This window comes from Vidua macroura, chromosome 4, assembly GCF_024509145.1.
Source record: "Vidua macroura isolate BioBank_ID:100142 chromosome 4, ASM2450914v1, whole genome shotgun sequence".
NCBI classification, from domain to species: domain Eukaryota; kingdom Metazoa; phylum Chordata; class Aves; order Passeriformes; family Viduidae; genus Vidua; species Vidua macroura.
This window is the reverse complement of record NC_071574.1, coordinates 5,068,700-5,212,878: the sequence shown is the minus strand read 5'-3', so window position 1 is coordinate 5,212,878 and position 144,179 is coordinate 5,068,700. Positions and strand designations below refer to the sequence as shown.

Here is a 144,179-nt window from a genome sequence, read left to right as displayed (position 1 = left end):
GATCTTGCTTGTAGAAAAGGATTACCATGTCTTGCAGATTGCAGTTATGCTTTAAAAAAAGTAAAATTGACATTGTAGAGTGGGAAAAGGGTTTATCTTTATGTGGCAGTTAAGCACAGTGACACATACTCAGGTGAGGAAAACCGGTCTTCCTGTGAAATGGTTTTGAGAGCAAAATCATGTGTGTTTAATGGGGAAGTAATTATGAATATAGTATCACTGATAGAAAAATGAAGTGCTCTTCACACTAAACCTATCTCTGTTACAGGAGAGAGAAAGTACTGTGTGAAATCTGCTTTTTACTTTCTCTTGTAGGTACAAAGGTATGTTTAGGTTGCTGCATAGTAAATAAAATAGGCCCACAGAGATACCCATTTCCAGTGATACCTTCTTCTTCCTTTAAAGCAGAAACTACTTTAGATTGTGGGAGAGATGACACATTTGTCTTGAAACTTCTTCTAAAGCCAGCAGTGAATTTATTTGATTGATAAAGAAATAAATAAATAAATAAAAACTCCTTTCAGTTTCTCATCTCAGAGGACAGGGAGCAAAGGGCAGAGCACTATCAAAAACTGTTTAAAGATGGCTGATCAGAAAGTTATGTGTTTTAGTGTTTGTGTACTTAAGAGTTCAATTCTTGCTATGCAGGTTTAACTGTTTTAATCCAAGAAAAAAATACTTTCTCAAGTGAAAAAAAAAAAAAATTGCACATTTTTTCTTTTTAGATAGCTTTGGAAATGTTTATATTTGGATAGTTGGGAGCATTTATTTTCCCATGATCTTCTGGAAGTTCTCCTGAGAAAATTCCTTGCTCCCCTCAAGTGTGGATTGTTAGAAATGTGGATGAAGCATGTGGGAGCCCTGGACACAACTAATTCTCATGAGAGTACTGCAGTTCCACAGGTTGGAAGGACCACTATCTATGGAAGTGCAGCTATAATCTTGCTAAATCAGACTTTTATGAATAGATAGATCCTGTCTATAAAGGCAAAGAAAACAGAGCTTGTAGGAAGCCCCAAATATTTATGTACTCCCGCTCATCTGTCTAAAATATATTTATGCCTTCTACCACAGTAAATCTGATGAGCAATTTTACCCCTAATCCCCTAAAAGAGAAGTGAATTCCTCTCCATTAGGTAATACTACCAGACCTCAACTTCAACTGTTTTTCAAACATTATCACAAACTGTCAGAAGAACAAAAGAAAAATCCTTATTGATGAATATAATTTTCTTTGCTTTTGTGGGTATTTATGTGAGAGTCCTTCAGCTTCTATGTGTTAGAGAAAAGTTGGGCGTGTGCAGAAATTTCCCTTAGTTCTCCTAAAAAGAAAAGGGTTTGCCAGCTGATACAACTCTTTACCCAAGGAACTGCTCCAAGTCAGTCAGGAATAATACAGATTGGATGAAATACAGTAGTTTCTCAGTACGTGACTGTGTTTTTCTAAAAACATGAAGTTTTTGGATGAACAAATACTTAATGTGTCAGATACAAATGGTGCGAAGGAAAACACAGGTAAATTAGTTGTTCAGAGTGTAACTGAGCAGTGGATCTAATGCAGCAGAGAGGGGGAAACAGAACTGATTTCCAGAGGAATCCAGGGAACTCTGTTCCATACACACAGGTTAGGCCTCTTCTGGAAAGCTGGCAGCAATTAGATCATTTGTATTTAAGAAAGATGAATGGGACTGGAGCAGATGATGTAATCTGGGGAATGGAGAGCTTATTGTATGACAGTGTATTGGGAAAGCCTGGCTTATTATCCTAACAAAATGAAGTACGAGAGGGCATATTATTCCTTTCTTATTAATACATTAGGAGACCAGTGTGAGGAACAGAAAATAATTACTTATCTAAAAGACCATGTTGGCAGAAGAGCAAAGGAGTATAAACTTGCCATGAATAATGATGGGCTGTAGATTAGAAAATGAATCTGAACTATTATTGCAATCATTTTTTTGAATGACCTTCCAATCAGAAGGGAGGGAGAGGAAATTAAAACAATTTCAAGGTGTAGTTAAAGAATGGGTGGGGGGGGGTTATTATATGGTGTCTGTGACAGTGAAATACTAAAAAAAAAAAAAAAAATCTGAAAATGATAATTTGGTGATTAATCTGATCGTGTGTTGCTAATAATTTTTTTTTACTGAAAAAATTTTTACCAGGCTCTTGGTTGCTTTTCATACTCCCATGATGGATTTTGAGGGGAGTGGGTTTAGTCACAAAATGTATGCTCCAGTCATATTCTTTCACACGCAGCTTTCCCTACTTCTCTCGATGTCTCACACATGCCCTGATTACTGATGGATGGCTCTGCTTGTAAACCTAGCACAGACTGTAGGGAATCAGTGTGAGTCCCTTTAAGTCTTCACAGAATTTCTTCCTGGTGATGCTACTGCTGCAGATGCCTGTAGCAATAGCTGCAGGCAAAATCCACTGCTGGAATTCCCTGTCGGAGACACCCAGTGGGAAATTAAAAGGTTGAGACTGACTGGCTGAGCTTAATTGCTCTAAAATGTTCATTTTAGAATCTAAAAATTTATGTTAAAAAGCGACCATAAAACATGGAGTGAGGGATAAAAATCTTCAATGTTTTTTGGGGATGATCTTAAAACCATTGTTTGCTTCTATGAGAGCTGATATTTGGTTAGTTTGGTACCTCACATAAAAACAGCTCTTTCAAAATATTGAACTTAAGGCCCCCAGCTGGCAATGCACTCAGGTGTTGGCACAGGGATAATACCAGCTTCCCAAGGGAACTTTGGGGGCTCATGTACTGGGGATGTGACTGCTCCAACAAGTTAAATTCCAAGTTCTTCATTTCAGCTTCTGCCATGAGTCAGAAGACAGGGATATTTTGTGTAGAGTCTTGAAAGGTCTGGACTTGTTTAAGGCAGCAAGACTTTTTTTCCGTGTTTAATACGTGAATAACCTTTTGTCACTTGAGTAGATGTTGCAATCTATTAAGGAACTGGGAGTGTTGGAAATGTCTCTACAATATGCTAATATAAACCTTGTTTCTTGTAACTGGTTCGTCAGTGGAAATGGCATCATGTTTAATTTATAAAATTTCTTAATGCAACTTTTATGGTAATAAATGCAAATTATGAAACACAGACTTTAGCATACTCAAAAAAGACTGTTTATTCAGTAAATGAAAAAAAAAGGGATTTCAATTTATTTTGTCAAATATTCACAGTCAAAGTTCAAATTTTGCTGAAACTTTGAGGCAGAAGATCACGTTCTGAAAATTTTATGATGCCATTGAGCTCATCTGATTAGTAATACTTGCTTTAATTCATATTGTCTGCCATACACTAAAGTGAGACTGAGTTGACCTGGGTTCATCAGACAAGTGTATGTGCCTTTTACCACCCTTGGCTTGTATCCTCTCAGGTTGCCCCTGAAATAAGTGATTAGAGTACAAGTGCTTTCCTTGGCTTTTCTAACACTGTTTTTTTGGACAGGTTCTCTGATATTCATATGGGAATGAGATTTTTTTTTTTTTTTCTCTTCTGACCCAACTGCCTCAGGCCCTGTGAGCAGTGCTGAAATCTTGCATGCTAGGAAGGCATTTTCCCCTTAAATTCCAACTTGAACACTAGGTTTAGGGTCTGCTGCTTCAGGGGAGCAAGGTGCTCAGACAGACAGACTGAGAGATTGCTGGATAGCAATGTTTTGCTGAAGCAGTGCACAGCTGGGTGTGTGGGGAGTAGGGTGAAAAAGCATGATAACCCCCCCCCCCACATATAGATTCCTATCTCCTATTTTCTTCATCATTCTGGAGTGAGTATTCTTTGGGATATAATTTGTCAGAACATCTGGATTTCTTTGGCTGCTGTTTTGGCTGCTTTTTTTGGATTGTAGAGTCTGTCTCAGGGATTTTTGGATAGTGGCATTGCAGTAACTAGCCTGAAGTATTTGGATTTGAACAAGTAACAAGTCTCCATTGGCTGGTCCGTGTAAATGAAGAGCCAAAAGAGCTTAGGAATGCTCCATCTGTAGCTTTCTGACAGAAGCCAGAATTTGCCTTTTGTGAATTTCATTTTGCAGTGGAAGGAAGCCGGGAAGAGGAGGCATCACAAGCACTTTGAAGGGTATTTTTACTCTTCAAATTTTGCAGGTTGTTCCCATTATAAAACAGACTTTAAAGGGATCATTCCTGGAAATTATGGTGGGGAGGGGGCAAGGCTTACTGGCTGATTGTAACAGCTACAGACTTAAATGTGTTTTTATATTATACTTTATTAAAATTATAACTGACCAAATGCCTAGAAATTTCAGTACCTATTAAGACTTTAGAAGGTTACATCGCATCACTGGACTTTGTTCAAAAAAGCCTGAAAGATGGTGGAAAAAGCCTGTAGCTCATTAGCTTGCTACCAGTGGTCATTGACTGCAAAAATTCGACTGCTTAAAAAAAAAAACAAAAAAAAAACAAACAAAAAAAAAACAACAAAAAAAAAAAAAAAAACAACAAAAAAAAAAAACAAACAGTAGGTTGACTGATAAACAGCAATGTGCTGCTGTCTGTGTCAGTCAGCCCTCATCATTGTGGGGGCCTGGGTTGGGTGAGTGTGTCCCTTCCCTGTCATGGCTATACACTTATATATAAGTTATATATATATAACTTATATACAGCTGTTATACATGGTTATATGTGTTTGAGCCCCTGCAATGCCTGAGCCATCGCCTGTGGGTGCTCCTTCAGAGTGCAAAGTTTGTGTTTTACTGGGAGCTGTTCAGGAGGGGGAATGATGATGAGCTCATCATGCAACACAAGAAGATTTAACTGGGTGCAGCAGCACACAGCTTTTTCCCCTCCTCAAAAAGCAATGTTCTACAGCAACTGCTACTGTCAGAGTATGTGTACCCCAAGTTTCAATAAAGAGCAAATTAATTGTGAGTAACAGAACATCTATTTTTCATGATGCTAAGACTCAAATGTTAATTATATCTAATTTATAGAGGCCATTTCTCTTTGTCACTCCTAATCTGTTGCATAACCTTACATGACAGAGCTTTCTCTGTAGAAAAAAAACCTGTTTCAAATCGGTTTAAAAAATTGAATCCAGAGCTCATGCTGTGTGCTATGTTAAGAAGGTAAATAAACTCTTCCTTCCTTCCATTTTTTCATTGCATACACTAACAACATATTAAAGATTATTTAGATCTACATAGCTAAATTTGACAGCTTTTACTTATTTCCAATAACTACGAGAGATAAACCGAACTTAGGACTTTGCCTTCATGGGTTATTTATTGACTATATGAAAGCAAATAACTGTGGAATAGGATAGACCTAAATATGAGGAGGTGGTTACAAGTATGTTCCAAAGGGGTGTTTTTCAGCTCTGTGATTTTCAGGTTTTTTTGCAGTGTACTGAGGAGCAAGCTGTGTGTGTGATCTTAATGCTTCGTGGGGGACAGGCTGATAAAAGGAGCTGCCTTTTTTTCCTCTTTGCACATCTTTGTTGTGTTTGGTGATCTGCAGACCAAGTGCCAGCAGCTGAAGCTCTGATCCACGCCGAGCTGGGCCCTGTCCCCACTGTGTAATCTCTGCTTGGAATCTGAGCTACACTGGGCACTTGTATGGACAAGGCTGGTGTCATTTTGCATCGAGGCACACTGCAAAGTGGTGCAGCTCTACCATGGCTGGCAATTATGCTGAGTTAATAAGCTTTCCTGGATCAGATCTGACTCTGTGCTGCGTGCCCCAAAGCACTCATAATGTATAGATATTTTCTGTCACTTGAAGTTCCAGCTTCCTTGTGGATGCTGCAGAGTTGGTATGTTTTTTGTGGTGTGCTCAGTATGGAGAGTATGCTTAGTATTTATTCCTAAACAATCTGTTCTCTTTGAACTGTGAGGTTTTCTAAGGCAATTCTGATCAAATGCCCAAGCTGTAAAAACAGATAAACAAAACTGTATTTCTAATCAAACACTCATGATTTTGTGGTTTTCTGCTCATTATTCGTACACCAAGTCACATACCTACATAAGCTGTTAAATTCTGTTAACCTCAGTCTTTGCTTGGGGGAATCTCGTGATTCTTCTCTTGTGCTATGCATTTTCTAGAAAGCACACAAAGATGCAGCCTACACAGAGAAAGATACTGAGCTGTAGAGATGTCTGAAAGAAAAGCAATTTATGAAGATTCTTGGAGACTGAGAAATATGTATTTTCTTTTATCCTCACATTACATCTTGAGGAGTGTGCCCGGAGGTAGCACACAGTGTCAGTGCTGCGCAAATGAACGGTTTTGACTCCATGCTCTGCAAAAGAATCACATTCAAACACTGCCTATGGAAAGGATGCAGATAGTCCTGTCCTTCTGTTTGACCTTTTTGGATAAGTAAACAGATGAAATTGTCAGTTGCTATACAGCAAGTAATAGGGCCATACATATCTTTCCTACTATCTGTAGTAGGGGAAATATATATATATATAAATATTTTGTAAGTTTAAATTTAATTAATATATAATAAATATCATATAGTTACTATAAAACGTTGCAGTAATTTGATATAGCTTATATTCCCTGTATCAGTTTCCATCTTTAATTCAGTTTTAACATTGGTTAGTTTCTCTGCCTATCAGCTTTTCCATTGGAACTGTAAATCCTGCAGTGCCATGTGCATGTCCATTGGAAAAGATCTTCTTTTCTGTTTTATATGGACTGTTGGAAATAATTGTGCACTGAAGGTTGGGAAATTCCTGTGTTGGTATTGTCCTCCATTCAATAAGCACTTATCCAACAAAGTATTGATGGAAGTGTTTTACTTTGCTGACTACAATATGCTGATTGAAATGATACCTCAGGTTTTAGCTTTTATATTTTTCAGATTCTGGACTGCTTTAATGTGTAGTTCTGAGCTTCATGTTAGGGCATATTAGTAAGCTCTCTTCACAGAGTAGGTAAACCAAACAATTCCTTCTCTAGCTGGGGACCAAGGACAAATGATCCAAATTTCAGGCCCCAAGAGCATAAACAACGGTGGAATGAAGAGAGAAAAACAAGAAAGATGGGACTTCATGTGCTAAAACTATAATTGGACAATTAACTCCTATATGCAAATAGACCAGAAGTTATCAAAATGAGAGACCCCGTGACCGGTTGTCCATTTTGTGACCATTTTTGGGTTCATCCTGGGTGTAGCCCTGGCTGGGCTCTTGTGCTGCCCAAGGTGGATGCACTGAGGCCTTTTAATAAATCCCTACTTTATTCTTTAACTCTGTCTAGCCTCTGTTCTAGGTCAGCCTTCACAAGGCTTCAGTTCTGATGACAGAGAAGGGACAGAAGGCATCTGGAAAACCCCCTGGACCAGAGCTAGAGGAACATCCAGCTCCTGCCCCACCACTCCTGCATCAGAACTATTTAGCAAATTGTTAATCTATATGATGAAAATAAATAGCTGGTAAATGTAAAATATCTTCTTCCAAAAAATAGTTTGCTGCATGTACTGGAATGGGTTCTGTCCTATAAAAGCTGATTGATATTGTTGCAGAACCCCGTAGCAATTTTGGCGTTTTCAGCTCACCCAGCACAAATACATGAAGCTGCAATTTCTTTGACTGAAAAATTCCAAGAAATAGTAGCTCCTGGACTCTAATGGGTGGTGGTGCCAGCTGGCAGGCAGGCAGGCAGTGGTGGTGAGGATGGGGCTGACTGCCTATAGCAGCTGTCTGTGAAGCTGTATGGCTGTGTTAGCAGTGTTCAGTGTTTCTTTCCCCGTGGGAGCAGAAAGGTGCATGTGGTTGCCATCCCAGAGCACCTCCAGGTTAATGCACGTGCACGTTGTGTTCCGATACGACTTCAGTTTTACTGAAGTTGGGAATGCTTTCCTGGAAGGTGCTTTATTGAAGGAGTGCAAGTCAATTTTTCAGTGACTGCTTTCAGTAGTCTCTTTTATCTTGCCTCGCCTGATGTGTGTACTTAGTTATTGTGAGATGACAGGAGTGTATAGCAATGATGACAGAAGAGTGCATTTGAGCGGCCAACAACAGTGAATACTGGGAAGTCACTGGAAACCTCTGTTGATTTGATGGAATAAATCCACAGTAACCAAGGGAAGGATCTAGCGTTATTTGTGAAACTTGAGTCCATTCTGAACGTGGCCTTTGATTGTCAACTGAAATGCAAGGGCTTTAATTAAGGGCAGGCACAAAAGATTCAGTAATGATAGTGAATAAATCTTTACTTTGACAGTGTGTGAGAATGTGGCTCAGAGAGCTGCAAATGACTGGAAGAAATGTTCCTTTTAATCACACAAAACTGCCTTCTACTAAAGGACAGTTCATTAAAGCTGAATTTAGCATCTATGCCTAGAGAAATTTAACAGATGTGTCTGTGACAAATGCATTCCTCGTTGCATATTGTTCTGTACGAGATTTAAAGACAAGTAAGCATATCATGAGTGTCCACTGTTGTCCACTGGTGTTCCTCCTGGTTCAACAAGCTGTGGTGTGTCGCGGCGAGGCGGTCAGTGCCGCTACCTTCCCCGCAAGCGTCCGCGGAGGGAAAATGTTTGGGCAGGCACACGACAATCACACACACAAGCACAGCACAGCTAGCAGGCAGGTGAGACACGGGAGGATCTTCTGTATGGGGTTCCAGCGAGGGCTTATTAGGGTCTGGCACTGAATTTTTTCTTGTTGAAACATTGAGGCAGAAGATCACGTTCTGGAAATTTTATGATGCCATTGAGCTCATCTGATTAGTAATACTTGCTTTAATTCATGTTGTCCGCCATACACTAAAGTGAGACTGAGTTGACCTGGGTGTCCATCAGACAAGTGTATGTGCCTTTTACCACCCTTGGCTTGTATCCTCTCAGGTTGCCCCTGAAATAAGTGGTTAGAGTACAAGTTCTTTCCTTGGCTTTTCTAACACTGTTTTTTTGGACAGGTTCTCTGGTATTCACATGGGAATGAGATTTATTTTTTTTTTTTCTCTTCTGACCCAACTGCCTCAGGCCCTGTGAGCAGTGTTTGAAATCTGTCCCTGGGAGTCCAGCAACAGAAGACAACAGACATTGGAGGGTCCAGGGTATAAATATGTGAAGGAGGGGGTGGAGCAAAGCATCAGGGCAAATCAACTGAGGGCATAGGGGTGGTACAAAGGGCAGAAGCCAATAGGCAGTGCCAGGGTGGACAGGCAGGGTTACATTAGCCCATGGGGAAACAGGGAGTAGGGAATATTCTAGAACAAGACCGTATAGGCGTAAAAGGGATAGGGACGGCTGATGGGGAATACAGAACTGGGGTAAATTGGCATAGTGCTGCAGAGCACCACGTGGGAAACTTTTTGTCTCCCCCTAACCTATGGGGGATAACCAGGGCCTATGGTGCATGCCTCCAGGGCATTGCCACTGCCCTTTTCCCAATAGGCTCACATGTGGCAGGCACATTCTTCTCTCTCTCAGGATTTTTCATAGAGGAGCACAGAGGAAAGAAAGAGAAAACCATTTCTATTTCTGCTCCTTGTTTTCCCCATGTGGAATGTGTTTGGAGAATTGTTTACCTGGGGTGATTGCTTGATTGGATTCTGGTGAGGATTGTTTGAGCCTGATGGCCAATCAGATCCACCTGTGTCTGGAGTCTCGAGAGAGGGTCAGGAGTTGTGAGTTAGATATGGTAGTTAGAAAAAGTAGGTATGTAGTTTTAGTATCTCCTTTAAATAGTATATTAAAGTATTATAGTATAGTTATAATAAAGAAATCATTCAGCCTTCTGAGCTGGAGTCAGACATCGGCATTTCTTCCCACCGGGTTTGCCTGCGTTTACAATACTCATGGGCCTCCACAGTGGTATAAAAAGGTAACTGTATTATTCTACAAACAAAGTCACAGGAATGGATAAATGTCACAAACCTTTTTGCATTTAGCCTAAATCACAAGCTATCTTTCTTGCATGCCTTTGTGATCTCTCCTTGTCTGGGGAGGTAAAGCAGTAGTGTGTGCTATTCCAGGGAAGCATAGTCTTCACCCCAGTTGTAAATGAACTCTCCGCTGAGAGGTTTGCATTTTGCGCAGGAAAAGCTAGATCAAAGAGTGAGAAAACTGAAATTCTAACAGAGTAATGGATGTTTGGGAGTAAAATCTGACTTTCTGTTTGCATTTATATTTTGTAGTTGTTCTAGATGGTGCCAGTGGGGAAAAGCTGATTTATGACAAGGTTTTAAAAAGTGTGGCAGTTTGTTTAATCAGGAAATGCACTGGGAGGATATCTGACCTTTCAAGTCCTCTGTATTTATCTTTTTTTCTCTTCCATTTTGTTGACTGGGACTAGAACTGACTTGTTTCTTATGCTTTATAAGTTTTTATGAGCTGATGTTACATTTATAATGAGGCCTGTGTGAACATCCCATAATGATACTCCAATAACTGCAGCATTTAGAGAGTTTGTTCAGGAACTCAACCAACAGACAACCTGAAAGGGATCAGACTGTACAGCCCATCTATGTATTTACATCCACGTATGTGGCTTCTCTTTTAATAAATATCAGATAGTAAAACTGTTTCTAAAATTACATATATTTGCACACACTTGGATCAAGATACTAGATTTAATTTCAAACAAAATATATTTTGGGGAGAAAAGAGTCTAATGTCAGCCCCACCAAAGACAGAGTTACATTTGGCTGTCCAGCTACTGGTTATAAAGGGGTTAAAACCAAATGAAAACAAGCAAACATGGCTGAACCAAAAAGCTTTGCAAAATGCAACAGGAATGGTTTCTGTATTTTAAATCCATTTGAAATTCAGGAATATGCTATTATATATGGAAGGCTCTAGGTTAGTCAGGTGTTGACATCCCTTTCCATGTCTGTGTTGGGTCAGAAAAGCTGAAATATGTTCTCCTGAACTGATATTTTATCCAGCAAAAGACGGAATTAATATTCTATTATTCTAAATGAATGTTGAATTTCCTTGATTTCAGTGTGCATAAAAGACACTTTAACTGTGAAGCACAACTTAGTATCATACAAAAACACGTACATTTTTTAAAATGTTTGCTGAACTGCTGCTGGGTTACAAATACATAAGTAAATGATGAAGAAGAATGTTAATTCCTCCATTATTAGTTTATTTTTCTTGAATAAATAGCCATATTAATAATTAGAAACTATAAACACTCACTTCATGTTGGGCTGGATGTCACTTCTTTGAGGCTGGCACGTTAGAACAGCTTTTTAGCATCTTAAAATGACACAGCATTTTTGGCCTGGTGTTGATACTCCATCTTTCTTTTAAGAAACAGATCACTCTTAAGTTATTTCCTCAGCTTCAAAAGGGAAAGATGGGTATCACCAACAAGAAAATGTCAGTAATTTCATTTTCATTCATGGCTTGAAGCATTTAAAGGTTAATTTTAGATACAAATACAGTTGTTGAACATTTTATACTAGTTTTCTGTAGATCGCCAAATGCTTTGGAGTTGCTGATGTATTAGTGTGGAAAATCTAAATATAAAATTGCATCCAAAGGAGGACTCCCACAGATTTTTAAAGTATGCTGTCCCTTACTAAATTAATTATAGCATTTTTTACTATCTTCAGGCTTTTGTGGAGAAAAACAATGTTCTCACTGTAGGGAATCAAAGGATAAGAGCTGACTGAGAAAAGCTGTGGTTCTGTTTTGTCAAGTCTTTGTGGTAGACTTTATATTGGTGCTTTATCACAACATGTATTTAGAATAAAAGACAATTAAATTATCTTTGCTTTAAATTAGTATTTCTTTTTGTGTACTAAGTTGCAGCTAGAATAGAAGAATTGAGGGTCACATTTGAGGGCATGGAAAAAAATACGAATCTTTTGCAGAGAAATTTACAAAATGAGTTTGAGTTTTACTTGGAAATCAAGCCAAAAGTTTGTTCTTGGGGAATGAATATTTGTTATTTAGGCTAGCTTATCAAACAGATGTGCATGCTCAGTGTATTCTCCCTTGTGTGTTGCTTTTAACAGCAAGTTATTCCAAAGGGCTGGTTTTGGCTCAGGCAAGCCATCAGGGATGTCACAGAGGTCTTCTTCTACATTTTCTATCTAATTTTTGCTGTTTAATCAGTTGTTTGTTGTCAACCACCACTGGACAGTAAAATTCTAACGATACTGAAGACACACTCACACACCAACCTGTGCTGTATTTTGGGAAATGCAGAAAAGGAAGTCAGATTATCCCATACTTGCCCTTGTGAAATGAAAGCAGTTGAGTACAGTGGCAGCTCCACCTTGCAGAAAATATGGGGACAACAGGAGGTCCCTTGTAGGGGAGAATATAGAGGCTCTCCTTCTCTGAAAGGAAACATCTCTCATCTCAGAGATGCTTAGCAAGTGTCTGAAGGAGGCAGGGTCATACACTGAGACTGGGATCAGGATTTCTGCTGCAGATCAGCTTGCAAAGGCAAGTACTTATTTGGAGAAAATACTTTTAAATGTACTGTGCTCTTTCACTTGAGGCTGAAAATTTTGTTTCCAGATAACACCTCTAGATGAAGTATTCTGTCACTCAAGTAACAGAAAAAAAAATCTCCTTTTAGGAAAGGAACACCTGAACACAGCTCTTCTCCCTTTAGAGACTCTGGAAAGTTTAGAATGATAAAAGGGCAGTGGTAAGAGACTTTCTTTAGAGGAACCAGCAAATATGCTTAAATTACTAGTTATTATAAATTACAAATACATATATAGCTCCATTTACATTTATCTCCAAAATGTCAAAAATATGAGGAAAGAAAGGCATGAGCACTTCTTTCATTCTAATTGGAAAGCAGCAACAAAAAATATAATGATTTCTTGCCTTTTTTCCCCCTCCCTTCTCTCAGGTCCGCACCAGTGTCCTACCTGATCACAAGGAACCAAGAGCAGATGTTGGGGTAAGCAATTATTTTCAGTAACTGATTTTTTTTTTTTTTTTTTTATCTCATCGGCAGGCACAAACACTCAGGGCTCAACACGACCTAACAAGCTTTTTTAATAGTAAAAGTTTTTGGTTAAGTGAATAAAATAATCAAGGCAGGAGTGGTAGTCTCATGGATTGATGTGATCCCATTCACATCTCTTTGAAAATCTTTTTCAACTGAAGCTATCCTGAGGCAAGCACAACCATCTAAACTCCTTGCTAATGTCATACAAGCAATCTGGATGAGATTGAGAGTCTGGAATGGCATTGCCTCAGGAAGCCTGGGCTGTCACCTTCTGGTCTTCATGTGCAGGGTATCAAACATTCTGCAGCAGGAGTTGTCTTTGGTTTGTGTTGTCAGAAGTTAAACTGGCAACATAGAGAGGACTTATTTTTATGTGTAGATCTACAGAGCATTTGACAAAGGTATTGGGAAGTAATTTTCTGAGAGGGCTAAAACCTCCCAGATAATATGGACACCTGGTGGAGGTGGGAAAGGTTGGTCCTTCTAAAGCTGAATAAAAGAACAAAGACCACCTGGTGCAGGTATCAGATCTGTCTGCAAATATGTCAAATACCTGGGGGTTTAAATTTTTTTAGCCTGAGGTGCTGACTTTTCTGCCTTACTAGGGCTTCCTTGGCATAGTTTTCAAGACTTCAGCTGGTGTTTAAAAAATCTGTAGCTTGGCAGCAAGTTCAATCTTAGTGAAATAATCAATGTGTTTTAACTTTTCATATAGCTGTTATAGAGATTTTTCTCTTTGGCTAGCTGAGATTATTCATCAAACTACTCAAGGCACATATCTTAAGATTTATTGTTGTGTCTAGCACACTAGCAAAATTCAAAAGGAACGTTACTCTACAATTAGCATTACAGCAGTAATTTTGCTTAAAGCCTACTTTTCAAGCCTTTCCAAGTCATGTGGGCAAAGCTAGATTGGTTTGTAGACTACCAGTTCAGGCCCCAGGGTGGACTATTGGTATCTAAATCAATATGGAAAAAGTATTTTCCAGTTTCATATTAAACCCCTTGAACATTAGCATAACTCTTTTAATTTGGGTCATGGGATCATTTAAAATTCTATTTGGTTTTGCAGATAGCTCTGTGTTGTCAAGCAAACAATTTCTTTTTTTTCTAAATAAGCATAAAAATACGAAACAGAGAATTAAGCAGAATGTTTTAAGCCAATAGAATTATTCACCTTTAATTTCATGACACTGGAGAAGTAGATCTGATGCTCAGGCATGTTTAGTGGGTACAATGACCAAAGCTCCTTGACTTTATGAGCGCAATGTAGTTGTCTCTTGGCCGTGGTCACATGAGGATTCTGACTTAGGATTCTTAAATATATTTATGGTTCTATTTTGCTGCAGAAAGAAGCCCCAAGTGACCAAACCTTATATCAGTTTCATTCCAAATACCCCTCTTCCCCTTTCCAAATGATCAGGTTGCAAATACAAGCACTCAAATATAATGAAACATCAGAATAAAGGCTGCCATAGAGACACGGTGTTGTGGAATGCATTCTTACAGTATGAAGAAGGACATGCTGTTGGAAGAGGATAAATAATCTGGGCTAAATGTGTGACCACAGAGTTTTAGTGCAGAAACACTCTCATGCTGACTCATCTAAAGGAAGACAGAACCATCTGTGTCTTCACTGCAGCAAGGCTGTGCATCACCATGTGCTGCACCTGGATGTCTTTTTTTGTAGAAGTACCTTTCATTTTGGCACTGAAAACTAACTTTGCTGATCTTTGCTTGTGTGGCTGTATTATTTTTCTTCCTTCCTTTCTTCCTGTTCATCGCTTCCCAGATTCACTGTTTTTCCAGCCTTCCCTAGACTCTCAACTTGTCTCTTTTTTCTTTGGCTGCTTACATGCTGCTTAGGAAATCTAAGCCTGTGCCATTGATGGGAACAAGCCATACCCGATGACTCAGTTTACCAAACTGCAGACCTGAAGTTTGCAGTTTACCAACTGCAGTGTTGGTGCTTGCCTCATTTCAGAATGGGTTTTTGAACTGTACATTGTATATGGAAGAAAACTTACTGTAGAGCTTTACTATTTGCATTCAAACACTCAGCATCCTGCTGGCTTTTCTGAAAAAAAAGCAGGCTGAAGGGTTTTTTTTAACCAGAGGAAGTTACTCCTCTCAGCAGTGACAAATTCTTTTCTGTTTTCCCTGAAGGGAACATTGCTCTCTGTAGGCAACCTCTGTTGACTCAGAGCAACTTGATTCTTCTTTAATTTGTATATCCAAGAATGTATATAATTTAGCCTGGAATTCTAATTTGCCATTCCAACAGTAAACGTAGTGTTATGTAATAAGAATCAAACTCTGTGTCCTTCTTATTATTTTATTGCAAAAAAATTAAACATAATGTCATGATCTTATTACAATTTATTTAGAGAAAGTGATATTGTGTTGTATATTTGAAAGATAAATTGATAGAAGATGGCTGTAGGTTGTTAGTTCCTGGCCCGTTTTTCCCGAGGCTGGAATACCACTGCTGGCCAAGTTGACAAAATGGGATTTCAGCAAGGTGGAGCAGGATATGAGCTGAGGTTAAAAAATAGCCATATGCAAAAGAAGATTTAACCCTTTTTCCTCTTTGTACTTTTTTTTATATGTGAAGAGTGACGTTTATAGAAGAAAAAGATACAGTGATGTAGCTTAATTTAACTTTAGGCATTCTAGTTGCATTACCACATTTCTCTGCAGTTTTAATGCAGTGAATGGGTTACAATGGAAATAGAGGAAAACAGTACTTAAAACATTGCCAAGAGCTAGAGAAATATAAAATTTCTATTAATAAACTTGTTCTGAACTCAATTTAAAAATGCCTTCCTAGCAAATACATTCATATTTGGAATACATGGATGGTAGTGCCAGTGGCTTGAGGAAAAACTGTAACAAGAACAATTTTGGTAAAACACTGAAAACTTAGCACTTCTTGTAATCCAGAAATTGGAAAAATAGGAAGAAATAGATGAAAAATGCAAATACTTGTATTGAATGAAAATTTTCTTGTGGCTGTACATCTTACGATCTGTTATTTTGTCAGGTTGTTAGACTGTTCTTATTGGAAAAGAGAAAGGTTCCTGCCCATAAAACCAAAGTTTTTAACAGTTTACTGATAATTGTGCTGCACAAAAAAATGTCTAGTGGATAAAGTATCAAACTGTTATATTGAAATGCAATATTTTTCTAGGTACCAAAGAAAAATTTTCAAGTGTGAGACCAAAAGAAGTAACAGAAATGAAAGAATATGTTATCCTTTCTTTCTGCTTTGATTTGTAGCGAAGCTTCCTGGGCTGTGCAACTTTTAGAGTAGGAGATCTGGTAAAGTCAAAGGATCAGCAGTTGACCCTTACCCTCAGGTAAGTGTTTCCCTCTGTTGTAAGTCACGGTGAGTTACGAACCCTTCTTAGTAACAATTCTCATCCAAGGAATGGCAACAAAGATAGGGAAGAGTCTGCAGCACTAGTCAGATGAAGAATGGCTGAGGGAGTTGGCAGTGTTTATCCTGGAGAAAAGTAGGCTCAGTGGAGACCCTGTCACCCTCTACAATTACCTGAAAGGAGGTGTTGTGAGCTGGGGGTCGGTCTCTTCTCCCGAGACGTAACAAGTCAGAGGACAAGAGAAAATGGCCCCAAGTTGCACAAGGTGAGGTTTAGATTGGATATCAGGAAAAAAATTCTTCACATGAGGGGTTATCAAGCACTGGAACAGGCTGCCCAGGGAAGTAGTGGGGTCACCGTCCCTGGAGCTATTTATTAGACATGTAGATGTGGCCCTGAGGAACATGGTTTAATGGTGGACTTGGCAGTGCTGGATTTATGGTTGCACTCAATGCTCTTAAAGGTCTTTTTCAGCCTATACAATTCTATGATTGCTGCTTGACTGTCTTTTAAACTCCTTGTTCCATCAGGTATATTAGATGACAACTTGAAGTGCTTTCAGTTCTGCCATGTACAAATTCAAAATTAAATGCCAAAATTAAATATCAACCCTATAACCTGGAGCTTCCCAGGTGCCAGATTAGAAAAGGTAATTTTATTCTATGATAACCTATGGAAGAATTGCAGGGAACTTGGCATAGGAATATTCATTCAAAGTTTCCTTTAGAAAGGAGCGTAAGAGCTTCAGTTTTGTTTGGGGTGTGTGGTTTAAAGAATTAGCAGTGTACAGTTTGGTTTGTTTACTAGGCATGCTTAAAGAAGGTGGTCCTAATTATTGAAGGTGTCTCCCATGTGAAAATGCTTGTGGTCTCCTAAACTCATTATATGCAGCCATACTGAAATTGTAGGGGGGTGTGACGTACAACTCTAATCAGTGACAGGGTACAGAGCTGCAGAAGGGTCAGAGACAATGTTCAAAACCTAGGGCTGGGCTGAGCAGATACATCTTAAAGCTGGGCACTGAAGGGAAAAAAAAAATATCATTTATCACCCCTGATGCTGTCTTGCATGGCTTAAGGTAAATGAAGATACTAATCAAAACCTTTGAAGGTTAGGGGCAGCCTTTTAGATGGTGATTTTCAGAATAAATTCATTGGACTTTATACAGTGCAGGGATTTTGTTGAGCTGATTTTTGCAAGCACAATGGAGGCTTATTTGGGATTACTGGCAAGGTACAGTTAAACTTCACAGAGCTACTGCTCACACTCCATGTGTCTGCAAAGGCAACATTTTGGGAGGAAAGAAGCTGTGACTGGGAGAACTGAGACACCAGCATATGTTGTGGCTGGGATGTTGTACATAGGTGCTGTGGGAAAGTTTTTTGTTACCCTGAGCACAGAAAGACAGCCTGAATTTGGTTTAAGGAGCAAAGTATGACCCATTCAGAGATTTTTTTTTTAGGAATGGAAGCTTCTTGAAGTATTTTGGCTTTCCTCTTTCAACAGGAGTAGTTGTATATGAGTGTGTAGTTTGCAGGGCAAAGTTAACAAAATACTTTGATTTTAATTTCTCCCAAACAGAAAATGCCACGCCTGACAAAAAGATAACTTTGTCTAACAAAAAAAAATCTGATTAGATAAAATATGAACTGACTGTTCCCTATGGGAATTGATGGCTAGGTAAATGAATTCCAGCTTAGTGATTGTAAGAATCTATTCTTATAGGAATTCAAGTTGTCTTTAACTCTTTGGGATAAATTTTCCTTCCCTAACTGACATATTGAAAATTTGATCTGAAAGATTGCCTCCAACAGGTGGCACAGTAATTGACAGAATGGAAAGCTTCAGTTTCAGAGTAAGTGTGTTGTATCTCAGCCATCCAATTTGTGATCAAAAAGTTAAGATGGAAAACTCATAAGAAATAGATGAAAAATTTGTTTTTCATTAATATTTTTAGTCTTGGTTGTCCTCTTTGTTCAGCTAACACAAAAAGACAAATATACCAATTAAATTAATTTGTAGACACATTAAATGGTAGGGTTTAATCAGCTGGACATTTTTTTAAGAAAAACATCCTAACCTTTCAAAGGTGGGATTGTTTTCTGATTATGACTATTCAGCAGCAGAAAGTCAGTAGAAATTATCCATATTTCTTTGATTGCAATTTAACCAGAGCAGTCTACTAATTTAAGCTTGCTTTCCTCTAATCACCCTGAGGTATTAGTACCTCTCAGGAGGATAGAGAATATATCAAGGGGCATGTCAGAGCATGAAATTCTATTTAATTCTTGTTGATATTCTTTGGATAGGAGTTTATCAGGACGTGCCTGTGATTGAGATATTCCTTTGTTAGATTTAAAGTAGAGATTTAAGGACCCAGAAATAGCTCTGTGGTGTGCCCCATAAAGATTGGTGTAATTACAGATTCTGGTTAATTTTTAACTGACTTTTCTTTTTGTTTTCCTTTTTTTTTTTTAGTTACTATGTCTTTCTGAGGTACAATGTAACAATAGAAAAGTGTTTTCAAAGGAACATTCCTGTATTTTTCTGTTATTTCGTGGAGAGCTGGCATGTGTATACAAATTCTTACTGTTGACACACCGTGCTCTACTTTTCCGTTTTCCTACCATTGTGCCCTAATAGTGATTAGGGACACAAGTTACAAAACCTCTGCAAAAGAAGTTTTTATTTTGATTGTCCTTTCTTCTCCATAAAGGTGCCCTAAACTGATGGCTGACTGTTTTTTGGTAGATCCCTGCGCGTGTAGCTAATCTTCAAAACACAAGAAGGTCGATTTGTAGAATTACTTCAGTGTACACAACAGATGTTGGCAGAGGAATTTAGTTACTAGCAATTTTGGCATTGCAATTTCCTATATGGAGTTTATAAAAAGAGAGACCCTTTCTATAGACTTGCATGTTTCATTTTGCAATGATAATGCAATGTCACTTGCTTCCAGCTTTCTCATACAGTTGTGATGATGAATGGCATAAAATGGGCTGTTGAATGCAACAAAAGTATTTTTCAGTAGGAGAATATTTTTTAATATTGACAATATGATACAATGTGTCTGATTAAAAAAATAAAATCATGCTTTTTTTTTTTTTTCTTTCTAAATGAGAGCTAGGTATATTGGCTGCTAATTTAGTAATAAAAGCTGATTTTTTTTTTTAAGAAAATTTAATTTTTAAGTTCAATATAGAGGATCTTTTACCATGCCTTTTGGTTAAGAGCAACATAATTTTTACTATACCTTTCGGTTAAGAACAGCATAATTTTTACCATGCCTTTTGTTTAAGAACAGCATAATAAAAGAACCCAATTCTGGGTTGGTTTCTTTTGTTTTTGGTTTGTTTTTTGGGTTTTTTTTGGGTTTTTTTTGTTTTTTTGTTCATTTGTTTTTTGGTTTTTTTTTTTTTTCCTAGTTGAGCTCTATGGTTTTTTGCAAAGAGCTAGCAATCAGTACTTCCATTAGCCCCTTTCCCTGTGGTGGTAGTTTGCCTGTTTCCAGGAAGGCCTCCTTTAGCTTAGGCAATTTTGATATGATTTCCACTTAGTTACATGTAAGAAGCAGCAAAGGAAAAAGACAACAGTGCTGTCTTGTGTTCTCTGCAAAAATAAGGTGCATCTACAATAGATTATCTGGGAGGTTGTATCTCTGTCTGTCAATCATGTACAGACTTCTTTAATCATGTGTCAATGCTTAAGCTCCTGGACAGTATCTATTTGTCTAGCTGTCTAATTTTAGTTGTCATCTTTTCATTAATCGTGGACAGGACCGAACTTTCTTTAAAGAAAGGAGATAAACCTAGCTATTTTTGCCAAAAAAAGTCCTCTTAATTTCCCTCTCTCCTAACAGCTTGTAGTTCAGTGGGTCAGAAAACATGTAACTGCACTTCAGTAGTAGCAATATTCACAAAGTTTAACTAACTAGAGAGAACTGGAAAGCTGCGCAGTAATTTCTGCAGTCATTTATGTATTCAGCATAACTTCCTTAGCAAATGATGACTATAAAATGCTATATATTTAGCTGCTTTTCTCTATTTAAATTCAGTAGATATCTGTCTACAATTAGTTGTACTTGGTCTCCCTCCTGAAATTGTTTCTTGGCTGCTTCATGTTGTGTCATCCACCTCAGGAAGCTGGTGAGCAGCAGCTTGACTTCATAAGTCAGGCGAATCTCCAATACAGTTGGGGTGAAATGTGTTCTGACGTGAAACTTAATCAACCACACATTGAAATAATGAAAACAGAAGGAGCTGAGCATTGTAAAATTTAGTTTATTTATCTTAGAATGCAACAGAATTTTATTTACAGTTGTATTAGAGTGGAACCAGTATCAATTATTGTAATAGGCTTCACTGTGAATTCACAGATAAACATTTTTCTGTAAGTACAATACTTTTGTGCTTGGATATATCAAAATATATTATGCCAGCAGATAAATTAATTTTATGACAATGTGGGTTAGCTAATTTGCTAATTATTTGTGTGTTAAATTTGCTAATTTATTGTGTGTTATGCACTGGAGAAAGGGGCTCCCTGCTAGACTCAGTTGTGCAGTTTGCTTTTCAGGCAGTCACTTTGTCTTTTATAATTAACACAGCCATGCAGACCTGAAGTCTTCTTCCTTTTTTTCTTTGTGTTATTGAATATTTTTTCCTTTTTTTTTTTTTTTTTTTTGGAAGAAAGGTGTATGGCCAGGGGAACCAATTAGCAGGCCTAAATTTGCATATTCAACATGTAGTAATGAGACTCTCTGAAATCACCATTGGAGGCAAATGACTGCTGTTCTCAGACCATCTAGCTCACTTTTCCATCACTAGCTTGTTACCTTCTTCCTCTCTGGATGCCTTGGTCAACATTTCATGGCCAGAAGTAGTAAGGTGGGCACAAATTCCTGCTGCTCATGGTGTTACTGGCTATCTCCTTCCCTCACATTTCAGGGAGCTAGTACTGACCTGGGGATCCTTAAGGACTTGGGATGGTAGAGAAATCTATTTCAAATGCAGGTGCTCTGCTGACAGGTATCAGATGATTGCTGATCCTTGTCCCAGGGTACTAAAAAATATCAGCAATTTTCCAGCTCCATAAGCCAGGTGGATTTTGTCCCGTGTATGGGCAGTATCATGTTGATACTGATTTTATTCTCCTTGCAGTATCCCCCATCCCAACTCACCCTATGCAGGTTGTCAAAGTGCAGTCTTTTGTTCTGTGGGGATATAGTGTCTCCTCTCTTATGACTGAGAGCAATTTGATGCAGGGATCATCTTCACCGCGCCATGTGAGTGCAGAGTGTCCTTCTCAGCTTTATTAAACTACAGCAAATAAGCTGATTTCATCCTAATGCATTATGAAGTATCCTGAAACCAAGTAATTCTTTCTCTGATGCTATGTTGAACAGTGTGTATATGTGAGACCTTTCACATCTCTGCAGGCAAAGGACATGAGGTGTGTACATATGTGTGTGCTCAATACTGTTAGTGCAAAGTCAAATTATACAGGTTTTTATCCTACTAAAGTATGATCACTACGTTTTTTTGTTTGTTTGTTTGTTTTTCTCACTGCATCACTTCTGTTTCTCTTTTTTAATTTTCCTTCAAGTGAAATTTTAATCTCATATTACTGGAAAGTTTGAAATGCATGTCTTCAAATAGTTGAAGACTGTCATGCACTGCTGGTGATTTTAAAATCACTGAGTCTGACACTGCTCACAGCAGTTTTGCCCTAGGCATTTATAGAGCTCTTTGTTGATTTGTATGCCTATAGCATTCAAAAGAAACTTTGGTTTTGGGCTTTGGCTTTTTTTGTTAAATTGTGTCTTCATGTTTCTGTTTGGGAAGATAAGAACTGGATAAATAAGTGCAACTACAATGCAACAAGTCCCACTGTTTAGTTTTATTGTGTTGCATTACCTTCTCTTACAGGTAATGCATGTTCCTGATTGTAATATTGCACATGTATTAGACCAGAACAGGAGTGATTTTTGAGAAGAAAATAATAAAAAAAAAAATATGTAAAAGTGAAATTAGATCAATCACTGTTTTTAAACCCATACAAAATACATATTACTCCTCATGCAGGCAAGCAATGCAGTGCTCACTGTCATACTGAGGCCAAGCTTTTAATAACAGCAGCAAGAGAAATATTTAGGATTCTAAAGAACAAGAGACAAGGACTGGGAAAGTGTAGCATTTCCATTTTACTGGAGCAACAGGCCTTGTTGGCTTGGATCAGTTTATTCACTTGACACTTTGATCAGAACACCTTAAGCTGATGAAAAATTTTCAGTCTCATAACCACACACTTTGGCTTTTAAAGATATATGTGATTTGGTGGCATCTGCTGTATTCCCTTTCTGCTTGGGAATGCTGTAGTGCTTTTGTTGGCAGAGCCTAGTTTGGGTGCCAGTTTGACACAAGAAGGAGAAAAGAAGTGAAGTCAAACCACAAGGTTGTAGCAACTCGGGGGAAAGTTCTTCATTCAGGAGGCCTTTAAATTGTTCTCATGCATTTCAGAGTTATTACATATTTCATAAGCACCATTTGGACACTGAAGTCTTACTACTTTTCTTCTGGATACTTTGTTAATTAGTATATGTTTCTTCAACTGCAAAACTATCTGGAACTGGTTCATTTTTAATTGTTTCTTTATTTTCAATAATTAATTTGGCTTAGAGCAGATGAAGTTTTACAAATGTAAAATATGAAGAATTATGTTTATTTTGCAAGGTTTTATAGATGACCAGATTTGTATAGTTGCAAGATGAGTGTATTCTGCTGAGTGCATGTTAAAGCCTAATGGTCTTCAAGGAAAATAATTATTTAATTTGGAAGCTTAGGGCTAACTATTTTTTGAGATTTTACTGTAGGAGTTGGACTTGTTTAATGGGTCCCTTCCAATTCAGCATATTCCATTATTCTGTGGTTTTATGATTTTATGACATAGAACGTTTCTATGTATTCTTTTTTCCTGATTCATCAATCTGCATTTCCACTGCTCAGAAAATACACAGCATTGCCCCACACATTTTTGTTTTGATTCTTCTTCCTCGCTGTGTTTTTGTAATTGTGCTGAACTTATTCTCATCATTTCCTTTTTGCCTATTTTTGCTTGGTACCTTTTGTTACCCTTTCCTCATTATTGTGAAATGATCTGTTACTCTTCTTTCCTTCCTTTCAAAAAATCCAGCTGTTCAGAATAAGCCAGGGGAGAAAGACTGTGCCATTAACCTTGGTGCTGTGCTGCCACTGAAAGCTGAAAAAGCATTTGGTATCTTTCAGGAGTTTTTAACCCTTGTTTCTTCCAAAAGGTAGTCAATGATACTCTTTTCTTGGAGATTTACATCTGAATTGTTATTTGATTTTGATTAATTGAAAGTAAACTCTTTATGGAGATGATAATAAAGGAATTCACCTGTAACTGTACCACCATTCCCATGTAGTTCAAGAACTGGGATGGAATCTGAATAATTTCTCTGTGGAGGGATTACAAAGGGAAATGTGATATTCAAATTAGTGTTGTTGTTTTGGTTTTGCAGGGGTTTTAGTAATACACTATGTCCTTTCTTTGCAGATTGTTAGGAAGCAAAGCCAGTACTCTGCAGTGGGATTGCAGATCCTAAGTGGAATATTGGTGCAGTGTTACAGCCCTTTATCCAATGGTGCACAGACAGGATAAGGTCTAGAATGAAAACTTGGCAGTGTTCGTGGATCCATGCACCATTTATAGCACTTACCCGTCCTCAGTTTTGTGATGAAAGTTTCATTGTCCTGAAGAAGTTGCCTCATTGTTAACATTTGGTTTGTGATGGTAAATAATTCAATACAGGTAATTCAATTCAATACAGGTGACTGCAGCTTTACAGAATAGAGAGGGCACGAAGTACTTACTGATAATATTTTAATTGAAAGAATTTGATGCCTCAAGTGACCCAGTGTCATGGGTTGTTTTTTTTTTTTCCAGAACATCTGATGGTGGAAAGACAGTTGGTACCATTGAAGTCAATCTTGTGAAGATGGGAGAGCTAGAGGAGGGGGAAACAGACCACATCACAGCAGATACCCAGGATCAAAAGGTAGAAACTCAGTTTATTGCACAAAGTTAATCAGAATGATCAGTTGTACCAGATGTCTAAAATACTAATTACCTTGGGTTAAGGACTTAAAACAAAATTTCTGAAGTAAGTACTATGTACACTTATCTCCCTCAAAAAAAAACAACAAAAAAACAACCTCCTGAAAATGTACAGAGTAATATTCTAACCTGAGTTTCCTAGGCCCTTTCCTTCTTTAGGAAAAAAAATAGCTTATTTTTATCTCAACTGAATGTATTTGATCATTTCTGATCAAAAACTGTCCAGAGAGATGCCATAAGTACAGCTTCTTTTTTCCTTGGATAGCTGCTCTAGTTTCTGCCCTTGAAATCCTGTCCATGTTGATTTTTATGTGCAGTCTGTGCCCACAATACTGAAAAGCTGGGAAGAATGACAGACAGGCAAACCAAAGAAGAGGTGAATTCCCTTGCAGAGGGGCAGGTTCATCTGCATTTCATGGGAGCACCCAATTTTTGCAGCCCTAATATGATGGCTTACCACTTAACACTATGGTATATTCTGTTCTTCATGAATAAAAAGAAAGGAAATACTGCTGCAGGGAATACAGTATTTTTTTGGTTTGGAAGTTACATATAAGGCTGTTTTTTGATTAAAGGACGTTATTTTCAATATCTTTTCTGCTTAGCCAAACCAGTCTGCTTTTGCATCTAATTCTGAGTGCAAATTTCACACTTTTTTTCTGCCACTTATCTCAGAGGACTTCAATGCCTTTTTAAAACAGTAGATGAGTGTGACCAGTTCCAAAAAGCCAACAAATGCTGTGAAATCTTTCTAATTTTGACCTGTAAAACTTGCACAATATAGGCAACACGAGCTGTTTTTTCAGCCTTCTCTTTTATTTTGATTTTCTTCCACTGCAAAATGTGGAATGAGACTCCTTGCAATTATTTGAGATGTAATTAATGAGCTCTGTCTGGCCTGGGGGAGACAGGAGGCTTTAATAGCATCTTTCCAGGGGTTTCTAATACTTGTAAAGAGAGACCAGACTCATGACTGATGTATTTTCTGTTGTCTTTGGAGTCCTTGGTTTGTACAAATTAGTTGCAGCACAGTCTTGGTTTATATGTTGATAATGAGGATAAAATTGTGAGAATGTTGAGTTATTAAATTAATATAAAATAAATAAGTTTTGAACTGGATTTGCTCAGTTTTAGATAAGCTATGGGAAGGAATTTCTCATAGAAGAGGAAGGTGATGGTTAAATTAATTTTCAGATATTGCCTGGTAGAGAGTACATCATGTGTTGCTCTCTGCCTTAAATTCTCCACTGAACTTTTGGGAGCTGGGGAAGCCCTAGGAACAGAGCTCCCTCCCTATGACCTTTAGAGACTCCCATTTGTTTTCTGGATGAGGGTAGGAGGAGTACCTCCTAATCTTATCAAAGCAATATTCCAGTTCACTTGTACAGCAAATTACTTCAATCACAAAATCTGAGCACATTTTAAGGACTTTTTTGTGCTTCCTGCTTTTCCCTTGTTTAAAAGTTAATGAAGCATTTTCTTGCACTTGCGTGGTGAAAACTGCTTTGCCTAAAGAAACCTCTTTGAAAGCACAAAACTTATCAAAAATTGTTTTAAACTAAAGTGCCTTAGTCTTATAATAAAACTTACTTATTAAGATAGACCATTAATATCTCTCAACATTTCTTCCATTATACTGGTAGGAAGTATTTCTGTTTTGTTATGGAACAGTTGATCATATTTTGTCGTTTTCTTGGATATAATTCTGATTGTGTTAGAGTATCTTGGAACAGAAATACAAAGATAAAAATGTAAATTTTAATTAATACTTGGAAAGTTTATATTATTATCAGTGACGGTTTTCAGCCTACCTTTTATAAAATGCCATGGATTTATTTCAGACCCCTGAATGTCACATTTGTGATTGTATTTCTTCTGCAGTGTGCATTGGTTCGTGAGTGTACAGCCACTGAAGGCATAAGTGGGAAAGACAACCTGCCTTCCTTAAATGCAGGTAAGAATTCCAATATCTGTAAGAGACTGCTCTTGCTGCTCTACGTCGGGTCTTGAAGAAATTGCACAGATTTGTAGCAGAGCTCATAAATGTCTCTTCAAATGCTGCACAGATGTTTAAGTTCAACATTTTAGTGTTTTATACATATTTGACATTATCATTTCACTGAGAAATTTGAATAAATGTGTGTCAATTATGCTTTCTGAAGCAGTGCTGAAATCTCCCATCTCCTACATCTTTACTGTTCAGTGATTGTCAAGACTGTCAGCGACTTCCATGGGCATGGAATTAACATCATAAGTTTGTGTCATGTCATTGCATGGCCTTCTGTTAAATAATTATGCATTATTTGTAAGTGAATACCTGGGACGATCCATGTCTCTCATAGCTGATGAAGTGGCAGTTTCAGTTTGATCTGGAAACTATCTGTCCTAGAATGAAGGGAGCTGTTGGCAAGGCATTCTCAATTCCAGGTCAACTTGGGGATTGAGTGCATGGTGGTAAACTGTATCTATTTTTCTTTCATTATACTGAGAATTATTACATGCTGATATGCTGCGCCATAAAACTTTTATTAGCCCAAGTTTATGAATCTCCATTACTCAGCGGTAACAATGTCACAAATAAGTTATATGGGTCATCTAAAACCACAGTGCAATCTAGAGTTCTGTGTTTGCTGCATACAGTTGGGGAGGAATGTTACTGAAGTTTTACAACTTCTTAAATCTTTACTGAAACTTTTTCATCTGACTTCTCTGATAGGGCAGACTTTCTGAATCAGCTTTGCAGTCTGAAGGAAGCGCTAAAAACTGCAAAAAAATAAGTTCTTCCATATATGCATGAATACTGTATTTTTTTTCTGTGAGTTGTTGAGACTAGATCAGAAACAGAAAAAGTATGTTCTACAGAAATACCATTTATTTTCAAGAATTCAAAGTGAGAAAGATGTTAATTGAGAATTTCTGAATGTGCAGGAACTACGTCTGGCTCCAGAAATTCCTGAACTGGAAATAGCTGGAGGCAGGGAGGGTATCTTTTGTCTCTAGGTATCTATTTATGGCTTTTCTTGGAGACAAGAATCAGAGCCAGTTGGAGGACTTGGTCTAACCCAGTGCAGTTCTTTGATTCTGATGTATGTCATCCAGATTAGTGGAACTTGAAGAAATGACATTTCTGTTTTGAGAACGATACTGATTCACGACTGATTTTTTTTTTTTCTCTTTGTTGCCTCTGTTGTGTAGGTTTGATTGGGATTTTTTGTTGACTTCTTTTGTATAGAAAAATGCTGTAGGTTGTGAATGTATTTTGTTGGAACTTCAAAGGTAGATGTCAGTTTTAGGAATATTGAAGTCTAGATCAATTTGTTAAGAACATTTCCATGCGATTCTATAGTGTATCTAAACAGCTTTTTCACCTTTGTTATTGTCGTATACAAACACAATATAAAACCAAAGCCCACCCAACTCTACTAGGGTTTATGAAGTCAAACATACCGTGGAGAGCTTTTTCTTTTTGTCGTTTTTTGGGTTGTCAGATTTTTTTTTTAACGAATTGAGGGAAAAATTTCCACGCAAGAAATGACAGCATGCAGGATATTGGAAAAGTTTGCATTCGCAGGAAGTTTTTTCTGATAAATAATTAATCTTCAATCTGTTTCCTGTATTTGTGACTTCCTTTTATCATGCAGCATTGCCTCCACTTTACTGCTGACACCAAGCACTGATTCCAGGTTTTGTCAATCCTACTCTTTTTATTGAATTCCTGATTTCTTTTCTTAGAAAAATTTTAGCTCTCCTTCTATACTGTCAGCCTCTCTCCCCAGCCCATCAGACTTCTTGCCCAGCATGCCTCTTTGACTGGGCTTCATGTGGATTAAGGCTCTCTGTATTGCCTGGAGACAGACTGGATTTCTCATATGGATACCTGTGCAGAAATGTCAGGAAGCCCGGTAACATCAACAGTGCCTGCACTGCTTTCCCTGCCGTGCTCATACAGAACCACCCCCAGAACAGTATCTTTTCCATATGCATACATATTTAGTACATGTGTCTGCTGTTGTAAAGCTTTCTGGTGCTTTCTGTTTCTTGTTGTTTATCAGGCCTTCAAAATGATGAAACTGAAAAAAACCCTGCCTCTGTGAATCCTTAAGCCTGTAGGTATAGAAGCACGCTGGCATTCTTCTGAAATTTAAATCTTAGGATAGGGAACTGGCAGCCCTCCAGTGAGTTATGAGATGCTTATTGTGTGAGTGGGAATAAGTAGTGGATTTCAGAGCCTTATCACTATTCCATCTATACCCCATGAGATTGAATTTACATCTCAAAATTCAGTTATTTATTTATAATGCTGTAGAGTTTGCCAGTTGTTTGCATGTAAACAAATTGCATTCTAAATAAAGAGAATAAAAGCAATTGAAATTAAGCAAAATTAAGAAAGCTTGTAATTATTATTCCTGTGGTAAGACACATCATATACCTATGCTACAAAGAAAGATATAAATAGAAAAACTGTTGGTAAATTAATATTTGGCAGAGATATGCTTTGATCTATGTTCAATAGGGAATGAAAATAAAAAGGGAGTATTCAATCTTTTATTAGTTTTTTATTGTACTTTCAGGGGAAGCAATGTGAAGGATATTGCATGGAATAAAAAGCACAGAGGTCTTCATATTTAAAAATGAGAATGTGCAAAAATATGGATGGATAAATATATGGCATCGGTTTTTAGGCTTGATGCTCTAGAGAAAAGCTTTTAAAACAGGGTTTTCTCTTTTTTAACCACTGTAGTTCATGTGGATTTTGGATTTTTTTAATGCCTCATGATCACTGTCTAAATACAGGAAGGTTTATGTTTATACAACTCCCACTCATTTTAATCACTACTTTTTATAAATCCAGTTCTAGTCTTGCCATTCGTATTGAACATGCCTTCTAGAATTTGGTTCTAGACAAATTGGTATAGTTAAGAATTAATTATTGTTGCAATTGGAGAGAAAGATACTTCTGAGATTTTTATGGAATCACATGCCTTCAGTAGTTCTGTTTATAAGGAAAACATCAAGTACTATGCAGCTTTTATTGACAATCTTAAGCTTTAGCAATATTGCACATTGGAATTATTTGGATTATTTGGGAAAAATTCGCAGAGATTTTTCTGACTTTGTAAATGAAATTTTCTTCTTAAACCCATGGAGATATGATTTGACCATTTTAAAAAACTTACAACACACTTGAGATTATCCCCATCTGAAAATTCAGACCTGAATCAAAGACCTGAAAATTCAACTAGTACCTGGAGAGGAGCTGAGTAATTCTAACAATGATAAAAGTCATAACTTTGAATCCATATGTTCAGTGTTCTTTGTCTCTTGCTGCAGTCCTGATGGGTTTCCTGGGGTTTGTTTTTTTCTTTGTGATGGTGGTGACAGGGGGGAGATGGGAGGAAAGAGATTTTTCAGCTACATATTTGCATTAGGTTCTCACAGACTAATGTGTATTTTTCAGTGTAATAGATTCTGAGTGTGAATTTAAGGGCTGCTCTTGGAAAAAAATCCCTTGATAAACTCCTTAGGAAGTAGATTTAAAAAGGTAAAAAAATAAAGAGTCTTTTGTGTCTGCGGCATCATCATTTAAAATGTCCAGGTAATATACTGATCAGGGGGCACAAGAGAAAAAAACAATGCCAACCCAAAATTATCATCTGGTTTGGCAGTTTTCGGTTTAAGGCCAGACCTGAATTAGCCCTTATTTTCCTGAGCTCTCTCCCTGACATTTGAAAACTTGCATTCCCTGCCTTGTTAATGGGAGATGATTGGTGCCATACATCAGCTTTGTGAGTTGTCAGAAACTGTTAATATTATCGATGAGACCGATTTCATTGATTACAAGAATCTCAGCAGAAGAGAAGGATAATAGGAAATAGGCATTTCCACATATTTTAACCAAGTGATGTAATAAAGCCTGAACGCTTGGTGAAAGTTGATCATAGGCACAGGACTTGGAGTTGTTTTTTTTCTGTAGTTAAATCTGCATGGTGAGGATCCTTAAACTCTAAAGCCTGCTGAAAAATGTTTGAACATTGAGATATTTTGGGTATTAGTAGTAAGGAAAATTGCTCTTTTTTAATATGTCAGAGAAATTAAGCATTTCTTTGGCTTATTTCACAACACTGAGTGAAAATATAGTTTTTGAAAGTAAAATCACTAAGAACTAAAGGCAAAATGACTCTAAAAAGGCTTATAAAACAACTATAAAAAGGCAAGAAACGCTTATAATGTATTGTAATTAAGAAATAGTTGGCTTCTGAATGTAATGGTGTGAATTATAACATCTGTATTGTCTCAGCCTTCACAAGAGACTGAAAATAGAATAAAAGTTTTTAAAACACCTCTTAGTTGCTCCATCTCTGGGTCAGGAAAGGACATAATCCAACAACAGTTTCTCATCAAAGACTAATGATGAAAGACATCTCAGTAGAGTGATGGGAATACAGAGCAGGACAACCACTTAAGCATTGCTCCTTTCTTTGAGTTGCCAGCAATGGGTTTATTATCAGTATACTTAAATCTCTGGTCTTCTTTTAGGCCTTCCCTAAAGGTTTTTTGTTAAAAAAACGTGATTGCTTAGATAGACAAGACAGTTTGTGCGCTTTTTATTTTGCATTCTCTACAAATCAGACTACATAAGCATTAATGGTGTCAGGGGGCTGTGAATTGAAATGTCCATTAGTAGCTGTCATTTTGACAGCAGCAGTTTCCCCACAGCACACATGGGGAATTTATTCCTCTTGAGTTATAGACCTCTCAGTGGCTGATCAATGGGAGCCTGCTGGAAGGCAGCTTTTTCTAGAAGGCTTGACAGAAAGGTAGCAGTGGAAGCTTTGGATGGCTCTCCAAAGTCATTCCGAGTTAGGATGTTGTGGACATGTGTGTTAAATGACAATCATTTGTCTCCAAGTAAGCTTATCAAAGTAGTGAAACAGAACTTTTTTTGTTCTTTCTGGAAAATAAAAGCAGGGTAAAAAAAAGCAAAGAAAAAGATGGAAAGGAGCGAGTAGATTATATGGCATTATTTAAAGATCTGAATGGAAATGTAGCCAACACATGAAAACTGTAAAATAAAAAATGTGATGGGTTTTAAACATAATCTTCCAAAATACCAAGAAATGTGATTTTCTTATGTCGTGCTGCAATAGTGATCTGAAAACAATGTGTGTAACATATTGAAGGGGCTATTATATTTATTGCTATTTAGTGGCAGTGTCTTGACCACATCAGTGATCAAGGTAACTCTAACATGGTCAAAGGTCAAGTTTCCTTTAATGTAGTAGCACACCTTCTATTTGTGTTAATGATTTGTGTGTGCATATCAAGGGGAAGATGCAGCTGAACTCTGAGTCCTTTGCAATTTATTGGAATTGTGAGTGGTTCTAGCAGGTGGCAAGCAATGGTGGTGACTGTGTTGAGTTCATTGTTCATTTGTGCATTCTGTTTTTCCTAACTTCAGCTTAAATGTAAGAAAAGAGAGTCTAATTTATAGTCTCACTACTTTGAAGACCTAAATTCAAAGGTTACCCACTCTGCTGGTAAATCATGATTTATTGATGTACTAGTAATACTTTGTGCTCCACATGCTGATATAAGAACTAAATAAAAATGAAATGTTTTTAGTAGAATTTTAATGGTTCTAAAATTAATTTTGTAAGCAAGGGGGAAAACAGTATAATAATTTTGCAGGTTATTGTCATAAATTTTCAGAGTCATATTACCACAGTAAAGCAATGATATTATTTTTCCTCTTTGCAGTGTTGAGAAACCCAGTTTGTAAGTTATATAGATTCCCTACTTCTGACAACAAGTGGATGCGGATCCGGGAACAGATGGCTGAGACTACCCTCTCTTTCCATGTTCCTAAAGAACTAATAAATCTGCACATAAAGGAGGATATGAGAAGGTAAGGAAGAAGCAGCAGCAATAGTAAGTACTAAATTCTATTTTTCTGACTTGGAATCATGCAAATGATGAGCTAAAAATATTCATTTGAAGTATGAAATGGGCACTTTATGGCTGCTAAGTATTTACAGTTGTATCTGAGCAACAGAATTGACTGCTCAAAATTTTTAAGACTCCAGTGACCTCATAAGTTCTGAGCAACGAACTGTGCTAAAGTGCACTCATGACTTTAAATCTGTGAACACCACCATTTGGTTAGCAATATAAATATTCTGGAACATTAACATTTTATAAAGAATCAGCAAATGACAGGGATGTGAACAACATTGTATTGTGTTTGGCTATGTGTCTGGGTAGAGTTAATAACATAGACAAACATTATGCAAAGGAAAATGACAAGTTTATAGTGAATAAAGGAGCAATGAGGATAAAAATGACATTCCTCTAGGTAATCTAAATTAGTTGGCCTAAGTAAAGGATATCAAAGTAATGTTTGTTTGAAACCTTCATGTTTGGCCTTGTAACCAGGAGAGATATCTGACAATCATTACAATCTGTATGGCCTGGAGGAAAAGGAGAATAGGGAACACAGGTGTCCCAAAAGCCTTTCCCATTGTACAATTTCCCATTGTAGTGATTAAAATGACAGCCTGTCCTTGAATCCTTGTAAGCTGTGCTGATGAAATCTGGGGAAACACCTTTATTTTAAGTAGTCCAGGGATACCCTGAAGACAATGCCTTCTTCTTCCAGTGGTAATGGATGATCCAAAAGATATTGCCTCCTTCCTCATGAAAGTTACTTCACACATAGATGGTCTCATGTGTAAGAGTAATGCTGTGACCAAGTGTTGCATCCCAAAGCCATCCTGTGCACTTTCAGGCAATTCCTTCCTGTTGTGGTTTACAGAGGTTGTTTGTTCTGCAATATAGAGCTTCTTTTCTTTTTTCATTCACCCCATCTGTTGCTTCTGTGTGATGTATTTATGCCAATAGAACAGCATGTGGGAGACTGGAATCTTGATTTTAATAAAGTCAGTGGACTGATACATATTTCTGCATGGTGATGATGGGTTATAAAAGTCCCGTGAATTGTTATAATAGTTTATTTTATTCATTTAGTACTGTGTTTAGGCATTTATGGCCTCATCTTGTTTGAGAATACTTATGTGCAAGGTTTTTTTAGTAAGCAATAAAAATAGATTCTCTCTCTCTCACAGTTCATACACTTCCCATATTTTCATTTGCCTCATGGGTAAATGCCTTTTAAATGTTAGAGGGTTACTTTAACCACTTTTACTACTACTGCATTATTCTCTCCAAAGGCATAATGCAAGTAATAGCCCTTGTTGTTATTTCACATTATAGAATTCACCTCCCTGGATAAACTTACAGTAAAAATTCACCATGGTGGGGTTTTCTCCTCACCAAAATAAAGATCTGAGAAAGAAACAGAAGTAAAAGTTGCACAAAGATTGAGATAAGTGCCTCTGATTTTCCTGATTGCCAATGTGGTTGAGCTGTTACAGCCTAGTTGAAAGTGTGGGTGTGAAAGAAAGAGAGAAATTTATTGATACAGACTGAAGGAGGAGATAAGACTAACCAAAAGGAGCAACAACATGTAGAATACTAGCAGATGGTGGGAATAGGGGTGTCTGTGTCATCTATCACCATATAAGACTGTGGGTTGGAGCTTTCCTTTTCAAAACAATTGTGAAGATGTGTGTTCTCGTGAAGTCCTTACACTTGTAATCTAGTAAAATGTATGAGGAGGATGCTACTATATTAGGTATTGAGCTCACACAAAACATACACTGCACCATCTTCAGGCTTTTCTCTTCTGAAGTATTCTTCTCTGTGTCTTTTTCCCCCAGTTAGTATAAAAGGATAAATATTTTTGTCTCAGAAGCCACTTATCATACTCAGCCTGTTTAATTTTATTTTTATTGTGACTTCAATATAGTCAGTCTGAAGCAGTTACCTATAAAAACATGCAAGCAGTAACTGTTAATCCTATTCAGTATTCATTATAAATTGTAGTTTAAATTCCCTTTTCTCACAGCTCTTAAGATTGTAAAACTCCAGTGTTAACCAAACCCTTTCATTTACTAACATGATGCTTTGAAATATCTAACCTCTAACGGTATTTAACTTCAGATTTCAGCATGAAATAATGTTTTTAAAGAAATGCATGAATTGAAGATTTTATCCTTCAAGCTTCCCTAGAAGAAATTTTAGTAGGAACTATATGGTAATTTTTATTGTTCTAGTAAAGGTCATACAGTCTGCTTTGCTGGTTTTTATTTCAAAATTATTTCTGTTTCCCCTTTGAGGTATTCCAATGAGTCCTTTCTGCCATTTTTAATACTTCTTTACACAAATCTGGTCCAGATATTTTACATGTGTCATGCAAGATGAGCCAAGTGGTTCTTTGAACCTAATGATTATAAAAAAGTCTTAGCTTACAATAATTTTTCAGAAAGTTGGTTCACCTATATAATTGAAGCTTGCAGTTGTGGATGCAACTGGTGTAACTGGGTCAGCACAGCAAGAGATTTGGCTGAAAGGAAATTCCACCTGTACTTAGATTTGGCCCATGGCATTTGTGATCACAACTCATAAGCAAATTTCAAATATGAATTACTGAACTTAAACCCTCTCTCCAGAGTACAAAGCACAAATGCAAGCTTTCTCCTGCATCAGAAATTACTATCCTGTCCCAGCAACACTAGGCCTTTTTTTTTTGGTGCAAATCTATGCAGTCTGTATTTTATTTTTTTTTCATGAATCGTTTTGAAACGATGACAACGTTCAGACTGTCTGAAAAATACTTTTTTTTTTTTCTCACTTCCTCTTACTACACAACTTCTTTTGAGAAATGGAGCCCCAGGCACTGATGCCATGTGTTGGGAGTAGGCTTTGATTTTTTTGGAAGTTTGGATGTTGGTATTTACTTGACTTGTTTTTGAGCAGTGGCATTGCTATAGTGTTGTATTGATAAGAGGTGGTAGCATTTAATGAAAGTGATTTTGGGTAAACTTACCATGACTTTTGAAGATATTTGAACCAACCACGTTCAGAGAGGCACTGTTACTATGCTCATCCAGTCAAGGATTTTCACAAGATTATTTCTTGTAAGTACCTTGTTTTCAACACTTAAAAGGTTCCCAAACCTGTCAGTAAAATGTAGCTCAAATGCATACAAATCCAGTATTTATCTCATCGTGCATCAAAAAGGATACAAAACTTTTCTCTTCTTACTCTCCGTCAGTTACTGCATAAATGAATATATGTATAGGAACGTAAGAGTAGCTTTACTTTTGTAAGCAGTGTTTAGACAAGTCAAGATCAGTTTTTTACCCTGTTAATTTATAAACTAAAGGATAAAATATTGTAATGAATGAACACTGCATAATTTTCTCTCCTCTTGATTTCACTGTTCACAACCAATTTTGGAAGATATGGCCTCTGTCAAAGTCTAAGAGGGGGGCTATCGTAGGTGACTTAAGTAAAATTTTCTGGATTTTGCTTTGATTTTGGGTGTTTAAAGTTGTACTGCACTGGAATGGAGTGACATCACTTGATTTATTGGTGACAGTTACCTCTACATAACGTTACCTTGAATTCAGCAGTGCTGTGTGGCCAGCATCTCTCTGGCCACAGGGAGCAAGGCACAACTTTCCCAAGCATTGTCCTGGGAAAGGCTGTGAGAAGATCAGAGAAAAGAATGATAAACAATTCTTATCTTCACTTGCTGCACCTGTTGTTGTGAACATGTGGAATGTGTCATGGAGATTTGTTTACCAAAACAAATGGTGGTTTGCCAATGGTGATGGTGTTTGGACTGGAGGACCGATTAGATCCACATGGATCATAACTGTCTATAAAAGCAATGGGTTTCTCAATAAGTGTAGTATAATAAAGTGATTGATCAGCCTTCTGTGAATCATGGAGTCAGTGCTAATTATTACCTGGGTGGGGGCTGAATCTATAAAATGCTAGCTTACATTCTATATTGAGACTGCCCTCTCAGAGAAGGCTTTTTTTGCAAGATCCACATAGGTTTTAAGACTCCAGAGAAATCATTCAGTACCAGTTAGCAAATGCTGCTAAGATTCCCAGATGTTGTATTTGTGCACAGCATGCCCTAAGGAAGTCCATATTAAGCAAATTAGAGCTTCCCACAACATGGTGAAAGAATGCAAAATTGAAGTGAAAAATTTTGTCACTTCCTGTCACTTAAGGCATTAGGTTGGCTAAAAAAGCTTTGCACAGTTTTATGATGTTGCTTGTGTCATAGAGAGCCTCACTCTGGATTTATGCATTCTGATTAATAAAGTGGAGAAAAAAGAAAGCAGAAACCCAGAAAGTGTTTGAATGGTTGAGTAATTGTTCAGTTAATAAAGTGATCATTCTTGCCACATATATGACTCCAAGCTGAAAGAAGGAAATAAAATTTTAAATTGTAAACTGTGAAAATAAAATGGTTTTGCTCATATCATGCAACTGAAGCAATATTGTTTAAAGCTGGTTCCACTCTATTCTGGTGAAACAATCAACATTGAGAAATAACCAAACAGAAGAACCCTAAAACAATTCTAGACACTACTGCTAATTACTAAAATATAATTTAGGGTAAAAGTGTAAATTCCACAGATGTTATTCTAAGTATTACTGAATCCAAGACTCTGCAATTGTCTGATGCAGGAGAATGATCCTCTGCTATTAAATGCAAATCATACAATTAACTCCAAATGATCATGCTCTTTGAAGACATTGAGGTTTTGAAAGATAAACCCAAGTAATAAAATATCCAAGGAAGAGAGAGAGTTTAGTAGGGAAAGAGTTTAAGGCAGGAATGGAAGCAAAATGGTCTTAAAGCAGGAAGGGAGAAATGAATTAAATTTAGCTTATATATTGTCTACACTTCTGTATAATAAAAAGGGGATGTGGTGGATAGAAATTAAAAACTAACTAAAAATTTTCATCTCTAAGGAACAGTATAAAATATTATCATGGTTTTGCAAACCCCAGTCTATTCTCTTCACATGTATAGGAAAAGAGGCTTTAAAATATTTTTAAATGTATTTGTTGCCTTTTTTGGGGTGGGTAGTTTCCTCATGTGGTTCTGGTGGGATTTTTTTTTTTTTCTCTCTTTTTTTCTGCTTTGCTTTTCTCTTGCTCTGTTTGTTTCTAAGCAACTGTTCAGGGCATGCAAAAGGTAAGCACAACCTACATTGTAATTTTTAATTGCCTGTCAGGTCAGGCTTACCAAAACTTGGAATAATTTTGGGAAGTTGTGTAAGAAGACAAAAATGGCAACTGTTTTCAAGAGAGTCTTAAAGGAAATTATTAGTAAAGAGATAAAAACATGCCTTTTTTTTCTTTCTTTTTTTTTTTTTTTTTTTTTTTTTTTGCTTATTGACTCCTCCTTAATAATTACTTGCCTCTTTTGGAAACAATAGAGTGAGTGAAAAAACTATGAGTATTTTATTTCTGGAGGGAATGTTCTATTGTTTGTCTGGAGTTTATTGCCTGTGTATCACAGAAGCATATCTTGTAGCAAAGAAAAATGAGAGTAATTTTATCTGATTCTGTTCTTAAATAAAAAAGAAAAAATAAATAGTTATCCATACATTTTAAAGTGAACTTTGTTAGGAAGAATAATTCCTGTGCTCCTTTCCTTAGAAAGAAGCTTCTGAACTTCCTTTACGTATGAGTGATTGAGTCATATCCCAAAGCTTATGGTGCATGTTTACTCCAAAGCTCCTGTTTGATAAATATTCAGAATTTTATGCTGTTAGAATATTACAGAAGTCTTGCAAATATAATCTGCAGAAATGTCTCCTCTTGTTTTGAATCCTGCTAGGCTCTTTCCTTCTGATGTTTTGCAAAAGTAGATTTCAGAAGCTAATTTTGCTTGGTGGAGGCCCAAATCACTTATTTTTTTAGGTTTTGATTTTGTCGTATTTGCTTCACTAGGAAACACATCATTGGATTTTTGAAGCTATATGTATAAAAAAAAATGCTACTTGGTCTTCATACAGCATTTTCAATTTATGTGCTTTTATCCTGTATTCTCTTAATTAGCTCCTCTTCTATTAATTGCACTGATCTTTTCAACTTCATCTTTCAATTTGTCAGGATTTGTGTCCGTAATGATGCAAGTGACTATTTTTACTGTTTCCTTTTCTGAGACAGAGTAATCACACCCAAGGAAGTTCTTTGAGGGATTGCCCCCTTTTCACTGCTCTTGTTCATCTTAGCATCTTGCTGTTTGCATTATTTTAGTCAGAGTTTCGGAGACAGGCGAACTTGACAGTCCGTGTTTGTCGCAGGCACATTCTTCTTTCTTTCAGGATTTTTCATAGAAGAACACAGAGGAAAGAAAGAGAAAACCATTTCTATTTCTGCTCCTTGTTTTTCCCATGTGGAATGTGTTTGGAGAATTGTTTACCCAGGGTGATTGCTTGATTGGATTCTGGTGAGGACTGTTTGAGCCTGATGGCCAATCAGATCCACCTGAGTCTAGACTCGAGCGAGAGTCACAAGTTGTGAGTTAGATACAGTAGTTAGAAAAAGTAGGTAGGTAGTTTTAGTATCTCCTTTAAATAGTATATTAATGTATTATAGTATAGTTATAATAAAGAAATCATTCAGCCTTCTGAGCTGGAGTCAGACATCAGCATTTCTTCCCACCGGGTTTGCCTGCATTTACAATTCATGTTCATGCAGCAACAGCCAACTCTACTGAGATCTCACTTCCTTATCTACATGAGGAGCCCATGAGGTTAATCCTCATTGGCTGAGCCAGTTCCCTCCTGGCTAACCTGACAATAGCAGCCTAAGTCCCCAGTGGCCTGAGCCTACTCTTACTGGTCGAATTACATAAGTAAGATAATTATTTAATCAGTCATGTATTTCAGTTATAACATTGGAATTATTTATACTGTGAGGCCTACTGGCCAGCTGTAGGCCACCACATATTTTGATTTATTGTCACTGACCACAGGTTTTCACTGTGCAGTCTGCAATGGTGTCTGGACTGTTGGTGGTTCTGAACTTGCAGAAAGAAGTTTGTTAGAAACATGATTTCAATATTGGGACTTCCTTCAAATAATTTTGCACCATGATGCATACCACTCGTTCAAAGTACTCCTTATGGAAATCAGGGGGTTGTATTTTTGCACTGGATATGCTTCCTTCAGACTTCTGAGCTGTTGCATCTGAAGTGATGAGCAAGTCTTTTTTCTGTTACTCTTGTCATTAGAATGTGTGGCACAAAGCAGGAGCTGTTTAAGTAGAAATTACCAGCATGAATCATACAGGAAAGTCATTGTGCCTTTTTCAGGTACCTTTAGTGGCTTGCTATATTCATGCACCTAAGGTATTCTCAAAAATAAAATAGCATGAGTTGGTAAAGCAAAGATAGAATCTGAGCCTTGGGTTCTCAGTCATGTCTTGATAATGGACTTCTAACATAATTAGCCTACCAAAGGAAAAAATGCATGTGGTAACAAAATGTACCTAAAAATTAACTAATATTTAAGGTGGAGAAGGAGGAATGGGGCAGACTGTTTACATCCACCTTCTGGTTAGATGCAAACGGGTGAAGATGGTGCCAAGGCCACCAAGGAATGTAGCTGATTAATGAAGGCAGGAGACAGTGGAAGCTCAGACGTGTTCTTGGGTAGAGTTTCCATTGGGCAGTGACAGAAAAGATTATTCAGTAGGTAGTTTGAAGAGCTGAACAGCAAGCCAGAGATAAAACAGCTCTAGACAAAGCTTGGATTTCATTCTGTAAGATGAGCTTAAGTTGATGCAGAGCACAAGATCTGTCACAGTGATGAGAGCAATTACCTGGAAAAGACTTTGAAAGAAGATTTAGAGTGGGGGGATAAGATGATAAATAAATTTTAACAACACAGAGTTTGCTTCCTGTTCAGTTAACAAGCTATTCAAAGTTCCATGGATGCATTGAAATGTTGGATCAGTAACTGATTTGCCCTCTGTAGAACTAATATCTATTATAAGGATTAATTTTTTTATAGCACAATTGTTGTTTGACACAATTACTGGTTGAGGTGTGTTTTTAAAGTTATTCAATGAAATATGTTAACATAAAAGTATTAAAATATTAAAAATTTCAAAAATTGTGAGTATTAATATGATCTATGAACTTTCACAAATGAAAATTATTACGGTTTTTCCACTGTGTTTACTTTTAGAAAAGGCCTTTCATGTAATAATAATAAAGCTTGGTACTATGGAGTATTGTTGATGGAGTTTAGATACAGAAAAGACATCTCTTTTTTCATCCATAACTCAGAACTGTATTGAGTCAACAACAGCAATGGCAAACTGTAAAAAAACTACAGGACATAAATCCTATTTAAATCCTCTGTCTTCTATAACTCCATTAGAAAAAGAAATAAAGATATAATGTGAGGAAGTGTATTTTCTGAGGAAGTGTCTGTCATATAATCCTCTTTTCTAATGGTTTTGATTTTGCTGTATTTTAAAATGAAAATAAATTCAGAAAATGTAGTCTTTAAAGTTTCCATGCTGCATATGCTCTGGATTGCTATAGCACTGAACTCTTACTTTAAGCATTGTTGATGTGTCTTTTTTGTGAGATACTGAAGACTGAATTTTTACTTCAGTGATTTGTACATGTTTCTGAGAAGAAACAAATACCAACCATGTCACCAGTAACGGGGGCAGGATTTGATATTTCTTGAAAACCTATTAAAATGAATATTGAGGGATTTGAGTTAACTCATAGTCAGCTGGTTAAACACATTTTTGGGTTTGGTTGGATGTTTTAGTCTGAGATAAAAGTTTTCTATTCCTGCTGTTATTTAACTTCAGTTTGAGACCAACAGCTCCAGGCATGAGCTTAGATAGAGGCAGGGGTATAGTTCTTGGATAAAATACTGTATTCCTAAACAGAAGGAGTAGTAAAGTTTTGGAAGCCAGCCAGGTCCAGACATTGTTGCTAAAACTATTAAATCAGACACCATAAACATTAAGGGCCAAAATATTATCACTGCACATAAACAAAATTGCATACCCTGACAAATTTTACACACTTTTCTGAGAAGGAAGCCCTAAGATTTTAATTGAAAGGGACACCTCATGTTAAGCTGCTAAAAACTGTCAAGGAAAATGGTCACTTGGCAATGTTGGGTTTATCCTTCCATATCCCCTCATGGCAGATTATTCTTATGCTACAACACTGCCAGTTTGTATTGTTGGAGGAAAGTTGAATTGGTTCAGCTTCAGGAGCAATTAAATGGCAAAAAGTAATAATATCATTAACATAAACTGTCAACAAGTTCATGTGTTGTAATCTCTGTTTCTGTCTTGATATTTTCAAGAACGTGTATAAATGAAATGCTTTAATTCCACTTCCAGTGCAATCTGTTTGGTTTTGATCGTCATCTACACCAGGAGCAGAGTTATGCCTATGGAACTTATTCTGACACTGTTTACACTAATGCAAAGCTAGTAATGATGGGGAAAACCTCACCAATGTGTGGCTGTTCTCTTTAAGAAATAATTTTAAGACTTTTTGACTAATGGTCAAATCTAATACTCACATAAGTAAACTTTGTGTTCCTGTGCTACAGGCTCACTGGTCTTTCTCTCCCTCTTTCCACCCCTTATCCCCCATATTTTCTTTTTCTTCCGTAAGTTTTCTGTATGCAAGAGCTGTTGTCTGGAAGCTTTTTTGGAGACTTCCAAGAATTACAGTGAAACACGGTTCTTGATACTCCAAGGAAAATGATGAAAACTGGTAGTGTTGCAAACATTTTCTCCTGCAAAATTCCAGATGTTTGAAGACTGACTCAACATATTTTATTTTCCTTAAAAGAAGGTCCCACAAAGTGGCTTTGGGAGAGATACAGGAGAAACTTCCTCTGCAAGAGGAAAAACCAAACAGAAAGCCCAGGATACTAAGCTTGTTTGTGCAGGAAGTTCAAATTATTTCACTCAGGTCAGCTCTCAAGAATGTACAGGAAAACTGATAATTTAGTAAAGGATTTCCTCTTGGATTTCCAGTGACATGTTTGGTTACCATAGCACTACTGTTTTGACCTGATGAACGCTGTAAGGCTGGACATGACATTTTAGGAAACTGGTGTCAGTGGGTTTTGTGTGTGTATGTTTTGTTTTGAATGCTGAAGAAATGTGGTGAAGGCTGGTGTGTTGGTTAAACTGACTTTTGTAGAAACACTGCTATAAATATTTTTATGAAGTGTTTATGAAAGTATGCAAAGAGCAGTGCATCCAAACAACTATACTGAAAGTTTTGCAAGAAAAGCAAACTTCGTATTCTTTCCAATGGTGTTTAATATTTCTTCACAAAAAGTTACTTGCTCTGAGCACAGCTCTCTGGAGCCCAGAAGCCTTCTTTCCTCCATGAAATAAATAGTATTTTATTTTGAAGGTTACTGCATTTATACCAGATGAGTTTTGAACACAAAAATTGCTGCATCATCTACTGACATACTTTATTGTGTATTTGTAAAACAGAGATGAAAAGCAGATCTTACAAGCATTCTGAAAACAGATTTTATTTCAATTAGGAAATCTTCCTGATGTTTTGTAGTAAACTTGTTTTAGATTAAATTGGATGAATCTTAATGGATTAATGAATTAATTAGTGCCTTCTCTTTTTGCTTTTTGGTACAGGAATCAGGAACTTAAAGACCTAGGAGAACTTGCTCCTCACTGGGACAACATGCGCAAAAGTGTAATTGCTCACTGTGATCAGATGTTGAGCATGTACCAGGACACTCTTGAAGAGCTTGGGAAGCATACAGGTAGGAATCTGTGATTTTATCTGGAACATTTAAGAATTTACTAGATTGTTAGCTATGAAGTACTGGCATATTCAGACGGAATAAAATACAGAAAAATCTTAGAATCAAAGGATGGTTTGGATTGGAAGAGATCTTAAGACCTCTTAAGACATGTTTTTTGTGCTGGGAGTCCAGAGCTGGATGCAGAGACTCTTGGTCACAGAAAAAGAGAAATCCTATTTTAGTGTATGAAGAAAAACCACTCTCTAACTGAAAGTAAGCTTTTTTTGAAAGCAGTTGGTCAATTGTTTAAATATCTGTTGGGAGAAAAAAGCTCATGTGTTGCACTAAATTTTGTATAATAATTTCCATTTTGTTTGCAAAAGTGACATTTCTTGTATTTGTGATTGTTTGCCATCGCCAGAATATCCCAGTTCCAATTTTGGCAGCTACTGTCTAACCCACTATGACACTTCCCGTGATTCTGTTTTAAGTAATATATATATGTATTTTCAGTCTTTGGCTAATTAATCTTGAAAGCACTCCATAAAGTGTCATAAACAAGCCAATAAATACAGATAATGAAGGATCCAATGTAATAATTATAACATGCAGGAAAGGATGTTTTGAGATTAAAAAAAATAGACAATATAATCTATTAAACATAAACCCTGCAAGACCTGTATTGTGCAAATTGACTTTCTAAAGGGTCTGTAATGTTAAAGGATCCATCTTAAATTGGGTCTTGAGGGAAATAAAGTGGACCAGGGAAACTGAGATTATCCAGGAGGAGTGAATCAGCACATACAAAAGAGAAGGGACATTTATCAGAAAACAAAGCAACCTAATAATTGTAGCAAAAATGAGAAATAATGGCGAGGTGGAAATTCATTCATTTCTTCTCTATAAACAGTACACTTTATAACTTCAAAAAACATGATTATAGTCTTTGATTAGAAAAGCAAGCCAGACATAGATTTGACTTAATACTGTAGTTGCTCAAATAGTTACGTTGGGAGCATATTGTAGCTACTTGAAATTCAAATACTTATGAAGTAGAAATTGCTAAGATTAGGGATGTGAGCACAATTTTAATTCAGACTTTTCAGGTCAACATATTTCAAGGAATGCCAAAAACCATTTTGCTTTTCAGTTTAGCCAGTGCAGGTGTCTTTCTTCATCTTAGAATATTGCCTGAGTTAGGGTTGAAGTGTTCAGAAGGGTAGATAGCACCTGCAAATAAAATTTCTCCAAATTATTTTCATACTTCCCCAACACAATCTCAAGTTAGGCTTTCTGAGTGATACCCACTTCAACTCAACCAAACTATTTGTGGAATTTAGTGGAGAAGGCTGTTAGGAGAACACTTAATTTCTTTTTGAAATCGAGAGATTGCTGTGGAAGTATGAGGAAACCACATTAGTGTGAGACAGCAATTCATGTTTAGCAGCATATTTATTGAAGATGGATGTGTAAGAAAGTTAAGACTATTTCAGATTTGAGTTGTTTTGGCAAACACTTTTATCCTCAGTAATGGGAGAATTTCAGAGAATGTAAAGCATTTTATTGTAAGGAAACATACCAGAAAGATATAAGGGTTAGGAAACAAAAAACCCAGTAATTTCAGGTAAATCTAAACCACAGATTTGGTGATATTGGGAGGAAGTGGAACTTTGAAAATTGTTTGTTTCACTTTGACATGAAATCATCCCCAAATGATTTCTCCTACCCCCCAAATTACTGTTTTTTTTTTTCAGTTCCAGTCATCAAATAGAAAAAAACTATTATTCATCCAGCCCTAGAAGGGGAAAAAAAGACAGTCAAGGCTAAGGCAATTGAATATTGTTCTCAAAAACTGGACATTATCCCTGCCTCTGTCACAAAGTTCCTATGTAGGCAAGTCAGACTTGAGAAGTGGTTAGTGTGTTCTTTTATGGAAGCCTGGCACTAGACACAGGTTGTGTTGCAAAAGTGCTTGGTACTTACGGATGCAATTCAGCCCAGTGGGAGCTGTGCTTCCAAAATGGAATGTGATTTTGCATTATAATGAGTGTTCTGCAGGACAAGTTCTTCCATATCTTATATTGTTGCATTGTTTCTTTAATGTTTATTCTCTGATATGAGGATGGGTGAAATTATAACTCAACCAGTTAACATTATTTTATAAAAATTTGGAAAGTCCTTAGAGGCTGTTAGTGTGTATATAGTAGACAGGTTTGAGGAAATTAATAACCTTGACTTTGAGGGAGGTTTGAGCAACATGTTAAAATCCTGAATAAATACTGAAATTAAAGTTGGAAACAAGATATTGAATTACTGCTTTTAAAATGAGCAGCAAAGACCACTGAGCATTCACTGAACTGGTAAAAGCTCATATATGATATATTTTTGAAGACCATTTCACAGTTCTTCTTCAGGTGGATGTCAGATGAAAGTTGCATCTGTATTCTGGTATTTCCTAACTTTGAAGAGTTTGATCTTGCAACTATAATAACAAGAACTGTTTTAATTGAGGGAATGTAATTTTTTTTTTTTAGTTCTGAAATGAAACTTTCTTAAAAACAGGCTATACTTAAAGTTAGCTTTATTGTATGGATGCTAAGGTAAATGCAGATTGAGATGTTAATTCCACTGCATGGATCTCATACCTGAGCAACTCTAGTGACTGAAAGCAGCTGGGTGGTCCTTATCCAGTAATTTTCTGGTGCTGGATGGGAAGGGGATACTTGCTTCACAGGTCTTCCCTGGAAAAGGAAATACACAACTCAGCAATGCTGCATATCTTGTGCTCCTGCTCGAGGCAGAAGTGTACTCCTGAGAGCAGGCTCTTCTCCCTCCTACTCTTCTTTCACCTGTCCTTTCAATTTGCTGTCATCTTATGCTCCCCTTGTTCAGCCAGTGTCTCCTTGTCTCAGGTCCAGTTATCAATCCTTAAGCTTTGAACTTGGTCTCAGCTGAATTCTCAGAAATAATCTTCCCACCTTCTGTTCTGTTTCCAAATTACTTACAGTCTCCTTCCCTGCACTATTCTCATTTCTTTCTTGATAGTTTGAGTTGCCTTTACTACCCCCCTAATTGCTTGTGTTTTTCAGATGCATCATCAACAGCTCCTGATTTCAATCTGCACCGTGGGGTTTCCTGTCTAATCTAAAATTTTGACTCCTGTGAATTGCTTTTCTTCCTGGCTTTGCTCTTCATCTGTTTTAAATTATTATTTTAAGTTCCTAAGCTTCGGGAGCAGCCTAAGCAGGCTTGGCTGGTCTGGAGCATCATTAGTGCCCTCTGGCAGAGTGGTTTATATTGAGAGGCTCAGTGCTTAGTCCTGCTGGAAACTGTGGCAGTTTCAACAGATAAACACTAGCAAGTCTTGACTGAGCAAGCAAAAAACAATTTAAAATATTTCGTTTACCTTTTTGTATGGCTGTTTCAAAAAGAAAGACTGAACCTTGACAAAATTTATTTTAAAATTCTATCTGAATGAGTGAATTTTAGTTCTATTAATTAACGATTGGCAAAATGATAGGGTGTTGAAAAAGTGGCCTAGGTAAATGTTGGGCTGCCTGAGTTGGAAGACAAGGCCACTTCTCTTTCCTAATCTAGACCCTTTTATTTTACACAGATTCTGTATAAAATATCTTCAGGTAAATTATATTTCCATACTGTCAGACTTTAATTAGATTCCTTTACAGTACCATAAAACTACTCATAATCACATGCTTTTGAAATATGCAGGCATATTAATTTGTTTTGTTTTGTTTTGTTTTTCCAAGGCATCATGCCTCCTGTGAACAAATATATAGCTTTCCTTAAGATAGTTTGTCTTTTTTTATTTGAGCTTTCTAGGAAGAACACATAGCCTATTCAATATAATACTTTTCTTTGAAGAAAAACATGTTACTTGGAAAAATGCAGTGCCATCATAGCTCTGTGTAACCTTATGGTTCCAGCACAGAATGAACATAATGCGCATTAACTGCTACATTGTCTCCAGCAGACTGCAGACTCATTTCAGACAGCAGGGAAAAGTTTCTATCTCCTAGAATAAAAAAATTAGATTGTTCTGTGAATTAAAAGCTGGTTTGTTGCTTCCAGTATGGACACATGCCGAGACTCAGTTAGTGAAACCTTTCATCTCGTAATACACAATTGCACATTGAAGGTAAATTAAAGACGACTCCTCACACCCAAGTATCGTCCTTGCTTTAAAAGGAATACAAAAACATCTGGGTGCTTGTTGCTGTAGGTTTTCAGTTGGGTAATAATTAGCATTGACTCCATGATTGCAGAGGGTTGATTAATTGTTTTATTATATCATCTTAACGTTATACTATATTTATTAAGAAACTCAGTAACCCTTACAGCCAGTCTGATACAGCTTTGACCTAAGTGGTCAATCAATCCAAACACCATCCAGTGTCCAATTAAGAAATCACCCTTTGGTAAACAAATCTCTAGGACACATTCCACATCTGCACAACAGCAGGTGCAAGTGGAGATAAGAATTGTTACTCGTTCTTTTCTCTGATCTTCTCCCAGCCTTCCCCAGGAAAATGCCTGGGAAACTCTGCCTGCTCTCTGTGGCCAGAGAGCTGCTGCCACAGGTGCTTAAGACAATGATTCTTTAAACTTTTGTTTTTCAGGTTCTTCCTTTAAGTCAAGCTGTAGCAAAGGAGAAAAAACACTAGAATTCATCCCAATAAATCTTCATCTGCAAAGAATGCATGTGCATAGTCCTCGATTGAAAGGTAAAGAAACTCTCCAAGTACAACAAAGTATGCTTTGAAATACAGTTACACTGAAATTTAGAAGTCACATCCAAAGTCAAAGCTCTGCAAGGAATTTCCCTGCCTCATCTTCGGATGCCACAAGTTGTGGACATTTACTGCAGATCTTGGAAAACTAAGGGTTGGTTAACTAAATTTCTTCTAAGTTCCTTTCTAAAAATAGATTCCAGGGATGTGCTCATTTTGTTCCTATGACACTTCAGGCAAGTAAGTAAATGCAGAATATCTGCTCACTGAAATGTATTAGTAACCTATGCATGGTTAAAAATATTCTGTCGTAGCAGTGCAGAACTAATACTGTCATGATTCGTGGAGACACACTGCACAATGCTCAGTAAGATTCATGTCCTTCTCTGGCACCCACTTTATTTTTCATTGTGGTCCATAATGCTGTAAAAGCCAGGCTTAATGCTCTTGTTTTAAGGTGGCTTTTCTTCTCCCCCTCTGTCCCACCCCCCACCGGCCCCATCCCTGCCAGTTTGCCACCAGAGATAGTGATAGAGCACAGTACAGTACTTTTCCTGCCAGAGATTGCTAGGATGAGCTCACCAGCCCAGGTTATGGGAGTTACATGGTTCCATAAAGGACAGCATTGCTTCTAAATTTAATTTATCCTATTTCTTAGGAAGTTGTAACGAGCCCAGTGCTGCTTGGTTCTAAATCAGCTTAAGCAGCGCTACTCTGTCATGCCCACTTACCCCATGTAAGCATTTGCTCAGTGTTAAGTGAAAATGCATCACTGATTATGCTGAAAATACTGCAAACTTCCAAACATCTCCTGGAAAGGGTGATAACTTTCTGTAACATCATCTGGGGTTCTTTTTAACACAGAATTCTGTTGTTGCCACTTGCATATGATTTTAGCAGCTTCCTTTACAGATCTAAGATTATACTGATAAATATATATGACCAAATCATGGCACAGTAAATAATTTGTTGACAAATTGAGATCTGTTAAATTTGTTGTTACTACAAACACAGAAATTACATTCTGTAAGGTTTTTGCCTTATTAATACACTCTGCATCTAAGATTGTGAAACAATAAGTACAAACAGTGGTACAACTCCTCTTTTACGCTGTATGAGGCTGATGTTCATCCACTTCTAAGTTGGACACAGGGGCTTCCAATTACCTGTTAAATACTGGTTGGTTCAATATTTTGTTATTTCTTTTACTAAAAAACTGTGCCTCCAAGCATTTCAACAAGATGGGGATTTATAGTGATATAATGTGATACCACAGATTTTAATTCAATGTTTTAAAGTTAATTAATTAACTCAAAAGGATTTTTGGGTTTGTAATGGTGGCCAGAAGCTTAACATTATGTCTTTTCAAGAAAACCACTTTGTGAACAGGACACTGTATGTCTATTTGCTAAATAAAAAGAAAAATAGAATGAAATATGTGATTTACTTAAGCACCCACAACTTTTACAGTACTGGAGTTTTGTTTTGTTTTTTTTTATGATTTTTTTCCCTTTTCTCCAAGACCATTTTTCTTGGGGCACATGGTTAATCCATAATCAAAAAGGGTACAGAAAGAGATAAACGTTAGAATTGTTCTGGTTGTCTTCTAAATTTGGATCTTTGAATTATAAAACTCTGCCTCTATTACTTAACTAATGTTCACTGTGTCTTGTATTAGATATATACAGTCTGAACAGTTTCTAGCAATTGCTAATCAATCTGAGTAGGCAGCACTTGAATATTCAAGTGGGTTTTTCTCAGCTCATGCTTTGCTTGGCATATATCAAAGGACACCTGGAATTAACCAGGAGAATGACATTGGAATGGGGAGAATAAATATTGGTAGAGGTGGCATTTAAACAAGCTAATGATCCATAGAAGTGTCATTAACCCTTGCACTATCAGATATCTTAATTTTGGGAATGAAAGATAGGTTTTAATCCCATCTATTGTATATACACACTGGTGTGTGTTTTTTTTTTTGGTTTGACATGTATAATAACAGGTTTACTTTTCCTGAACTCTTATTTGGATTGTTATTGGGTACTGACATGGAAGAGAAAGTGTGCTTAAACTTTCAGTAGGAATAGCTTTGAGAAAAATACTATTTTCCTATGAGACAACAATATCCTTATCCATTTGATCAACACCACCGTGTGCTCTGTTCATCATACTAGAGAGCTTAAATCTATATATTGACATAGCTTTGCTTTTGTTCCTGTTTACAATATGTGCTTGTTTTAAATAGATTTGGTGAACTGATTTTTGTTTTGCATCTGGCCAGTTTTAAGACACTGCCTGCCTCCTGTGGAAGCAGGCAGGTTGATTCAAAATTGGGATTGAGCTGTTCTTGATAATTAGATACAACTCCTGTGGCGCTCTGCTGCATTTTAAGCTCCATCTTCACTGCAGAGGGGTGTCAGAGGTAGCCTGCTCTTGCTTGATGGTTATGAGTTACTGGAGCACTCCTGCAGCAGCGCACTGATGCTGACACTGCACGTCTTTAACAAGGAGCTCCACTGATGTGTAAGTGGAGCACATCACAAGGCGTTCCTCCCCAAGCCGTGCAGCACTCCTCCGCTGCACTGTGCTCTGGGAAATTGGGAGTGACATTGCCCTGTGCCCATCATCAGGTGTGGATGTTTGCTTCTCATCCTTTGCCATCCTCACTCTGCCATGTAGGTTGTGTGAGGCAGGTGCTCAGCTGTGCTGGGTGTGTTTCTGTCTCAGACAGCTGATCCTCAACCACGCTGAGAAGAGACCACGGGCTGAATAAAGGCTCCCTTCTGGATAAATCCCCTCTACCTCCCAAAGTAACTATAAACAGGGTCATGCCTATTTTTAAAACAGTCAGAACCAGGTTTAGTCTTTTAAATGTTTTCCTGTTGTTTCATGAGTTATCTCTAAACATATTCAGAACCCTGATGAGTTAATCTCTTATCTTGATTTCAAGCCACTGCTGTTCTAAGCAATAGAACTCCTTATGGTCAAGTACCAGTGGAACTCTAATAGCCGAAGAATATGTATTATGAATAAATCTATATTAAGACCTGAAAGAACGGGCCATTTAAGAATCTTGAAGCTCACCTTAGGCTAATGAAACTATGTCACTTCTCCTTTTAAGTGGATATTGAAGAGTCACCAACTCATTAGAGCTCAAATCAATTTGAGCAAATATGTTCTGAGATTCAGCTCAGGAAGTAAAGCATAGTTCATTAACTGTGAATCATTTGTACAGTTTTCATGCTTCTAGGGATATTTATCATCAGAATGCAAGTTCTATTTTAGGAGGGGTCTAGATTTTAATTTACATGGGAAACTTCTTGATGAATAAAACAGTTCTCAAAAAACATCCTGTAATGTTTCCTTTAGAAACGCATTTTAAGAATGAGGCGTTCTGAACTGTATTTTCATACCTCCAGTAAGTTCAGGTACAAAACAGGTACTTACTGTAAATGTAAATTTAAACTCAGAAGAAATAGTTATTGTGGTGTGGGGTGGAATTAAATCTTCATCACTGCACTGACAACCAATCACAAGCTCCTTGAAAAATGATGTTTCACCTCCAGTTCTGTAAGCATATATCCACACAAAAAGTTCATACCCTATGTCATAAGGCATCAGGTATATACAGAAAGAGACAACAGATGGTTTCCTCGGCAAGAATTTAATTAGTATGGTTTATTTCCTATTCTGGTAGCTTCTCAGCTGAGAACAACTGACTTTCTCTGTGTTTATAAACATATGTAAAAAGTTAGTGTATGTCATAGAGCAGGGCTCACCAGTTTAGCATTAAACACCATTATATCTGAAAGTACAGTAGCATTACGTATAAACAAATTTGAACTAGAAAAGAAATAGGGATTTTCACTAGTCTGATTGACTTCTCTGGGAATGCAGTGAATTCGTTGTCACTTGCAATCTTTAAATCAAGATTAGATGCCTTAACAAAGAGATGCCTTCACTCAACCAAGAGACAAGCTTGAGGCAGGAATTATTAGCTGTAATTCTGTAGTCTCTATTATTCAGTCAGACTATTCCATCATAATGGTCTCTTTTGACTCTAAAATGCTTGAATCTGTGCATCTCAACATGTCTACAAGTTAAATAATGAAAGGGGCAATAAAATGAAATACACAATGGGCCAATTTACTTGGCAGCCTTGTAAACTGCAGAGCTGGAATATTGTTCTACACTGTGGCACATAATTTAGATATAGCCATAAATCAAATGAACTTTTTAAAGTGTGCAGGTGCCTGTGTAGAAAGATTGATTTTGGGCCTTCTTGGAACATGGATTATCAATTATTCCCAGGAAATGATATAGACTTACCCTTACTTTTTGTCGAGTAGATGTCACAGTGTTCCCATGACCTGGGGATAGAAGCATTCAAATATCTGTGTTTCTCTGTTACCATTCCAGATGCTCTGTATGATGTTATCACTGTGGGAGCCCCAGCTGCACATTTCCAAGGATTTAAGAATGGTGGTCTCCGGAAACTGCTGAGTAAATTTGAGGCAGAAAGACGAAAGTAAGTATTCTTTCCAGTAGCTGGGAAAATACCATTAAGGTTGCATTAAAATGCTGTAAGCTCACTTAATAACGAAACAGTTTATCCTGCTGAATTAATAGAAGAGTAAAATCTAGTAGGGTTGGACATGGCATTCATAAAATATTTCCTTTATTTTCCCTGCTTTGATGAAAATTGAAGCACAGTCTACTTTTAGTGTTAAGACTAATTTTGAGTAAATACAGGAAATGGCCTCAAGCTGTGCCGGGGGATGTTCAGGTTGGGCATCAAGAAGGATTTCTTCATGGAAAGGGTTGTTGTGCATTGGAACTTGCCAAGGATGTGGTGGAGTCATCATCCCTGGAAGTGTTCAAGAAAAGACAGGACTTGGCACTCCGTGCTATGGTTTAGTTGATATGGTAGTTGTTCTGTCAAAGGTTGGACTCTGATCTTGGAGGTCTTTTGCAACCTTAATGATTCAAAATTGTGATTTTTTTCCTCATATTTCAGGAAGCTGGAGGTATATCAGTACTTGAAAACCTGCTGTTCAGAATGAGGTATCTCTTTGGCAATTCTTGTGCTAAGAGGAATGTACCTGTAGACAATTTTTAAATATAGAAACTGAAGGTAGCAACTTTTTCTGACAGGCCTGGGTGTATGCTAAGATAGAAGTATTTTTAGTACATTGTGCAAAAACTAACTACTCTTATTCTTCAGAAAACCAAAATAAGACTAATCAAAAATAAAGGTTTCAGTTTATTGTGGAGCTCAAATGCTTTGTTTACTGTTGAACATGCACAAAAGTGTTAGTTACATCTTTTCCTAACTAAGAATTGGATGTGTTTGTATTTGTTGCTATGGCTGTTCTTCTTTTCAAGCAGGCACAGGTGTCAGTGGCAGCACCTGTAGTTGTGACTGCTCAATGCTTCAACTGATGGTGCTCACTGCGGTGTTACAGCATTCCAAAGAGAATGCAGGAAGTACTCTGATCTAAATTATTGTGACAGTCAGAAAATTAATCAGACAGAAAATTAATTCCATTATATTCAATGCTCAAAAAAGTTTCATGGATAAAATATCTTAAAGAATAAAAGGAAAATTATTCAAATCTGCTGTAGACTTCTAGGTTGAGTAGGAGTTGGCATTAATATTAAAATCAAACAAAACCCAGCAGATCTAGTTGCTTTGAAATCCGTATTATTGAGGGGGTCTTGCTTGCACTACACAGTATTAAAACCCTGTTAAATCTTCAAAAATCTTTCATTTCCCTGGTTACCTCTGATGCTGAAACCTGCCAATGAAACATGTGCATCATGTTGATCACATAAGACACATCAATGAACTCTGTGTTAATATTCTGCTGTCAGCAAACTGGTATGGGCAGCCTTATCCCCATCATATGGAGGCCTACAAAGTACGTGTTTTCCACTGAAGAAAATGTCTAAAGACATTTCTTAAAGTATCTGCTCCTTTGCTATCTGATTAATGTAGTTGCAATAGTGGTTTGTGGGTTTTTATCATAATAATTTATAACTGAAACCGCAAGATATAAATAATATAATAGACATAATTCTTTAAAGTCATAGAATATAAAGAACATTACAGTTCTCACAGTGCTCAGCTTTGAGAAAATGAACCATTTCTTACTAGCTCAGTCCTGCAGCATATCCATGCTGGCAGAGTGTGACTTCCCAAAATGGAGGATAGCTGTGAGACAAATTATTCTCTGTGAATTCTCTTCATTGGAGAAAAGAGAAAATGCCTTTTAGGGAAGAGAATGTCTTCCTGGAAGAACACACATTGCAATATCTCATAGGCATCACTAGACAGTGCCCATGTTTCTTAGTTGCTGGTTAAAGGGGGGAGGAGATGATGGGTGAGAGCTTTGTGCAGGCTCTATCAAGGCATTTCAGGCCTATGCCAAGAGCCTGCAGATCACCTTCCATTTGCCCTGCTGTTTAGATTTTCCTGCATCCCTCAGAAACACCTGTGTTTTGGCAATTTTTAAGGACAGGGTACAAGAAGTTTACTCTGACAGTTTCCTTTATGTTTCTGGGTTCTCCTGGAAAAGCAAAAGTCTGTCTTCATGATGCTACAACTAGGGTAGCTACGTTACTATCCTGTCAGACTCTTCCTAAAAATTGAGCCTGAGTCAGTCTAGGAAACTGAAGTTTGAGCGCTGAAAACAGTGTACTGCAATTTTCAGCTAATCGCTCGCCAGAGCTGGGGAAATGGTCACTTGTGTATGAACTCTCACAAAGTAGAAAGGAGGAAGCCTCCAAAATTCACCTTTCCTGCTATCTTTGAGAGCAGCTCAGAGAAAACACCATCTTTTGGTTTTTCAACTTCAAGAACTTATGTGAGTTGAAAGACAGGAGTAAGCAAGCTCTCAATACAATCTCACTTAATGAATATTCAGGAGGAGGTCTGCTTTAAATAAATACATGAAAGGACCATTCTCAATCTTATAATGGAGAAATTTATTTCACTGTGGTGACAACAGTGTTATTTTGCACGCACCTGTTTATTTCGCTGCATAAAGATGCTTTGAGGACACATAGTGTCCCCAGGGGCACCTCTTGCAATTTAAATTTCCTGTTTTATGATGGGGGCAGATTTTCTGAAGGTTTTGTTGAAGGAAGAAGTGACACCTTGTGATGTCAGTCAGCATATAGAATGAACAGAAAAAAATCACAGATTCAGCAGCCATTTTCTCTAGGCTAACTGAGCTGAAGACCTAGAGTGAGATGTGGGAAGAGATTAGTTCTCAGCCAATCCTGGTAGCTTTCAAGATGTGACAGAATGCCTTGCATGTCTCTGACCTTCAGTCTGATTATTGGAACAGTTTATCAAAATATTCAGCAGTGTCAGCATATCGCAAAATATTTCTTGCTCAATCTTAGACTTGTGTAATTAACAGACAAAGAGGAACGGTTATTTGGCAGCATTTGCAATTGCAAAACAAAAACAAGACTGAGACATATGTTTTGTGAAAGTTTATCAAACAGCAGAATGTGGAAAGTGTGTATCTGAAGATAGTTCTGGCATGTTTTCTATTACTCAGAATATGCATCCTTGTGCAGACACAAAGGGAAAGCCCTGCATAATAATATTTACAAAAATGCAGTGTTATTGCAATTCTTCTCTCATTTATCACCATCAGGAATGTCATATCCAATTTTTTTAAAGGCATATTAAAAAATAAAAGTCTGAAATAAGAGCAAGAAAGGCTTTTCTTTTAGGTGAAAAATATAGAACTTTCTGGTATGTGATCTGAAGCCCATTCCATTGCATACTATTTTCTTCTGTATCAAAGAGACGGATCAAAGGCCCTTCCACTATAAACATCAGTCAAGTCTGTGAGGCATGGCTCTACTATGTCTGTCCCTTTAGTAGCAGGGAGTGAATTTCATAACATGAGTAAGAACAATTGTTACTTTTTAAAAATTTTGTTTAGGCATGATAGCATTTGCATTAAAATAAATGAAGTAGGATGATTAAAGTATGGCAAATAATTGCAGAATATTAATTACTTCTGTATGATATCCATTTATTTTAGAATATTTTTCATTATTCTGTATTGGCATGTTCTTTTAATTTTTTCCTTTCCTGTATCTGTGTAAAAGAAAAGTGTTCAGATACAGTCTCTTTTGGCTTAATAGTATAGATTATTTCTTCTTCCAGCAAATGGAAGGGCTTGTCTTCTCATCAGTCAACAAATTATTGTTTTTAGAGCTCAGCTGTGCAGAAACATTTAAATCAGACATTCTCCAAGTTATACCCATATAGTGCCTCACTGCTTGAAGTGTTCATAAATCACTTTTGAGATACACAAAGGACTTTTTTTCTTATTTAAAATCTAATTTAATCATCTCTGTTTTAACCAAAACACATAGACACTTATGATTGCAAATTTTTAATGCCCCAACTCTAACCATCAAGAAAAAGAGATGCATACAAGCTGCATTAGGTGATGTGATTCACTGTGGATTTATACATAATTTCTAGCAAGCTGTTGAGAAATGATCCTGCTTTAAATTTGCAAATTGGTAAAACTAGAACTACTGAAAAATATTTTCTGCTGTTTTTTTTCCCCAAAGCTATAATAATTTAATAAATTTAATTTGAGTTTGAACATTTCTGTTCTGTTCTATATTTCTGTTTTGAGGCCTAGATTTTTAGTAAAGATATGAGATGTGCTCCTTCAGTAAGGTAACTGTTTGGTGACCAGAGATTTTATTAATGTTGCAATATTCTGTGTTCCTATTGCCTGAACTTTGTAACCTTCAACACATTTCTGATCTCTGAGGAATCAGAAATGGTACAATTTCACAGAAAGTCCCAGAGATCTGCGTTTGATCTAATTGTAATCTTTCTTCTCAAAGGAAATGCCTGCCATGCCTAACACTTTTCATGTTATTCTTTGCTCACTTTACCCTATTTTTTGCATGTATACATGTGTGTGAGGAAGAGAAATTGGATTTTACTGGGTTGGGAATGAAGGTAAATAGAGAAGCAGCAGGCAATGTGCCGTGCATACAGCCTTAGCTATTTGCTCAAGATAAAGATTTGTGGACATTTGGTCATCATAGACAGAACTAACAGCATCATTCCATTTTCCTCATATTCAACGTTAGAATTTCCAAGGTGGCAAGGGAATCTTAAAAGTAATAAAAAAACCAAAGTAATTCATACTTCTAGTTTTTTCCAAGCCTGTTTCCATAACCTCAGCTCTGATCATCTGGTTTAGTTTTATTTCCTGAGATCATGAGTTACCCAGAGTTTTTATGTAGCAATTTAGTTTTGATCATAAGTTCCCTCTTTAGACAGAATACATACGATCCATAAGTAAACCACTGAATTGGTGTCTTCAGTAATGTACATAAAATTCAAGTTATCTAGGGGTAGATGCACTTGCTTTAACTATATTCTTGATGCTAATGTCTGTAGGTTTGGCTGTGAAAAATGGGAGGTCAAATGTTCATTGCTGGAAGACTAAGCTAGTCCCAGATGGTCGCAATTTAACTCAGTGACACGAATTATGCAGTCAACAGCAGGAGTGGAGTAACTCAGAGCTTCATTGTAAATTAGACATTTACCATATTGCAGTATTTATTCTCAGGCAGAACCTTTGTTAATCTAGAACTAAAATGTAGCCAATTTAATATTAATTCAAATGTCTTGGTGTGAAAGACAGGTGTCTGCCAAGGAAGGTGGGAATGGAAAATAGGACCCCCTTCCTTTCAAATTATTATAACTTTGAAATTACGGGGCTTTCAGGCAAAGATATGAGAAAACAAATGGCAGTTCTTTACTAGAATAGATATGTGGAACAAGGCAAGCAGCCAGCCTCATGTCAGCAGCCCGGCCAGCGGAGCAGCAGCAGAGCCCCACCCGCAGCCGGCTCTCGGCTCTGGGGCGCTTTCCCCTGCGCTGCAGTTCCGCTCACGGCCGCCAGGGGCGCTGCTGGCTCCCAGCTGGGCAGGGCGGGTGCGATGATTCCCCCGCGGCTGCAGGGGGCGCTGTGGCGCGGGCTCGGCCACCACTCCCCATGGCCATGGCGTAGCAAAAGGGAGACGGGGGGGTATCGAGGTAAAATGTAGCAAAAAAGTCCTGAAGCAGTGACAGAAAACAGGGGCTAGGCAGTGCCTCTCTACCTTGGATAGCTGACCAGCAATGGCTGGACCCGGGCTTGGGCGATGGCACAGAGGGAACAGCCCAGTGGGGAGGGCTCCCGGCTCCTGGTGCAGCACGCGCCGGCTTTGGGCTCCCAGGCAAGCAGAGGAGCAGCGAAGCAAGCTGGCAAACCCCAGTAACAGGAAAAAGAAAAGAAACGGTCAAAAACCATAGGGCAACAAGATATGCTGTCAGAGGCAGGGTGCAGCATGGCAGCTGTGTCAATCACCCCACCAGAAGGAAGAGCAGCCCCTGGCCCCCAAGCCCTGCAGGATGCCGGGCTGTCCCTCACCCATCACGATACTCCTGGAGCTAGTGGAGGCAGTGACTATTCTAGACACAAAACAAAACAAAATCAAAAATGGATATGGAATATAAACCATCTCCAAGACATCAAATTACACAAGAATGTCCTTAAAGAAATTTTAAAACTGAAATGGCCGCTGACAGTCATGTGTTCATAGTTAATGATGGTGCCAATATATGGAAATGATCAAGTGTGGTTTTATGTGCTTAGTGAAAGCTTTGAAACTTAACCCAGAAGGCATTATTATACAGTTTTTCAAAAGGTACATAGGTCATAATTTATGTATCAGAGGTAGGTTTTCATTATGCTGCTGATACTCTGCACTGGATCCACCCATGTGGCCTTTACCCTAATGCAAAAGTTTCATCTAGTTTGTGCCTTAGGGCCACTGTGAAAAGTTTCTCTGTAAGAGGCAGCTGCCTCTTCTACCTAATAGTACTTACAAACCAGAGCTGTATGCAGCAGTAAGCTTTAAAAGTTGTAGAGGAAGGAATGTCACTGATTTGTAAGTAGTAATGTCTTTTCAGGGAGGGTAATGCCTCAGAAGAGCTCAGCAGTCATAGATGCAACAGTGTGAAGACAACAGGTAGAAACTTCAAATACTCCCAAACGTGTTGTTTCTGAAAAATAATTACGCATTCTTCTAGGGGGATGGAGGAAGTTGTCCTCAAATTATGAGAGAAACTAAATATTTGAAGTTGTGTCATGCTTTCTAGGGTTCCGGAAATGTTTAAATTATCCACATAATTACCAGTCATTCTGAAGAGTCATTCTCTCTTCACTAATTCCTTTACTTAAAAGCTATGATTTACTTAATCGCAGTGACAACTGCCCACACCTTTAGTGTCACTCTGCCCTCTTTCTTACAGTGGTGTCTGTAGCTTTTCTGCTGCAATTTTCAGTGAAGCTTAGAGCTGTGGGAGATCAGTGAAAATTATCTGGGATTTAAAGACTGAGGGAAATCCCAGAAAGGAGTTATGTGCATGGTGAGCTTGATAACAGCATTAGCCAGATTCAGCCTGCAAAAAAGACTGTTTGATGAAGGGAAGGAAAAGCTTGATGGGGAATTAGAGAAGTATCAAGGCTTTTAAGATTATGTCTTCACTGCAGTTAAGACAGACTACTACTCTTTGTCTCTGCCATACCTACTGAGCCTGGCAGCTTGAGTGTTCCAGTGAACGTAGTGCTAGGTCTGACTCTGGAAGTTCACCTCACTAACAGTGTATCCACCTCGAAGGCAGAGCTGTGGCAGTTTCCTTATTACTCAGAGTGACAGAGGTTTGTAGGTTTGGTTTTTTTTTTCCTAATTCATTAGGAGAGACAGTTTATATTATTCATTTTTGCTGAAATACTCAGAATTATGACTTCTACCAGACATGAGTCTAGTAGACATGAGTAGCTCATGTAAGTTGGAGATGCATCGTAATTTAGATGTGGCTGGTAGCATGGCTGAGCTTTGCTCACTTAGATGCCATTCATCCTGACTGCCTCTACAAAGAATTGTATCTAGGAGTGAAGACATTGGTGAAAGACAGAAAAATAGAATGGGTATTGGGGAATAGAAAAATAGAATTGGGTACTGGGACTGTAACTTAGCAAAATATGTAAGCAAGAGCCTTAATTTTAAGACTGCTTGAAGCTGTCCTTATTTGCCAAAGTCATAGAAAATGTGGAATTGGAAGGGACTGGTCAAGATTTAATTTCTAATTTGTAGAAAACTAATGAGAAGGAATTGGAAGTCACTCAATAAAAGGCACGAAGGGGAAGTGGGGGGAGTGAAGAAATCTGGAAAAAAGACTGAAATGAAACAGAATGCATGAAGTTCAGAGGGTTGAACAAGTGTCAATATTGGGTCTTGGTATGCAAAATTAAGAAAGAAATCAGTGGTGAAAGCGCTGAAGGGACTGAAGTACTTATGACGGAAAGATACAGGAGGAGAGAAGGGAGATACACGTAGTACCAACCTGGGAGTAGTATGTACATTCCTCTGGCATTGCTGATGTGCCAGGAGGTACTTGGTTTCTTTTTTTCTTGGTTTCTTTTTTTCCTGTTTTAATCTGAAGCTGCAAAAGATTTTGCTTAGTTTCTCTGAAAGACTGAAGCAGGGCTTTATAAAAGGAAGAGTTACGTACAAGAGGTTCAGGTGAGGAACTGTGCACTGGAGGCAAGAGGCAGTGGGTGTGTACATGCTGTCTGAAATGGTGTTTGGGAACAATGGTACAAGAGGATATTGCATAATTTGCAAAGGGGAAAAGAGGAAAGAGGGATAGGACAAGTCCTGCAAAAGAATTGCAGTAGTTTGAACAGTTGAAACTAGGAAGTTTGCGGTGTGCATTTGTGTTGTTTTGAAGTAATTCACTTCCACGCCCCATTGCTGTGTCTCTTCTTGCAAATCAGGCACCTGTTTTTTTTATTGGTGATAACTCTGTTTGTCATCACTTCCTGGACATCACTGAGGCTAATCAAAACACAGTGTGGGCCACTGATCAATTAAACGTTAATGGCCCATTTTGAAAGACTTAGTGAGGTAGTTAATACTCTGTTGGGGAGTTCAGTTGGAAAAATAAGAGCCTTATGCTCTTTGGTATTATTTCCTGACTTTGTCAAATATTTTCTACCTCTAGAATTACAGTGTTTAAAAGAAACACATTAAAAATATGGGTTTTTTTTGTTCAGATCAGTCACTCAAAGGAATTTTGTACTGTATTACTTGGAGCATGTGGTGGCGGGCAGTCTGTTTTATGCTACTGTTCAAGGAAAGGTTTGTTTTTACCCTTAAAGGCAGGAGCATTTTCAGTGGTGTCTATGAAGTTCAGGCATCTGGCTTTTTTTTTTTTTTTTTTTTTTTTTTTTTTTTTTTTTTTTTTTTTTTTGCAAAAGTAGTGGTAAGATTTTTAGCACCGTAAACATTGCTATTAATGGCAGAAATGAATTTGACATTATGTGACTCTCTGTTATCACAGTACTGGATACCAGTGTATTTACTATTCACCTGAAAACACAGCCAAGGCAAAAGAAGTTCTCAGCAACATCAGTCATCTGCAACCTCTCATATCAAGCCATGCAGACCTGCTGCTTAGTTCTGCAAGCCAACGTTCTCCAGACAGCTTGAAGAATTCTTTAAAGATGCTTTCAGAAAAAGTAAGATTCAAATCCTCACTGCAATGGAAAATGGAATAAGCAAGTCTCTCTAAGTGCTGGGGAGGAAGGGGGGTTTCTGCATAAATTGACTTTTACAGCATCAGGAAATGTTAAATAAACTCAGCTAAAATAAGCTTCAAAATGTTGTTATTACAAAAATAATGTTATTTAGCATTTCTCTAGGCTTTCCGTGTAGAAAATTAATGAAATCTATAAAGATTGCCTTTATTTAAAATTGTAATTAATTTAATTTCATATATCTTCTTTATCCTCCAGTGGCCACATACTGGAGTTTATCAAAATATAAAAAATTATAAATAATTTTGTAGTATGAGAAATCATTATTTTTTTAATTCTCTTTCTGTTATATTTCAAGCTGCTGCTTATGGGAGGTGGTTCAAGCCAGGTTGGTGTATAAGGTTTAGAATAAGAGCATGATCAGAAATGGTGATGCAGCCTAGAAGGAGAAGCTGGGAAATTGGCTCTAGGAGATCTCAAATTTTAATTCTCTTTCGCCTATTATATCCATCTGTAGCTGTAGGCTCTTCCTCATTTTAGTTCCTTTCTTTCTAAATTAGAGAAGACAATATTTCCCGCCGGTCTCACAGACTGATAATGGAGATTAGCTGAAGCCTGTAGTACTTCCCAGCATATGTTATCCTATAAAAATATAGGATTTTTTTTTTTTTTTTTCACAGCACTATAGCTGTGACCTGAGAGGTTGTGAAGAGTTTTCCATTTCTCCATGGGCCACCCCTTCAGTAACGTAATCCCAGTTTGGCTTAATAACGCAATCAATAACCATTCCAATATATCTTCAGCTATTGGGAAGTGACAGCCCTTTTGGTCTGTTGAGCACCATTACCCCAGCAGTTCCTCATTCAATAGGAGAGTTTCAAATCTGAATATTGAGCTCAGCCACTTGCTGTGAAGGCATTGCAGAGGAGCTGTGGGGGAGAGAAACATTGCTCTCAGTTGCAGATGTGTAAATCCACAGTAACTCTGAGAACACTGGAGTCACTGTGAATATCAGGGATAATGGAAGAAAGCAGAATTCAGCCTAGAAATGAAACAGAGGAATTTAAGGAGGAGGGTTTTAACAATTATAATGTACTTTTGCATGTAGGAGGGCATTTTTAGCTGTGCATAGAACAAGTGAAGCTGCTCTTTTAGAGGTTAGTTCAAAGAAGTCTGTATGCACAGGTAAAGCAAATCAGACAAAGATGTGTCTGTTCTGAAGATCCAAAGGGTGGTTGCTAAGGAATGTGTGTTTCCTCTGGCCATTTGCCTCTGGACAGGAGGAAGGAATATTTTCAGAGGGGCTGCAGGCAGCCATGGTACTAAAGCACTGCTTGAACCATGGCCTGCTGGAGACTCTGGCTATGGAAAAGGGCCAAAAAAGCCAATTCATTCAGTTTGTAAAAGTCATAGGTATTTTACATTTATAGCTGGTGACTTAGTTGTGTATGTTCATATCAACTTTTCAGGACCAGGATTAAATTGCTGTCAGTACATGAGCTCAGGTTCCCAGAAGAAGGAGCCTCACCCCATGCACTCCGTGGATGTCTGTCTAGCCTCCACCTTTTGCTTGGAAGAGATAAATCCAGTTATCTTAACAACTGCAGCAGGAGTGGTTCAATACCTGCTTCCCTGTCTATTACCAAATTTACTCTTAGGAAAAGATGGATAATAGAGAAATAGGGTGGATTACTGAGGAAGCAAGTGTGGTGGGACAGCTGCTTGTAAAAAGGGGAAGAGAGATGTGGAGGAGAGACTGAGAAACAACTTCAGGAAAGGGAAATATCATTTCAAAGCACTAAATTCAGTGAACCCACACAATACTGAAATTTGATCCCTCATAGTTAATTCAAAGCCTTATATTGCTGTCTTAAAATATTCTGTCTGTGTAGTCTGGTACAGTACTGGAGAACCAAGACTACCAAAGTGTTCCTGCTTATATTTAAGACAGAGTAGCACATGCTCTGCTGAATATTATTACATTATACCTACTTGTCTTCCTGATGCATAAGTAGTGCTTCTGCTATTCCATCTTTCCTACACTTTTTATATGTAAAAAATAAATGCTCTTATTTTTTAACTTGATAGAAATTTAGAAATTAAACAGCTGTTTGAAGAAGTCATAAAAATGATTTGCCTGGTGATTAAATTCTGCAAGTTTATTAAAAAACATTTCACTTGATATATGTAATAATTCTTTATATAATTATTAGGTAGCAGTGAGTAAATCTGAGCTATCAATAATGTGAATTACATTTAAGTCTTCATGTTGAAAATGGAAGGACTGGCTGCATGGATTGAAAGTGGAAAATTAAATCATTCCACTGCTGCTTCTTAAATGGAGCTTATTTTCTCATGGCTTTACATCTCCATATATAATTTGCAATTTACTGTAGTGTTTTCCTGAGACTAACCTTTTATCATTTTTTGTTAATTGATTAAGGAAGCCTTTAGCTATTGACAAGTGTATCAGCATTTGCAGCTTGCAGAAGGCTTGATAAATTCATTTTCCAGCTATGCCTATCTTTGTTTGCAGAAATACTCTTTAGTAGAGTATCTAAAAGAATTTGCAGAGTTTTTATTTCTTTGTATAGACTAGTTTTCTGTGATTTCAGTGCAATTTCATAAATAGTGGTGTTCTGCAAATTTAGCTGTACTGAGCTGTTAGAAAGTGAGGTTAAAAGTAGACTGCTGTTAAACCAATGGGATCCCTGAATGGACTTTAATTACAGAATCATTTTAGTTTCTGAAAGAAAAAATGGAGTCTCACTTCTGTACTGATATTCTTTAAAAACTAAATTTCCCTATAAAATATTTCTATTCAATTATATCACTTAAACATTGGAGTCATATATAGTAAACGTGGTGTCCGACCAGCGGGAAGAATGATGTGCTCTGAATTAAGTGATTTCAGAAGGCTAATTAATTACTTTATTATACTATATTATACTAAAACTATATTACACTAATAATAACTATTTCACTAACTAACTAGGAAACCCATGACTCTATCTGCTGAGAGTCCCAACACTGCTGTGACCTACTTGGTCAATCAATCCAAAATATCATCACCAGAATCCAATAAAGCAATCACCTTAGGTAAACAATCCCCGTAACACATTCCACATGTGCACAAACACAGGAGCAGCAAATGAGATAAGAATTGTTTTGATTCTCTTTTCTCTGCTTCTCTCACAGCTTCTCTCAGGAGAAATCCTGAGAAAGCTAAGTCTCTCTCTGTTCAGGGGACATGTGAATACCACAGTCATAGTGGACATTCTTTACATCAAGCTATCCAATACTCATAATTTTCTGAAATGTAAAGTTTTTTTGAGTCTGCCAGGCTGAACCAGAGACCTGAAACGATCTCAAACGGACATTGTGGGGAATGGGTATGAAACCTCAGCAAAACCATGATATTGCTGTTTTTAAGGATAGACAAGTAATGGAGTTTCAACTCTCTTGATATGGAACTGTAGAAGAGTCTTGAAGAGGAGCTTTGGTGTTACCACACAAGCCCTCAAATCTCATTGTGCCGTGGTAAGGCAAAGAGTGGTAGGGTTTGATAGCACTATTCCCCAAAGACTAATTCATTCTCCAAGCATGCACCGTCTGGAGGCTGGAAATGTAGAAAATTGAAATTGTCCTGCAGAGCAATTCAGGACTACGAGGAGACAGTCCTGAGGGGCTGCATATAAGAAAACTGTCAAGAAACACCCTTTCCCTCAGGCACCAAGCTGGTAAGGAGGAGAAGGAATGGGTCTGGTAATATTGCCAGGGAGATGAGTAGTGTTGGCAAATCTAAAGAATCCCAAGTCAGGTCTGATTTTGGTTTAAAAAATCAATGATTTTTCTGAGGTTCTTATTTTTAGAACTCTAGAGATTTATTTGCAGTAAAATTTTCAGCCTTTCCATGTGAAACTATCCAGAAAATATTTTTTCCTAAACATAATGAAAATGGGAAAAAAGCAGAAACTTCTCATTCAAGTACCTACCCCAGCAGCTGGAGCCTTAAGAAAACCATCCATTTTTTAGAGCCTTTTTGTCTTAAATATCTGTAAACTTTCGAGAGGGTATTGAGACAGGAAGGCAAGAAAAAGAACTTGAGTAGTGGTGGATGCATACAAAAGATGAACAGGTAGTTTGCAAAAGGGATAGGATAAGAATAGAAGTCCAGAAACTGGGAGAGAAGACTTACAGGAGTCTTCTCAGGAATTCCAGGGAGATGCTGACGCTTGACACTTGTTTGGTTTGGGCTTTTTTTTGCTACTTTTTTCTCCAGCTTTTGCATGAGCAGCACATAAGGGCTGAATGGAGCTTGGCTGGGAAACCCTTATTTCTAGCATATCCTGCTTGTTTAGGCTGGATCCTCTGGCTCTTATCTACATACCTTCCCACATCCCTGCTTAATTAAGACTGTGTGCACAAAGACACTTCAGCACCTGAATCTGCCTGCACATGGCAATTCCCTATGTTCTGGGATAATAAGAAGGGGACTAAATCCCACTGATCTGGGATAAATAAAATCCCACTTACCTGGGATAAGTAAATTCAGGTAATTGTGCTGTGAAAGAAATTTTCATCATCCCCTGTGAACCAGTACTTCTGTTTGGGGAGGGGAGCTCTGGGCAGGATGTGTGGGATGTTCTGTGGCAGCAGGGTGTGCCCTCCCTCCCTGCTCTGACAGATGAAGCCTGTTCAATGTTGTTGAAGTAACCAAAACTGGGGGCTCTTCCAAGCTGTCCCTGGGGCTTTGTTTGTTGTTGCATCCTGTAGTGAAAGGAAGCGTCCTTGCACCTCATCCGCTCCTGTTCCATAGGTTCTGGCAGCTGATGCAGGGAATAAGCCAAGTCTCCTAGGGTGCTGTGTTTGAGACAAAGGAGATAGGCATGTTTGACACACTGGTGGCAGCAAGAAGTGCTGTTGCAATGGTGACAATCTGGACATGGTGAAGCCCATACACAGAAAGCATTTTACTTTTCTTGTTGAGGTGGAAGGGAGATCAATAATGCAGGGAGGTTGAAGGATTTTAAAAATATGGTATAATTCCAGCTGTAACAGCCAACATAGAAAAATGATACAGAGATTGAATACCATCTTCAGAAGACCCGAGAAAAGTACTTCAGAGTTTCCTTTCTCTAAAATATACATAAAATCAAGCTTGAAATCAAGTGTCACCTACCATGATATCTGGGTTGATACCTACCAGTAATGAAATTTATCTCTGGAAACACTGCTTTTGCAGATACTGCTCTTTCAGCGGTGTAGAGTGGTGGGTTTTATTTAGGGAGATGATTAAACTGGTTAATTGTGTTTTATCTAACACTTATTCAGAAATTATTGTGCTGTGGTTGGTTACTCTTGGAACTGGTTCTTGTTGAGGCTTGCCTCTGAGGTGAAATTTGGAATTTGAATAAAATGTGAAAAGATTATGATATCTATGGTAGATAATACACTCTTGTGTTAATCCATAGAACACTGGGATTGTAGAATGTGACGATATCTCTAAAACCCTTGAAATTTTCCTCATTATTTGTTGGCCTACTTTGTTTTCTGCCTCCCAGTCAGGCCTGAAACAAATACCTGCTCTGCCTAAGGGTAATTCAGTGTTATACACCTTTGCTGCAGAAGTTTATTCTTTGGTCTAACCTTTTCATTCGTTTGTTTTTTTTTTTTCCTAGACGGAGTTATTTGTGCACACATTCAAGGACCAGCTGGTCAGAAGTGCCCTTTTAGCACTGTACACAGCCCGGCCTGGCTGCGTCCTCAAGAAACCAGCTGTGCCTAGAAACAGTGTAGAAGAAGGGGCTGATGCACAGCACCAGGATCATCCTTCTCAGATTAAAAGGCAGGACTCTATACCCCATCATTCTGAGTATGATGAGGAAGAGTGGGTAAGTAGCCAGAAACCCTTGGTCGGTGTTCAATGCGAAACCCTGCAAATCAGCATAAACAAGCTCAAGCCCTAAGTGTGTCCTTGTCACGTGTCATTGCAGGGGGAAAAGGGGTGCAAAACTGTAAAATTGTGTTTTTCAGATGCTAAATTTGAAGCTAAATTTGAAGGATTGTCCGAAGTACAGTGTGCTGCTCTGAGACTGCCTGGTTGTGCATATAACAGTGAAGATGTTGAGTATCTTCTTGCCCAGACAGAAAAATTGTCTTTGTTCTTACTTGGGTTGGTTTTGCTAGTTGGGCAGATTTAAGGAATGGAACAGATTATGCTGTTCAGAGGGAAATGTTCTTTTCTTCCCCACCCCCTGCAACACCCCTCTGCAGCCCTCAGGCTTTAACCATTTTAAATACACGTGAATTAACCCTCAGCAAAACAGAGCCCTTTGCCCTTAGACTCTGTTCTTAGAGGGTGTCTGAGGTTGTGTAAAAGAACTAAATATAACTTTTAGATTTTAACATTCTTAGCATATCTTTCAAAGATATGTATTATTTATATGGCTGAGATTTTATATATCAATTCTTTTGTTAGATGTCTTCATAATAGATCTGTTACTTTATTTCATACGTACTCAAGCTGTTTTTATTCAGTCCAGGCTCATGCTTTGAGTTCATGTTATGTATTCTCATAAACGTAAAGGATGCCAGCATATTAATCTCTATTGTAAATAATTAATAACCTGTGTGAGCTATGGTATTGCACCTGAACTGTAATTTTTATCCACACCAAAAATAAAGGAAGAAGAATATATTTCTTCTAGAAGAAAGGCAATTATTTCCAGCCCCATGCATTAAATAGTCATTAGATTTAAGCAATAAATAACTCATTATTTTATTTGTCCTCTGGTTTTAAAGCCTTTAATTCACTTCTTCTTGTTTTCTCAACAACCTGAGGGGCTGGGATGGTGGTTCTTTCCTTGAACTAAAGCAAAAATGTTTGTTTTCAGCTGTTGAAACATTCAGAAATATAAATAACACAATAGTTTTTGTAAAAGAGAGAAATTTTGCACTGGAAAAAGTGGCACTTTTTGAAAGCTGTATTTTAATTTAGTACTACAATTTAGCATCTCTGAAAAGAAGATAGCTTTGCTGTATTTCATAACTGATAAAAAAAAAAAGCTGCCAGGTGCTCGGTCCTCACCTATTAAACTGCATAAGTGGATTCTTTTAAACAGTATTTATTTTTGTCTGCTGATTTAGTAAGATTATCTTGGTTCAAATTTAAGTGTATCTTCCACTGTTTTCTGAATTGAACTGAGTCAGAGTCATTGTCAAACTTGAGGCAGTATAAATTCTGGAGAAATGTGATTTTTTCTGAACTGAATGATTAGACTTTGGATAGATTTCAGTTCTTTCCATCAGTAGAGGTGATAAATAATGTGAGTTTTAATAATCAAATTGTGATTAGCACGATGGAAAGAGAATAAATGCATATAAAATTTGAAAAAAAACCCACTTAATCTACTGTGAAACTCATCTATAAAGGAAAATATAGTGACAGAAAAGAGTATCCATTCCTGCTCTCTGACATGAGGAAGCTGTCCTACTTTTTAATGGTACTTTCTGATCAGATGGAAATCAATTACATATTTTTCAGTTGGATGAATGAAAGAGAATTATTTTACAGATTCATTTTTAATTGTCCTAGGGGAAGTGCCCAGCTTTCACTGATGCCAAAGCCTACCTTTTCCATGGAGGTATTTCAGTGTGCATGTCTGCTTGCCACTGCCACAGCGTAGGTGACAGTAGAACTGTGACCATGGCCATTTTTAACTAGCAGCACCTAGCTGCATGAGCCAGGGCTCCATAACATTCCAGATGACTTCTGAAGTTTGGGAGAAGTGTAAGATGTAAATGTGGCACTGCCTTGTCTCTATGGGGTCAAGTTACAGATTTCCACCTTCCCTGTCATTGCCTTGACTTAAAGAAGCAGTAGTGAGAGGGAGACAGAGATCTTGTTTCTCTTGTTCTTTCATACCACAAACTTAGCATCCACATTGCTCCAGCAGCTAGTGGGAAACGTGTGATCAGGGGAAAAGTATCCTGCTTAGAAAACTAGGGTGTCAGTATTTCAGTGTATCAGGAAATATTTCTCCTGATCCCTTACTCGACACAGAGGGTTTATAAGAATGCTTACTTAAGAGGATGCTAGACTGTATTTTTTCTTTTAACCTGGCACATGCTATAAAGTGATCACTTGTGAGATTGTTCGTGGGCAAATTGAAAATAGGCTGCTTAAGAAGATGAAAGGTCAGTGGAAAGTGTGCTAGGCTACAGGAAAATAGTAAAGGATGAGAATATGAAGTGGATTCATTTCTTCTCATGGAGAATCATAGAAAGCCACTTGATTTTCACTGATTGGAAACTGCATTTTTACTTGAAAATTGTTCTTGCCAAACTGCGGAATTTCAACAGCCTTCTTAGATAAATGTGACTGCCTTTGGTGCAGACAGAATAACATCTCAATGAATGATAGATACCTCTACACTTTGTATCTGCCCACAATCCCAGGAACCTCCTATGTGGAGAAAAAGAGCTGTGAGACAGGCCTTTGCTCTCTCTCAGTTGTTTGTATATAAAAAAGCCAGATACATGATAATAAGAGTGAGCTTTCTGTCAACAGATGTTTATGAATTTTGCTTCTAAACCCTCAGGGAATGTTTGTGGGAATATTGCATAGCCATCATCTCAATGCTAGGTTAATAGTTGGTTTGAAAAGAGAAAAGTGCTCTTTCCAGAGTGAAACAAGGGCTCCTATTTGTGTTGCTTGTGCAATAACTCCAGATGCTCATTAAGAGCTTGATGCTTTTTTGTGTGGGGATTAAGCTCCCTACAAAGGGAGAAAGGTACAAAGGAAAGGGAAATTAGATTGCTGCAGCCTCTCTGAGCAACCTCAGTTGCATATTCCTCAGCAACTTCAGTGACTGAAAACTCTGAAGCTCCCTGATACTCTCTGGAGGATTCTTCATAGAATCCTTCTCCCCAAAATTATACTTGTAGGTGGAAAAATCAGTAGTTTCACACATATTCTAAATGTTTTTTCAGGATTGCTTGAGGTGGAAACTTTTGAAGGAATCTATACCTGCCCTCTGTCTTTTGAATTTTAATTGTATCTAAGTGTACGTGAATATCAAATACTCACGTGTCTAATGTTTTATTTCATGTACAGGTGCAGATATTACCATGTGTTGCATTGTACATGCAGCACTTTAAACAGCTGTGGAATAAATGCAGTTCTGCTTGGATGTGACCAACTTGTAAATTAACAGCATCTTTTTCATAGTATGGTTAAAGCAGGTTTATCTAGGGAGAAAATGAAACCATTGTTTCCATGTTCACCTGTAAACTGGATGCTGACTTGTCCTTAAGGCTGCCCACAAGAATGCTCCAGGAATCAGGTTTGGGGAGCTGGAGGAGAGGATCTCTGTTGTGCAGCTTGAGAAAGTCCATGCTTCTGTCTGTGGGCCCACGTGATGTCTCTTAGGTCAGGATGCCACTTGTCACAGGTTGTGTCCTCAGGAGGAGGGAACAGGGAAAGATAAGATCCCTCTAGTCAGGCTGAAGTGTGGCATATAGTTGAAAAGTAATATTAGATTTAAATGTTTGCCTTAGTAGTAGTTCTAGATTTGCCTCCACTCAGAATCCAAGGGTTGCCATTTATATGGAACTATGGTATTTCTCTGAGTTCTCAGTTTTCTTTAACCTTCTCTCTTGTTATGTTCAAAACTTCATTTTTGTGCCTGAAGACCTGACAAATACATAATGCTTCTGGCACTGTAAAGTACAAAACAAAGTAGTGATTCCCGTTTTTAACCCTCAAGCAAACTCTGGTTGCTCTGCATTATTTTCAGAATGACTCAGCATTGAAACATGTACTTGGAGAGGGGAGGCTGGATTATGTGGGTTTGTTATGGTTTGGTTTTAGTCTGATTGCATGTCTTGTGTACAGCCTCATTTCTTGTATGGCTTGGTTTTTTCCTTCTTATTCAGTGCTGCAAAAGTAGCTGCAAAAGTTTTGATTTCTGCAGCATCCAGCACCTGAAGGACCCTCCCTATATCACTGTTCCGTAACAGCTCTTTCTTACGCTCCACATTATTTCTTTTGTTCTCTGCTTGTACAGAATTTTTCCTACCACTCTATTACTTCTGTAATTCTCTTACTATAAACTCAGTTAAGTGTGATGGTTGCAGTTTATGTGAGAGGTGAGGAACGAAACTGAAATGGTGTTACCTAATAAATACGCCATGACAGCAAGTTTCTCATTCTAGTTCTTGAATTTAACATTTTCTTCAGCAGATAAAGTATAGGATATGTTAAATTATCAAAAAGAGGTTATTAAGTACTGTGACAAAACTGGCCCACACAAGGTTTGATTTGGCAAGCCTTTGAGTGTGTCTATACTCCTTAAAGTATCATTTAAATAGATAAGCTGCTCAGTTCCTTGCTAGACCTGAAACTTTGTCTGCATTTTTATGTCGAGTTTGAAGCACTTGTTCTCCAGTGTCTAAAACCACAAGAGTTTGTGTTCATTTACACTGCAAGAAAGATCTCCATGAAAAAGGCTCAGGTTGGTAATAGGCTGAAGGATGAGAGGACCAGTCATATGCTGACATCTAATATTTCTAGTAATTTGCACGTTGGTCTCAACTTCAGGGGTTAATAAGTTACTATTGTCTCTATTTTTTTTTTTTTTAATTCTTCAGTAACATGCAGTGATAATTCTGCTCTTTTCAGGACAGGGTGTGGGCCAATGTGGCAAAGAGTTTGAACTGCCTTATTGCCATGGTGGACAGACTGCTTGAAAAAGACAACATGAGCAACATTAAAGAGGGTGAAAATGAGCCCTCAGCAGCAGATTGCAAGGTGTTGCATACAAGAGGTAAGCAACCCCCCCCTAATTTTTATTTTTTAATCGTTGACAAGAGTAAATAAAAATTTACACAGCTACAGAAAAGTCATCTAGAGAAGACTTGATTGTATCTTTGATGAGAGTGCTAATAGCAAGGTTTTGCACACTTATAGGGAAGTTATTTATCAAAGTACAGCTTTGATGTGTGCTCAGACTGCTTGCCATGCTCAATTGTTTGTGCTAGAGTGTAAACCTTTTGAAACCACAATGTTTTCTTTTTGTAGGCTGATGTAATTTAATTTACTTTTGATTTTACTTGCATGTAGTATTTTGAGGAAAAAAAATTAGACTGTGTCTTACCCCACAGAAAACTTGTAAGGAAAGGTGAACATTCTGTATCAGTGTCACTCTCCTGCAAATGCTTCCACTTTTCTGAGGTGATATACTGATTTTTATTTTCTAATTTGATAAAATTCATGTTTACCTGGATATACCTGTCAGCCTGTGTCAAAAGGTCAAGTGGAATAATTCTATGGGATGATGTAAAGAAAATTTTGTCCACGGTGGGTCCTTGTCACCTTCTGATCTTCTCTTATGGCTTATTCATGTTTGCATTCTTGATGCATAGATTAGATCTGCTTAATAAGTCTGATGAGATTTTGTAGTCTGAAAGTGTATTGCAACAAATGAAACAGATCCTTAGTGGCAGTGGTGGTAGTCCTAATGCAAGGAAATCAGAGCCAACCTTTGTGCCACTCTTCAGCTAAATAACACAACTCCCCATATAAAACAACCGACCAGCACAACTAGTTTATTTTTATGGAGCTTTGTATAGTTTCAACTTTCTTTTTTTTTTTTTTTCATTGTGCATTTTATCCTGTATATTCCCTTACATGTTCTCCACAGAACTTGATTACATCATTTTATATAAAGAGTTTTGAAGTTATCAGTACTCAGTTGTAATTTCTTTCTTACATAACAAGAAATAAAATTACTTTTTTTAGATTTATGTCATTTGTGTAGTACTGGTGAGTTTTGTGAATTCCGGTTGTGGTATTGATTTTTAATGCAGCTGTAACATCTGCATTTTACCAGTATGAGAGGATTGTGCTGGAGGCCTTGTTTTCAGTGCAAGATGTGTTGGACTTGATTTTGTATGGTCAGTCCAGAGAGCAACCTATTCCTTATCTGTTTGGTTCTCTAAGTTTCTGTCTACCAGGCATGTAATGTTGGAGAGGAAGGTGATGTAATCTCTGTTCTCTAGTGAAGGCTTGCAGGTGAAAAATATCAACACAGCTTTCTATACCTTTCCTGCCTTCCTCAGAGAAGTTACAAATATTTAACAGCTAGGTAGGTGTAGTTTTGAACTTGGAAGAAACCTTAGATGGTGAACCCAAGCATGCTCATTGTGATTAAAAGAGAAAAACTGAATATTGTTCTTGTTCCTAACTCCCTCCTCTTCCCTGTGGTGCTAACAAGCTTTGGTGTTATTGTTAGAAGTCCAGCATGTCTTCTAGAAATGTTTTGCAGGTAAAGTGGTAGTAGTATTCTTTCTCCCAAACTTTCCTCCAAGTGACTGCAGTGCACTTGTGTGTGTATGCATTGACACACATGTTGTGGGTTTTGTCTGTATTTCATAGTTGTGGAACAAAAGCTCTGATTTCCAGACCTCCTTCCTCTTTCTGAAAAAAAAAAAAAAAAAAGGTATGAATTAGGATAGTTATTTTGGAATGCTTTCTGACATGCCTATTTCATGCCAGCATGAACTTTTACATAATTTCCTTCACTCTCTTCAACCCCCTGAACATCTCCACTGCTATACACCATGTTATGGATTTAAGCAGTTCATTTGAGTCTTTAATTCTAGTGTGCTCATAGCTTTGATTCAGGCTCACACCCTACACAGGCAAATGGAATATTGGTTAGAGCTTTTAGGTCACAAGCCAAAAAAAAAAAAAAAAAAAAAAGGAAAGTTACATCATTTTAAGTACTATAATAAGCAGCCATCAAGTAGAATGAAAGGTAGATCTTGCTTAGCAATAATAATAACAGTAATGGTTAGAAAATTATAGATGAGTTTCATCCAGCTGAAAAGTTGTCTTCTGGAGCTGGTGGGCCAAGGACACAAAAAATATCTAACTGCTATGGTGCTGGAATAGATTTCCTTTTTCCTTCATTTCAGAGCCATCCCTATTTCTCTTGAATCATTACAGGTGTCCTTCAGTGAGAGCAGTCAATGCTTTTGTTGAGTTGTCCTGAAAGTTCTGTAACAGTCCCTCAAATGAGAACTGCAGAGATTTGTAGGGCAGACTGCTGTGTTTTCATGTTCTTTTTGAGTAAGACATCATTTTAGGAATGCCTTGGACAGTTTACAGGACTTTCAAGGTCATAAAGCGCTGGAGATGTTTTAAAATTGCTTTCTTTTATAGGACTAATTTGAAAGATGGAGCTTTCCAAAGAGCTATCCAGGTGTATGCTAAAGTTGGTTCCCTAATGATTTGCAAAACTTTGGGGCCAGAATTTTTCATGCTTGACTTCTCTGTGAGAGTGTAGGTTTAGATGTTTGTTTTTCTCTGCATCTCCTTCTCTGAAATTTAACATGAAACCCTAAGGGTGCACTGTGCAGCACCTACACAGAGGTTGAGATTCCAAGTTTGCAGTTGCACATTTGGCCTTAATTCTGCTTTATTTTGGACTTGAAGCCTAGTTGTGAGTTCACAGCATTTTCCTAGATACAAAATCACGCCGTGTGTACACCCATAGATAAATTTCTAAAATTACAGACTTTTGTGCTACTTAAAATTCACAAATGTGACATAAATGGAAAGCTTGCCACATCTTGCTTATATATTATACATAATTTGAGTGTATTTGAGCATAATGTATTTCATTAATGCTGCAAATGTATGGGCACAGATTGATCTTTGAGTCTGAAACTGCTTTAGTTAATCCTCAGAGAAATTGGGCTGCTTTTGTAAGAAAAAAGAATACAGTTTTGAACAAAAACTTCACAAATATGCCTTGAAGTATGGGATGAAATTTCTGCTTATTTAGTGAACCTGACTGGTTTTTTTTTGTAGCATATAGCAATGAAAAATCTTTCACAGAATGCACACCTGTTCATTTTAGATGATAGAAAATGGTACGACAATAATTTGATGCAATAGCATCTTCATATAAATATAGATGTTGTTGTAACTTAGAGTTTCCTAAAGTAGGTTTATATTTGCAGTCTCAGTGACTGTGGCATTGTGTGATCTTACTCTTTTTTTTTCCAAACATGTTTATATTTGTTGTTTGGAATCTTTGTAATTGGAAATATTGGAGCACTTCTTTTTTTCCTGTACTCTGCCTTTCATCGTGAATTTTACCTTCCTTAGTCTTAACTTTTCATGCAGTCTGACCTTTGAGTGTATTCTAAAGACTGAATTTGAGTTACAGTTACCAAGGTAACATGCTATGGTTTCATCAGTTGCAGGATTATGAATCCTCTGCAGGATAAATCAGGAAGAGTAGAAGGATTTTTAAGGAGAGGGTTTTTTTTTGTTGTTGTTGTTGTTCTTCTAACTCTAGTCTGGTTTGCCTTGGAGAAATACGTGACAACATATTTCTTTTTACTTTCGCCTTTTCATTTCCCATGAGAGTTGGAATGTGAAAGCCTGTCCTGCAGCATTAGAGGTGCCAGTGAAACACAGCAGTTTGCTCCTGTGCTTACACAGCCCCTGACAGATCTCCATGTTTGGCTGCTGAAAGCGGCTGTTGTTTCCATCTGCTTCTTGTGCCATCCCATCAGAGCTCCTGCCCAGCTATTCCTTCGCTGGCTCTGGGTGATAACTCCCTCATTTGATACATACAGGATCCACCACATTATCACAAACAATTTGAGTTGCTGGTGTGATTGCACCTTTATTTTGAATTTTCAGTGAATTATGGGATATTAAGCTCTGTGAATTGGCCTTTGATAACCTTCAGCACAGGTGGCAAAGAGCACCTGGGGAACGTTGCTGCATTTCCTAGTTGGAATTGGAGGAAACCTCTGTTCATACTCACATTGCTACAGACATATGTGGGTTAATTTTTCTTGTATTATCTCATACCTTTTGGGGACTATATAAGTCGAGATTCAAAATTTCTAACTTTCAGGGCCCTGGGGATGGGCACTGCATCTTTTCAGTGCATCCCTTCCACTGCAATGCTGGTAGAAGGGAAATCAAGCCATGTTCTAGTGGGAAATAAAGCCATATTCTAGTTTTATTTGCATATTCAGAAAAGCTTTTATTATGAAATATCATTTAGTCAGGAAGATGAAAAGTTTTTCTGTGGTCTGTGTCCTTGAGTAGCAGACATAATTTATTTAGAGAAATCACATGTAAAACGCTTTTTCCTTCCCTTCCTCTTCCTTTTCTTTTAAGCTTGTCTTTGCATGATTTTATTTATGCTTTTTTCTTTTCCTTTTCCCTCTCACTTCTGTGTCATCGTTTTCTTTTTGCTGGGATCTGTACCTGGGCTGAATGTAGCCCAGCAATACAAGACAACCCCTTCTCTCCAAGTACTTTGGCTAAAAACAGAAGCTGAAAAATATGTAAGGGAAAGAAAGACGATTTAACTGGATCAACAAACAAGATATCAGAATATTTAGTTGCACAGCATTCACAGAACATTCCTATGTTTAAAGTGTATTAGATTTCCTTAGCTTTGTGTTTTATTACCTTTGTCTTCTCTTTCTGTTTTCATTGTGACTAAATGTGCTGAGATTCTCGTGTATGTATGATTAGATGGTTTCGTGTCTAACTATGAATCCATGTGACAGTGTAGAAAATCTTAGATGATTGCAATGGAATAATAAATCCCAAGAATTCAAAATTTCTGGACATCCAAACTGTGCAAAGTAAACTGCTACTTTAAAGTGCAGGAATACCAGGAAAACTTATTCAGGTTTTTATTGTTCCTGCGAGAACTGCTGCAGCATTGTGAGTACAAAGCCTCCTCCTTTTTCAAAGAGCTTAGCCCTCAGCTGGAGTTAAACTGAGCTCCAAGAGCTGAGTGGCAAAATAAAGAAATAAGGCACTGACCTTTTTATGGTGCAAAGTTGAATATGTGAAGTCTTCTAAGTCAGTCTTTTTAAACCTCCCTTTAAAAAAATATGCATTAAAAGACAGTTCCTGTCCTAGGTGAGTAAAATCAAATTCTGGGTTAATTATTTCATGCTGATTTTAGGGATTTACTGTTGCTCTGTGTTGGTTGGCTGGTTTGATTTGCCTGCCTTTTTCCTTAAAACAGAGTTTGTCTAATGTTCACTTTGTGATATCAAGACAACTCATTTATGTTGTTTTACCTCTATTATTTCAATTGTCTCACGGATTATTTTTATGGTCAAGTAGTAAATGATTAATTTAAATGAAAGGTTACCTCGTGGGTATCTGCTGTTATATTTATATGTCACATTTATGTTTATATATGTTACATTTATATGTCTGTAGTGCCCTCCTTTGCTTTAAGACAAGGACATTATGCATTCTTCTGCTTTTTATTTAAGGTACGTTTTTTAACTTCACACCATTTAAGTTTTGAAGTGACTTCAAGCCATTCATGGATTTTAGGTGGCACAAATAGCAGTGACAAAATTGGCTTTTTTAATCTGTTGCTAGGGCTAAAGGAGGTAGGACTACTATGCTGAAGCATCCTTTTTGGTTACCAGCATATTTTAATAAGCATTTCAGTGGGCCTCACTTTGAAAAGACCAGGAGCTTGCTTTTCTGCCAAACTTTATCAAATTTAACATGTGGTCTGACATACTGCGACTTGGCTAGGGGCATGCAGAACTGACTAGCTGGGTGCTAAGCAGGTCATTTGCCTGTACAGGCCTGTTGATTACAGGAACATGGGACTGAAGGGCATTTTCCAGTAACCAGAGAGCAAATCCTGTCACAGACTGAGCTGCCACCACTCTCTTGGCAATGGACGTGGAATATTTTACTCAGTGCTTTGCTGAACATGGACTTTTGTTTTAATCTCATTCTAACTGCATAACGGTGGTACTATCTTTTTAGTTTCATCCTTCCATTCTTTATTTTAATATGTTTATTTTTTATGCCTTGTTTTAGTTTCCAGTGGCTGACTAGCACTGGTTTTGTACTGAGTTTCTTTGCTTCATCAGGAGACTCTGACAGTTCTTCTGGATGCTAAGTGTTCCAAACTGACAGGCTGCCCATGTCATTTTAGCAACCTGACAGTCATCCTGGAGTCTCCTTGTTGCTTCTGTTCTTGCTCCTAGTCTCTTTTTTTTCAGATGTTCACTCATTCAGTTAATTCTTCATCCTTTTTCAAACGATTTTCCTCTGTGTTGTGGATACAAATCTTGTGATTTTAATTTAAAGGAAAGTTGAGATCTGAAGACTCAATGTGTGTGAGTCTGTGAATGTGTTAAAAGCAATAATTTGTATTATTCCTTTCCTGAAATGATTCTACAAAGGTATTCTGAAAGATTATATGTTCTAAAATGTACACAAAGTGATTCTACAAAGTCACTCTAAGAGAACTCTACTTTAGACATGTCAGCTCCCTGTACAAATGTCTATTTATGAATTGCATTAGTATTATATATTTATGCCTTGCATACAAGACAATATTTTTTTTTCCAAAAATCTACAGAATTTACTTGTAAGCTTCAAAATACAATTTTTATTTGTTTGTTTGTTTCACAAACTTCAGTTTCACAGTGCTTCTCAGTTTCAAGGAACAACTTACAAGCTGCAGTATATACATATGAGTAGCTGTTAGTGCTGAATTTTTGGACCATGGTGCATTGTTAGTGAATGGTCCTCATTCATATTCCTGCTGGAGTATTTGCAGCAGGACATCCTGCATAACAAGTGACACGGTGAAATTTAACAGAGCAAAAATTGAGCACCTTTTTTTTTCTTCCTAGAGTTGGCTTTTCTAAGATCTCAGTCTCTGATGCAACTCTTATTTTGATTTTAAATAAAGCATAAGCATGAGAATATACTTGTCTATTCAGGAACATTCTTTTTTTTTTCAAGAAACAATGCAGTCCCTGTCAGATTTGCCAACTACATCCACCTTCTGGGGATTGGACATCCTTATTAACTGAGACTGAGAAGTTTCAGTGTGAGTAAGAAGCAGAAGATTGTTTTGGAAAATCTAATCACACAAAGGTTGTCCTCTTTACTAGTGACATGTGCAACTCTATATTCTATAATAATTTATATTTTCTCAGTTGCTAGGGTAAGGTTTTCTACAAATTTACAATTTTTATTGTTTACCAAAAAGCCAAATGCATATGTAAGTAAAGCTCTGTATTCTTTGGGACATTAAGTACTCAGTAGGATTTGTTCTTAATACATTTAGTATGAATGTTCTTCAATACAAAAATTACCTTGAGAATTTAAAATCTTTGAATTCCTTTTAAATGCAACTATTACAGACAAAACTGCTTATGTTAGTAAATTAATAAGTTAGTATTCCAAACATGTAGTCTCCCCTCAAAAAATGTTGTGAGAAAATTATCTTGAAGCTATCACAAGGTATGTGCAAATTTGGAAAATCATAATAGAAGGTGGTTATCATTTGTTTACTGCCAACCTACAAGGCTGCATGGAGAAGAATCCACTTAGATTTGTTCTGGGTCCAGTATTCAGTATTTTTATTACTGACTTGCCTTATGAAATATGGATGAGGCATATTAAATTTGCAGGTGCTTAAAGCTGGGAGAGGCTTTAAGCAATGTGGGAGCAGGATTATAATGGATCCTGATGAAACAGAGCACTGAAGTATTAGAATGCAGTTCAGCAAGGAGAAATACAAAGTTATGTTCCTGAAGAAAGAGAAATCCACAGTGCAGATGGGCTGGTTAAGTGGCAGCTCAGTAAAAACAGATCTAAAAGTATTATGCGACTTGTGGCCAGTATGTGACCCTCTCTGTTCATAAAATTAAAGAATGGTTTGGGTTGGAAGGGACCTGAAAGGGCATCTCATTCCAACCCATCTGCAGTGGTTGGGCAGGGGCACCTTCCACTAGACTAGGTTGCTCAAAACCCCAGTCAGCCTGGCCTTGAACACTTCCAGGGATGGGGCATCCACAGCTTCTCTGGGCAACCTGTGCCAGTCCCTCATCACCCTCACTGTAAAGAATTTTGTCCTAATATCGAATCTAATCTTTCAGTTTGAATCCATTCCCCCTTCTTCTGTCCATACATGCTCTTCTTTTATGAAAAAGGCTGTCAGAAATGCTCTTTAGCCCTGTCCACATAACCTGAAATTGTAATTTCAGGTTCAAGAAGTGTAGTTAGTTCTAGAATTTCTGCTTTTTCTGCCCTGGCAGAGTATTTGCCCACATCCTTGGCTGTGTCTGTATCCAGCTCTACTTACCCATGGAAGAAGTGCAGATGTCTGTTTGCTGTACCTTCAAGTCTACTTTGAAATGGCCAAGTATAATCTTTTTCATTATTTGCTCAAGTAAGAAGCAGCCAGCAAACTCTAGTCTTACCACATACAGCCCTGCTTATCGGTTCAGTGTGCATTACATCTTTTGATCTTATTTTGCTGCTGTTGCTTTTATTGGCATGTATTTATTGCTTAAATTAATAAAGGGTTGTAATTTGACTTGAAAGGAGAGTTCAGATTGCCTGATCTGTCTACACTGACTTCCAATGCATCACATTTTTTTGTCTACCTTATTTCTAAACTCATCTGTGTTTTGCAGCAGCCTCTGGTTGTTCTTTTGCTTTTGTTCCCTGGAATAAACACCTCAGTTAGTCCTTGTTATTTTCTCCTCATGAAGAGGGGAAATCAAGTTGCTGCTCAGCCTTTTTCATCAGCTTAAGGAGATTAAAGTCTAAATCTTGGTAGCTCTACCCTGCAAGCTCTCCATTTTTCCAGCAGTCTCTTTGAAATGTGTACACCAGACCTTGGCACGCAGCGTGTCATCACTCTGTTAGTCAATGACATGTATGAAATCACCTGGAGCTTGTACCTGGGGGTGGCTTATAATCTGTTGTGTCAGGATGACACTCACTTCAGAACTGCTGTTTTCCAGGGAATGCTTCCTCTGTATTACCCATGGTTAAATATATGTTAAAACACGATTGTCTGACCACAAAGACAATAAAGGAGCTCAGGTTGTTCTCTTTGCCTGCTCTGTCCTTGTTCCCCTTTCCTGCTCCTTACTTCCTCTAATTTCTCCCAGCTTTCAGAGCTCTCTCCAGTCTTCTTGGCTACAGTTTTATTAATTTATATGTTTTTTCTGGAGATCAGCCAAATTGACTGGCAACAGGCAGCTGCGTCTTCCTGCCTAAAGAACTTCCTCAGTACAAACGAGTTTTTACCAGCCTGACTTAGAATGTTACCTGAAACAGCATGCTGCTGTCTTGCACCTAATTACAACAGATTTTAATTATCATTGATTCTTAATTACCCTAAGCTACAGAAAGTATGAGCCAATTATGGATTGTTGCATTCCCAACTTTTATATAGATTCTTCTAGAGTGATGATTTCCTTCATTTCAAACTGTACAATGAAACTGAGATGTAGGGGATTTGTTTGTTTGTTTTTATTATTTGCTCAACTTAGAGGGTAGGCAAAGCCATATGCAACTACAATGCAGGTCTGATTTTATTAAATCCTGTAAAATGCAGGCACAATTGGCATTATTGGGCAAGTTTATGTAAGGTGTTCTGATTTTCCTCCATTCCTAGTTATCACTGTTTCATTTGTAATGCATTAAGGAATCACATTTTCCAAGCATTTCACTAGGGTTTTTATTTTAATATTCCTAGCATGTATTTTAATAGAGCAAAACATGTTTCAAAATAGTTCTACATCTCTCCGATAGAAATAGCTGGAAATGAGTTCAATATCTCTAAATATTTAAAGAGAACAATATAGAGAGAAGCTTAAAAAAAAAAGTAATATGATCTGAAGCTTATTCTATTTCCAGCCTGTAGATTAAGCAGGTGATACCCTTCCATGTACCTATTTGTTATTGTGCTTTGCCCTTCAGCAGCCACTTTTTCTTTAATATATGGTTATTCTCTTTGCTTTTGCATTTTTGATGCTACTTCATTTCTTACATAGCCAGTTGTAAGTCCTGGAAAGAACAGGAGATCTTCATCTCCACTGCATTAATCTTTATGTGCTAAATGAGGTTTTATGTGTTTCCCTGTATGCTCTGTTTGTGACACTTAAATACAAGTTTTACAGAGATGCTGGGACTGTTAGAAAAGGCCATTGTTTCAGAGTGCAGTTGAATTCAGGTCAGGGATTTAACCCCATTCCCAGTGGTAAGATGGAGTCCTACTTATAAGCATGTTCTCTAGTGGCATTTGTGGTCCCACAATGGTCTGATGAGAGCTGCAGGGGTTGTTTTAAAGGGAAGGGTGTTCTACACAGCTGCTGCTGCCGTCCTTCCTTGTGGAAAAGGGCTTTTCACTGCGAGTTTTCCACTTTGGAACAGATGACCTGTTTTGTTCTAGGTGACTGGTATGAGCAGCTGTATCCACTGGTGATTACACTGAAGGAGTGCATGGGAGAAGTGGTGACCAGGGCCAAGCAATCCATGGCGTTTGTCCTGCTCCAGGAACTTGCCTGTGGTTTGCCCCAGTGTTTGATGCTGACCCTAAGAAGAGACATCGTCTTTAGCCAAGCAGTAGGTTGTCTTGTGTCACTTACTTCCTTCTGTTGTTGTAGTTATAAGCATACTCTTCATGCCAGTGTTTGTGTTTTGTGGTTTGTTTGTTTGTTTGTTTTGCTGTGTTTTTTCCTTCCAATCTGACACAACTTTTTCATTTATTTTCCATGATATTCACCTAAATATTTTATAATGTGATAGGAAACTAAATAGTAAGTAGAAACCCATAGTACTTCTACCACTGAGTCAGAGAAGCAGGTCTGCAATGGACTGGGAAAGTTGCCTAATCCTGCCTTTGCACAAAGAAAGATCCAGAAATCTGTTTTTAGACTTCCTAGATTACATAGTTCTCAAGTCTAGTTTTGAATATGTCTTGCTGACATTCATAATTGAAGAATCACAGAATAGGTAGGGTTAAAGGACTCTGGAGATCATCCACTCCAATCCAACCCCCCTGCCAAGGCAGGGTCACCTGGAGCAGGTGACACAGGAACACACCCAGGTGGGGTTGGAATATATCCAGAGAGGGGGACTCCAAATTCTCCTTAGTCAGCCTGTTCCAGTGCTCTGCCACCCTCAGTGTAAAGAAATTCTTCCTTATGTTGAGGTGGAATGTCTTGTATTTCAGTTTATGGCCTTTGCTCCTCATCCTGTTGCTGGGGGCCACTGAAAAGCATCTGGCACATCCTCCTGGCACTCACATAAGAGAGATGCTCCAGACCCAAATCATTTTTGTGTTCCTTCTCTGGACTCTCTCCAGGAGCTCCTTGTCTTCCGTGTCCTAATGAGCCCAGAATTGAACACAGCACTCCAGATGTGGCCTTACAGGGCACTGGCTAGGCAGCATCCAAGCTAGGGGGATTTTTTTTTCTCCTGGTTGCATTGGAAATGGAGAGCAGATTATTTGTTTTCAGTTTGCATTGGAAATGGAGAGCAGATTATTTGTTTTCAGTTTGTAGCAATATTTTAAGTGTTTAAAGACTATTAGCATGTCTTTCCTTAGAACGGTCTTCCCTTGGCAAATAACTGAAGCTCTTTATGTCTTCTCCTGTAGATTATGTTTTTTCAGATAGATTTTTCTCTAAATATTTCACTTAATTTCTCCCTTAAGTTGTATGTTGCAACTGCCAAGGAGATTCAGTTGCATTAGATGTTGAACCACTTTCAAATCCATTACAATTCACATAATTCACATCATAATTCACAGTTTTACACGTTCAAAGCCTGACAAGTGAGGTTCTGGTCTGATTTATGTCAGTGTAAATAACACACAATGACACAAAACAAATTAAGCTTATCTAATATAAATTAACAGACTATTTCACTACTTTATACACCAAAAAAAAAAAAAAAGCATCAAAATATGTTATTATGAAATCATGTATACAGTCACTAAACAGAAATACCTCTGCTGTTTTCTCAAATACATAGGTGTTACCTCTGTGGTGTATAATGATAGCAAGCCTCATTTTAACTATTTGTCTTGTAACAGTGCACCTCTTAATTGCACGTGTTTTCATTATCTTTACAGCTCGCTGGATTGGTCTGTGGTTTCGTGATCAAATTGCACACAGGTTTACATGACCAAGGATTTTTACAACAGCTTCATACTGTTGGATTGCTCGTGCAATATGAAGGACTCCTTAGCACATACAGTAAGTATTGTTCTTGGACAAAGTTCCTTATGTACCCAACCCAGAAGTTTACCCAGGAAGTTATTTTAACCCCCTGCTCTGTTTCCAGTAATTTGGCTTGTTGAATCAAATACTGTCCTTACAAGACAGTAGGCCTGCACAACTGAAGTCATTGACACTGTGTTGTCAATTCTGCAGCAAAAATTATAAATCTGTTTCATTCTGTGTTCCATGCAGACCTGACCCAAAATACCAGGTTTATAAAGCTAATCTAAATAGCAGATTTAAACACTTACTACCTTTATAAGCCTTGGCCATGATCACCAGTGCTGATAATGTGAAGATAGCCTGAAAATGGTTTCATAGTTTGTTGCAGGTGCCATTATTTTGATATGTATTAAAAAGGAAATTTGGAGGGAGAAATTGCCTTATGTTTCAAACTTTGAACAAGATCTATTGGAATCATTCCCCAAATCAGAGATTTTGACTAAAATAGAGGAATTTAGCATTTGTGCAGCTTTTTAATGCAGTAGCTCACTTGGAGATAGCTATCTTCTCCATTTTGCATGATGCATGTTGTTATTCTCAAAGCCTTTGTCCTCCATCGGCAGGACAGCCTTTTAAACACTTTCAGAATATACAAAAGTGGCTTTTCTGAAGTTATTCTCTGCCTATATAGAGCAGGCTGATTTTCAGAATTGCTTAATACTCATGCTTACCACTTAGGCCACAGAATTGTCAGCAGTTCAAGAAATCAGTCTGGTTTAATGTAAGTTATTGTAATGTGGATTTAGAACTTTGATTTTTAGATGCACAGACTGGAAAATATAATCCTCATATTGCTTTAACCAATGCATTGTCTGATCTGCCACCTCTGTTAATAATCTCTTTAATCTTCTCATGTAGGTGAAGAAGCAGGGATGCTAGAAGACATGGCTGTGGGCATTTCAGATTTGCAGAAAGTAATGTTTAAAATAATTGAAGCCAAATCAGAAGATTTTTTGCCTATTATAACTGGAAGGCGGTAAGAACTTTGTTTCTTAGAGCCTGGGAAACAAAGCCACAGTTTTAATCTGTAGCCCATGAAACCCAGCTAATGGTTTTCTTGTTGCTGAATTCTATTTTATGGAAAGTGCAATAGTTTTACTTTTCAGAAGGTGTGGTAGTATGGATTCTAAAGGTCAGTAAGCTCTGGGTTATTCTTCTGATAAAAAGCTAAAAGTTCCAGTTACTAATACAAATTAATTAACACAGAACAATGTCTGTGTTGTGCAGAGCTACTGGTTCATTATTCAGGCAGAGATGCTGAATCCTAGATAGGTGACAAGGTCATTATTTACAGATGTTGTCTCTGAGAAACTTTGGTTTTGAATGCCCAGAATTTGTATTTCAGTGTGAGAAATGAAATTGTAAGAGTTAGACCTTGATTGTTTTTAAGATGGAAACAAAAAAAAACTCAGATGCCATTTAGCATTCAAAACTTAGTGGTCATTTTTAAAACTGGAAGCCTTTTTTAGCTGCTGAAAATCACACAGGACATACTCAGTCTCAGAAATCCTTGCACAAAATCACTTAACGTTTATGAATCTCACATAAGTACTGCTGAATATGAGGACATAAACTGCAATACTCCATTAATTTTGGCTATTTGAGGGTTAACAAGATTGGAATGGATTTTTTGTCTTTATTATTATTCTAGTCTGAAGCTCCAAATGCTTTTATTTTGCAGAAATCACTTCCTTAATAGTATCATTATTCTTAAGATGACTGTAAATTAAATTCAGCAACTTTTACAAAATATATGTTTCCTCTGAAGGGGGCTCTCACCACTGGTTTACTTAATTATTCTGGATGATTCACTCTCATCCTCTGTGCTTTCTGAGAAAGGATTGAAATAAATAACAGGAAGGCTGGAGTATGATAGGCAACACATTGGGAATAATTAAGAATAATTATGATGTGTGGATAAAACAGAAGAAATGCATCCTTTGTAAATCACAGCAGTCAAAAATCCTGAAAAATCCAGCATCTACATTTGCTGGCTTGCTGCCATTACGGTGGTACACTGAGCTGTCACACCAGGAGGTCCTGGATTTGAAAGAGACCTGAGCTTTCAGCTGCCTCAGGCATTCTGGATTGATGGAGCAGCCAGTGTTTAGGAAGAAGAGCTACAGCCTGTGATTGCTGTACTGTACTTACTGGCAGATATTCACTGGATGGGATTGGTATCAGAAAAAAATAAAATCTATAAGGCTTTTGTGATGGAGTCCCATTCCTCTTAGAGCTGTGATGAGACTGCTCCTATCAAACAGCATTGGAAGTCAACCATAAAAAGAGAAGATGGTGAAAATCTAGCTATTTTCTAATAATTGTTTAAGAAACCCTCCATTTTTAGATCAGTTTGGTTGTTATATGGTATGGCTCAATAAACGAGAGTCAAGAATGTAGAAACGCAAGACAGAAAATCAAACTACAAATTCTTCTCTTGAAGAGTCAGCATATTCACTTGTAATTGTTTTGTTTTTTTTTTTTTCTAGGGAAGTGCTTAAATCTGACATTCTGTGTGCACAAACAAATCAATCCAAAGTGTGTGGCACTGTCTAGCAGTGCACTGACCTGGTGTGGGTAGCAGACACCAGCCACCAAGGGGAGGTGAAATTCTATTCAGGAACGCACATTCTTTTATTAGAGGCCAAAGTATGCACTTTCTGAACATTCTTTACAGAATCACAGAATATTTTGATTTAGAAAGGACCCACAAGCATCATCAAGTCCAACTCCTGGCCCTGCACAGGGCTTCCCAGGAATCACACTTGGTGCCTGAGAGTTCATGTGCTTCTGGAACTCTGTAAGGCTTGGAGCTGTGACACTTCCTTGGGGAGCCAGCTCAACCTGCTCAACCACTCTCTGGCTGAAGAAACTTTTCCTGACCAACCTAAACCTCCTCTGACACAACTTCAGGCTGTTTCCTCCTGGAGTCGAGTCCTGTCACTGCTCACTGGAGAGATCAGTGCCTGCCCCGCTGTTTCCCCTCCTGATGAAGTTATAACCACAGTGAGGTCTCCCCTCAGTCTCCTCCAGGCTGAACAAGCCAAGTGACCTCAGCCACTCCTCATACAACTTCCCCTCAAGGCCCTTCACCATCCTCGTGGCCCTGCTTTGCACACTCGCTAATGGCTCCGTGTCTTTTTTCTATCGTGGCACCCCAAACTGCCCCCAGCGCTGGAGCTGAGGCGGCCCCTGTGCAGAGCAGAGCAGAGCAGGACAATGCCCTCCCTTGCCCAGCTGCCATGCTGTGCCTGATGCCCCCCAGGACACAGCTGCCCTCCTGGCTGCCAGGGCACTGCTGACTCACATCCAACTTTCCATGGAGCAGGACCCCCAGGGCCCTTTGCACAGCGCTGCTCTCCAGCCTCTCATTGCCCACTCTGTCCCCCAGTACATCCAGGGCTGCCCCATCCCACGTGCAGAATCTGCCACTGGCACTTGTTGAACTTCCTACAAGTGGTGATTTCCCAACTCTAATTTGTTGAGGTCTCTGCAGGGCTTCTCTGCCCTCAAGGGAGTTGACAACTCCTCCCAGTTTACTATCATCAGCAAACTTACTTAGCACTCCTTTGAGTCCTGCATTAATGAAGAAGTTGAAGAGCACAGGGCCGAGGGCAGAGCCTGGCAGAACCCCACTAGTGACTGGACCCCAGCCTGATGTCACCCCCAGCCTGATGTCACCCCCAGCCTGATGTCACCCCCAGCCTGATGTCACCCTGTTCCCTGTAACCCTTTGTGCCCGACCTGTGAGCCAGTTGCTCACCCATCACATAACACGGTGATCCAGCTGTGTGCTGGACGTTTTGTCCAGAAGTATCCTGTGACAGACTGTATCAAAAGCTTTGCTGAAATCCAAAAGGGTTATGTCTGCTGGCTTTCCTAGATCAGCTAGGTGGGTTCATTTATTAGAATGCAGCTCAGAAAGCTGTATCCTGAGCTGCATCACAAGCAGTGTGACCATCTCCACAAGGGAGATGGCTTTCCCTCTCTGTTCTACTCTCATGAGACCCCACCTGCAGTACTGCATGCAGCTCTGGGACCCCACATGAGAAGGGTGTGGACCTATTGGAGTCCAGAGGGTTTAATGAAGATGATCAGAGGGCTGGAGCATTTCTCGTGAAGACAGGCTGAGAGACTTGGGACTGTTCAGCTTGGAGAGGACAAGGCTCCAGGGAGACCTTACAGCATTTTCCAGTACCAAATGGGGTTACAAGAGAGCTGGAGAGGGACTTTTTACAAGGGCATGGAGATACAGGACAAGTCAAACTAAAAGAGGGGAGGTTTAGATTAGATGTTAGGAGGAAATTCTTTGCTCTGAGTGTAGTGAGGGACTGAAACAGATTGCAGTATGAAGTTGTTGATGCCTGATCCCTGGAAGTGTTCATTGGATGAACACTGGAAGTGTTCATTGGATGGGGCTCTGAGCAACATAGGTGAAAGGTGTCCCTGCCCGTGGCAGAGGAGTTGAATTTAGATGATCTTTAAGGTCCCTTCCAACCCAAACCATTCTGTGATTGTGCACGTGAACTTTGAGGTATCACAGTCTCTTACACCATGTTTTCAAGAAAGCTTAAAACTGGACTAGCACTTAAAGCCAAGCTGAAGTGATCTAAAACATTGCACTCAGCTGAAAGAAGAGGTGGGTAAAGAACCTCCAAGCTGACTCGCTGTGACTGACCATGTGTGCATTTTTTTTTCTTTTACAAAGCAAAGTCCATGTAAATTACTTGTTTTGGGTTTACTGCAAGGAGCTAAAGGTGTGCAATTTCAGCCAACTCAAAACAGCTGCAGGATCCATGACACCCAGCCATGTGGGGGTTACCTTTTAGAAGCATTCTACCAGGATTACAAGTGTTTGTCTGTCTTCATATGTGATGATAACAAATATTAGAGAATAATGCAAAGAAAGTTAGAGAGGGATATTTTTAAGCAGTCCTGGTTAGGCAAATCATATACATTTAAATATTAAAGACCTAAATTTATACAGTTTCTTCTTCAATAGATGAAGATTTATTATTTAGTCTCTTAAAACACATGCTCGCTTTCTCCACTCCGTTTTCCTGAAAGGTCATTAAATGTTAAAAATTATGTACTGATTTTTCCATCTCATTGGAAAATGTTGTACCCACCTAATCCATCTCCTGCCTGATAGCTCTGCACTGAATCTAGCCATGAAAGAAAGAAAGCATATGACGATAAAATTTAATGTTATATTTATTTTTATTCTTTAAGTAGAATCATAGACCTGCAAGATCTTTGGCAAACTGGTGTCAAACAAGTCCTCCAGATTTCTTTCAGTCCTCCAGTACTTTGAATTGTTTCTTTTTTTGCCTCCACTTGACTTCAGTACTACTTCTGGACTTTCTAGACAGCTCTGTCATAGCTTTATGGCCTTTTCCATTCACAATCAGAAATGCATTATTTTAATTGTTCAGTTGGTAGCATACTTTTTAAAGTTACCAAGATTATCTCTGAGACTTCAAAAAGTGTTTTGAAAAAGAAAAAAAAAAAGTCAAGGGGGGGGAAGTCTCAAATTGTTCTGATACTAATTTATCATGCCTAAAGATCAGCATTTCTCAGTGTTCTTTCACATGCAGAGATTTGTAGCGACTTTGGGAGTAGTGAAATGTAACAATGCAGTGATTGGGTGGCAGTTTGGTTCTGTAGTGCATGCTCTTTGAATTAGACTAAACCAATGTTTCTTCTCAGGCTCATCAAAGCACTCCATCACAGGAGTGTTCTGGTAGCACTTGACAGCAGCCAGGAGGGCTCTCAGGCAGGCTGAGAATTAATGCTGCTATGCAGAGGTCATGGGAACCACATTCCTTACTATCCTTTGTGCTAACGCTCTATTTCTCTCAAATGAGTGAATCAATTAAACAAAACACAAACTTACCTGGGAAGCAGAACTATTTTGGTTTTCATCCCCCACTCCCTGAGACATGTATTCTCCACTCAGGACTGATATCCCCTCTCAGTGGGGGACATCTGGCATTTGCTCAAAGACAGCATGGCAGTTCTAGCCTGTACTAAACAGATGTTGCTGCCCTTGCTGAATGCAATTGCACTCACAGATCTGGATCCATTTTAATTTTTTCTCAGATATATGAGCAGGATAAAGTTTAAACATGACCACTGGCTCTTCCAAGTGGAAACTGTTTTTCCAAACACTGATGCCAGTCATCCCTCAAGGTTGCTGAAGGTGTCAGAGCTACTGCAGAAATGGACATTTTTCTTCAAGGTTTTCTGTCTTTTTCTCGCCCAAATTCTCCAGAGGGTAATCTGGATGGCATTTTTATTCTTTAGCAAGTGTGTGATTGAAGAGTTGGAGGGACTTCATGATTATTTACATAGGTGCAAACAATTATCCAGCTTAAATTTACATACAAAACTTGAATGACTTCCTTGACCTGACTTCTGTAGGCAGGATAGATCTTCCTTCCCTCCTGTTGCTGTAACACCTCTTGTTGCTGGTGTAATATTTCAAATGTTCTCTGCAGGAGTGAAAATTTCAGCCTCCATTAGCAGTCAGCCCTTTCTGATTAAAATACCAGATCCTGAAAACAAATGGGTTTTCTTCTAGTCTGTTTTTTTTTTTTTTTTTTTTTTTAATTTCGATTGGTTGCTCCAGCAATGAAAAGAAAGCTAATAAAAGCTGAGATATCATCCCATTGTTTCTGTTGTGGGGTCAAGCACCAGTTCTCAAAGGCAGGTGGAATCCATCTTGGGGCTTCCATGTGATCAGAATTTGGCCTGGCAGCCAAAGTAGCACATTTTTCATTAAGTCAGACTGAACACAAATATAAGCCCAGAACTGCTATATATCATATCCCTTCTCCTAAAACAGGATTCATGTTTGTGTGATGAGCCTTCAGTTACCTTCACAGAGGCAATTTAGTTGTTGGTGATGCTTGCTACCCCCAGGGAGAAAACCCAACCACTGAATAAAATGCGAGTTTTACTTTGGTTTTTTATGAAATGTTTTTGCTCATATTACTTTTAGAGTGGATACCAGATCAAGTTGTGACTTCAGAAGTAAGTTGTTTTTGTAACTCAGCAAGATGCATTTTAAGAGTTGAGGTATTCTTACTGATATTTTGGTAGCAGAGGACTTTTTTGCTGCTTTCATCCTTAGTCCTATTTTCACTTCAGTAAATAAGTTAGTTTATAGTTATATACAGTCTTTCTTCATATAGCTTGGTTATGCTCTTAAAACAAACAAGCTGAATCATCCCTTTTTATGGTTCAATTAAGGGAAAAAGAGAGGGATTTGTAAGTCTACACATTCTCTGTACTATAGGAAGATTATTTTAAGCAGACCAGTCAAGAACCCCATCCTTATTCTTGTTTTTATTTTCCCTAGTGAACATTACATTATAGAGGTCCAGCTTCCAGCAAAGATGTTTGAGCTGCTGCCACAAGAGATTAAAGAAGGAAAGCTGCTTCGCATGTATCCAGTGCTCTTTAATGTTGGAATCAATGAACAGCAAACACTGGCAGAGAGGTAAGAAAAAGCCATGTTTCATTCTCTGTCCAAGTACTCCATGCTGGTAGAGGACATCTCTCAGGATTAGAAATAAATCTTTTTTGTTATTTGCTCTTGGACAATCTCACATTGAGTCAGTGTGTATTTCCAAAGGTATTAAAGGAAATAAACACAAGCTATGAAGCAATGTAGAACAATGAAAAAGTCCAGATGAAGATAAGACCATAAGCAGGGCTTCATTTCACAGAGTCGGTGCCACGTTTCTCTTGGATACAGATGCAAAATGGATTTCTATTTCACAGATGCAGAATTTTGTTTGTATGAAGTACCTTGAAATTCTCAAAAAAGTTTGAAAATTCAAAGTTCTTATATCTTTAAAGATGGGGTTGAAGAGTCTGGACAAGTGATAAGCTAGAGAAGTTGTCTCAGTTTTTTAGGGCTTTTTTCCAGGGTTGTGGAGTGGTAGTTAATAACAGGGAATCCATTAGTAGTATGTTTGTAAAAATGTGAAGGCTGGTTAAGTTCTGATGTGTCATTAGTACTCCTCTGCAACAGATTGCTGGAAACTAATTAATTAGTATAATAATAGTCAAAGTTTCTCCAACGTATTAATTTTCTCTGCCAAGAGAAGGGTATCTGTCGGTCATGTTAAATTACCACATTTGTGCACTGCTAAAACTGCAAGATAGAAGTCAAGATGTCAATATAGACAGCTCCTTTTTTAAACTTATTTTCTTTTAGCTGCTTTTATTAGCAGAGCATCCAGAATACATAATACATATCTTTAGGTTGTGTTCCCTATAAGCCAAAAGCTTATAGCAAAGCTGTAGCTGGAGTAATAGAGGGAAACAGTGAAAATTCTTAACCTGGACAACAGGCAAGAAGTTAAGCACCCCAGGAGTTTCACCTCCTGCTCATTGTAGACAGCCAAGTAAAATCAGTCTTTTAAAGAAGTCTGCTAAAGAATGCCATCAGGTAGCTTTGTGAATGGTCATGGGACACTTTTCCACGTTGAGTGGTGATTGATGTGAGGAAAATTTAGGCAGAAAATTGAAATGGCAGACATAGGCTGAATCAAAAGACAGTAAAAACTGGCATTTTACTGGTGAAAGAGTTGGATAGTTGGTTAGAAAACTTGGGAACTTCTTGAAAATGAAAATAGGTTATCCTTGATGCCATAAAGAGGAAAGCAGTGAGAGGAGTGACATGGCCAAACTCAAAATGTGCAAACCCAACAAAATCGGTCACGACAGTTCTGAGTGGGACACTCAAAAAATAAAAGATAAGACCTGATGTGGTAACCAAGAAGCAAGCTAGTGGGAGCTTACGTGTGTGAGATAGGCAGGAAGGACAGAGTGTTACGAATGTTCTGAGGAATAATTTGGCAAGGTTTAGAAATAGCCTGATTACCTGGGGGCTTGTAGAGGAGTTGGCATGAAAAGGTGCCTGGCTTGCAAGTGAAGTGGCAGGAGGTATTGTTCCCAGTGGTCATTTTACATTGTGCACAAAGAAAGCTGTGAGAGAAAACATAATAGCCACGTATCTAGAAACATGGATACATACTAACATCTACCAAGCAAATAAGTTGAATGCAGAAGCAGCTCATCTGCATGCAGTTACAGTCTGGTTTTGTCTTAATTCAAAATATTGCTTAACTCCTAAAGTTGCACATTTGTTTTTGAGACTGTAAACATTGCACGTGATCTTTGGCTAAAAATACGGAGGGTTTTGTGGGATAAAGAACATGAGAATATAAAAACATTTCTGTGGCAGATTTCTAGGAAATGTTACTCTGTTAGTAAAAAAACATCTTTTTATTTGTTTTCTGATAGAATACACTTGAGAATATTTCTGATTGAAAAGAAACATTCTCATGTGACAGTGCAGCAATAGCTACTGAGGAAGTAGCTAAGTCACATCTTCTCCCTTTGGCCCATTGAAATATTTGCTTCCCTTGTACACAATATAGCAGTATATTTGCTATCTTCTGATCTGTGTCCCCTTCTCTCTACCTGAGTTTCTCACTTACCTGCCTATGCCTCTCTTCCTGTACTCCTCCATTTCTATTTCAAAGCTATTCTAAAGATGAAATGCAAAATCTTGGCCCTAACTGCCATGGGGACATTCTTGTCTTTACAGTCATATCTCCTGTAGTACTGTGAGATTTATTTTCTTGGCATATGAAATGTGGCTGCTGTAAAAATCTTGATCTCAGAGAGAAAGATATTTGGTTTTGTAGCTATAGTTAGTTTGTAGATAAGCTTCTCTTCCATCTTGTGCCACTTCCATGTTGTCCAGCTCTTACAGAAATTAGTATGCTTAAGCAACAGCAGCACTAAGAGATGGAGGAGTTGGTATTCTCTGCCTATGGTACCATTTGGAATTCCCCCAAAGTGCCTTTCCATTTATTCAGGATTTCTGAGGGGAAAAAAAAAAAAAAAAAAAAAAAAAAAAAGTGCCTTATTGCATGTTTGTAAATAGATTGCTTTGTTAATAAACTTTTGGAAGAAGTATGCATCAGTGATGGTCTCGTTTCCAAAATTAGTTCCAAAGCATACAAGAACTCAACTACTGCATGTTTGACAAAATCTAATGCATTCAGCACTATAAAACAAGTAATATAAAACCTAAGTTATTTCTTTTCAAAGAAATAATTATGAAGGATAATTTATCCTTTTTTTTTTTTGGTTTGTGGGTTTTGGGTTTTTTTCATAATTTATTGTGTATTTTCATAGGTTTGGAGATACCACTTTGCAGGAAAACATTAACCAGGAAAACTTAGAACTTCTCAAAGAATATTACAAGTTATTTACAGAAAAAATGCCTCCTGACTGTGAGTACAAAATAATGCGATGTCCAGATGGCTTAGAAAAGCTTTGATGGGTAAAAGGAGATAAGACAGTAATATTAGCAGAATTCCATAACTTGTTCCATAAATTTAAACATTTTGTATCTGTACACGACCCTGCTGATCTCAAGAGTAATTTCAGGCCCAGTGCCACAGCAGAAACTACAGAGAAAATGAAACAGAGGAATGATGAACTGAACAGCTATTTAAAGTTATTAAAATAATAAGTTTCTTAATATTTCATGTAGAGGACAGTCTGTACCGACTATATTTGTACAGAAATACTTGGTGGGAAATTTCATCAGCTTCAGTCATACTCTCTGTTCTTATTCTGAAAATGTGTTGAGGTTTGGTGAACCACTGAGAAATCTGCAGATGCAAATACAAGCAATGAGCCACATCATCATTACATGAATAACAAGGTTTCATTAGAATAGGCCCTGTATTCCACTTCTGTAGAAATTCTGTATTATAGACATAAACATTACTATGCTGTTACTCTGATTGCCAAAAGCAAGGACTGAAAAAAAACCATTTGCATCAATCTAATCCTGTTAGTTTTAATGCCCAAACTATAGTACCAAATGTTGCAGATTTAACAGCCTGATTTTTAAATATTTTTTAAGGTTTGATACATCGCATGCATATGAATACATGTTTATCTCTTATATCAGGACGATTTTAATTTGTTAATAATTTTGACAGAAACAAAAACTCTCTTCCTAAATGGTGGGCAGGATGCCCATCCATCCAACCACAGACCTAGTATTTCTAGGATGTCTACAGAGAAACTCATACAAGTTGGGTGATTAATTTAGGGGAATCTTGCCAAGAAAGTATCCTCAAAGAACTAACCTCATCCAGGTTAGGACTAAGGTTGATCTGCTACCTCATGAATGGATTTTATTTTATAAAAGCAAAAATTTGCATGCAGATAGTATTGGCTGCTTTTCATTAACAGATTTTAAACTTATCCTGCCTTCCTGCAGGATTATTAGTGAGCCACACAGTTCCTGGACTTCTTCCAGACTGTGAAGGCTTTTGAGATCTAATCTTGTCTAGTTCATCATGTCTTTTCTGGTTGTTATAACTTTCTTGCTTTTTTCTCTACCTCTAAGAACTGAGTGTCTTCTTTATACACTTTTTTATGGAACACAAAGCACCTTTTGATTCCACTGCCCTTCCCAGTAGCTCCCTGCCAGTATATGGAATCACTCTTTTGCCTTGGAGAAATGTGCCTTTTAAATCAGCTGCCTGGGAAAGAAGTGAAGCTCTCAAACTTTTTCATCTGGGGGAGGAATTTAATCCTTCTCCTGTTCCCCCTGCCTCTGGAAGACAAACCTCCATACAGGGCTGGAAGCAGCCCTGGTGCTGGGGCCAAGTGAGAGGCATTCAATATTGATGGCTCTTTGATGGTTTTGTCCCACCTATCCAGATCATTTCTTATAGTGCCAAATCTGTACTACAAAATAAATGCAGGACTGTGTTCCCAAAGCTGTTAGTTCCAAACAGTGCTCATAAAGCCCAACAGAATTTGAGGACTCGCAGCCCTATTTGCCAGGCTGTTGCATCCACCCTTGGCAGCCTCCCTGGCCTGCTGCTTCATTCATATATTCCCTTTCAAAGAATTCAATTTTCCACTCCCAGAAAGGTAGTGCCACCTCTGCTGTTAGTTTTCCTCTTGTGTCTGTATTTCTCCTTGCCAATAATATTCTTGCTTGTAACTAAGCATCCACTGACTTTTTATCTTCTTTAAGATGAACATACACTTCGTCATTTGCCCATTTCTTAACCTCTTCAATTACTTTAGCAGAAACTGAAAATAAGAAATAATGAGTGTGTTCCCAGAAAGGTTCCTATCAAAAATGCTGACCAAATATAGCTCTGATTGAAGCACCAAAATGGTGCTGCTTTTATAGAAATGCTATCTACTATAAAAATGCTATACACTATAGAAATGCTATACACTATAAGGATAGTAAGGGTCCAAAAGTATAAGGTTGTTTTTTAGTAGTACATAATTAATTGAAAACAACAAGGCTGTTTGGTACTTCCAGGTTCCTCCTCCTTATAATCTGAAAGCCTGATTTGGTGGTTTAATGCTTAAACCCAAGAAGTTTAAGCAATTGATCATTTCCAGTGGAGGTGCAACTCATTTGGCAGTGCTATAAATTAGGAGACTCTTGCCGTACCTGTGGTGAAGTCACCCCTCTGAGATGCCACATTTTCTGCTGTGAACCAAAGGAAAGCTACCTGGAAGCAATAAAATGTTCAGTGATACATTTGCATAATCTCAAAGCATCTTTGTCATTGTGTGCTCTGTGTTTTAAAGAAACAGATGCAGCCATAAGGGTAATAGTCTAGCAGAGTGCGATGTGTTTTTAAGTGCTCTGCATTATCTAAGTGTACAGTCAGAACTTGTGATACACAGTTAAAACAATACACATTAAAATTACTGCAAAACTAGGTTGGATGTTCACTTTCCTCCCTTTTTCTTTCTGTTTTTATTGTTTGTTTGTGGGTTTTTTTAGACAGCACAGTATGAGTGAAGCAACTTCGTTATTTTTTAATATATTTTAATTACTTCTTACTATGAATCTTGGATAAAGGAAACTACAGAATTTATTAGATGTAAAAGATAAAAGCCTGTTGATAAGAGGGATCATTCCAACTTGGATCACGTTAGAAGAATGGATACTGACCTTCATTAATACTTCCCTCATTTTTATTCTTTCAATTGAGTATAAGTCTTTGGGCTTGGGTTTGGGGTCTGGGTGTGGGGGTTTTTTCCCCTCACTGGATTGACAATTTACTTTCTCTGCTTGAAGAAACTGTATCCATTGATCAATTTAGTTTCACTTTGTTTCACTTGATTCTGAGCCCTTTTATTGGTGGTAACTATAACTAAAATTCTTTTTACTTTCCCACCGTGAGAAGAAATAATTTCAGAAAACAGATTCTGCTTGTTTTTATTAATTTTCAAAACGAGTGAAGATAAATGTAACATTAGAAAAAACCCTCCTCTATATACATATGAAACAGAGGGGGAAATTAAATTGCCTACTCTTTAATTTTTGCTTGCGATGCAGGATAATTTAAACTTCAGCTTAAATGCCATACCCAGAATAAGCAGGTAAAATTTTGGATTTTAAGTAAACTTGAAATTATTTTCTACTTCAAAATGAAGCCCCACTTAATTTCAGGAGAAATATCCTGTGTTACTTTTTAGAGGGGATACTTAGTGCTGTTTAACCCTTATGTTACATTATATAAAAATCTAAGCCACATTTCAAAACAATAATTAGATGATTCAATTTGAAAAGAAACCCAAAATTTTTGACTTGAAAATAAAAAAAAAATCATCCTATCAAAGCAGGTTGTAATACACTTAGGTTTTTTTTTTTTCCTGATTTCTATTGAATGTCTGTAATAGGTGATGAACAGAACTACAGCAGAAATCTGATTTTGTTTTTCACCATCCATTTATAAGATATAGGTTGAAGATACTTTAAATTTCCACATGAAGATCTTAGGGAGGCCAAAGCAATACTCAGAAAGACATAAAGTTTGCTTATTCCTTAAATATTTAGCTGATTATTTTATTTTCATCCTGTGTTCCAAGAAAAGGCTGTAAATAATAGACCTGTTCTTTACCATGAGCATTCTTTAGTCAGGACAACCATATCACTAACCTTATCAAAATGAGCAATTTTATTATCCTTTTTTCCCAGGTTTACCACATTTTCAAGAACAAAATGATTTAAAGGGATTGCTGGATAGTCTTCATCAAAATATACAGGCTAAAAAGAGAAAGAATGTAGAAATCATGTGGCTGGCTGCAACGGTAAGCTCTCTTGTTTCAAAGAAATTGATGAACTAATGATGAACTCATTTTCATAAGCTTGCTGATATTGTAAGTGCAATGGATTTTAAGGATATGATTGGAGAACTCACTGGTTAAAGGAGGCAGATGTGCTGTAATAGTTTTTAACATACTCATTCTCATAGTCACTCATTCCACTCATAAATTTATCTCTTCTTCCTCCACCTAAAGAGCAGACAATTTTTTTTTTACATTTTAAACTGGTAGAACCTGCTAGAATTTGAGCAATTTGTTTAATATCCATTCTTTGATAATATAAAATTACTCAAAATAGTTTCTTTTTTTTTTTTTTTAGTGTCCTTGAGGTATGACTGCTTGCTTTGGCTTTTATTTTTGCTATTGCTGCATTCAACTTTTGATTTTATGTAATTGAATTAATTTCACAAATAACTGTCACAAAAGACATGCAAAGGACAGACAATCAGACATAGGGAGAACACAAAGAAAATGGTTTATTTAACAGTGATTAATACTTACTCTACTTTTTCCCAATTCTGTGGGGTTTGCACATTGATATTAAAAAAATAAAAAGTCCAGGAAAACAACTCTTAGATGTTTATAAAGAGCTCAAGCTTTTCAGGACTGTGAAATTCAGCCATATAGTTGTCTTATATTTAGAAAAGTACCCTTGGTATCTCTGCCGCCTTATACCAGCAGGGAGTTTTTGGCATCTACTGAAAGTGAAGCAATGCTTTGTGTTTTGGGAGACTTTCAAATGTATATACCCTTCAAGGCAAATAAATATTTGATATAAAAATATTAATAACATTTTCCATGACTTTTTATTAACACCAGGGAAAATACAATCTTAACTGTATCTTTGTATTAATAACACTGCTGTAACTTTCATATTAGTAATAACATTTTGTCACGTGGTTAAGAAATATTATCACATGTTATTGCAATATAAATCCTTTGTAAGGAAAAATGTAAGTTTTTCTTGAAGTACCAGTCTTGCAATTACTATGAAACACTGCTTTTAAAAAAAGTAAAAGATACAGTATAAAATTAGTTACAAAAGAATATGCTAAATCTTTGGGTATAAAAAGTTGTATTTTACCATCAATTCTGGGTTCCCTGAAAATAATTTCATGGGTAAAAAGCATTCTTTGGACATACAAAGTGTTTCAGGTTTTTCTTTCACTGAATTCTATTTCTTTTTAGGTTCTCTTACTTTAACTTTCTGAAATGTGTATTTCTGGTTCCAGTGATCTACACACTGTTATACTGTATTCCATTTATTTCTTGAAAAAGATGTAAGAATAAAACTTTTTCAGTGCAGTAGCTGTGCAATATCACTTTTTTTATTGCATGTGGACTGTAAGAATAAATTTAATAGAAGTTGTCTAATTCTTCTCCTCCTATGTCTCCCTACATCAGAGCCCATCTCTCATACAGAATAATTACTTGAGATTTGTTTTACTTTATTTTTTAATGATTTTTTAAATATTTTAAATTTTTTTTAGGACTCATTCTTGTCAAATAGCCCCATGAATCATGGACTTCCAAAGATACTAGTGCAAAGAGAATTAATCTCTTCAATGAAAGAGTTAATTCTTTCACACCATTATTTAAAATTATCCTATAGTATTTGTTTTAAATACCAGTGCAACTGTTCAAATTTTTTAAACAGATTTACCTTTTAAAATTTTAAATTATAGGATGGAAGAAACACTCATAGGTTCTCCTTCACTATCCTGTACCACTGTGGGTTCTAAGTAAGATTCCCTTAATTGTTTCCCTAAATTAAACTTGAGATTGCCCTCACCATGGTATCACAAAGAACTTAAAGACTCTTAAGTATTTTCTGATTTTAATAGAATTTAATAGTATTTATTGATTTTAATAGAATTTCTGAGAATGCAATTAGCAGATGAAGAAATACTTGCTGAATTGACATTGTGGAGATCATGTTCCAGTTTATCCTGCGAGCTCTCTCATAATAGCCAATGTGGGAAGTTCCTTTTTGTTCCTTTTTGTGTGTGTGATTACTGCTGTAGTTTATTGCCTTGCCCTATTCTCACAAACATTTTGGGGTTTCATACAGTTATACCTATGATTCTCCAGGGATAGGTGTGAGCAAAGTATTACCTTTTCTCAGGACAAATTATATCTGGGTAAAGGCACACTTTGGGTGCAGCAGATCTCCTTCAAATTTTTTTTTCTAGTGAAATATTGCATGAAACCGAAGTTTAAACTAATGAAGTGGTTGATTGATTCTTAAGGGGAGAAGTCATCCTCCAAATTGTCATGTTTCCTTTATGGGTTATAACTTTTTCAAAGTATAAGTGAAAGTAGACAATCCATGGCAGTCATTTGTGTTAACCTTTATTAAATGTGAGTCATACATTGAACAGTTTACCTTTTGAAAATAAAAACTATTTCAGTTCAGATGTGTCTGACTCCATACCTTCACAAGAAGTTAGTCTGCTGCATTCATGTTTGTGAGTTAAGACTTATCAAGGTTTTTCTTTATTCATTAGGTATTCAGGCAATTAAGTTTTCATTGAACGGGGTGGTTGGTAGTTTAGGTGAGGAAAAAGAATTGTTTCTTTTATAGTTATAAAAAAAATTTCTTTTATAGTTATAAAAATCTTATTTCAAGTTCAGGAATTGAATGCACCAGCACTAACTTTTAATAGGTGTTTTCTTCTTGAGAAATGCAGCAGCTCTCTGGGTACACTTTCTAGGCTTGCAGAGTTGTAGTGGCTGCACAGCCTGCCTGGTGGAGAAGTGTCGTGAATGCAGGCGAACCCAGTGGGAAGAAATGCTGATGTCTGACTCCAGCTCAGAAGGCTGAATGATTTCTCTATTATAACTATACTATAATACATTAATATACTATTTAAAGGAGATACTAAAACTACATACCTACTTTTTGTAACTACCATATCTGACTCACAATTTGTGACCTTCTCATGAGAGGCCAGACACAGGTGGATCTGATTGGCCATCAGGCTCAAACAATCCTCACCAGAATCCAATCAAGCAATCACCCCAGGTAAACAATTCTCCAAACACATTCCACATGGGAAAAACAAGGAGCAGAAATAGAAATGGTTTTCTCTTTCTTCCTCTCTGTGCTGCTGTATGAAAAAATCCCGAGGGAGAGAAGAACGTGCCTGCCGCAGAGAAGGGCTAACCTGCGTGGCCTAACCTGTGTTTCAGATTTGCCGGAAGCTGAACGGAGTGCGCTTCACCTGCTGCAAAAGTGCCAAAGACAGGACATCCATGTCGGTGACGCTGGAGCAGTGCTCCATCCTGAGGGACGAGCACCAGCTGCACAAAGACTTCTTCATTCGGGCGCTGGATTGCATGAGGAGGTAGGTGGGGCTCCATGCACTTTGAGCTAGGCTAGGAGCGGCAGCACAGAGGGTCTAAGGCTGGTCCTAAATGCCCAGTAGAGCCCAAGCCTGGCTGAGCAGCAGCCCAACTGCTGGTAAGTCACCTCTGGAGTGCAGGGTCTTTGCAGCTGCGTGTTTTGTCAGTAATTAACAGTTTCTGCGATAGATAACGTGAAACCTTGCAAGGGTCAGCTCACTGACTGTAGAATCTGAGCAGCAGTCTGAACAGTTGCTTTAAAAAAAAGTTACATTTCAGTTTTGAGTGTATTTTTAAAAACATTCGCACAGTCATTAAATAATTTGTTCAACATTTACACAAATACTGAGAAAGCAAAAAAAAAAACCAACCATTTGTTACAGATGGCAATTCTTACTAGTCTGTGTTATTGAAAAGAAACATCAAGTAGGTTTGGACTGGTGGTGTTTGCCATTAATATCTGATAAAATTTTACTGTGCTTTAAAAGAAGTTGATTAAAACATGTTTTATTCTAAATTGCAACTATGCAGAAATTGAGGTTGATGTTATCAGGAATGTGTGATTAAAAGATGTAAAGATTTCTCATTACCTGAGTCTTTGATGAATAAAAAACCTCATTGAGCAAACAAGATTTGATCATAAAATTAATCCTGATGCTAGATTATCTAAAGAAACTTCCATCATTGGTTTTAATGACCTTAATCATATAGTTTTAATCCTATCATAACAATTTTAATCATATTGTCTATAGGAGTTTTAAAACGTGTATCCCCAACACTAGAATAACATATAACAGAGGTCACTGCAAAATTAATAGAAAATATTTTGGTCAGCCTGCAAAGAAATAACTGAATCGTATCTTGAACTTTTATGAAACACAAATTGTTTGTATGGTGGATTTGTAAAGGCCAAATAAGTGAACAATTATGTTTACAGTCTGTAATGGGTAATTCTGGACCTTCACATTTATTATTGCCAAAATAGGTGTTTAATGTGTAGATTAATACTGTAGGTTTACCCACATAAACCCTTTGTCCTTTGACAAAGATAGCTGTTCTAAAGAAAAAAAGGTAATTTTATAAAGAGTAAATGAGCTGAGATGGTTTAGTTCACAAGGTGCTGCTAATGCAGTGAAATGTGGTGTGTTCAACTGAGCTGTATCATTTTGGATTTATTGTCCCTTGCATAAATCCCTCAGTCTCTGTTGTAATTCAGTGAGTGAATGAGTTTTTTTGCAGTCTTTCATAGCTACATGTTTTATCATTAATGAATTCTGAGTTTTCTGTGTTAAATTTCATTTGTTGGCATTTCAAATGCTTTTTTTTTTTTTTCTGTTTTGTCTCCAATAAATATAAAAGTGTGTAAGCTACAGTAAGTTACCAGACACGGGAAAACTAATTAATTACATAAAACCACCATAATGTTAGAATAGCATTGAGTAGAGTAGTATTGATTGGAAAATTTTCAGACGTAAATATAATTTTAAAAAACCCTGCACTTGTTAGTAAAAGAAAATCTAGTAGGTTTTTTGTAGATCAAAATATAAATGATTTTGAGTGGGTTTATGTCATTTGACTGATTTGAAAGTTGAGAAAATTAATACATTAGTTATATTTGCAGGTAACAGTAATTTGAAGTCACAAAAGAATGGTGTAAAGACAAAAAATCTGAATAATACTTAAGGATTAAACAAGCAAATGGGTATATGAGGTTGAAGCACCATTACAAAAATGTAAAATCTATCAGTCATACTGTAGTTTCAAACAGAGAAAAGCTTGATCCTCCTCGTACCTTGTTTGTGAATTTCAGAATTGAACTAAAGTAGGTGAAGGATGTGTTGGATAGGAGGTGATGACTTTGACTTGGGTGATAGGATTGTCTGAGGATTAAAGCAAAGGCTTTGCAAGTAGTGGCAGTAGCATACAAAATAAGTTGCACCATCAGGATAATAAAGAAAGAAATAAATCTTCTAACTATGCTAGGTGCTATCAGTCTAACACTGTTCACGTAACTAGAGGTTTAAAAATAATTTTTTTTAAAAAAACAGCTAAATTACTAATTTTCCCTCACAAATTACTCTTTTCCCCTCCTGAGTTGGTCAGTGAAAGCTCAGAAATTCAGAACAGAAGAGTAAAAACGTCAAATATTTGAGAGTATAGCTCTTCACCCCACAGTGGTCCCATTGAGAGTTGGCCTGGCAGTTTAAGATATGTCTTTGGGTAGGGGGGGTTTTGTATCTTTGCTGCTATTTTCCAAAACAGGGTTATGCAGATACAAACTCAGCAGGGACTGCTGCTCACTCCCCTGGGCTGGAGAGGTTCTGGAGCAGTGTTGGAAGGGACACAGCACTGCTGCCTGGGTGGCCTGGCAGGGATCCTCCAGCTGGGCACTGCTCCTGTCTGCAGATGGAGAAAGGAGCATCCCAGAGAAAGGGAAGGAAAGAGCAGATAGGCAGAGGAGAGGAGAAAAAAACCCCTTGATTTCCACAGGTGTTTTAGCTAAATGTCCTATGTAATGTATTTCACGTGGGGGAAGTTTGGCAACTGTGTTGTTGATGTTTGTGTGAATGAGGTCAACAGAGTTTTTTTGTAGCCGTTGTGGCACTTGTCCTTTTGTGGTTTCTTTTTTATTTGGTTACTTTTGCAGATCTGAAAGAAAATGCTGTGCATTTCTAATATTTTCATTACATACTTTTAGAAGCTTTTAGAATGATTTTCACATCTAAAAGAACCTATTTTCTTTCAAGGGCAGAGAGAGAAAAACTATTTGCCATTTAATTTGCAATTTTAGCAGTTTTTTCCCCAATGAATCTTCTCTAGATCACTTTATTAAACTTTGTCAATCAAATCCCTTTGTGCTGATTGCCACAAATTGCTTTTAAGCCTTTCAAAAGAACAAGTAGACATGAAAAATTCAATTTTAACATCCAGAATCCTAACAGTTTGGATTGACCTTTGAAAGGCTTCTTTTAAGAGTTAACAGTAGGAGATAAAGACTACTGTGAAACTAAGTGAGCTGTAGAAGTAAATGGTGATTCAAAAGCAGACTTTATTGGAAATGCCATCATTTTGAGATATGAAAATTATAAAGGTGCCTGTGCAGCTGTAAGACTTTGTCTGCCAGTGCTGACACAGCTTTTGCTGTTGGAAAAGGGAAGCATGTGCTTACAGGTTCGTGCTTTCTTGCCACCAGAAGCTTGGAGATGCTGGACTTCTGTGTGCTGCTGATTTTCAGCTTCTTCAAGGTCCCCAGAATTTTGAGCAATCCAGAAGTGATTCCCAAAGTTTCAGCATGTTTGCTTTGGTGTACATTGCATGACCCTGTTTTGGAAAACAATGCCTGTAGCTGTTTTTTTAGACTTAGTTTGTAAGTGGAATTGTTGTCTTTTAGTGATAAACTATACAATGCTTATTGCTTCTTTATAAAAAAAGGCTGTATGAGAATCCTTCTATTAGTTCTTCCTTTCACTTATGAAAAATGTGGTGAATGAAGCAATGACAGGAATGCACGCTTTATCATTTACAATATATAATGGATGGCTTTGTCCTCAGTCATAATTCTGGCCATTATGATGCTGCAATTGATGTGTACCTGAAGCAGCCATTCTATAAATAATTCCACATATTATAATTTCCTTGACACAGGTTTGTGACTTCCATTGATCTTAGTGACATGCATAGTGCAGAATGAGGAAAATCAATATATCATCCCCTCTGTATCAAGTGCTTGTAATCCACATCATATTAAAATACTGTTTATAATATCTCTGCCACTTCCAAGTCGCTTTTTACAGGCATCAATATTCTTATTTTTCCCTTCACCCATACATGAATGTTTCCTATCATTCAGTGTTAACTCTATTCCAAGAGACAGAGAGACACAAAACTGATTTACCTGAGTTCATTGCAGTATCTGTCACATGATTCTAATTTTTTTTTCTTTTTTGTCTTTAGACCTGTCTTTTTTTTTTGTCTTTAGAGCTGTTAAGGGAGAATGGACCCTGATGGGCAGCGCATAATGAAGCAGCTCTGTAAAAAAGTTTTTTTTTTCCTTTTTTAAAGTTTATTTCTTTTCTGAATCTATTTAGCTTTATTGTTTCAGTGACAGGATCCATTTTGGAAGCTGTGGGTAGTGAATAACTTCAGAATCTCCTGCATGTTTCCAATAAAGCCTCAAGGTAGTAACAAACAAAGGAAATGATAAATTCACCGTCTGTGGTGAATCCTCCATGCTGTCATTAGCAGGGCACAACACCTGTCACGTATTTCTGACACTGAGTACAAAATTTGACTCAATGTGGGACACACTGTTTCCACTTGAAATGGTTAAGTATATTTCAGAGTATTTTAGATAAACTGCATATCAAAAACCTCAGTGAAGCAAAAGTTCAAAGAATGAATGATCTGAACAACAAGTATTGGGCTTTTGATGAGCCAGTTATGAAGAAAATATCTCATTTTTTAAAGAGCTGTTTGAGGACAGCTTTGCTTAAAAATGAGTGAGTTGAGGAGGAGGAATAGCTGTAATAGCTCTTCAATCAGGGTCTTCCAAGTGTTCTTGGTGTTGAGGTGGACCTTGGCCAGGGAAGAGCCTGTACTAAACTGTAATTGCCACATCGACTAGGAAGGAGCAAAGGGACAGGATTAGAGACAGGGATGATCCATGTGCAAATCTCTCTGTGCCTTTCACCCATCTCCCAGCTTTCACCCTGCCCCTGTGTGCTTGTGGCAAGAGATGCAGCACGTGAGGAGTTGCACAGAAGAGGAGGCACAAGTTCTCCTCTAACCTTTTTCCCAGCCCACCTGACCTTCTCCACCTTTTCTTTTTTCATTTAAAAGTATAAGCACAGTGCAAACAAAACTTTAAAAAGGTGAGCCTGACTTCAAATAGAGATTTTCACATCATTCTGTGGCTCTTTAGAAACTTAACATCTCTATTTTGAGGTGGAAACTGTAGATGATTTGCATCACCTGATGTACTGATAGGAACCTGGACATTAAGTAACAGTAAGGTCCAGTTTTGGAGCATTGAACCACCATCCATTTTGTTTTCTAAAGCTAAAATACTGGTTTGAGGTTTTTTAATAGCTACAGTGTGCAGAGGAAAAGGAAACAAAATGGACAGAGATGGCCACAAGATGTAATGAGAGTCAATGCCATTGGACACTTTGCTGGAGCCTTTTAGAATTAAGGTCTATTTCTGACCATCCTTCTGGAAGGAGGAGGAGGATTATAGACAATCATTGTGGGCAAAATATCAAACAGTAGTTGAAAAGGCTTTTGTATTAGAAAAATCTAAGCTTTTCTAATATAATTTCTGAATTTCACAGAATTGAACTTTATAATGTATCTTTAAAGCAAGTCTCAGGTTTTAAAGACTTGCACTGAGGAGAAAAAAACAAAAGAAAGGTAACCCATGCACACTTTATTTGCACTCTGGAAGGTCCTGAGGTTCAGACTTCTACATGGACAAACTAAATAAGTATAATTGGCAGTTGTTTTGTAATACAGCCTCACACTATATGAATCAGTTTTGTCTGGTTCACTGGGATCAGATGTTTGAGTTCATGTTTTGCAAGTGAATCTTCTCTAGCTGACTGCAGAAGTTTCATTCTCCTGGACCTCATTTCTCCAAATTCTTCCTAAGTGCTGTTTCCAGACTTCTTTCTGATCAACACCCTAGTCAGAGTCCCAAGAACTCTCTCATATGATCTTTTTCATCTTCCTTTTTTTTACTACACTTATCCTTGACTATTTCCCTCCTTTCTCCTCTGTGACATGTATGGCTGCCTCTTTCTTCTCCTGTTCAGAGTTTGGACTCAGGCCTCAGTCACAGCACAGAGAGAACAGCAGAGCTAGTCCCCTGCCTCATGGTTTTGGCTTCATGTTATAGTAGTCATCCTCTGCCAGGGAAAAGAACAGCGAGGAAAAGCCTTGTCCAGCTCCTTGACCTGGCAGATGTTGAATCCCCAGAGTATGTACCTGCTGAATTTTAACAAGGCTGTGTTAGGAAGAGATTTGAGAGTCTTGCAGGAGCATGCTCTTTTGATAGTCGCATCTCTCACATCTTTATTATCTTGGTGCAGAATATCAAATCCTGTTCTTCAACATGGGGGTACTAATAATTCTCTCAAAAAAATAGCGGGGGGGGAAAGCTGTATTTTTTTCTTTAAATGACATTGTAAGTTTGAATTTTCCCATTCAAAATGAACTAACAGTTGTGAGTAGGCTCGAAATGGAAAGCATTGTGTAGCCTTAATTATAATTACCTTTCCCCTGGAACCTGTAATAATATTCTTGGACCAATCACTTGGGAGGAAGGGGCATTCAAGGGAAAACAGTGAAAACATTTGCCACTTTTTGCAAAGAATATTTAGAGAAGTGACTCAGTCTGCATCAATGTAGTAGGCAGTAAGCAAGAATTCTGAAATAATGCTTAGTTTTTTTATCAGTGAATGAGGGGAAGGTACAGCCAATAGAAATCTGTATTGCCTCTAAATTTTGACACCAGTGTTTGGGGAGTCAGTCCTTGAAATGCACCTGCTCCTTCTTCAGTGACTACTTAGGGAAGGTGAGCTCTTCAAGAGGACTAAGAACTTGACAGTAAATTTTATATAATAGGAAAACATACTAATATATCAATTGCAGTATACTTTTATTGTATATTAAAAGAAGTTCCTTCTCAATTGAAAGTGTTAGGCAACATTTAGGTTTCAGCTTTGTGACAGGAAACGACCCTTGAATCCCTGTGATCTTTTTGCTGAAGGGCCCCTTTTCACTTTAGCTTCAGGTTGTGTGTGCCAGAGTTCTCCAAAGAAGAACTGAATTCATGGTATTCCAATCAAATCTTGCCCTACTCTGAGTTGTTCTGTTCTGATTTGAAGTTTTTATTTCTTACTGAGATATTGATGAGGCAAACAATCTGTTAAGTAGCCCAAAGTTGTATTTGTCATATCTTGATCCAAATGAGAGTACAGAGAACTGAGCTTTGTCTTTGCTCTCTGTGAATATTTTAATTATTCAGTATAGACAGTGAGAAATGTATGGAATTAATTACCATGTGCACTCTACAGTCACTTAGTTTTTAAAACCAGTCCAATGAAAAAACCTTACTCAATAAATTTGCTTTCCCATTTAGTGCCACAGTCTGTGTTTGGATGCTTAATAGTGCAGAAGTTAATTTAAACACTGCATTTGATTAATTACAGAATAAAAAAAAAAAAAGGAAAAGGAAAATGCTTCCTAAAAACCTCTTCTAATGGAAAGTGTTTCTGTCACTTTTGCCATACATATATTTCAGGCCCATAGTTCTGGAGTTCACCTGTCATGGTTAGACAAATCTAGCATGCAAGTAGTTAGATTATTGTAAAATATTGTTTGGTGTTCACTTTTGAGATTCTTCTAGTTGTTTATGGAAAACTTTGTTATTTTTCTCATTCATTTACTGCTTTATTGCTTATTTAGAGCTTCCATGAAAGACTAGGTCTTAGCAGAAATCAAAGACCAGATGTATTATAATCACCAGACTGAGTAATACCATGTTTCTTCCTATTATATTTCACTTTAATTAAGATTTCCTGGAAGAGTGTGTGGGAAAAGTCCAGTATGCATGTTTATTACTGTTGAAAATCCACGTCCTACAGCTGAATTACCATGGCTTTGGCCATGTTCAGCTAAATCTCAAGAACAACACTGCCAAGTCCAAAATTTAGATAAGAAAGAAGCAGGAAATGAGAGTAAGAGGGCAGGAGTAGCATACAATAGCTAGTTAAAGCTATCAAACAGGCAATCTCTTCAAGAAGTTATTGGCCTCTAAAACAGTGTTCTTCTCAGGGTAATATAACTTGGACAGGGAGGGCTCATAAATTCCTGACTGCTGTCATAGCAACCTCCAGACTGTCCAGAGGTTGGAGGGGGCACAGAAAGGAGAAGCAACCATCTGCACGTCCAAAAAAGGTGGTTTTGCAATAGAAGATTCTGCATTCCTTCAGGAGAAAGATGATGGAGTGTCAGGCTGCTGCAGCCTGAATTGCTGCTAGTAAAGTGCAGGGTAAAGAAGCAGAAAGGGCCTTTGCATGGAATGCACAGATGTTTTATTCAGCCGCGCGGTGAGATGTTCAGAGTCAAAAGCAAACACACATGGAGGGTCCAGGGTACTCTCTCCTGAAGGGCTGGGGGTCACCCTGGTCTGGGGCAGTACAAAGATAAAGGCCAATCAGAGAATAGGGCTGGAGTGGCTCAGGGACATGGGAACAGACATAGGAACAGGGGAAGGAGCCAGTGGGGCTTTTTAACAGCTTTTTGAAGGAAGCTTCCTGTGTCTCCCCAACCCTGGGGATGCCCTCCAGGGTCTCCATATCAGGCTACAGCTCTGGCTGGCTTATGTAGGAAGCAGCCACTTCTAGGTTTATCTTTGCTCTCAGTTTAGACTCCCTTGATCCCTTCATAAACTTAATTTCTTTTTGTAGGAATGCTCCCTGCTTGGATAATCACCTTTTCTTGTCCAGCACCCTGCTTTCAGTTTTCTTTCGTAAGTTCCATCCTTTGGGATGCTGTGCTGCCTCAGGGCCAGCCACCATCTCTGGGGACTGGCCTGGTGCTTATCATGTATATGACATGAGAGAATCCAGCATTCAATCTCCATATTCTCTTTTTCCACTTATCATTATTATTATTCATTCATAAGGCGACCTGGCACATTCTGTTATACGATTGTGCTTTCAAATAATTTGAGTCCTATTCAACCTCAGACACTGGATCTGAAGTTTTCTATCTCAGATTCTTTAGGGAAAGAATCTAAAATCATATTGGATACCAAAATAGAAGGAGAGATGTAATTGTGTGTCACTGTCACCGCCCATATTTTATAACCATCATTTGAGGAACTGTCTTCAATGTATGGGGGTTTTCTCCCTTCAGTCTGCTGCTGTTTTCTTTTTCCAATGAGCATTTCCCTGTTTCTTACTCTCTTGCAGTAACATCTTGGTGTATGGTATTTCTATAGAAACTCTTTTGACAGTGGCCTTTCTCAGCTCAGCTGAGGGAGTTAGTTTTAGTAGTAGTTTCTACTTGTTGCTTTCTGTGGCAGCTCTGGTTTGGTGAGTGATGTTTCGTAAGTGTGTCCTTATTGTTACAGCAGCCACTGGTGACCTTTCACTGGAATGGCTGGCAGCAAAAAGTTCTGTCTCAGTGTTTACCTGCAGTACAAGTCCTGGTAGCTGTTTGAAGTGGAGTGACCAGAGGAGTTTCCATTTGGATTATTATGTACCTATTATGTATTTCCTACTTTTGTGATGTTATCTGCAGTCAGCTGGAACTACACCCAGTAATGGAGCCAGCAGCATTGTACTGCTATCCCATTCTCTAGATCATCCAGAGATAAATTTGGGAGATAATTTTGGGAACTTGCATTCTTAATAGCAGAAGTCTCTACTATAATTTGTATGAATAGGAAGCAAGTGTTTATAAGGAAGTTAATGCAAAGGAAATGTTGGAGTCGTCCCAAAGTGCACAGCCACCTCCACAGTTGACTCCTAATACTAGAACAGTTAAAATAGTTTCTGCAGCCCTGGGACTTAGTGGTGCTGCAGTTGTACTGTGGTCCTAAACATACCCCTAATACCAAAATCACTGGGCACTGCTTTGGCTGTGCTGTTCCTGTGCCCTGGCCCAGGTTTACTTCCCTGCCAGCTTGTCTCCTCTCCCCAGCCTGGATGTTGCCATGTGTGTATTGTCTTCCAGCAGTGGGAAAAGCACCTGGCTTTTCTCCTCTGTTGAAGATGCTCCTAATGCCCCGGGATAGTGCCAGAGCAAGTTTCTACCTCTGCAGAGTCTTGTGATTCCAGGCAAGCTTAGCCAAGATTTAAAGTCCCTTAGACCAAGGAGATCAGAGCATGGGAAGAGAATCACTGTTCCCTCTCTCTTCTGTCAAGGGATGAAATACTTTGGTATACAAACCAGTCTCCTTGTTAGGTTACCTGTTACTGAGGCAGACAATGCCTCTGCATGTGGTACTCAGGAGCTTCACTTATTATTCTGTGAAATTATTGTGTAGTACATGTATAAGAAATCTTCCTTTGCTGCCCCTCTCATTCATCATATGGGTTTCCTGACATATCATCAGCTTTAATTTCATGCTACAGCCTCCCCTTGACTGCACATTTCTTTACACTTGTGAGAACATTGTAATGTTTGAGGCTTCTTATACCACATTTCAATTTAGCTGCACTCTGTCCCTGTGCCCAAAGAGGGAATGCACAGATTTCTGTTCCTTCCCCTCACACCAAGAGCTAGCTTGTACCCTTTGCTTTGAGAGAAAGACAGGCTAAAAAGACATCAGCTAATTATTACCAGCAATAGATCAGTGAGATACACCTGGCTTTAAAAAATATATATATTTTCTCTTCAGCCCCACTACAGTCAGCATTTTTCAGATTTGAGGAACTTGTTTAGATTACTAAAACATTGAAAAGACTAAGGTGTAATCTGATCACACAGTAATGTATTTTATAAAGCCCTGTTGTAGGACCATCTGGTTAATAGTTTGCATCCTGGGTGAACTGACAAGTCTGATGAAAATATGTAATTCCTGTCAAAATAATGTTGGGTTTTATATTTGTTTTGCAAAAATCATTCCAAAGTTGGTGATTCTTAATTTAAATCCCTTTACAAGTCTTTCATAACTGTTGACAGCAGAGCATCTACAGAATACAAAGTAATCAGCACAGAAAGGTTTGCAACTTCCAGCAAACTGCCTTGTGGTGGTGTGGTAGGTAGAATATGTGAGGGTCCAGAGCAGTTTGTTGTGGAATGTTTTTGGTTTTGTTTCTTTTGTGTTTTAGCTTATGTAGTTTAACCAAGACTGGCATGGTCTCTGTTCTAAGTTTATTTTTGCTAAATGTCTGTTACATTGAAATCCTCGGGAAAGCAAGTAAAAATGGCTGAACTGGCGCTGTGGCAGAGGCATTATTGGCTGGTTTTGAAGTGATCACAGTAGCATCGGGCAGAGGCAAACAGCTACAACAATATCTTATTCTCAAAGATCCATGAAATAATTCTGAAAATCCACAAGAGACTGCTTTGATAATACTGGTTATAACTGGTTCCAATATTTATTCCATTTGCACTTTTTAAAGTCAAATGTTTTTTTTACTTAAAAAGCTTATAATTGACAAGCAAGGGGTGAGAGAAAGAAATGCACTTGTATCTCTTTCAATTTTAAAGTGGGAGAAAGCTAGTATAGAGGTGCCACGTCCCATATGACATCATAGTCCTTCCTTTGTTCAAAATTAAATTAGAATCTACTTTTTCTTTAAAAGGGCCTCTTCTCAGAAGCTGTTTTGCTTTAAATAAGAGTCCTGTTGCTGTACTTGAACGTGCAATAGCAAAGCTTGTAAATAATGTTCATTATCTTGCTGACATTCACTATTCTGCATAATACTAATAATTCTCTTTTCACACTCCTTTTTGATACTTGGGTTCATGCAGCAACACTGGCTGCACAGTTCAAGGCTCACTGCCTTCTGAACATTGCTGGTGTGTAATGAGTGTTGATGGATAGTCTTACTTCAACATCATCCTGAATAAAGTCCTGTCTTGCTTTCCTGCTGCGTGGTCGCCTCAGGGAGAAGGCTGCTCCCTATGTCACCTTTCTCTGTGAAAATTTGCTGCCACTGTGGTATTACCAGCAAATTTGTAGACAATCACTTTAAACTTAGTTTGACATTCATTTGCCATGTGAAGAAGCTTTTTTGAATTTATTTTTAAAGTAAGGTAGCACATATCAGACCACTATGATGCTGTTTATTTTCTCTCTTGTGCCGTGCAAGCAGCCCGAGATGTGCTGCCAGGCAGAGGGATTTTGCTTTTGCTTCTATAGGAGTGTTTTTCCCCTGTTCAGTTGCATCGTTGTGTTCTGTAAATATTGTCGTGCTCTTGTAGTACCTCACATCCTTCTGCTCCTTCTCAGAGGGAAAAGTACAATACTTCATAGAATCATGGAATGGCTTGAGTTGGAAAGGAACTTAACAATCACTTCATTCCAACCCCCTGCCATGGGCAGGGACATCTTCACTAGATGAGGTTGCTCCAAGTCCCATCCAACGTGGCCTTGAACACTTCCAGGGATGAGGCATCCACAATTCCAGGAAGCCCTTAGTGTGAATACAGCCTTATGCTTCATGCTGTCTTTGACCTACAGAAGAATTAGAATACTCTGTTGTGACTGTGGTTATTGTCTGTCTGGCTGTAATTTGCATAATTTCAATCTAGTAGATCAAAAGTCAATAAAATATATTTCTGGCAAAAGGGGATTGAAATCACCTTTTGGTGATGCTTGACAGGGCAACATTGTATACATCAAAGCTTTGTCTCCCAAGCATATTGGTCTGTGTTATAGTGCACATAATATGCACACACACATGTAATTATATGCAAATATAGAAGTGTAGGAATGGGTACATATAATTTTGTCACATTACTGATTAATTACATGACTTAATGAAGCAAATTATTTAAAATGGCTTACAAACTTTGCAAATATTTTTCCAAGACAGGAAACTGGTTTTAGAGTACTTTATTTTTGTATCACTGTGGTTTCTGATTGACAATTAAAAGGTAATTAAAACACTTGAGACTTTCATGTCCTGTGTTGCCCTGTAGGTTTATTATCTTCATGTGATGATCCTTGTTTGTAGATGAAGATTTTGGTGGGATGTGGGATAGAAGCTCTAGGAAAATGTGGTCATTTCATACGATGTGATCAAGCTCTTGTTCTTGGTTTTCAGAGAAACTTGAGTGCAGTAACATTTTTCAAATCAGACACATTTTCTCACTTTCATACCAAGGGTATTCACTGACAAGAGAGTGCTGAGCACTGTACTCTAGAAAAGCATTTGTAGGCTTAGCTGACTTTTTAAAAATCTTTTTGTGACAGATGTATCTCAAATTTTATGTTTTCTATCCCAAAGGCAATCATTCTTCCTGCTGTCACAAAGCATCTTTTTTGGTGCAGCACAATAGGGATAACAAAACTCATTTCAGTCTCAACTTAATTCCAATGTAAAAAACTTGCAATGAGGTGGTAATGAACTTTAACTCAGTACAGATTACCTCCTGCATGCTTACACAGATGTTCAAACACAGGACAGATATTTTCCAGACATGGTTCTATTCTGAAGGTGTTTGTCTCTTGAACAGATTAAACCCTGAAATTTTCTGCTTTGCTTGTTGTTACAGTTAATACAGTAACACCATTTGGAGTTCACCTCCTAGGTTTGAATTAGACCTACATAAATACATACCCAAAAGAAGAAGAAATAATCATCAAGATTATTAGGATGAGATCATTCTAGCAAATAATGAGTTGGTAAGATAAAGAGACTGATCCTCTGAAACAGAGAATGATCATACTGATCAAAACCATTTGGAAAGCAAAACTCAAACATGTTTCATAGTCCCAGCTGTGCAGTCCAATGAGTATTGTGATGATAACAGCCACCATCTTCCTCAAGTGCTTTCAATTTGTACGTGTTTGTCGTTTCCAAAATACTGGCTTGTGCTCCATATACTTATTACACTCATGGACAAAAAGCCAAATAATCATAATTTTTATTTTATCTGAACTAAAACTGTAATAGCTCTAGCAAAGTCAATAGAATGACACCGGCAAACACTTGGCTAGAAATTTGCTATTTTGTCAGAGGTCTCTGGTGAGCCTTGCTCCATGCCCTGTTCCAAGCAGCTTCAGCAGCTGTGTGCCAAGTAGGGAAGGGAATGCAAGTCTTTATGATGCTGTCATCAGTCCTTTCTGGCCACTCTGCTTTCCACTAACAGTCCACACCAACAGTTAAATTAAAAAGCAACTTCTCCCCACGCATTTGGCTTTTCAGGCACAGATGAGGTATCCGTCCTCCCCAGATGTGGCTCTCTGTGGTGAGGACTTCATTGATCTCTATGCTAATGTGTAACTCAATGGAATAACGGGTCCACACTGGGCTAGGAAAAGTCTAAAGGCCTCCTTTCAGACAGGATCAACACCTGGTATTACTGTGGGCTGCTTTATGGAAATACTACAGCTTCATTATTATTGCGCCACAAAATGCATTAGGCATCCAATTTCCTTTGTAAATGAAGCAATGTATTACTTCAATAGCTACTTTTGAAGCTCTCTGCAACTTAAACCACAGATGTTAAAACTATTGGAATTAAATGAACCCCCTCTGAATTGTAATCCTTGAATAGACTAGGAGGATTTTTTAATTATAAGGTTTATTAAATGAAATATATACTACAATGGAGTGGAAAAAGACAAATGATCTTATATGGCAAAAATAAAAACTTGAAGCTCGCTATCCATACTCCATTGGGTATGGAATGCCAAAAGAGAAATAAAAGACATTTAATCTTGTTGCAAAGCCTAATGTTCTGTACCACATCATAATGTAGCCCAAAACAGACAATTGCTGGCTCACAAATCTCTTGCTTTTTCTTTTATTCACACTACAGACAAAAATCAAGAGTGTCCTTCAAAAATACTCATTTGTCAAGTGAGCTTGAAAGTTTATGTTGTTACCCATCATGTTTGACTATGTTTATGGTGCTGGAGATAAAATCTGAGGCTTGTGAAGTTCATTTTTTAGGTGATGCAGTGGCAGTGCAAGTATGGGCTGGAGATTATAAAGCTCTGTGAAGATAAGGGGTAAAAAACATTGAGCAATTGGCATTGTAGAAGTTATTTCCAAAGACCATTGAATTCAGTTCAACACTTATAATCAAGCTGTTTCTGTCATAAAACTTTAGACACCTGTTGTGTGAATGCCTAGTTAAGGACTCAAGTTCCCAATACTGGTTAGTAGCCTGATTTAGGGGCCCTGAATCATCATTGAGGATGTTCTGTAGAAGTAGGGGAAGCAAAATTTGGCACCCAAAGACTTGCCACTCACGGTTATGGAATGTTGCCTTTTAAAGGAGTTGGATCAGATCTCAGAAGTGTGTTCTCTAGTTATCATGGTAAACAGTTGAAGGTAAAATAAAGGTAGGAGGGCAAAACTTAGCATGAGGAAAATTCTGCTGACATCAGCACCTGCTGTGCTTGTCACTAGACACTAATTTATTTATTATCATGAGGTCAGGGAAGCCAGAAGCCAAAGACAAGAAATGTGTAAGAAACTAAATGTGTACTGTTAATTTGCTGTTTAAACTTTAGCTGCTACAACATACTGGCTGCTTCCTTTGCTTGTTTGCTCAAGTCATATGATAAAATAACTACTGCATGCTTTGAAATAAAGGTAAAAGTCCAATTTGGTTATTTTGCTTGTTTACATAGAGAGCAGTAGCCATTAAGCAATCTAGTTATAGTGCCTTTATCCTAAATTGTTGTTTATTTTTATGGAAAAAATTTATTTGATGACTCTTCTGGACAAAGTTACTTTAGCTTACATGATTTCAGCAACATTATGAATTCTGCAAATATTTATCCATTTTGAGTAGTTAGATGTGTAGAATACTGAAGAATACTTTTTCAATATTTCATTAAATGTTGCTCTAGTTTTTCTACCATTGTGATTCAATGTGTTTATTTTTGAAAAAGAACTTATAATCAGTGCTCCTTAGTAAAAATATGCTAATAATTTGAATGAATGGGAGGGAAAGGAAGCTTTCTAAATAAAGTATGTCCTGTTTATGGAGGCAGGTGTTTGGTAGAGAACTCTTTCCTTGCCCTCAGGTTGTCTGTTGCTTCTTCAGTTGTTAAATTATTCTGTACTCAAGAGAACATTATTGGTCAAATCTAAACCCATTATTTTTCCACTGGCATTTCCATTATCTGTGAGCAATTCAATCTGGGGGAGGATTATAATATTTTACCTTTTCTATAGTGTTCTGCATGTGTTTCATTACTGTGCACCATACATGGGAAAATGTCATTTATTATTTCATGCACCAAAATACTCTGTCTGCATTGACGAGCATTCTTGTCTGACAAGTGCAGCTGCTGGCCTGCACTCACATGTCTTTAGCTTTATTTGAATCTCTTATCTGCCATCATTGACAATTCATGCAAGCAGCAAAACCAAAGAGAAGTAGTTCAAGGAATTCAGAGTGCTTTCTTTAACCAACTCTTACATTCTAAGAGAATAGGAAGGATATTATGAACCACGTGGTACATAAACAGTGCACAAGCCAACTCTGTCCCCTGTGTACATTAGTGAGATAACAAGAGATGCCTGTAGCTCAGCAGAGACATTTTTTAAAATTGCTTTTGCTGTTTAACTGCGGCTTTTTTGTTTTATAGATTTTATTTAAGCTGTCAGTAGCTGTGCATTAATAGCATATTTAACAAACACAGAATTGAATACTAATAAAAAGAGACAAGTGGACTCCTTTCCATGTGTATACCAGGCTCTGACAAGATGATGTGAACTGATAATAAGTTTTTAATAAAGGGTAATCGAGAATAAAGCTATAAGAATAGGTGAGATCTTTTAAAAAAAGTGAAATTGTTTAGTTACCAGAAGCCTGTAAGTGCTGTCCAACAGCCACAGAAGCTTAGGATTATCCAAAAAACAGGGACAGAATCAGCCCCTTCAGACGTTTTTGGAGAGTGGCTGCACTTTTTCATAGTCCACTGGCCATAAGCAAGTTCTAGAGAGGACTGTGAGTGCTGGCATCCCTCACTCACCTGGACAGGCAGTATCATTCCCAATGAGGCTAATGTGGGGTGAGTTGCAGCATAATTGAAGGGAATTAGCATTTATTAGAAATTAAAAAGGAAGCAGAATTCCTTAAGGCATGGCATTATGGGCATTTGGAGAGGATGAAATGTTTCTCATTAACAGCCTATGTGCATTTTGGCTGCACTGTAGATTTTTCTGTATGAACACCTGGCCTCTGGCTCATATTTATTCAATGCAAACACCTGAAGCATATGAATAAATGTTATTGGTTTTCCTAGTGATTAAAGAAAGCATGGCCCGAAACATGAGCAATACCAGGATTTAATGTGTCTCAGACCAATGTTGAGAACTGTATTTTTATAAAGAGAGTGTAAAATCAGAGGTGCTGGCTTTGCCCCCGGCACAACCTCAGTCCGTGTAGTCGAACAATTTAAAGTTATTTCAAAATACAGGGGTTTTTTTTTGGAAAATTGGAGCAGTGTTTATCTAAAGTGGGAGCACCACGAGATGATGAAACACTGAAATGTTTCTTAAACTGTTTTCCTTCCAGAGTGCATAATAAGCAGGGCACATAATAGAGTAGGAAAATGGACTGTAGACAAAGATCACTCTCCACCATCCCAGTGAGAGATTTATACCCACTTGCTACCTTCTGTGTCCCATCCTGGAGAAGGAAGGAAATACTCCAACATTGCTACTGACATGCTGCTTCTTGAGAAGAAAATAATAATGGATGAAATGAAAGTTTCCCATAAAATCTTGGATGTTTCCATTTTTTTTTTTTTTTTTTATGTTTTGGATTTTTCATAGGAAAACACCCTATTTTCCCAATTATAAGCATTTAAAAATAGCATCCATTCCACTTACTTGTGATTGCAATTGCTGTTCTGCTTGGCGGTTGCATATGTGGCTTGCTGAACATGTGCTTGGGAACATTCATACTTAAAATATCTCAAATCCAGAGACTCCAAAGTTTCAGGAATTGTCGGATTCTGTAAAAGGTCCCAAGGCATTGTAGTGAGAACTCTGGTGAGAATGTTTCTGCACTACTGATTGTGTGCTTGAGAGAACACAGTCTGCAGCACAGGAAAGACTGACTTTATAAAAAACTTAATACATAGCTGATAGTTCAGTCCAGGTCAGGAAGTAAATTGCCATTTTTTTCATCTGTCAGAGACGTAGCTCATGGTTAAGTGATGCTGACAGCATAGTGAACTCCTCTTCTGCTCTGGGAGTCCTGAGCATAGTTCATAGAGCTTATCCTGAGAGCTGCATCTTTGATCTTTGGCAAACTGACAATTATTGTTACTGCACTGAGCAAAACCATGTCCTTCAGCTGTTTGTAACAGTAAGAAAAATGTAGCATTATTATAGAGAGGAAGATATTTGCACCTGTGTTATAAATTATTTACTCCTTTCTGCCAGCAAAGATTTAGGAATGCAGAAAGTAAATATATGGCTTATTGAATTTTCAGTCTTTAATGATCTCAAATCTTCTGAAACTCTTTTTTTTTTTTTCCCTTGATGCTAGGGGCAAAACAGTGTGGGCTTTCATCTCTTTATTCTCCCTGTCAGTGCGGTGCTATTTTTGCTCAAAAAGTGAATCTGTGGTAATATTATATTTGTGAGATATGATGAACTTCTTAACAAATCTGCGGCAGTAGAATTCAAATAAAAATTTCCTTACAAATGCAACTTAACAACCGAAGAGAAAATGTTTGTATTCAATATATTGTTTAAAAGATTTCAGTTTCAGTTCTCCTCCTTGGTATCTGGGTGAAGAACAGGCTCCAAAACTTCGACCATCTTCTAAAAAGATACTGAAACAAAACAAGTAAGATGAAAGAATTACATTCACTCCTAATTTCTCATAGAAAGAGAAATTTATTCCTCTAAGTCTCCACATTGTACCTATTAACAGAAAAGATGACAAATGCTTTCAAGGCATTTAAATTAGAATTTTATCCAGCCTTGTCATTTGCCCTGAAGGAAGTACATGGGAAAAGTAGTGTGTTTCAGATTCAAGTAGAATTTTCCTTCCATTTTCCAAAGTTCTCTTAAAGTCTACCTGCTAAAGAGCATAGAAGGTGGTTTATTGGTAGTAATGTTGGGACACAATTTTCAGGTTGCTGCAATCTGCATCCCAGCCTATGCATTTTTTGGATAGGTTGTTTTGGTTAGCTCCCCACCTAACCAAAACAGGGCTGCATTTTTTGTTCCTGGTAGCAGCTAAAATCAGATTTTGGTGCATTTTAATTTGTGACTGGGGAATCCATATGTGCACAAATTCACCTTGTATAAATATATCCACATACTGTGTGTGCTGCTAAAAGAACAGCTGGGATCAGAACAGGTAAGATCTCAAACTGGTTTTGTGTTTTTAAAAAAATGTATCAGTATGTTAGGTGAAAGTTTTTAATGAACTGGCATTATTTAGCTGAAAGGGACTAGCAGTTGCCTGTGGTTTTTGACTCACACTTTGGTTAATCCCATGAAGAGACCATGTGAGTTGGTGTCATTTTAATGAGAAGCAGTTACATTCCTCCTTTCGTGTATCTCAAACTGAAGTTGCAGGCAAAAAAAAAAACCAGCAAGTCACAACATTCAAATTTAGAATTCCTGCTGTTCAGCACCCTCCTCCCTTAAAATACCCAAATTAGAGATCCAACATAGATGAAATTATCTTCTGTTTACACCAGCAGTTCTCTGACCTTAATTCTGTCATCCTACACATAGATTTGAACACCTAGAAATGAATGACAGATTTTAAGCATCATCTTTCACACATGTCTGTTAACTAGTGTAGGAAGTCCTTTCTGCCTCTTAAATCAGATTTGCTACTTGTCCTCAGCATGGGGAAAAAGACTAAATAAATCTTTGCCAAAAGAAAAGGGATGACTCACGAAGATTTATTTTCATGGTCAACAGAAAGTATTTAAACCTGATTAGACATATGAAAGAATTTATCATGGATTTATGTTTCACTGTGCTAAATGTATAAATGCATCTACAGTAAAACTTTCTTGCTGTGACAGAAACAGTCTGGAAACAAGTATGACTCACTAACCAATTATGCCAGTGCCATAACCTTATGGAAAGGAAATGTTGTAGGTATTCAGAGCTTAACTGAAGGTAAAACCTGTGGGGTTTTGCTTGGTTGTTTTCCTGCACAAGATATAGGCCACATATGCTTTAATTTTGGTTCTACATTGGACTGAATTTCAAACCTTGTAAGAGAAGTTTGTCAGGAAAGATTTTTGCAATTTTGTCCTGAGATATTTCTATATATATATATGGAATCCTAACACTTTATAGAAGAGTGTCTAGGAAGATTATTAGAAGTGTATTTTTTGATAGAAAGAGAAACCTTTGTAAAATTGATGTGTAATACTGCAGAGCACTATTGGTAAATAGCAGAATGAAACAGCAAATCCTTTCCTTGGAGTATAATAGAGGTGAAAATCATGTTTCAAAAACTGCTCAGCTGTCTTGACAGGTAAAGAAGAATCTCTTCTGCAAACCCATCACTTCTCAATTCTGAAGCTAATCTTTCACACAGTCACCACAATGACTTTGCAGGACTTGAAGCCTCTGCCCACACTTGTAAATTGAAAACCTCCGGGGGTAGATTCCAGAACATTATCTCAGCCATTTTATGCAGTGAAATTATTAAATATCTAAAGCCTGAAATTGCCCTTTTTTCATCTATTCTTTGGAGTTAATTGTATGTTAAAAGCAAACACAGACAAATAGTAGGGGTGTTGTTCTGTGGTGAACCAACAATTTGGGAGATGTTTCCATAGCCCAAAGCTGGAGTGAGTTGTGCTGTTTGTTGCCTGCAGCAGGGCGTGTGCCTCTCTCACTTGCCCTGGCAAACCCAAACACAGCTAAGCTGATGAAATAGATCGTAAATTTGCACATTTCTAATTATTTTGACTTCAAGGAGAACACATACACAGCAGAGCAAAAGAGCAACTGTGTAAATTGAATTTTGACTTCAGCATTCCTTCCAAAGGATCCCTGTGTGTCCATGTGAGCACATTAGGCAACAGGGGTCTCCTGGATATGGTTGTGTGGCTGTAAGATCAAGTGTCTCCTTGCCTATTATTAAAATCTGCTGCAAGAAGGTTTCTTTATTAATCTGTTGCTCTGTACTGAACTATTATGGCCTGTTCATTATAGTGCTTAAAATCTGTAACCTGTCCATAGCTGAGCCTCCAGTAGCTTGCTGTCTCTGACCATCTCATCAAAACTGAATTTTTAGCTCTGTACAGACTGAAACTCCACAATAGTTTTGAGCTCAAAACCCACAGTTATTTCACAATAGCGATTTTTCAAGATCTAGGTGTCTTATCATCATGACTGCACCATGAATCTGCTGCTTGGTCCAACTCAGTGGTCAAGCCTCATGTTATATGATATGCTTTCTTTTTATTTCCTAAATAATGCATTAGAAAAGTCCCATGTTATAACCAAACAAGGAGAGAAGAAAGGAATAGGGAAATAGAGGATGCCAGCACAAGCAACAAGAGTAGGGAAAAACTTGTAACACAAAAGGTAAAACAGGAAGAGGGGGTTTAGTGTGACAATTTGATAAACAGATTTGATAAATATTCTGGGTTTTTGGTGTATGTTTAAATACCAGCTGTCTAAATCACTGACTGAATTCCTCAGTAGTCTTAGATCTGAGACTGCTCTTCAGTTTCAGCAGCGCTAGTTGTTTTGAGCTGAGATACAGGATCATGTTAGCAGCAAAAATTGATTCCTAGCATCTTCTCCTTTATTTAGTGCCATGTAGATTTGAGGGAAAAAAATTGTAAGTTATTGACAGCAATGTGTATCAGAAAAAGAGTAATTGTAAAGATCATTGATACAGAAGATGTCTTTGCTAGTTCCCTTATCTTCCATTTTGAAACAATGCAGAACCATTGTTGGAGGTTTGTTGTATCAGCTTTATCTTTGAACATAAAATTTTGTTTCCCAATATTCCTTTATATGTTTTATATGAGTTCTGCTCTAATACCGAAATCCTTCAGGACTAGGCTGAGACCTGTTTACTTCTTTCTGAATCATGTTTTATTCTTCTAGATGTTACAGTGCAGCAGCTTGGTAATGGCTAGGAGATGTTCACAAGGATCCCACCTTTTCTCTTTGAAAAAGTTAAGGCTGCCTTCTTGAACTGTAGTGCTGTACATTGATACAGTTGATTATTCTCTGAAGTGTTTCAGTCAATCCCTGTAACATGTATAATGTAGAAATTAGGATGCTTTCATTCAAAAAAACTTCTTTAGAGATGCTGCTTCTTGAAAGCTGCTTCTGAATTTGACTGTCTCGAAATAAAAAGAATAGGTAAGTTATCAAAATTGCTTAAGACTGAGAACTGTTAGCAATCCTTTCTATTTGAAGAAATGTCTCTGCTCTTGTCAGATGAGACTCTAGAGAAGCATCTTACTTTTGCTATTTTTCTGTGTCAGCATTGGAGCTTAAGAAGAAAAACACAGCAGGACCGGAAAATACTTGCTTGAATCTGTCTGCAAAAAAAGGAAAATTCCCATAAAGTACAAGTGCAGTAGGACATGAATTCAAACTGTAGAGACCACTAGCACATGGGACACTTGTTAATAGAAAGCTGCCTATTTTTCTACCTTAAGAACTCCTGTAGAACAGTTCAGCATTTCCAGTGTCACTAATAGCTGGAGCTGGAAAAGTTCTAAAAAGAGAAGCATACATCCCAATGTGTGAAAATCATCTCTTCCATAAACCTTGCTCAGGGACATCAGTGTGACTGATAGTCAAAAGCCAGAATGTGCCCTCATTTCTTGACTCTATAAGGACTTAAGAGGCTTTTTCCTCACACCATTTTCATCATCTCTGTTTCACTACTTTGAGGTTCAAATAATTTATCATCTGAATTTGAAAGCAACAAAAAATACCTGCTGTTTTGCCTTTGTCTCATTTGGTAAGCATGCAGCATTATCCTAGTAGGAGTTTAGGATGACAAAACATCAAATGAGATAGAAGGCAGGCTGAAATGGTTATATTGTCATTAACTTACAGAACCCTTGGGTGCTGCAATGTGTTTGTGCTGTGCTGTAGGTCTCAAATGAGCAATTTGAGAGTAAATGAGTAAAAATTGTATGATAGGTTAGTGGGGTGTTCATGACTCCAGATGTTACAAACTTAGAAGCTTTCACTACTCCTGTTAAAATTATTTGTGAAATACAAACTTGCTTGTTATTTTGGGAGTCTTCTTCCTTCCTTTTGGTGTTAAAGTACAGTTTGTGATGGAGATAACATCTGAAACTATGACTGTCTCTTCACACCTTAGCATGTAGCACTCTGTTCTGGTTGTGCTGTCAGTCAGGAGCCAAATAAATCCAGCTGACAGGGCACTAGTGGGATTCCTGCTGTTTGCAGTAAAACTTCTCCAGGGTTGGATGAGCCAGGGGAAGCAACGTTAGGATGCTGACAGCTGAGTGTAGGTCCTTGCTTTGTTTAATAGTCACTGCAGAGGACGCTTTAGGGTGTGTTGGAAGGCACTGTCACTGCAACTGCATTGAAAAATATTGGCAGAGCCCAGCAAGGCATCTGACCCTGATCAAATATTCCTCTTAAATTAAAAGCATATTTAGCTATTCTGCTCAGCCTGTTCTTAGGAAGTTAATAATGGAGTTGGATCCTCTTGCTCTATTTTGAGGATGTCTTATTGAATCATGCATTGAATGATGTGACTAATTTGTGGAGCAGAAGTCCCTGTGCATCAGCTGTTCACGGTCATTTTCCTGGAGGGAAGATAGAACTTTTTATGTTAAAAGACACTGATCATTCTTTTCAGCATATCAAAGAACAAATTACTGCAGGCTTTTCTATCGGAAAAAAAAAAAATAGAACAAATGGCTTTTATCTGTAATTTCATCATTACACCTGCATAAATCTCACTGATGCTAATGGGACTTGTAGCAATGTAGATAAAAGCCAGTCAACGCTGTTGAGATATGGAGTCCAACAGTGCAAGGCACACCACAGATGTAGGAGGGTTCATCCCTGCAGGGACAACAGCGTGTGACTCAGCCTGCTTGGAATAAACCACTGGTGTGCAAAGCCAAGGCTCTCTAGACTGATGTACCCAATCAATCTGATTAATGCAGATTGATTGGGTACATCAGTAATGTGGCTGTGCAAACTTACTGACTGCTCAACTTTACTGCTGCCCAGATGAATTTCTCCAGAGAAAAAAGTTTGGTCTCTGCATCCACTCAGCCATAGGAGCACATAGGATGTCTGTGATGGAAGAGACACAGGGCAAACAAAAATCACCTGGACTCTGTGACTGGGAAGGAAGAGATGGGACTTTGAGGGTTGAGCTAGAGTTCTCATTAATTGTGGGCATAATGGGAGTAAGCTGAAATCTGCAGGCTCACCTTGAAGAGTAGGAAGGGGGGTGAGGGGACAGTGCAAAAGGGTCAAAGGGGCAAACCTGTGGGATGCTGTAGAGATTAAGGAAAAAAAAAAGGAAAACCAGCAAGCAGCAGGTCCTTAAAAGTATATATAAATACATAGTGAGCAGGTCCTTAAAAGTATATAGAAATACATAGTGGAGGACAACATTAACTGGGAGCAATACAGTTAGTCCTCACAGCTGATCACAAATGGTAATGTCACTGTGAGCAGAAGAGGAAGGAAGTTCTGTGGGTGGACCCTAGGACAGAGGCATTAACTGGGGCAGTCTGATAGAGAAACATAGAATTACTTATTTCAGTGTTGACAAGGCAAATAAATCATGCAATTAGCTTCATTTCTTGCTAGTTTCTGAGAGAATGTCTACAGGAAAGTTTGAGTTCTGCCCAAGTTCTATCCATGGACACTTGAAGTCTGTAGACCAAAAGCAGCAGACACACTGCCACTGGCAATTGCTTTGACCTAGGTGAAAATAGCAGGGATTTTTTTTTTTTTTTAAGTCTTTTATTTTGCTTTTTAAAATTGTATGTGTTGGCCCCTTTATTAGTGTAACATACATATTGAATGTTCAAAGCAAATAATAAGACTAAGAACTTATTATGGAATGCTTGTTCAAAAGAGAAATTGAGCAAGGAAAGGTTTTGATCAACCCCTTGCCTAGGGTTCCACCTATAAATGCAGTTCTTGCACCTCTCTTGCTATCCAAGCTTAAGAAATGCAACACTGCCTTTTAACACACAAGTCAGAAAGGCAGGCTTTCTGTAAGGTGATGTGGCTGCTGCTGTCTTCAGAGTATCCTTTTTGTCTTACCTGGGGTTGTGGGACAGTAAAGGTAATGTCTGCCAGCATTTTCTTTCTTGAAAGAAAGAGCATACTTGTGACATGTCCTTCTGAAAGGGCACTGTGTTGTCATCTGATATATTTGGATATTGTCAAGTCCACAGAAAAAAAAAAATGACAAGTTATCTTTTAATCACATGATATTCATAGTAAATAGAAAAATAAAACATCTTGCCAGTCCTTACTGCCCAAAGGAAGTCTATAAACAGGACTCCCAAGTGTATGCAAGTAATCTTCAGAGGGATTGAAGAAGTTGTGGTTGAAGTGTGAGCAATTCTACTTATAGAGAATCTATCAAGAATACAACAGGAAAACCTGGAAGTGGAAGTATCCCTGTTGCTCTGGTAGGACAGTGACCACACAATTCAGTGTGATTCAGTAGAACTTCCTTGTAAGTAGATTAGCTCCTCCCTGTGTTGACTGATAAAGATCCAAGGTGATTTACATACAGGAATGTAAGTGCAAGCCTTTAAATCAAAAGAACTGCTATTGACTTTGAAACTAAGTCACCAGCACTGATGAATTTTTGAAGTTAATTTACCATCTTTTAATACTATTTTAGAATAGCTGTTAGTGTGTGGCCTTTTCATTTCTGCCAGTAAACTCCATAGTAGATACTGAAGCAGGACTGAAAAGCCTGTGAACACCATGGAGACACTTCGTTCAGTGTTGCATTGTGACATACTCATGATCTTTTTTTCTTTGCTTCCTTGACTTTTTTTTTTAAACTTCCTTATTTCATTTCTGTTCAGTGTGTGTGTTCATTTTAGTGATAGTGTAGGCCATTGTGGAAGTTATTTAATGTTCACTTGTGAATACTACTCCAAGGCACTTAGCAGTATTAATATGTTAGTAACCACCACCATCATGCTTCCCATGTCAGCTGTAGAACACAAAAGTTATACTGGAAGTACTTAGATCAAAATTTTCATCAAAACGGCTGTGTACTTTCACTTTGTCAAAATACCTGCGTGTTGGCTTTCTTTGCTGCTTAAATGCTGTTCTATCTGTTCCTAACTTCCCCTGTTTAACAGCAGACAAACCCAGGGAGCATTGAATGAATCGGATGATCCTGAAACAGGCTGTCTAACTGATAACAAGCCAACTTCTCGACACTTCTATCCTGTCGCCTTGCTGCTTGTCAGCTCACACCTGCTGGTTGTGTGGCTTATTTTAAGTCTTGCTTTGCTATTAGCCAAATATCAATAAACTTCACTTGTGTTCCTTTCTTTTCTACAAATAGCAACAAACTAACTCTAGAAAAAAGGAATCATGTTGTAATATTTCTACAGTCTCAGACCCCAAGGGTTCATCTTCAAGATACCAATGTCTGAAATGTACTGTGTTTTCATTCTTTTTTTCTGAACTCTGAGAAGTATACTATGCATTGAGTGAATTGATTTGTTCTTTCTGTTCATGGTAAAGCTTTCCTACTGTAATTAGCGCAAAGAAAGCCCACTTACAATGCTGTCACTGTATAGAAGTTGTGGAATCCTGAATGCTTGAACCCCTCTTTCCAGAGTAATTAGTCTGACAAAAAAAAAAAAAAATTAAAAATGAATTTGCACAGCACAAACTAACCCCTAGACAAATATGGCAGGGCAATGGTTTGTGAGACTTACCTTTCATTGTGTTTTTTTCATTGTTACTAGCTGATGGGATTGTTTTCGTTTAATAAATGATTATTACTTTGCTACAACTAACCCTTTTCTGTAGAGTAAATAGAATATAATAAGTTCTGTTTTGTAATGAAATGAGCCTGTTTGTAATTGTTGCTTTCGTTGCTTTTGCTTTCAAGACACTTTTATATTCTTTTTAACAAAGTACTCTTTATGTCTTGATGCACCACTTTGGCACTTGTGACTTTTGTACTGTATGTGAACGAACATCCTTCCTTTATAAAGCATAGAGGTGGATTGGGCTGTTTGAAAAGCCATTCTCTTTTTTTCATTGCAAAGCTGAACATACAGGAAATGAAGCAGAGATGAAACTTTCCTTCACAAATCTCTAGGGCCAGACTTACTAAAATTCCTTATTCCTAGAATGCGCATTTTAGGGCAACGTGTACTCGACATATATAGCAAACAAATTATTAAAAAAAAAGGTATGAAAAGGTTTAAAAGGCAAATATATTTCTGGAATTAGAACAAAATGTATCATTAAAGTATTTAATTTTTTTTTACTGAACTTTAAACCGCAAGGGCAGATATATTAGGGGGGATGGAAAATCTTATCACCTATTTCTGAGGGCAATAACTGTACTGGGCCTGGCCTTGGATTTAATTCTGTAAGATGTATCATCACTCGTGGAAAACAAAAATGTAGAGTTGAATCCTTGTTATTTTTACTTCAACTGTTGCTGAAACTCTGCAATGAACAAATAAAGCATATTTATTTATTCTGTGTTTCATGAAGTTGTACTTTTTCCCCTTTCACTAGAGAAGGATGCCGCATAGAGAATGTTCTGAAGAATGTCAAATGCAGAAAGTATGCATTCAACATGATACAGCTGATGGCTTTCCCAAAGTACTACAGACCTCCAGAGGGGACATATGGAAAAGCTGACACCTAAGTTTAACAAAAGTGTAATCAGGAGCATATATTATGCTAATTAGCGAATATAACAACCGCTGTTTATGACATATGAATTGGGAATGTATAACCAGTGGAGGTGTTATTTTTATCAGGTTTTATCATTTTACATTAAAATTAATCTGGTTAGCCATTATGAAATAAATACCATGAAAAAGCAATGGACTGGATATTTTGAAAATCAAATATATTCAACTTATCTTTGTGAAATTGAAGCTTAGTATGACTCATAAGCCAGCTGGAATTAGTTCCTGGGGTCATTTGATTGAAGATTGAAAGTGGAAATGGCAGTTGCTGTAGGAACAGAGATTAGTAATCTGGAAGGTGGCATTCTGACTCCAAACTAAACCCTGAGATTTGATTTAAGGGGTCTCTTACTGCTGGAAAAGGTGTTTTCTGTAACCAGCTGAGCACTGAGGTCTTGGTCACTAATGATTAAACCTTTCACAGAAATGTTTATGAAATTGGTAATTACCATTAGCTTCTTTACACAAGCATGGTAACTTCATAATATGTTTTTAGTAATTGCAGACTGTAATTTCAGTAATTCCATTCTGATTCCCTGTGGTTCATTTGGATATATCACTCTTGGTTTTCTGTACCCCAGCCAAATACCACTTATTTCACTTTCACATAAATCACACTGAAATTTGGGAGATTAATTCCACAAGTAAGGTGACCTGAATTTGACCTCCTATTTAGTGTAAACCCTTAAAAGTAAATTTTCTTTAGTGGTAGGGAAAATAAGTTGTATATACAGGAGTTAATGTATCTTTAGACTATGAAAACATGTATGTTATTACAAAGCCTAAAATAAATGTTATGAGTAAACTGCTGTACTAGGACTAGTTAGCCACTGCAGCTGATTTATATCAAATTTGCAATGCTGCAGGTAGACGCTCTAGGATGAAGAGCTATCAGCTTTAAAAATGAATGTTAATGTTCTGCCAGCTTGTGTTAGTCCTGAAATTTGTCTTGCATAGAACATTTGTATTTTCTAATTGTATCTATTTACTACCACCTTCTGCCTCCCAGAGAAAAATACAATTTAAAATTCCCGAGTATTCACTGGTTACTGACCTTTATGTAATGCCTTCTTTTAATATCTAGCACAGAAGTATGAGAAATTTATCCTAATGAAACTACCCTGGGAATTTGAGCATCTGTAGGAAATTGTAATTGCCATGGATAAAGAAGTAAATGTTTGCTTACTCCTGTGGAAGTTAAAAAAATCTCTAGACACCATGAGTTTTAATTTGTTCTTTTTAATCCATTAATACCCATTATACCCATCCATTACTGGGTATAAATCTGTAACTATAACAGAATTTAAGAGCCTGATTCTGCAAATTCTATTTGGGTGATCCATGGAACTGATCTATCATTTGGCTAAAATTAAATCCATCTTGTATATTTGCAAGATCAGCCTTTGGGGTTTGTAGGAAAACATCAGAAAGAGATCCTTGTTCTAATACTCATTGACTTCAGTGGAGCCAGAAATTCACCTATACAATATATGAACTTTTGGAACTTTTGAAACTTTTTTTTCCAAGAAAAGTAGATGATGTAGGTAGTATTTTGGTGCGTTAGTTTTTTATTTCTATTACGTAATGTGCTATCATTAACTGCTTCCTTTTTCTTGGAATGTATTACTTCAGTACATGTCAGAAGGGTTGACAATGCATCACAGATAAGCTCAGACTGATGAGAACATAATGCCTTGATTTCTTCTTGTCATGTACCCATAGAAGTGGGCAGTACTCATGGGGTGGCTAGATATGTGCATAAATTAGTGTTTGTGTCTATGAATATAATGTAGCTGATCTGTGTGAAACTTTTTTGTGGATTTATGGAGCATAATCCTTCCCAGAAAAGTAATGTTTTCTTCTGTCAGGCTGCTGCACCAGCCCTCAATATATACATGTTTATTATTAGCTTAAAAAGCCCTACATGTGCAGTTTAAAAATAGTGATATATTCCTCATGGATCTCTGAACTAACCCCCAGGTATGCAGTAGAGAATGCCAACCAGTGTACAGCAATTCTGAAACCATCTGTAAAAATCTCAGTGGGGATGGTGTTCTCTGCTGGGTGCTATAGGTACCTAGACTTCTTTACCTGAGTCCCACTGGCATTCTGTCAAGTTAAAAATATGGAATTACCTAGATTTTCTTGTCAGGAAAATAGTCTTCCAAGATTTTGCCTCATCATTTTAATCCTGCCTGGGCTCTAAATTGGTGTTGTCACTACCGTGTTATTTTTGTGTTGAAGTTGTTTTTCACGTTGAAGCCATGGATGTGATGAGGAGAAGGAAAAAATGGCACTAGACTACTGTCCTTTTTGTTTTAACAGCCATTCACAGTATGTTCTTGTGAAATTAAACAACTTCTTATTTGCTAAAGATAATTAAGACAAAACCACAAACACCTCAGTCGGCTGCAGTGAAACTTCATTGGGCTTGGGCCATTGCAGAAGAGTTGGCCAAGTTTTGTGCTAAATAGTACTGCAATTTTTCTCACTAATGTTTGGATTGGCACATTTGTTGTAGGTCAGGAGAGCTTTGTAAAACCTGCTGAAGTCCTCCAAGTCTCCTGGAAAAGCCTCGTTGCTTCAGAAGCAAAACAGGCCCAAATGTTTTGTTGTTTTGGTCACTGCCTGCTGAGGGGGCTACTGTGGTCCCTGTGGGCAAAGGCTGTGCCATCAGCTGACCATGGATTCAGAATTTGTGGGTTTTCTGGTTTGCCTTTTATGAAGAAACAAAGAGGGGTTTGCTGCAGGTTGATGGCTGTGTTACTTGGAGTACATTTACTCTTTGTAGCAGCTGCTTCCAGCCCTGTGGGTTGTTCGAATGCCTAAAAGAGGAGTTGAATCATCCCTGGGTTCTTGCACATTATCTTTTAGCTCACTGTGGATTTCAGACGAGTAAAACTACACAACTTAATTTTTATAAGCAAACTACATTGTTTGTTTTGCAGAGGGATAAAGTAAACATAGTGATTTTCATGGTGGCTTAGCAAAAACTGTTCCATGACTGCTCTCTTAAAACTTTTGTAAGGTATACAATAATCTGCTTTTAGAGGAGGGCAGTTCTCAAGGGCTAGAAGATGAAAATTCAAAAAGACATCCGGCATCTAAAGCCAAATCTTGTCTTACAGCTGATATTATTTGTAGAAATCAAATCAGGATCTGTCTTGAGGAATTCTGAAATAAGGGCTTCTAGCTTTCAATATTTGTACAATGCAACACGCACTTACGTGGGGGTTTTGTACCACACAGTAGTGACTAAATAGAGAGCTAGTCTAAGATACCTAAAAACATAAGGAAAGGAATGTTAAAGTAATTTTTTCCCAGAAATGATTGTAATATTGTTATAACACATAACATGTCTATGACTGACATTAAGCAGGCAGGTCTTCTTTTCTGAAGTCTTTTGAGGAATTTAAAATATATTCTGATTAACGTTTATACTTTGGCTTTTATGAAGCAATTAAGAAACAAAAAATTTTTAATTATGTTTTCTGATTTTTGTCTATGTGAAACTATGTATTTTGATGGAATCCTGGCAATGTCTGTGTTATAAAGAAAAAATAATTTAGGAGGACAACTGAAACAAAATATTAACTGAGAAGTAGCCTTAATGAAGTCCTTTGCAATGTTAATTTTTTGCTGTCTGAATTTTGCCATTACATAAGTGAAATGAGGAAATTAACAAACAATTTTGTGTCTAAATCAATCTCTCCTGATGAAAATTCACTTAGTTGCAGTGGAATAACTTGTAATGGTATTCTAAATATTCACTAGTAATTTTGGTATAAAGAAGTGCAACACTTCATTCTGAAGCCTACTCTATAACATGCCTATTAAATGTGTCAGGAAAAAACTTATTTTTATTTCTAGATTAAACAGAAGTTCCAAGAAATCCTTTGGTCCATTTTTAAAAAAAGCAGAAAATGCACTGAATGTCAACCAGTGTAATAAAGAAAGGAACTGCATTGAAAACTATGCAGCAAAATTACTTGCATGAATTAATGTATGTAATCACTTAACAGTCTTATACCTACATTGTGTCAGTTGGTTATGTTGTAAACTTGAAACCATTGATATCTATATTTATGCTCTTTTTTATGACAAAGAAGTGTACTGTATAGGCAGAGCCATGAGACATGAATTTGCATCTTGCTTTTCACTTCCTTGCAGCTTAAAAGCGGATGTTTACAATGGAAATGCTTTAAAGTAATTTGCTGCTCTTGAAAACACAAACTTACCTTGTATATTGCATGTTTACAAAAAAAAAAAAATCAAACAAATGCTTTTTTAGAGAGAAAAAAAAAATCACAGACTTCAGTCCTTAAAACATTGTTTTTTTCCTTTTGCCATGCAACACTTCAGCTGTTGTGTTGCCAAGCATTTGGCTTGCACTCTGCAGGACTCAAACCTTTATTTTCTCTTTCTTTCATAGCATCTGCTGAATAAGTAATATAACAGCCATGACTATCAGCATGATACTCATGATCCACGGCTAAAAACTTACATTTGCTCAGATATGAGCAAATATTTCGAGTTAAATAAAGTGTAAGACACTCGTGAACCAGTGTCTCCCTATTCCAAAGAGCTGAAACCTAAGGCACAGGATTTGTGTGCTGACTGGGGAAAAGAGTTACAGTAGGAGTCTAAAGAGTGCCCTGGACATGCCAGGTTCAGAGTAGTGAGATTTGAACCACGCTGCTCTTACTTAGAGTTCCAGCTATCGGCAGTGGTGTTCGATTATTCTTTCCATGCATACAAAACGCTTTAAAAGTTTTCAGCACTTCTGTTTATGAATGGTCTGACTTTAAGACTTCTAAAATCCCAAATTACTTTGGTACTTGTTTTCTTTTTGTGTAGCTGTCCCTTGTGATGTTCCTGTCTTACATTCTGGAGCACACAGGGCTGCGTACAAGTAATGCTGACAGGACTTCAGTCTGCAGCATGTGTTTGTCCAGAGAAACAAAGCACAACTATAGGAATTCAATGCTTTTTATATTTCAGGGTTTATCACTTTTGTTTCATTGCTGTCTGTAAGCCATGTCCATTGTACACTATGTGTATATTTTTATTTAAATAAATTTAATGTTTATTTTTTATGTTTCTGACTTTTTTGTTTGTTACTCATTTCTCATTGTCATTGCGGTGGTGTTGCCCGGAGGGAGGATTGTCCATGCTGATGAGAGTGTGTTCTCTCCTAAAGGAGTTGGTGGAAGACCACTCACAGGTCTCATCACTGCTAGGAGCAAGGATTTAAGAAAAGTTCTGATACAACAGTTAAAAGCCTGCAATGAGCAAAAATTAACAGTTCCTACTCTTCTTAGTCTTACCAAAACTTTCATCTCAGAACCAAGTGGGTCATGCATTTTCTAGTTCAAAGCAAACAAAACATTCACATGCCCACAAAGAAATCCCTTTCACATAACTGTTGATCTGTAATTCAGGCAGAATCAACACTTTTCGTAATGAAGATTTTTAAAAAGGTGATGTGACATGTTTTGTCTGGTATTACATCTTCACCATCTCAGTGACAGACCTTGGGAAATAATTATGGGTTGCTTCTGTGCTGTTTTCTTGAGCTTCTGTTAGTATCTAGATTTATTCTATTATTTCTCACCACAGTGAAAGGTAAGTTCCCCATGGTTGGCTGAAATGTAGCAAACAGACCTTCTTTTTGGGTATATGATAAAATGTGGCTCATCTGTACTATCAGTACTATGAGTACAAGGTGGTTGCATAATTTAGTATCTCTGTTTACATGTTAGCATTTTTATTTTTTCTAAAATATATTTAGTGAGATTTTAATTACTTGCAAGGTTCTCGACAACCTTTAGAAAACACTGGGAATTAGTGGTTCTTTGGAAATAAGTTTAAAAGCTGTTAGCATTCAGCTAACAGGAGCCAAGAAGTTTTGTCTCTTACTAATAAAAGGTGAAAGTCTTTTAAAATTACTTTGCCTCACTTTGCATGTTCATGGATTTTTTTTTCCTTGTAAATTGGGAACCACTTTCTTCTCACGACAATGTAAGAGAGAAAAAGAGAAAGAACCTACAGCTGAAGTGAGATGATAGAATAATATGATATAAAAATATGTTTTCACCAATTCACTTTCCAATGTTACTTCAGGGCATGCGTGAGTATATGACATGATGTTTTTGAACCACAGTCTGCAGGGTTCTACACTGGGCTGACCAATGCTGCCAGTAAGAGAATGTGTTCACAAATGCTGCTTCTGCTAGGCAAGAGCTGTCCTGTGAGTTCAGTGATGAATCTTGTACAAATCAGAGCCTTCAACAGGTATGTGACAGATGCTCTTTATGGAATTAAGGACAAGAAGGTTCTAGATGCAAACTAGACACTGTGCTGCTTGCTATGCCCAACTAAACAGACCCTTTGCATTTCTGTCAAGGCTATCTGTGCCCAGTCCTAACCCAGCACATAAATAAATAGGAACTTGCTCTGCTGCAGGAATAGTTCTTGACATTATTAGGGGAGTAGATGTAAACTGCTTCTAAATAAGCTGGGATAAGAAGTTGAATTGAAAGATTTCTTCCATGCGTTTGCTTACATGTATATACATACATATTATATTTACATTTTAATATTTTTGTATGTTGTAGGATAGGAAAGGGCAGTGACATATGATCAGTTGAAAAATGGAACTTGTGATATTTCTAGCAGTCAAATACAGTTTTGCTATTGGAAGTGTGGCACCAAAGACAGGCTTACATGAACAAAGCTTTGGCTTGTAGCATGCCTGGTGGCATGTGGTGACTCTAATGGTAGGTTGCTTCTGGGGAAAAAACAAAACAGAGAGAGAGACAAATGGAAAAGGGAAGGTGTTTCCCAGACTGGACTCTGCCATTCCTGTCAGGAGTCTGAAGATCTCAAGCCCTGGCTGGCTGTTCCCTCTCACAACTCTGTTGTCACTAACTGAAGTGGGGCTTGGTCAGGGCAGTTCTCTCTGCTGCCAGGCTATGAGCTTGGTGTGCATGTGTCTTAGAGTTTCTCATGAAAACAAAAGGCTTCAGTCAGGGGGCAGGAAGAGGAGGAAGGAAGGGGCCAATTCTGTCCCAGCAGAAATCACTTTCCTAAGTGTCTGCTCCAGTAGTACCAGACCGGAGGTGCAAAGCTGGGAGAATAACAGCGGAAGAACAAGGAAAGAATACTGCTGTCTTTGCCCAACAAAGTCTACATGTTATATCCATTTTTCAAGGAACAGTAATTTTGATTGCTGCAATTTACAGGACTGCTGACTTGAACAAAATTAGAACAACTGTCATAGATAAGCAGAGCAGAATTCACCCCTTAGGTCATACCATTCCTCAGAAGTTTCCTTTTAGAGGCAGAAAAGTTTAAGATCTGGTCCTAAAGTCATTATTCACAAGCAAAGAATCAGAAATGGGGCACTTCAGGTGAGAAACTCCAAGGACCAGGTTTTGTGAGAGGTTTCAGAATCACTGACATTCCTGAAATTTGGTTCAGAACTGTAAAAAACATTTTGTTTGTACAAGGCCCCACACAGGAAGAACATTTTCATGGTCATGGCAAGGAAGTTGATGGCAGTGTCCTGTAAATTATTATAATAAGTGGCTGATGCTAATGAACTTGCACACAGAAGGAAATATATGCCATCAATGCAGTCTCTTTAGAAGGACTTTTTTAGTGGAGGAAAATATTCAAGAGCATCTGAATGGGATCTGGTTTTGTTAGTAAGATGTAGTACCCAACTTTCTTGGGCACTTATCAGCATTTAAAAAACATCACGTAAATAGCAGCTTAAGTTTGGTTTCCTACTTAAATCTAGGTAGATTCTCAGTACTCTCTATTTGAATTTAACTTCTCTCTGGTATGAAATATTACAGTCTGGCTTTTCCTATTTTTCAAACAAGACCAGAGTACCAGGAAACAGCGACAAGGTTGTGTCAAACAATGTATATAAATGGAGTCATCTGACTTGATGCTGTTTGCAGATGGAAACTCAAAGAATTTGTGACAAAGATGAGACTGATGTTACTGTGGTCAACATCTGGACTGGTTTCCAGCAGCCAAATACGGCTGCCTGCTCTGTAATATGGCAGCTTTCAGCCAGGCTCAACTGGAACTCAGTAATCCCAAAAGAAATCTCTCAATAAATCCCAGCCTTTTTACCACTCAGCAACGTGAATTATGTTCTAGTGTTGGGGATTAATGGGCAAGCACAGCTGTCCCACATCACCCCATTACTGCATCATGGCAGGTGGGTTCTCTTTTCAGAGAGCAGCTGTGTTGTGATGGTTACGTGAGGGAACTCAAGAGTTCAGCTCATGGGATATATGTGAAACACCCAGCAGACAAACACATAATAAAATATAAGAACACAGGTAATAAAACCAGGGACCAAAGAGATCTACGAACTAGGTAAGGAAGGTTATGTATAAGCTCTGCATTTTAGACTGCATTCAACTTTTATCTTCACCTGAGATGTTCTTGGAATTGGAAGATTTTGCTACTTTGTGACTGTGGTAGCAGCTACGATGGACATAGACTACAGGATGATCAACATAAATATTAAAAATAACCTTGAACAAATAACAGGATTGTTGTAAGGCTGTTTGGCTGATTGGCCAAACAGGTATTGTGCACAAACATTCTCGTACAGGTAAAATTCTTTTGAGGGAAAAATGGTTGTACCACTTTGTACGTTCTCCCAACAGCAAGGGACGAGGACAGTGCTCAGCTGAGAAGGTAAGGAGTGTAAGAATGCAATCTCTTGTATGATTCATAAAAATTGTAGTCACATCCAAAGATTACAAAACATTTTAAAGGTTGATTGCAAGTCCTAATGTAAATAGAAATTACTTGCTTGTAAGTACTTTTAATTAAGTTTAAATAGGTTAATTATTTACACTGTTCCACAGGAATATTTGATACAAATCAAGGTAATTTTCAGCATGAAGTAAAAACAATCCCCAGACTCACAAAATAACATTAGCTAGTATAAAACAATACTTTTAGTGGCTACCTTTACCTCCTCATGATACACCACCTCCATGCTTTGTTGAAAGAGAAGATTATTTAAAAAAATTTAAATCAAGGTTTTTACTTTTTTAATATCAGTAAAATAGATAATTTTAATACCAGGGAAATAGAAGTGATCATTTCATCAGTGGGAAGTATTAGCTTTTAGCAGGTTTTTTGTGTGTGAATCCAGTTGGTGTGCTTAGTTATAAAATGCTGAATAGGAGTTTAAAAAACAAAAAAGTGGAGCACCCAGTTTTTATTCACATATTCATGGGCATAGTTAATGGACATCAGCAGGGGAGATGTGATCCCACACTTTTTAAAAATCAACAGAAAAGCAGTGCACACCAAGCAATTCCCTTTTGCATTAAACTTATTAAGTCAAATCAATTTTTACAAGCACATAGGCTAGAGTTCTGGCACTTAATTCCTTTTGATCTTCTGCCTGCTAAATTCTGCTTCCCACTGTGCTACCATGCAGTTTATTTTTAACAGATAATTTGTTTGGACACCATTAAAATGAAAATATTACAACTTCTAGCATTACTGATGCACTGAAATGCCTATCAAGTTATTACACACACACACACAAATAGCCATTTTCACAAGGGAAAATTCTAGAGTTAAGAAATGTTCAAGAGCATGAAGCACACAAAATATAGGAACTTGACTTTTGCAAAGCCAGCATTACAAAATACTCCCACTAATTCCTGTGCTTGAGGTGCAGATCCCATAGCTGTTAGGTGTCTGGAAAAGAAGTCTGCTATGATGTGACAGGTTTTAAATGGAAGATTTTGGGGCTGAGTCAATTGATTTTTCTTTTAATTACAATATTAATTCAATTTAATTCAAAATTTCAATTGAATTCAAAACACTTTCCCATGATTAGTGTTCTGAAAGGCACATTTCCTAATTATGGATTCTTTTTTCAGCTGAGCACTACTTAGTGTTAGTATAAGGTGTTTTCTGTACAAGTAATGCACATCTTTGGCATGAGGGTTTTCATTCTCCTTACATCTTTCTGTGAGGAGCATCATAAAATGTTTTAAATATTTCAGTATCAATCATGCTGTGATTATACTACTTTTATTTTTTTTTTTCCTTAGAAAACTAGTAGTTCACTGACTTTTAGTGATGGGCCTAAAAACAGATCTTACCCCCAGGCATGCTCCACTTGGGGGAGATCCACATTGGTTTGAGCACCAAGAGTTTGAATAGCCCTAAAGGCTGATGGGTTGCTGATAAGGGCTGATAGGGCCCTTAGCCACCACATCATGGACCTCTGTAACAAAGAAAACGAGATCTTGGGCTCACACACAGATTAACTCGTTGCTCTCCTTTGGGAGGTGGGTCTGGGAGAAGGGTGGTGGCACCTTAGCTGGGAATGGAACTGTATGGATCCAGTGATCTTCAGGTATTTTCATGGTTTGTGATTGCACTCTTCATGGATCATAAATACTGTCACAATCCTGTGGCCTACTAAATATCCTGACCTTTTGTCTTGCTCTAATACCTCTTATCTCCTTTTTAAGTAATGATCTAATTAGTAATTCATGATTTAATGAATAACCTACTTAAACAGATAATGAGTTCACGTCCTCAGAAAGGATGGTATTACAAAAGATAACCAGACACATAAGAAGTTCCTTCTGTGGATTAAATACTCTGGTGAGTCTTGATCTGAATCATCCCTATGTCAATAAGTCCCTGCCACTATCAGCAATATAGATCTATGAAACCATAGGAATCTTCTAGTACCTAGTTTTCCTCCACCATAATTTTTTTTTACAATCTAGCTTCCTGCTTTCATTGCTTGTCTGGTAACCTGGGAAGGTGGATGAAGAACTGGGTCAGGAGGACTGTTGTACAAGCTTTGCTCTTTGAGCCCTTGCAGAATTGCTCAAGAGAGAACTCTTAAAAGTTAAGGCAAAAGTGCAGGCTCAGCAAACAGTGCGTACAAGTCATGCTACCAAGTTATACCTCAAAAGCAGGAATCAGATCCACCTGGAGAAAATTCTGCAGGACAGCTTTGCCTTGGATATGCCAATTGCAAATAGGGAGCACTTCAGTAAAACATAGGGGTCTGGATAAGTTCAGATTTTATTATGCAGTAGGGAAAACATGGCAGATTAGGCTTTTTTGATCTAGGTTAAGTAGAACTTATCCAAGTCTGGGAAAATTTAGGTCTTAAAGTGAGTTTTCACTAAACTTGTTGAGAAGACAAAGTTATGTTGTGAATTCCAGTGAGAGAACCAAAGCCTGCAACATGTAACAAAATAATTCTAATCATGAGGCAAAGGGATCAGCTTGTACCCACCTAATGTTCTGCAGGATAATGCAGTTCAGGAAATTTCAGGTATAATTGCCACTTACCTTTTTCAAAATGCACATTTGTTTCATCTATCAGGTATAGAGCACATTTTGTTCTGACTTTCATTGCACTTCTTTAACTTGGGCTTGTGTCTTGCATCCAAGGCAGGATGAACATAGATAAACTTGACATTAGTGGGTGCACATTTAATTTAATGTTTAATAGAAAATTATCCGGTCTTCCAATAAAGTTTTGAAGTATCATCTGCTATAAGAATCAAGTGTACACCCACAAATATGAAGTTAATCTTTGCTTATGTGACTTGGTTTGAAAATATAGGTGTCTGCTGAGGAAGGCAGGAGCCTCCCTTGAAATGGAGAATGTAAATCCCCTCCCTCCAAATTGTCATAATTTTGAAATTAAGGGGCTCTCAGGCAAAGATATGGGAGTAGGAATAACAGTTCTTATTAGGGAAAAAATAAAAGTAAAATAAAAATGCAGTGATACAAAACAACACTGACAGAGTCAGAATACAATCTGACACCCTGTGGGTCAGGGTGCTGGTGGCAGTCCAATGGAAATGGTGGCTGCAGCCCTCCTGCAGTGACAGATGTGGTTCTGTTGGAACAGGGATCCTGTAGAAGGGTGGAGTTTTCCTCTGAAAGTCCAGTGGTGGTGTAGATGGGCCTGGTCTTCCTCTGGGAATCCAGTGGAAAAGAAAGCTGCTCCTCTGGGAATCCAGTGGGAAAAGACTGCCTGTGGTGTTCCAAATCTCCGATTATATCCAGTTGGGAATGCTTGGCTCCTCCCCTGGGCTGAGCATCTCCCAGTGGGATGATGTAATTGTATCAGCCATGCAGTGACACTCACTGGCCCAGTAACAGAAGATATTTCCCAGAGGGAGGATTGGTTGTGGAAGAGATAAAACTGTCCTACCTAGCTTTAACAGGTGGCCCAATGAACAGAAGGTAACTGCCCCACCTTTAACAGATGGCAATAGAATACACATTCCCAGCCACATCTTGCATTTCCAACCCAAGACATTATGGAACTCAAATAGGACAATAAATTTGATAGCAGGAAAACAAAAAAACAAAACAAAAAAAAAAGAAAAACCAACAAAAACCACAAAAAAAAAAAAAAAAACAAACCAAAAAACAAACAAACTAAAAAAAAAAGTCTAGAAATAACATTCTGACAATGTTATTCATAACACAATCAAAACCAGGATTTGGGTGGTTTTTAGTCCTAAATTTCCTTTTGGAAGATTTGGTTTAATATTTTGATGGGGAATAACTAATACAGTTTGGGGAATAACTAACACAGTTTTACTGGTAGTTTTGCTAGGGCCATAAGTCAGTGGAGAATCTATATTAATGTACTTCTTATTTGGAAAAACATACTACTCATTCTATCTGAAATTAGATATTACACAAATGAAAATAGTTATAAAAATTAGCCAAATCAGTCAGGAAAACTAAGTATAATGCATGTTGGCATTTTGATCAGCATACTTCAAATTTAAAACCTAGAATAGCAAGCTCAGCCCTCTTGCATGGTACTAAAAACTTTATTCCACTTCAACAGTTTCCTCAATAATTTTCTCCCAGTGTACTGCTCAGTTCATGACTAGGTTTGAAAGGAAATGTGTCATAATATCTCCTATTTCTCTAATGTGTTATTGAAACAGCAGAATGAAGATTAATAGCAATTAAAGCAACTTAAATTCCAGATGAGAACACGAGGCAGATAGGAGAGTTTTATATCTATTCCTATTTGAGTCAGATGGATGCTTGTACTTACTTTGCTTAGTCTTTACTTCCCTACAGCAATCCATGTCCCAGGACCTTGACCTTGGAATGTTGGCAGTATGTTAAACTCCTCTATTTCTTTGTCTGGTACTTGCTAGTTTTTATCGGCTGATAATCTTTATCCTCTTCCACCATCTAGAAGAGGACATAAAGCGAAAGGAAAAAGCTGTAGTGCACAGTAATATGTATTTTTCTTCACAACAATGTGTATATATATACTGTGCACCCGTGGGAATACAGAGACATAACAATTTTTCTCTATATACCTTATTCTACAGCCAATTACCATCACTGTGGTGATATATTCTTGAGTTTGAGATGTAGATTTCAGCGGTAAAAATACTACTGATCACAGTTTTCTGAGTTGCTAACTGCATTGAGATTTTGCAAATGATGCAAGATATAATACATTGCCATTACAGTTCTGAGACTGCAATCTAAATTTTATGCTGCTTTATTTCATTTGACCTGCTGGAGGAATTGTGATGAATTCCACACATCAAAATGTTTCCGAAAGAAAATTAAATCTTTGCGTGTCTCTCATTGATAAATTAGGTATCATTAGGTATCACATTAGGTATCACATTTTAAAATGGCGTGGGTTTTATAAGATGGATCTTTATTAAAATGCCATTTTTATTAGTATATTTGTAGGTAGTTGATAACTCATTCACTGTTTTTTTTTTCCCCTGTAGACTTTTATAGCAGGTTACTTATATCTGAACTTACCATAACAAAGAGAACAAGACAAACAATGGTCCAAATGGATGGATATGGGAAAAAAATAGTTGTTCACTTCTATGGCATGTCAGATCCTATTGCTTTATTCAATAAAGTTTCCTAAGACTTGAGGCCAGAAGAAATTATGAACTCCTCCATGCTTCATGTCATAAGAGGTACTTCTGCTTTAAAACCGATTACTTTAATTAGACTGAAGGACTTCACTCTTTAGAAATACATCATTAATTGCTTACAAAACCCTGAAATTTCCTTAAGTCCCTTGGTTGTGGTATGACATGAACCAGATAAAGTATGCCCAGATAATCCCATGTACCTGTGAGCAATACAAATCCCAAGGCCATTGCCAGTTCTCCTCAGAGAGTTTCCCATCTGACCATGATTGATACCCCACATGTGCATACAGACTCCTTAGTGGGATGTGTAGGAATCACCTGCAAGCTTTCTCTTGTGCTCTTCTCCACCAGGAGTGGTTATTTTATCCAGTGTTGCCTAGTGAATCCAAAGCCATTCAG

At 37.6% G+C, this 144,179-nt stretch overlaps 1 protein-coding gene across 7 annotated transcripts; it reads left to right on the top strand.

The window, feature by feature from the left end:
* The first annotated feature begins 24,303 nt into the window (after window positions 1-24,303).
* Window positions 24,304-130,218, top strand: INPP4B (inositol polyphosphate-4-phosphatase type II B). 7 transcript variants are annotated; one of them, XM_053976417.1, is made up of 17 exons: window positions 24,304-24,378; window positions 26,319-26,391; window positions 32,196-32,343; window positions 43,038-43,168; window positions 47,788-47,892; window positions 52,321-52,429; window positions 61,355-61,532; window positions 67,232-67,444; window positions 72,235-72,379; window positions 82,841-83,013; window positions 84,527-84,650; window positions 85,536-85,653; window positions 92,041-92,181; window positions 94,899-94,996; window positions 98,743-98,855; window positions 102,063-102,217; window positions 129,626-130,218. In XM_053976417.1, the coding sequence occupies exons 1-17, from the start codon at window positions 24,319-24,321 to the stop codon at window positions 129,756-129,758; spliced, it is 2,217 nt and encodes a 738-aa protein (XP_053832392.1). In that variant the 5' UTR covers window positions 24,304-24,318; the 3' UTR covers window positions 129,759-130,218. The 7 variants fall into 7 exon arrangements, with proteins under 7 accessions (XP_053832392.1, XP_053832396.1, XP_053832399.1 ...); XM_053976421.1 differs by having other exon boundaries at window positions 52,282-52,429; XM_053976420.1 differs by having other exon boundaries at window positions 24,319-24,378; window positions 129,631-130,218.
* Window positions 130,219-144,179: the final 13,961 nt, after the last annotated feature.

Excerpts from the sequence above, each read along its gene's own strand:
- INPP4B (XM_053976421.1), top strand. The coding sequence starts at position 24,319 with ATGGGAGAGCTAGAGGAGGGGGAAACAGACCACATCACAGCAGATACC. Across the intron at positions 24,379-26,318 it reads CAGATACCCAGGATCAAAAG|TGTGCATTGGTTCGTGAGTG; the intron begins GTAGAAACTCAG and ends TTTCTTCTGCAG. Across the intron at positions 102,218-129,625 it reads GCGCTGGATTGCATGAGGAG|AGAAGGATGCCGCATAGAGA; the intron begins GTAGGTGGGGCT and ends CCCTTTCACTAG.